Source organism: Hylobates moloch, unplaced genomic scaffold, assembly GCF_009828535.3.
Source record: "Hylobates moloch isolate HMO894 unplaced genomic scaffold, HMol_V3 SCAFFOLD_18, whole genome shotgun sequence".
In the NCBI taxonomy this organism is placed as follows: Eukaryota; Metazoa; Chordata; class Mammalia; order Primates; family Hylobatidae; genus Hylobates; species Hylobates moloch.
This window is the reverse complement of record NW_026652293.1, coordinates 21,795,708-21,939,886: the sequence shown is the minus strand read 5'-3', so window position 1 is coordinate 21,939,886 and position 144,179 is coordinate 21,795,708.

Below are 144,179 nucleotides of genomic sequence, written 5' to 3'. Positions count from 1 at the left end.
AGGATCTCATGAAAAAATTACCAAGAATAGTAGGATTAACTTCAGTTCTCAGTGTATAACAAATAAATAAATCATTTGGGTAGCAAAGAGAGAAAAGTGATAATCTTGTGAGATCCTTGGAAAATTTGAATTGTCTCCTATTAACACCTTCCGAGTCTAGTGTCATGGGCTGTTTTTTGGTAAGTTTATTTCACAGTAGCCTAAGGTAGGCCAAAATTGCCTTGAAATATGTATTTCCAGTATATTATGATTAAAAAGTTACAAATAGCATTGCATATTTCATACATAATAAGCACTGTTAAGTCCTAATTATGTAGATTCTAAAGGCCACACTAGAACTAGTGCCAGTTTTTAGGATTAGAATAATGATTCCATGACATTACAAATTAATGTAGCTATGCTGTCATGGAAGCTATGTATAAATAGTAAGAAGTACTTTTCTGTGACTTACAGAAAACTTTGTTTGTTTAAGCTGATCTCTCCAATATCATTTTTCAATTGGCAAGTCAATAATAACTACATATGCATTTCCTTTTTTAATATTCAAAAGTGTATGTTCTATTCTTTTCCATTTAGTTTACAATCTCCTAAAGATTCAAGTATCAAAAGGCAATTATGAGCGAAGGCATTTTTACCTATCATTCTAAAAGTATTCATCACTAAGTTCACGGTCAGCATCCATTCTTTTAGAGGAATGTGTTTCTTGTGCCCAAATGCTGATGAATAGTTTATCTTATATATAAAAACCTTGCATGTAGGATGCAATTATTTCCTGTAAAGTAGTCCCTGATTACTGAGGATTTAGGACTATACAACTGCACTGTGTGATTGTTTTCATATACATGTCCTATCAGATGGAATAGATATTTTGCTTAAGGTTGTTTGTTTGTTTGTTTTGGAGACACAGTAACACTCTGTCTCCCAGGCTGGAGTGCAGTGGCATGATCTCGGCTCACTGCAACCTCCACTTTCTGGGTTCAAGTGATTCTCCTGCCTCTGCCTCCTGAGTAGCTGAGACTACAGGCATGCTCCACCACGCTCAGCTAATTTTTTTGTATTTTTAGTAGACATGGGGTTTCACCATGTTGTCCAGAACGGTCTCGATCTCTTGATCTCAGGATCCACCTGCCTCAGCCTCCCAAAGGGCTGGGATTACAGGTGTGAGCCACTGTGCCCAGACCCTGCTTAAGGTTTCAAGAGAGGACATTGTGAAATGAAAGCAAATGTTTATGGAACATTTGCTATGTGCTGGACAGTATGAAAATGCACTAAATAGATTATCATAACAACCATTTTAATAATATTATTATATGGCATCCTTTTAAAAAAAGACTTTATTTTTTAGAGAAGTTTTAACTTCACAGCAAAATTCAGAAGAAGGTACAGAGATTTCCAGTATATGCCCTGCCCCGCTATATGCACAGCCTCTCCCATTATCAACATCCCCCACCAGATTGTTATCTTTGTTACTATTGATGAACCCACATCGACACATCATTATCATTGAAGTCGATGGTCTATATTAGGGTTCATTCATAGTGTTGTGTATTCCATGGGTTTGGACAAATAAGAGGAACACAGAAGATTTCCAGGGTGGTAGGGTGGTGAAAATACTCTGTATTTTACTATAATACTGGATAACTGTCATTATCTATTTGTCCAACTGCCCCACCCCACTCAATTTTCTTAGATAACGAAGATGAAGCTTAAAATGATTGCTATTTATCCAAGGACACATTATTAAGAATGGTGGAGCTGGAATCAAACTTGGAATCTTGAATCCAAAGGCTCTTTTTATAATTTTTTTAAAGAAATTAGTCTAGATGCAGTGATTATGGACCTTTCCAGTTATCATTTTATAACAATTTTATCTCATTACATAGTGAAATTCTTACTTGAACAGACTGAAATACCCAGATAATCTAAAACTTTGTTTGTTTGTTATCCTTTGTTTGATATGCAATCAAGTGAATGAGACTCTGTAAGATAGTTACTAGTTACTAGACTGTGGATAAAAGTAAGTAAAACCTAAATTCATGGCATTTGATTATTATTATGTAAGTATTGGATTGGACTTGAAACAAGTTACATCAATCGACAGAATTAAGAGTGAAACAATCAGGCACACTGTTGAGGAATAAGAATCACAGCTATATAAAGTTATTTCATAAAAAGTCAAAATATTCACTGCTTTTTTCTGTGTAGCTGACATCCTCAGAAGGTAGAGGGTGATACAGTTTTTTATGGAACACACTTCTGCTAAGCTAAGCCAAGCTTCTGTTCTCCTGCCTATGAGGCAGGGAAGCTGAGGCTTACCTCAACTGAGAACACTTTACCCCACTCATCTTTGATTGACTTTGTATGCCAATCCTTTTAGGAACAACGAAATTATCTGAAAGTGTATGCATATATGTGTTTCTTAAAAAGCACAATGAAAAACAAACTAATCTTCAACAGATCCTTTTTGGGCCATTGTTGGAGAGAGAGTACTTAGGGATCAAAACTGCACTTCCAACAATTTCTTGCCACTTTTAGGTACTCACCAAGGCCTTCTATTCATTTAAGGAGTAAAACATATTTAGACCTTATAATGCTGACTTCAGGGGACGTATCTTTTTAAAAATTATAGGATGATTGAAAGACATCTTACTATGTGTGACATACAATGTTATTTTGTAGTTTGGTTGATGCATTGGGTTCTAGGGGATGTCTGAGCTCACTTGGCCTGCTGCCAAGAGTGCAATTAAAAATGTAAGTGATGGGTAGTAGCAGATGCCATTACATTTAATAAGACATAGGTCAAGTAAAAGTACTGCTGGACCAATAATGCTATTGAACTTGAAGTTAATATCAATAATGCCTGACAACCTCAAAGTTGCACTGTCACCTATATAATAAATTACATAGAAAAAAACATTATGAAGTGTTAAAGTATTATAAAAATCAACTCTATTTGTTATTAAAAGATCCATGTTATTTGATTTAGGTGATAAGTATTTGCTTTCATAATATCTGAGTTAGATACTAAAAATATTTAGTAGATAATGGGCCTCCTGTCAAAACTCATCAGATATTCTTTGAACCTCTGAATTTCCAATTCATATCATCTCCTCCAGGGCTGATTAATTGAAAATCATTCAGCTGAAATATTGTTGCTCTTCCCCCTGTACCACTGCTTTATCTACATGATTTGATCTGCATAAGAGAAGAAATCCATCGAACATAACTATTTCAAAATTGGAGTATATAAATAAAATAACTCCACATATTGAAGACCTAATTAATCAACTAAACAATCCTGGCTATAGAAGTAAACATAGAAAAAAGGCTTTTTGTGTTTCTCTTTAAAATACTCTCAAGATTTATATTTATGCATTGTCTGATCTAATGGCTTGTAGAATACATAGAACTCTTGCAGATCAATATAGCAATTTACAGACCTGTCACAGTATATGAAACTAACTCATTTAAATTACTCAAGCACTCTTATAGGAAGTGCCTTCAAATTTAAATAATAGATTCCTAGCAAAAGGAAAGATTGTCAAATGAATCTTTTTAGACATTATAGCACAAGGTGAAAAATTCATTCTTTGAGTAAAAATAATATTCCCCTAAAATTATTACAGGTGTTAACATTGTAGATTTGATGCAGTTTTAAAATTTCTAAAGCTACTTTATATAATAGCCAATAAGAATACATACTAAGCCCCATTTTACAAGTCACTGATGTGAGTATCAGGGTTTTAATAAATTGCCCAAATGGTAGATTAAACTGATATCCCATGTCTCTCCTTCCATATTCAGTAATCTTTTTGCACATTAAGTACATCTGTCACATTGTACCTTGAACACAGTAAATAGACTGTATGTTGGTCATCTTGAAGACAGAAAATGCATTTGAATCTAAAAATTATATATGTACACCACCCCGAAAAAGAAATGTAAAATCTCATGTGTAGAATTTGCAAAATAAGTAGGAGAGCAATGCCTAATTTGTATAGTTGAGTAAAAACAGTAGCAAGGAAGAAATGATATTGTGGAAACTTCAGAAAGTGAAGAAAAGGAAGATAATACAAGAAAGAAGTCTGAGAGAATCCTGTATTTTTTATAGTCATTTACAAAAATAGTTTACTACATTGTCCAATATGTAAGAAGTCCAGCATTTTTGGCTCAGTATAGTTTTTCTAAACAAGTCCATAATTACTATCTTTGTATAACTTTATTAAAAGTAAAGATATAATAAATTATAGGGTAAAGCTTTTTAGAATAAATTGGCTTTGGTTCAAGCATTAAAACTTGGTCATTTGGATTTATTCATTTTCACTCCCAATAAATTTCCAAGGTGTCATTAATGGAGAATAAACAAAAAGAAAAAAGGAGAAGAAGGATGAGCATGAAGAGGATGATGAGAACAAAGAAAGAAAGAAGGAAGGAAAGAAGAAAAAGAAAGAAAGAAAGAAAAAGAAAGAAAGAAAAGGAAGGAAGGAAGGGAGAAAGAAGGAAGAGAAGAAAGAACAATTAAAATGGGAGAGAGATCAGTGACTAAAATTTTTAACAAGTATGATTATCACAGAAAGCTTTTGAAAGGTGGGTGATTCATGGAGAAAAGAGGATGAAGCTCTGCAGGACATATGAGAAGACTACAGTGGATAACTTGAGCTGTCTCCACCAAGCTCCTGAGGCTCAGGGCTCAAAAAGACCAGGCAGTTGGCTGTAGAAGATATGAGTCTATTAAGGGAGCTTTAGGTGAAAGTACAGAGATGGATCTATGAATCAACCTCTTTCACACCATCTACATCATCCACATAATATCAGTAAAAGTGACAAATAGAGAAGAAAGAAAATTGAAGGGAGGAATAGGAACAGGATCATCCAAGGAGCTTTTAAAGCTGAAACAGTTATTCAAGTAACCACCAAGTACACAGGCCAATAACTTTTTTAACAAATATACACACTGGCATATAAATTGTGAAATTTATAACATCAATTATGTATAGACACCCATAAAAATTTCAGAGGACAAAATTTGTTACTTACCCAAGACCATTAATGTATTGGAGTTCTCATCAGCAAAACCATACAACTGAACAGTACCTTCATATTTGTAAATAAGAATGACTTTTAACTAAGAATTATATGATGAATCAATCAAAATATCAAAAAATGTATTTACATGGGAGGTCTTGTAGGACTGGCAGAATAGTTAATAGAGATGTTCAGAAAAAACCAAGGCAAAGCACATTTCAACAGAGTAGCTGATTATAATGGCAAATTAGAGGACACATTGACTATGTAGAAAATAGAGTAAAACATACACACATAGACACATCATTCTCCATATGAAGAAATATAATTTTTAGTTGTGGATATCACTTATATAAAGGTATTGAAAACACAGTTTATTTGGTTTCACAATTCATATTCACGTTACAGACTTATGGTTCTTAACCCTGATTTTAAAGCAATTACATTAAAATGTCTGGTAACAAGGCCCAGGCATGCCTGTTTGTGAAAGTGCTCCAGAACTGTCTATCATGTAGCTAAGTTTGAGAAACAAAATACAATAGACAGTAATATAAACAAAATACAAATATCTAACCCTAGGGTGTCAGAAGAGAAGGTAAAATTAATTAAAATTTAAAATACTAAAGAGGAAAATTGAGATGACAGAGGCTGGGAGTTCAAAAATGACAAAGTGTGCCAAAGAAAACTGTAGAAGGCTGGGTGCACTCACTAGAAGGCTGCTCACTGCTGTGTCTGTCCTGACGAGTTCATTCGAAATAGTATCATTCTCTACGTATTGTTAAATAGTCTGAATTCTAACTTTTTGTATGTTAATATCCTTCCCTAACCAAAAAAAAAAAAAAAAAAAAGAAATTCTCTTTAGGGTTGACATGTTTTTAATTAATTTATTTATTTATGATAATTTAAGTTCCAGGATACATGTGCAGAATGTGCATGTTTGTTACATAGTTATACATGTGCCATGGTGGTTTGCTGCACCCATCATAGTGTTGGTATTTTAAAAATTTTTTTAATTACAGAAATTTGCAAAAATTAACAGATAAAAACACAAAATTGGTAATAACTCTATTCTAAAGGTGTAAAAAGAGTAAGAAAGGAGTAGTTTAAGTAAATTAATAGATGTCTAAAATAGCTAAATAATTCTAATAATATACATATTATTGATTTAATTTAAAAATTATCTAGGGTTTAAACTTGAGGAAGATAAAAGATTTAAATGTAAGACCTCAAACTAGAAGAATCCAAGGAGAAAACCTAGGAAACATCATTCTGGACATCATCCTTGGCAAAGAATTTATGACTAAGTCCTCAAAAGCAATTGCAACAAAAACAATTGACAAGTAGGACCTAATTTAAACTAAAGAGTTTCTGCACAGCAAAAGAAACTATAACAGAACAAAAAGTCTACAGAATGGGAGAAAATATTTGCAAACTACGCATCTGAAAAAGATCTAATATTCAGAATCCATAAAGAACTTAAACAATTCAACAAGCAAAAACAAATAATCCTACTAAAAGGTGGACAGAAGATATGAACAGACACTTCTCAAAAGAAGACATACAAGTGGCCAGCAAACATAAAAATATACCCCACATTACTAATCATCAGACAAATGCAAATCAAAACCACAATTAGATACCCCCTCACACCAGTCAGAAGGGCTATCATTAAAAAGTCAAAAGACAGATGCTGGTAAAGCTGCACAGAGAAGGGAACGCCTATACATTGTTTGTGGGAATGTAAATCAGTTCAGTCACTGTGGAAAGCAGTTTAGAGATTTCTTAAGGAACTTAGAACTACCATTCAACCCAGAAATCCCATTACTGGATATACACCCAAAGGAATATAAATCATTCTACCAAAAATACACATGCACTGGTACGTTCATTACAGCACTATTCACAGTGGCAAAGACCATGAAATTAATCTAGGTGGCCATCAACAGTGAACTGGGTAAAGAAAATGTGATACATATATGCCATGCAATACTATGCGACCATAAAAAGAATGAACAGCAACATGGATGCAGCTGGAGGCCATTGTCCTAAGCAAATTAACACAGTAACAGGAAACCAAATGCTGCATTTCATCACTAAAAGTGGGAGCTAAAAAATGGGTACTCGTGCACATAAAATTGGCAACAATAGATAGAGGACTACTTGAGTGGGGAGGTAGGAAGAGGGGGAAGGGTTGAAAAACTATTGGGTACTATGCTCAGTATCTGGGTAAAGGGATCAACGGTACCATAAACCTCAGCATCACACAACATACCCAAGTAAAACCCCAGCACATATATCCCTGAACCTAAAATAAAAGTTAAAGTTATAAAATAAAATAAAACAAATATTTGGTTTAAAACTACAACAAAAAATTATCTAGGGTTTAAACAAGACTGCCTTTTTTAAAAAGGGACTTAAGTTGCAAAGCAGGCTGTTGCTTTTTATTTTAAGTCTGCACTATTAGCTTTTTAACTGTGTGCATATATTAATTATATGGAAAATATAATATAGTTTAAGTAATAACTACATGTTCAACTCTACTTGCAGCTTAAAAATACGAACAGTCATTTGAAATTTAATTACTTATTATGTAAGGAGTCTGAATGCAAATTTTATGCAGAAATTTGCAGCAGATGTGGGCAGAACCAGATAGAAGCACTTCTGATCCACTTAGTGTGTGCAATAACTGATCATCCTCCCCAAGTGCACTGCTATTTTTTTGTGAGTGATTTCTCTGCATGGCCATTACTAACCCATAATAAAATATAGCTCCTCTGCTGGGAGAATTTGACTTGAAGAATTACAAAAGGTTTATGGTTTCTTTGTGTTATTGGTATCCTTCAGTATCCTAGTTCTTTCATCAAGGAGAAATATTTTATGAAAAGCAGAAGAGTTCTTCCATAAGGCAGGGTAATCATCTCTCGTTTTCTTCTCAGTTGTGATTTCCATTAAACCAAAGATAGGCATGATTGAATTGTTTGCTTTTCTCCTGATGGTTGCTTTGCTGCAGACATTTCTAATTTCTTGGTTACTTGTAAAAATATTATGACTTCTAATATGTGTAATTACTTTTACTTGTAACAAAACTGGAATGCAGCAAAGATATACACTAGTGAGGACAGAAACTTGGAAGACAGGCTAGACTAAAAGTCCTTTCAAAAATTAGCTAGTAGAATAATATGCCTAAGTCAGGTAAGAAGTAATCTTTTGGCCAAATAATGACAGTCTTTACAGAGGAAAAAATTTTAAAAAGGAAAAAAACAACTTATCATCTGGAAAGGGATTAAATTCCCATTTAGGCCAACACTTGAAGGAGAAGGAATGGTGAGGGGTTCTCATTCACATACTCCCCTCTCCTGCCAACCAAAACATAACCTTCAATTGAATTTTTAAAAACTTTCCGAGGCAGGCAGATCACAAGGTCAAGAGATTGAGACTATCCTGGCCAACATGGTGAAACCCTGTCTCTACAAAAAATACAAAAATTAGCTGGGCGTGGTGGCAGGTGCCTGTAGTCCCAGGTACTCGGGAGGCTAAGGCAGGAGAATCGCTTGAACCCAGGAGGTGGAGGTTGCAGTGAGCTGAGATCGTGCCACTGCACTCCAGTCTGGGTGACAGAGTGAGACTCTGTCTCAAAAAACAAAACAAAACAAAAACAAACAAACAAAAATCCTTTATGTGAAAATACATTCCCAGTCTTCTTTGCTCACCTCAATTCTCCCTTCAAATGCTGGCAAGTGGGCCAGGTATGGTGGCTCATGCCTGTAATCCTTTCACTTTAGGAGGCCAAAGTGGGAGGATCACTTGAGGCCAGCAGTTTGAGACCAGCCTAGAAACATAACAAGACACCTTCTTTACAAAAAAACTTCATATTATCTAAGTGTGGTGGCATGTGCCTGTAGTCTTAGCTACTTGGGAGACTGAAGCGAGCTATGATTGCATTACTGCACTCCAGCCTTGGCGACAGAGCAAGACCCTGTCTCAAAAAAAATAAAATAATAAAATAAACAAAATAAAATAAAATAAATAAAACAAATGTTGACAATACTGATAGCTGCACATCAGATGCTCTTTGTGTTTTGCTGTCTGTATTTCCCCAGATGATTGAATCTACTGTATAATGGTTCCCAATTTCCATTTGGATATTGCTGACTTTGAAAATCATCTCTCAGTCTTCTCTCAAAATTTCTAAGCCCCTCTATCCGTCTGTTTGCATATTTTATTAGCATGTCAAATTTACTAAGTTCAGAAATTAACTCCTTTACATTTCGCAACCAACAAAAAATTAGCTTTTTTTGATTCTACCTACAGAATTTCATAATTCTGTTTTTTCCTCTCCATCTACTACTGCCACTACCCTGCCCTAGCCATTATCATCTTTTATCTGAACTAATGTAAGAAGTTTCTACATGGTCTTTCTGAATCCATTCTTCTTTGGACTTCCTGCTTATTCCTTATGTGTAGCCAAATGCAAATATGATTTATATGCATATATGTAATATACATACACAAATATGTGTATATATAATACACACACCTTTTTTTGTAACATAGTTACGTAGAGGATTTTTCATATAGTTCAGTAAGAAAGTTTTTCTGTTGATTTCACATATACATTTAAAAGTGAGCATCTTTAACCAGCCTGAACTTTTGTTCTTTTGAAATAATAGAGCAATTCTAACTCAATGTACGTTTAGAAAATGTTTATTGCAACTGTTTAAAAGTAGTGTGATATTGAAAATGTTCTAAATGTATTACATTTAAAAAATGGTCCATGTAACTTGTTACTTTCTTTCATTGGAGTGCATGTGAACGTTTAAAATTTACTCTGTATAAACAGGTTTAAGGAAAGGGTATTATCTTACCATTTAACTTTCTAATGCTGTGATAGTGAAAAGTATCCATCCTCATGTTATTAATTCTGCAAACAGAACCAATGATGATAAAGCGAAACCTCAATTCAATAAGAATGCCTATCATCCATTTTTTCTCTAGGCAACTATTTCTCTAATTTCAATTCACAAATAGGAGTTTATTAAAACATGATACTACAGACGTAATGGATTGGAATCTCTGTGTCTTGGGGCTCTAAAGTCTTCATATTTAATAATTGTGTATGATTAATTTTATAAATACTAAAGTTTAAGAAAAGCCATTTTAGACTCTTACTATTTAAAGTGCCGTCCTTAGATCAGCAACATTGTTATCACCTGGAAACTTCTTAAAAATAAAAATGTCAGGCCCCATCCCAAACCTACTATATCAAAAATAATGATTTATTAAGTCTCTATGTCCTTATTAAGTCTCTAAGTCCTTAAACTTCAGAAGCAATAATCTAGATAATAATTTAGATCCATTTAACTCTGATGTTCATTTGGAGAGATCAATTCCTAAGATTTCTATTAAACTCCTTTAACTTTAGGGCCTACGAAAAATAACAGAGATAACTAAATAGCAAGAAATTTCAAGTAGAAATTGAAAGTGGAATAAAATAATACTAAACGTTAGAGTAGCAGCAAGCTAATCTACATTGTCTCAATTTTGTCTCCTATTATCTTGTCATATCCTATTAGTGATTATGGATGTGAATTAAAAAGATGTGAGACAGATATTTTCTTGAAATAAATAGCTTCATGTCCAAAGTCATAAAGTGGAGTAGGCGCCTAAATTACTGTTTGAATGCAAGGAACCCAATATGCCTTGTGTATTACACATAACACAGGTTTTGGTGGGGAACAACAAAAAATGAATCCTACACGCGTAGGCTTATTCATGGAGAACCACGAATAGCCTGACTATGTATAGATTTAGACTGAAAGCAATGTAGATTTAGTGGAATAATTTTTTTCTTACACTAAATAATGAAAAAATGAAAGAAAGACTGTTTTAGACACTTTGAGGTGGAAAGCAGAACAAAGACTAGTTAAGAGAACATTTTAGTCATTTGGGTGGGAGTAAACAAAGGCCAGAAATCAAGGCCAGAAGTGGGATGTAGGAGAAATTTTTGATACACAAATGACAAATTAGTGCCAGATAACAGATCGCTGTTCACAGAGAAGTAGTTGAAAATAACAACAATTTATTCCTGGAAACATTATGTCTATGGAATGTTTGGACTGAGCAGCAGTTTGGAGGCATGGATGGAGATGATGAGCTCACTCTTGGTCAGGTGTGTTTGAGCCAGCTCTGCTCAGTTCAACGTGGAGTAAAATTTGGGTATGAAACTCAGAGGAGAATTAGGTCTGAAAGCACAGGTTTGAAAGTTACTAAAATTTGGGCAATAGATAAAGTCATCATGGATAATTTCCTCTAGTAGGAGTATGTTGAGAGAAAACTAAATTTAGAACCGTGAGAAATACGAACAAATAAAGAAAAGATGTAAAAAGAGGAGAGTATTAGTCAAATAATATCAGCTTCTTCAAAGGGGGTAATTAAAATGGAAATGAACTCAGGAGAATGTTTTTTCTTTTCTTTTTTTTTATACTAGGGAAGAAAATTCAGTTTGTTTAGGAGTGAATAAGAATTCAATTTGTGGAGGCAATCCACTAACTTCAACGAAGAAAAAGAAAAAAAAAACAGATACATTGATTTAGTATTCTGCCGCATGTAGAACTTTTTTTTTTTCGGAAAGCTGATTATAATTTTTCTTGATTAGAGTCCTGCTGCTGGTTGCCTGTTGGGTATGTCCAATTCTTGATGCTTTTCCACAATCAGACCTAGACTTGTTCAGCCAAAAACAATTTATATTTTCATTTATTTTGCAGAAAATTAGCAATCAGGATTTGATACCAACGAACATCATTTTTGACAGATATAAAAATACTATTTTTAATATAAGTACCTCCAATTTAAAATCCTGATTCTTGGAACACTAGACCCCTCCTACTTGTCATGTGATCCAGTTTATTGAATGAGGGCTTTAATTGTAAGCCTTTTTAACCAAACCAGTTTCAAATAATGTTTATTTTCCATCATTTTCATCAGGCTGTAGGAAAAATACTAGTAGGTCAATTTTATACCAATTTTTCACAAGAGTCAGAAATGTCTATGAGAAAATAATTAGGCTAACAAGATGCATTTTGTATTTCCAGCTTTGTTTATCTGTCTTTGGTAATACAGTCTAAAAATCCTTTTAACAATAGAAAAAAGGAATATTTGATTAGTTCCTGCAATCTTCATCTTTCTTCATTCCAACCACTCGGTACATTGAAGAAAAGCCAATGTGTTAAACTTATTTGAGCAGATAATGTTAGGAGATATACCTAATGCTAAATGATGAGTTAATGGGTGCAGCACACCAACATGGCACATGTATACATATGTAACAAACCTGCACGTTGTGCACATGTACCCTAAAACTTAAAGTATAATAATAATAAAAAAAGAGAAAAAAATTATTTGAGCAATGGATAAGCAAAAAGGTGCAATTTTTTCCATAATCTCTTTGTTAAAAATAACTACATATCAAAGTATGAGATAACAAAACAAATTTCAATAAATAATTTAATTTATTCCCCATGATATCATATTGTTTGATGCTAGAACAATATATCAAATCATATTCCATGACATAACTCACTAAAAACAGTTATTCGCCTTTGTAATTCTCCTGTGACTTTTATAAACTACTGGATATCCTTCAGAATTTGTGAAGATATTCTTAGAATCTCCTCAGCACCAGGATCTTTCAGAGGACATAATAAAGGTGGAGGAGAAAGGAAGTACAACTAACTAAACATATCAAAGTTACCTACATCTCTCTCTCTTACTTCCTAAAAGCACTGTCAGCTCACCTCTAGGTGCTTTATGCTTTCATACCAACCTTTCTTTTCTCCCAATACACTATCAGCAATTGTTGAGTATGGAGATGCCAAAAATATAATTTTCCATTTCTAGGAAGTATCTCAAGTGCATGCCTCAAAACAAAACAAGCAGTTATAAATGTCCTTATCTGTGAATATGCTTTCACAAAACCCTGGAGGAAGTGTCCAAGGAAGAGGGAGTGGGAGAAATGATTTTCAGGACTGCTGTGAATTTAGTAACTGGGAAGCTGAAATCTGACCATCAGTGCTGGCAGAATTTAGATTATTGTAGACACTTAAAGACAAAATGAAACAAAAACACAGAAGCATAATTGGTTGTAGCCTGATGGAAAACTGGCTTGAGAGGATAATAGGAAATGCCTAAGAAAAAATACTAAGTACATAAAATGTCTTCAACTTGTCTTAACAAAGCTTGTGAAGATTTTTGTGCATATTTTGAGTTTTAGATCAAATTTACCTTAATAACCTTGAGGAAATAAATTGTCTTCCTACTGTTTCTTTTATTTTCCTCAAGAAATGAGTGCTTTTAGGAATGACATCTATATTTTTCTCAAGGAAAGAACAGATGTAGATGACAAAAAATTCCTCTTTTCTCCCTATTTGCGAAAGAAAGCCATTCTCCTTGGTAGTAATTAAGTGAAAAAAGAACAGTCAAAGCAGCATGGTGACATAACTGCTACCATCCCGGTTTCCCTTCTAAACTACCACCAAACGGATGAGCTTCACTGTCTTCATCCTGGAAGTTACTCACAAGAGATGTTGAAATGAGACAAGGTGTCACATTGCATGAATTATTCACATTAACTTGTGATTATGGCAGTAGTAGAAAGACAAGTGTATGCAAGATGAAAAATTCTTTGTGCTTTCAGGCTAAACATGACATATGTATACAAAATCACAATCTTACCTCTGTTGTTTTTCTTTAATACACTCAAGATCCCCTCCCAGCAATTTCTTACTGTTCTGGACCACACAAGAACTGTTATTATTTACTGTTCTTTCTATTGTGGTATCTGTTGCTATAATATGGGCAGATCCAAGACAACTTCTTATGAATACTGTGGAGTCTTTCTTCTAAAAAAAATATTGTTTTTGCTTTATGTGATCAAAAGAACTATATACTCTCTTGTTCACATCTTAATGCCTATTTCTGTTAAACTGAACTGTTTGTCTTTTCCCCATTTCTTTTACTTTTAGTTTTCAGTTTTGACTGAGAATATTTTCTTTTCAACTACTCTGCTTATTGCTAAGACTTCTAAAATCATATTAATCTGAATTTTACTCCTCACCTGCCAGTAACATTTTGATACCACTCTTATTTTTATCCCTTCAGTGTATTCATGTCCTGGGCAACTTCCTTTACAGAGCTGTAACAGAAGTTAAACTGGCTTTTGAATTCTATTACTTATTAGCATATTTCTGACTCTGTTTTATCACTTTATACTGAATTAATTGGTCCATCCTACTGGATTATAATCTCTTAAAGGGCAGGTATCTGGTTGTTTTTCTTTCTGTAGAGAAGAGGCATATGATTTTGATGTATTCCACTTTGCTTTTCTGGTGTATGGGTCAGAGGAAATTCAACTACTATTTAATAAATGAATGAATGCTTTATAAATTAGGCTTCTTAAGTCAGATCTTTTAAATATTTACTTCTACCTTGGGTTGCTTTATATCCATCTAGAAACTGACAACTTTGAAAAATTCGTGGGAAATTATTTTTTTTTTTTAGAAACTTAACTACAAACCAAAAGTTTAGTGTGTAAATGTGTTATACAATTTAGCTAATTTTCCAATTTTTAAAAGAGTTTGAAAAAAATTCTGAATAGTATGCTTATATAATTATTGACCACAATATTTGTTATATAAAATTATATAAACATTTAATTGGTATTCACAGACAATAACTAGATGGTTATGAAAATCATTTTTATGAGGCAGTTTATTCCCATTCTTTTAAAAGTGTGGCTTCCTAAGGCAAACAATTTTCTATAACAATGATAATTTATGTGATTAGATGTTTTCTTATACCAGGTCATGAAATTAATTTTCATCTTAATTAGTGCCCACAGCAATAATTACATTAATAATCCATTTAGCTAATTGCATTTTGCTAAGTTAGTTGTGTTGCATTTTGGGCATTGCTGATATACCAAGGTCAGTATGTCTCCTCATCAGTATCCAATAACTGATGTGAACTAGTAATTAATAACATAGCTTATATTTGCAAATCCTAGATTACCTTCCTAGTCAGATTTCCTTTTGTAGCCTATAATTTTGTCCTTAAGGATCTCAATTTCAGGTCCCTTTTTATGATTGAATTGTTTATTTGGCCCTAACAGCCTGTTATAGGCTAACCAAATTCATAAAACACTAACTTGTTAAAGAGAAGGTCAGTAGATTCATTTTCCATGGGAATTATAACTACCTAGCTAATCTTACTTTTGTTTCCCATCAATGTATTTCTTTTTCATTGGAAAAAAACTTTTTAGAAAGCCAAATTAGGGTCATGAAATTGCCTTGAAAAATAAAGTCAGAAATAATGTGATGAAAGAAACTTAAGATAATTTAATAAAATCATAATTCTTCAAGGGCATAAATAGAGTAGGTCTCATTTCTCACTCTAGACCAACTATGCAATTAGTGCATACATTATTTAAAAGGTCACAGTCTCTATTTTCGTAGAAACAGGAATCAAAGCACCACCCTTTCATTTAGTATACTCTTATCATGGCTTTGTTACTTCAGGTCCAGGTTATAAATGATCACTTTCAAATGAAAGAATTGAAGTTTTTATATCTTCCCCCACAGGCTATACCTCCCATCTATTTAATCATCTCCGCCAGTTCTCTTCAAAATCCATTATACATTTTTAACCTCATTTTTTGAATATGGTAGCAAAGAAGGGCCTAGTATTTTAATGCATTTCAGCCTCAAGTGCCTACAGAGAAGTTCTCAAACCTATCCATCCCCACATCTAAATTTGCAGAGGATTATTCACATTGCCTTTAGTGATAAAACTTGCCAAATTTTGTTCTTTATTATGGTTTCTAGGAGTAGAAAAAGATGAAAATAGGATGGTTGACTCAGAGGAGTTAAAGGAAACACAAGTTATTCTAAAATGTTGAAGGAGGGTTGGCAGGAAGGTTAGACAGGCTATATTAAAAGAAAATGGCAAATTTAATTTTTCATGAATGGAGGGAATCTTATTTTTTCTCTTAATTCCTGATTACTAAAGAACATGTATTAATTAATTTGTATGTTAATAGTACAGAAAAATATAAAACATTTAAATTATAACATGACTTTGGATTTTGGTTTTAGCTTCAACATGCAAAAAGTTTGGAAATTATCACTCCCTACCTTAAAACAAGAAAAAGTTGAACATACTGAATACCAACAATTTTTTAAGCCATCAAAAAACTAAGGTCACACGGTGAACTGTCATCCCAAAACTTTTTCCCAAACTGAGGAGAAAAGTATATTCAGAGTCACACCTAAGATCTGCTGACCTGGAGCAGAAGCTGCTAGAGTCATAAACTGGGAGATATGGTAAAAACACATAAATGCTGATTTTGATAAACTGTTGGAAGCCAAGTGGGGATTAGTGTGAATGATAAATTCCTAAAGACCATATAATCTTGGGATGGGGTCGGGAGTGGGGCACACGTTTGTGTGTTTCACCTCTGAGAACCCAATCAAGTTCAAACAGTAATATTCCAGAAAAAAAGTCCTCTCACCTTTGCCAGCAGAGGGAGAGTAAGGGTCTCTTGTGAAGTATCCCAAGACCTTTTCATTATCACCCAGGGCTACTCTCCAAGAGAAAGGATTCTTTTCCACTTCTGGATCAGATCTTTATCTTTAGATCTTTAACTCAGCTCAGGAAAGAACATTTTTCCTATTTTAGCTCCCTGTAGCCTTCCTGTGTAGATAGGTAGATAGATGATTGATAGATAGATAGATAGATAGATAGATAGATAGATAGATAGATAGATAGATAGATATTACATATATATATATAAAATATGTCATCAGTAGTCACAAAAGCTTCAAGGCAATAGACTAGGAATGCTTCAGCCAGAGAAAGGAGGAAAAGGAGTAGAAAGTGGAGTGGGGTGGAGAATGTGTTATATTACTGGAGAAACACTTGTGAATGTCCCAGCCCTGATATATTAGTTGAGTAAAAGATTAGATTTAATTGTAAGATTACAGACTGCTCCCCTTTAGTCTTCCAAACCTTGTCACCATACCAGCAGGTCTCCAGTATTATACAGTGAATTATAACTGAAGGAGCTATAAGATACAGGCTTTCTCTAAAGTCTTTGGAAAGCACAAAGTAAACATAGGACACAAAACACAAGGCTACAAGAGGAAATGTGAAGCCTCTGGAACCTATAGCTGAGCAAACATTAAACACAACCCAATTCCTAGTCAGTTAAACATATGCACTCATATTAAAGGCCTAGTTTCCTCAGTTTCCATTACTCAATAAAACATGTCCAGCTTTCTAACAAAAATAAGGCATGCTAAAACAAACAAACAAGAAAAAAAAGAAAGAAAAATCTTCTGAAGAAAGTAAGCAATCATCAGAACCAGATCCATATATGAGAAAGATGTTGGAATTATCACAATGAGAATTAAAATATCCACAAGTAATACGTTAAGAACTCTAATGGAGAAAGTAGAACATGCAAGAGAGCAGATGGAAAATGTAAACAGAGGGATACAAATTCTAGGAAAGAATTACAGGGATACTAGAAATCAGAATCAGAATACTGTAACAAAAATGAAGTATAACTGCAGTAGGCTCATCAGTAGACTTGGCATGCCCAGGAAATCAGTGAACCTGAATACAGATCAATAGGATTTTCCACAATTATTATCCTAAGAAAAACATTAAAGAAAAAACAAAAGCAAAACATAGATTAAAACTTCAAGGAATTATGAGATAAGTGAGAACAAAACAGAAGAAATGTTTGATGTATTATACTAATGGCAGGAAACTTTCCAAAATTATTGACACCATACGGCAGATCCAGGAAGCTCAGGCAACAATAAGAATAATGAATACAAGCAAAAGTTAAAACAAACAAATAAAAACATAAGCATTTTATACTAAGTTTCCAGAAAACTTAAGATAATATCTTGCAGAACAAAAATGCTTTATCTATAGAGGTACCAGAATAAAAATTACAGTCGACTTCTCATCAAAAATAATACAAACAATATGATAATGGAGGGAAAATTTGAAGTGTTGGAAAAGTAAAAATGCCAACATAGAACTCTATATGCAACAAAACTATCTTTCAAAAGTGAAAGAGAAATAAAGTCTTCTTCGATCAAACTATTGTGATAATCCCAACAAAAATTAATGGGATTCACTGTCAGCAAATCTTTTCTGAAAGAAATGTTAACAGAAGTTCTTCCACTGAAGGAAAATTAATTAGAAACTTGAATCCACAGAAAGAATGAATAAGCATCGGAGAACAAATAAAGTTAAAATATTTTATTTTATTATTTTTAATGATAATAAACTATCACTGTTGATTAAACACCAGTGTAGTATTATTTTATAATGAACACTGTCTGTAAAGTGTACTAAAGTAAAACTTTATTAATTCAATATGGTGCAATTATAGCAAGTGGATAATAATGTCTTTCTCAGAGCAGAGTTTTTTTTTTTTTGAAGTGGCAGTTTTCTTCAGAAGCTGCCAAGTGTGTCCACGTACGTTTCACACTTTCACTATATCACTTGTATAACAAGTGTCAAATATTACTTCAAAGATTTTGCTATAGCTTCCTTGAAAAACAATTATGTCATATGTGTTTTCATATATTTATAAAACTCACCTAACCCAAATATCTGGTGGACAAGTTTTTCAGGACCCTACTAATTTCCTAGATCTTATTTTCCATATTACAGAATCTAACTTTCAATTCAAAATCTAACTTCAAAATAGAAAGAATCTATTATATTTCCAGTTCAAAGTCCATATAAGTTTGGGTCAGATTCCCACAATACATTATTTTGAGTCATCATTTAGTGCCTTTGCCCTAGTTCCCAAAACCTCAGGGCAGTACTGCGTCCTGCATGCTTATAAAGAATTGATTTGGTTTGTTCTCCCATTTATATCATTTGAATAATAACCATAAAGTGGTCAGCAGTGAGATCTGTGTCATACTATTCTAGAGCCTCTATATTGACACTGCTTAATCCCTAAATGAGCCAGTATCAGGAAATAAAGTGAGTGTGACACTGATACATTTTGCAATTCAGATCAAACCCATCAGAATCACTGCCTTGAGCTCTTGTGCTTTAGTTCATTCCAAATCATATCTTATATGGATCTGAGATATTGAAACAAAAGCTTCCTGGACACTAGCAGAAGGCATGAGACACTTGGGTCAGAGACAAAGGGGTTTATTAGTCACAGAATGACAAGCAGCATAAATTTCACATGCTGACTGACTCCCCTGATGCTCCAAGCCTCATGGGAGCAACATAGAGTGGTCAGGGTGAATGCTATACACACGTCGGTCAGTGTCACGGATGAACATACCCAAGCTTAGGAAACCCCCATCTTTTATAATGGGCTGAAAGCTAACCTCTTAATGTTGCTCCAGGTGAACACATCATCTTTATTGTACTAGACAGTAAACAAACCTGTCCTTTACTTTACAGAAATCATTGAAAATATGTTAATATTCTGGGACAAAGGTTGTTAGGGCTTCTGCTTGGAAGACATACAGAAATTTAAGAAACCCGTTGAGAACTATCTCCCAACAGCATACTATATGGCAAAGGAAATGTGTTGAAATTCAGATAAACTACTTATCCGAGTATCTAGGTTTATAATAAGCTCAGTCAGGATCTCTTCTGATAAGATTGTATTGTTTAACCTTATATCCTTCAACTTTGCAATTGCTGACATATTCAAAACAAAGATTTTAACATTCACCAAATACCTCCCAGTAGGATGGCAGTTCTAGTGTCAGCCTTTCTCAGATTACCAGTAGACGTCTGAAAATAGACTGCACTATCTACAAAATGATTGAATGATATAACAGATTTTGAAAATGTCCCTCAGCAGGGTTCCTTCAACTTTTCTCTAGTGGAGGGATGTGGCACCTAGCATAAGATCATGAGCAAGGATATTTATACACTGTTAGACGTGTCCTCACACTGTATCTTTCACAACCATCATTGTTCATATTATCTATCCAGCTTCCTACTAGATTACCTATTATGTTTAAAATGGGCAGTTTCTCAGTTTTGCAATGCAGTCCCTCACTGCCATTCTACAAAATATAAAATATGTAAAAACCCCACAGGAAAATTCCCATCAGCCTATGTGGCATTTTTAGTCTAAAAAATCCCCATTAAATACTTCAATAACTCAATCAACCTTATACAAAAATTAATTCAAGATGGATTAAAGACTTACATGTTAGACCTAAAACCATAAAAACCCTAGAAGAAAACCTAGGCAATACCATTCAGGACATAGGCATGGGCAAGGACTTCATGTCTAAAACACCAAAAACAATGGCAACAAAAGCCAAAATTCACAAATGGGATCTAGTTAAACTAAAGAGCTTCTGCACAGCAAAAGAAACTACCATCAGAGGGAACAGGCAACCTACAAAATGGGAGAAAATTTTTGCAACCTACTCATCTGACAAAGGGCCAATATCCAGAACCTACAATGAACTCAAACAAATTTACAAGAAAAAAACAAACAACCCCATCAAAAAGTGGGTGAAGGACATGAACAGACACTTCTCAAAAGAAGACATTTATGCAGCCAAAAAACACATGAAAAAATGCTCATCATCACTGGCCATCAGAGAAATGCAAATCAAAACCACAATGAGATACCATCTCACACCAGTTAGAATGGCCATCATTAAAAAGTCAGGAAACAACAGGTGCTGGAGAGGATGTGGAGAAATAGGAACACTTTTACACTGTTGGTGGGACTGTCAACTAGTTCAACCATTGTGGAAGTCAGTGTGGTGATTCCTCAGGGATCTAGAACTAGAAATACCATTTGACCCAGCCATCCCATTACTGGGTATATACCCAAAGGACTATAAATCATGCTGCTATAAAGACACATGCACACGTCTGTTTATTGTGGCACTATTCACAATAGCAAAGAGTTGGAACCAACCCAAATGTCCAACAACGATAGACTGGATTAAGAAATTGTGGTACATATACACCATGGAATACTATGCAGCCATAAAAAATGATGAGTTCATGTCCTTTGTAGGGACATGGATGAAACTGGAAACCATCATTCTCAGTAAAGTATCGCAAGGACAAAAAACCAAACACCACATGTTCTCATTCATAGGTGGGAACTGAACAATGAGAACACATGGACACAGGAAGGGGAACATCACACTCTGGGGACTGTTGTGGGGTGGGGGGAGGGGGCAGGGACAGCATTAGGAGATATACCTAATGCTAAATGACGAGTTAATGGGTGCAGCACACCAACATGGCACATGGATACATATGTAACAAACCTGCACATTGTGCACATGTACCCTAAAACTTAAAGTATGATAATAAAAAAAGAAAAAAAAAGCAAAGGAAAAAAAAATTGTTCAATATTTTTATCAAAGTTTTATTGACATACCAATGACACTCTATTATGAATAATAGGTGATGGAGAGGCCAGGAGTACAGCTGATCAATAACAGTAGCTTATTCAAGTGATCCTAAGATGTGGAGTCTTTCTGTGAGGGTCCTAAGCTTGAATTTTAAGTGTATAGACCACTTGTATAAAAGGGATGAAGAAATAAACAAATGAACACACAGAACATAAGACATTGAACAGAGGAAAGAAGAAATGAGACTAAAAAAAATGTGTCTCCATAAGTCCAGCTACTATCTTTTTCTGTATATTTGCATAAGCTTCTATAAATTACATATTTTGGTTTATCTTCTGGAACTTTCTGAAAAAACATCTTTCTGAAGATTTATTTCTCTTAAAGGAAATTCTGAAGATTTTTTTCTCATGACAGAATATATTAAATTATGCTAATTGATGCTACAGTTCTATAGGCCTTCATTGTTGACCTTTCCTTGGAGGACAGGCTGGGTGCTTTAGAAGAATGTCCACAAAATTACAACACCAAATATGATTCAGGTATGATGATGTAAACTAGACGGAATACAGGTAGACCCTAATAGGTAGATTCAAGGCCTGGTTTAGATGCTGTGTGAACTCTTGTGTGGAATTAGACTACTCAGGATAGGGTCTGTTTGAATGACATATGGCATTTACAATATCTCATTGTAGATTACCCCACTGGCTAAATTTAAAGTAATATGTTAGAAATAGAAATGAATGTTAGAACCCATAAGTAGAGAAAAAATGAGACCAGCTACATACTTCAAGATTCTTAAAAAGGACAACTACAGAAATACTAGTAACCCAATGTAAAATGTAGGAGCAATTATAACTGTAATCTGTCCATTTCATAATACACGTCAAGTAAATACAACGAGACATTGGGTTGCAGCAGAGAAAGAAGTTTAATTGTAGGACTATTAAATGAGGAGCTGGAAGGAAATCTCAACTCTGTCTCTCCAAGGAGTTTGGAGCTAGGGTTTTTCAGAGTTTTAGCATGACCCAAAGTATTGAGATTTCTGATTAATCAGAGTGCTGGGTAGAGTCACGGGACAAGGAGGTGAAGAAATTGAATTCTCCTACTGATTTTGTTTCTCTGTAGAGGTCTTTAACCTAGTTGGCATTAGCTGTTCTGCTGGAATTCAGGATCTGCTTAAGTAATTCTTAAACAAAGGCCTATGATTCTAATGTCAGAGATTCTATTTATAGGAATAATGGGGATACAAATAGTATCTAGTTGATACAGTTTGGATATTTGTCCCCACCCAAATATCGTGTTGAAATGTAATCCCCAATGTGGAGGTCTACCCTGATGGGAGGTGTTTGGATCCTGGTGGCGAATCCCTCATGAATGGCTTGGGCCATCCCCTTGGTGATAAGTGAGCTCTTGCTCTGAGTTCACAATCTGGTCATTTAAGTTTGTGGTACCTTCCCCAACCCCCTTGCTTCTGCTCCTGCTATGTGAGATGCCTGCTCCCACTTCGCCTTCCGCCATGATTGCAAACTTCCTGAGGTTCTCCACAGAAGCTGAGCAGATGCTGGTGCTATGCTTTCTGTACAGCCTGCAGAATCATGAGCCGATTAAACCTCTTTTCTTATATATTACCCAATCTCAGATATCCCTTTATAGCAATGCAAGAACAGCCTGATACACTAGTAACATGATTTCCCATTATAAGCAAGTGAGTCAAAGTGTAACCTCATTAATATTTAATTATAACTATATATCTGTCCAGAATTCTTATTAATCCTGTGAGGATGGCTTCACAAGGCCCAAGAGGCAACGTTAAAAAGCATGAGGTCAGTATAAGGTTTGAAGCCTAGGAAAACCTAAGCAAAGCAGTTAAGACTGAATAAACACAACGAGACATCTCAAAAGTAAATGAGTAGGGATTTAGAAATAGTAAAGCCATGCGGTTTCCCAGAGGGACAGCCTATTCTAAGTGCAAATCATCCTGACTCCAGGAGCAGGCAGAGGCTGTAAAATTCATTAATTTTTGACTAATATATCAAGTCCGGACCACACCTGCATCTCTAGATATCATTTGGAACTTGATAATGCTATGGATATTTTCTTCTGTTCTTCCTCTCCTTCTCTTTTATGTCTAGCCAAATCTTCTATAACCATTTTGAAATTGCTAATGTACTCTTCAGGGAGTGATTCCCTATAGCACTGAACTTTTGAGAGAGTGCTTCTTAGTAATGTTTTGAATTTTCCCTCTTTCGGAGAACCATTCAGTTCTTCTCTCTGATTCTTTGTTTCCTGTTAAGTGCATTAGTCACTTTCTGTGACCCAACTCTAATAATGTTTCCTATTATTTTCCAAAATCATATTCAAAATAGTTAGATCTGACTTAAATTTATGGAGACACTTTTATCCATGTTTAGTTGAGTCTAATTCAACCTGTGAAACCTTGAGTCCCTTTGAACAATAGCCCTCTTTGATTCCTCAAAACGTGTTTTCCATCATATCTAGAGATGAAAGTGTTTCCTAAATCATAACTGATTCATTATATAAAGTACTAGCTTTTATTATTTAACTATAATTCACACTTTATACATGTTATATAATGTTCTAGTGTACACACACACACACTTGAGCACACACACACACTCAAATAAAAATTTCACTAAATGATTTTCACCAATATTAACTTGTATGAACTCTGATATTTTCTATTGCCTTCTGTTTCTTAAAAAGAATTCTAGAATGCATCCCACTAAGTTGATTTGCAACTGATAATTATATTTCACCTGGCATTTGGCATCTGGCATACCTCATCTGAAACTGATTTAAGTGTCATGCAATTTTTTTCTTCTCTGCCAGGCATATGCACAGTTTCAGTTGCAGCCCAATTCCTAAGAAACTAAGTTGTCAATGCTCCAATACTTTAATAATGTTTTGGCATTTGGATTTTTGATGCTTTTATGCATTTTTTTTGCCTCAGTAAACATTTTATCTCCAATGTGACATGGACCTTTTACTCCTATTATTTATATTTTTAGTAAAGCTATCCATGAATGTATGCATAAAATCATATTCTATATTTTCTTAAATAAATGTATAATATGCACCCAGGGTAGAAAAGGAAGGTTTCTGAAGAAATGTGATAGCAGATATACATCTTACTTTATGAAATAGTCCTATTGTGGCCCCTAATGGAAATCAACATTTAAAATCACAATAAGAAAGAAGAAGGGAGAAAAGGAGGAGAGAACGAAGGAAGAAGGAAAGAAGGAAAAAGAAATGAAGGGAAGAAAAGAAAGAATAGACTCTACACCAGGTTCAAAAACACAACAGAAGGAAGATTCTATCCACCAGAATCTTACCTTATGTCTCTCAATAGTCTTTGTGGATGGAGGGATATATTTTTATTTCTTGCCTTATTTCCTTTGTACATTAGTTTAGTCACTTACTGTAATAGGAAAAAGAACTACTTACAAAAAAGTATGTGAATGATATCCTTTTATTCTTAAATAAGTTAAATCAAGTGAGGCTTATAACTGTTTACTACTAAGTCCACTGAGTTTATAAATTAATGTATTTAATATCACGTAGCTAGAAATATTACCTAAAACAATTATCGAGAATTAGCTTTGCCTTCTTGGCTTTTAAAATTTTCTTTAAAATTTATTTTTGTCCTGTCCTTAATAATATATGAAGTTATAATACATACAAAGGACAAGAATCATTATGAAAAATCTAATATAAATTTTATTTTAAATAATGCTCTTGGTAATTCAATATTTATAAACTTTCTGGCCAACTTCCTGCCAAAAATGATTAGATTATGAATGGTTTTGATGTATTATGTTACCGATGGCATACGAATACAAAGTAACATGTTAGCTTACCCCTTTTGGTTAGTTTTGGTAATCTTATCAGTATTATCTTTAATGCAATATTTATTTAGAGGATATATAATATTTCAAGTTATTTGTGTACTTTGTAAAAACTAGATTAGGTAGTATTAGCTATTTTAAATCTATATGACTCCTAACCAGGACCACATTTACTGCAGCACGTTGCAATGCACTAAAAATGAGCACAAAAATGCTACTTTCACCACTTCAGTACTTGGGAACTTTGGTGTTTCCTTTGGAGTTCTTCTAATATTGTACTATACACTGCATGTTCTACCACACAGACCAGTGAAGATATAAGATCAGTGTATATATTACATATAAGTGAATATATTTTTCACATGATATAGTCATAATAGAGGTTGTGTTAGTTATCTAGAGCAGCATAGAAAATTCAAAGTATCATATTTTAAGACAGTAACAGTCATTTATTTTGTTTGTACATTTTCATCAGGGCTTGGTGGAAATAGTTTGTCTCTGCTCTGTGTCGACTCTGCTTTGTCTTGGTGGAAATGGTGATGTCAGCTGGGGTAGCTGAATTGGGGCTGGTGGATCAAATTCCAGGAAGGTTCACTCCCAGGCCCTGCAAGTTAGTGCTGCTGCACTGATCCTTTCTATATGAGCCACTCCACAGACATGACACCTACATTCAAGAGCAAACATCCAAGAGAAAGTCAGAAAAAAATGACAGAGGTGGAAAATAATTGGGGTCAGGTTAAAATTGCCACAGAAATTACAACTTTTTTTTAATATGGGATAGTCTTCCACACTCTATTTTAAAAATCAGATAAAAAGAAGGATATACAGTGAGAAAATAGAAAAGTAGGTATTAATTTATTGCTATAGTCCATGCAGAGGAGCAATTGTAACAATGGGGATGGGGATTAGGTGGCAATAACATGGATATTTAGAAGATAAATTCACAAAATTTGGTAATTCATTGTACAGTAGAGGGAGGATAATTAAGAGATCAAAAGTTAGGTAAAGTGGGATGAATACAGTGACATTCGTTAATCTAGATATATTGTACAAGACAAGGCATTATTTGGGGGGACAAGAAAAGTAGATAATGAGTGAATAATGATGTCGTTTAATCTGAAGTAACTGTGATAAATCTAGATGGAAAATGTCTAAAGAAAAATTGGAGAAGAATAGACTTAGATCTCAAGAACTAAGTATTTACATTTAGAAGCCATTAGTTTTTAGGTTGTAGATAGATTGGTGTGAGCAAGGTTTCTTTAATGATGATATATCACGGAGAGACAATAAGACTGAGACTAAAAAATTGAAAAGTACATCAAGAAAAAAGAATCTACTGACAGAGACTGAGAAGAGATGATGTAAAAGAGAAGAGTGGTGTCAAAATTGCCATGGCTGGAGAAATTCAGAAGAAAGGGCAACTGGCTGTTTATATTAAATTTATTAATTTGGGAAGTGGAAGATGTGTGACAGCTGACTTAAGACATTCAAACTATGTTTCTAAAGCTGTGAAATGATGGAATAAACATCAACAAGTGGAAGAAGAAAGGAAACTTATGGTTCACCTTTTCTGTCACCATTTAAACTGGATTTAAGAGAGCACTTCTTCCTTCTTAATAATCTGTCCCAATCCTGCAAATAAGATTTTTTCCTTAACGTATTCTAGTTGAGATCAGTGTACACTTTACAAATGTTTGTGGATTGGGTAGAGATAAATAGTTCTAGCCAAAACTAAGCAATCATTTAATCTGACTTTCAGTTTGTGACCCAAAATGAGGCAACTTTCCTGCTACTGCTCTGCTTCTGTGTAGCAGAGAACATTTTATCCCCAATAATAGAAACAGTCTCAAAGATACCCCTCTCCTCAGAGCCTCAGAGGTCTTATACTCCTTTCTAAGGCCCACCTTCTGAGACAGAGTTTCCTATATGAGAACCCACTTAATGAATACAGGGTAGATTGTTATCTCAGGATAACCCCAGGAATAAGCCTACTCAAAATAGCATTGTATTAACCAGTAGTCATTTTGTTGATTTATCCTCAAAAAAATCCCTTATAATAATAACAGGTTCTCTGTGAAACTCAAGATAATGTTAAATACTTTCACAAATGACTTTTAAAAATCAATATATTCCATAATTGTTATAAATATGATGTAAAACTTATGTTATAATAGAGATATATGTATTTCACCAAATAGAATTTCGGAAGAGAATGGATTAACTAGAAGACATAATGAAGTAGCCAGTTGCTCACACCTATAGATAAGATCACCATGATTGTGGTAACTACCAATTCAGACTTGTTCAGATGTGTAATGGGTATGACACATATATTGTCCCATAAGCAATCTTGCTGTTGATAACACAATTTTATGAATGGTGAACAGCTCTTGGAAGCTCTAAGTAAAACCAAAGATAATCTCCCTAAATTTGTATAATTATTATATTATTTGGGAATTTAGTGTATACTAAAATCACAGACAATTATTTGTGTTTATATGTTTAAAAAAAAGGTCTAGGGTCATAATTTGAAGATATTTTTCACATACACAAATGTCCAGAAGGGTAGTCAAGCTTAGTTTTTGACAATTCAATCATATGAAGCATTATTCTGTCCCCTACAATACCTCAGGTACCCTTCCACTAACTGCCTGTATTATTTCTAAGTCACTGCAACAACAAAAAACACCTCCTAACTTCCCAAAATGCTTTTTAGGGAGTTGAATAATAACATGAGGAATTTATGCCTTGGATCTTCAATTTTTCAAAAAACACAAGACTCTTGTTGCTAGGAATTTGCCTTTACTCCATAAGTTCTACATAACAACTGTGTCATAATACAGCAAAATGAGCTTAATATTTATCTAAGAGATAAATACAGTAAATAGTGGGAAGATTTTCTTATTGAGTACATGGATGATAGTAGCAAAAAGACATTCAACAATATGGTAAGAAAAAATGGTGTTAGTAGGCTTAGTAATTTTTTTAAAGACCAAGTAATGACAGCCAGCAAAGGTGTATACAACTCATGTATACAGCTTGGTTGCTAAGGAAGGTGAAAATGTGTAACAGGCATTGTGTAACAGAATTTTTCAGATCTATTGGGCGAAGGCAATGTTAGTAGAATTAGGAAATTTAAGATAATGAGAAAAAGATTATTGGAAAAAATGTACTTAACCTAAATGTAAAACCCATTAATTTTTTTAATAAAAGGGTAAATCACTAACTCAGTTTTTCTGCTTATACCCAACCATGACTTTAATTCTATTCTTCTGTGCTTCTTCCTGGCTAGTATTTCCATACCCCCTACCTTTTATTTGTCTCTCTAGTTCTAAAAAAATGGCACCATGAATGTATTATTTAATTAAGCATTAGGAAAGGAACTCATTGACAATTTGTCAAATTCGTTTAAAATTTAACTTCACACTTTCAGGGTCATTAACAAACTTGTCTCATTTAGTATCATCTGCAAAACTGATGAGCAAATTTCCAATTGCTTTGTTCAGGTTATTAATAAGTATACAACTCTAAGAATAGATTAATCCTCAGAGTTTATTCTTCTGGAACTGGTCTCTCTAAGGACAAATCATTGATATCTCTTCTGAGTTCACCCTCAGTTCAGTTGTTCACCAAAAAGTAACATTTTCGAGATAAATAATGTCAATGTTATGTCGACTAAATAGTAAGTTGTCTATTTACATTATTGGGTCTACTTTAATGGAGAATTGCACTTAAAGCTAATAGAAAAAGGGTCTCGTGTATTTGTTACTTATATAATGTTAGAGATAGAGGTCAGTAATTTTTTTTGGATTATCTTGTTTATACTCTACAACTCTATGTGTTGAGTGTCTCTATTTTCCCCATAAGTAAGATTTGAAACCAGAAACACAGTTTGAATTCTGAATCAAAATTACTTTATAAACAAACAAAACCCAAAATATGCCTCTTCAGACACCACTAAAAATTTTTAAGCTTTTCAACATTTTTCTTAATGTCTCAAAGATAATGTAGAAAATAAAAAAGAGTTACAGCAAAAAGGAAAGAAGATATAATTACTAAGGACCTAATATATTCTAGGTATTTTAAATAGCTATTCAGTTTTCATTTCTTCATTCTTTCTGGGAAACATGTATTCAATGACTGTTTTGTGTCCAGTCTATTCTTAGCCCCAATTATTTAGTAGTAAACAATGGCTTTTTTCATGATGTTTAGTATCTAATGAAAGGTCGACAAATAAGTCATTATGATTTACTGTTAAAAAGTTATGACAAGATCATTTCAACATCATATAGAATCACAGAATAAAGAACCTAACCCAGGCAACGGGGGCAGGAGAGATGTCCTGCAGGCAAGGATGTTTTAAACACTAACTTGATGGATGGACTGGAGTCAATCAAGTTGTGAAGAATCCTGTTGCTTGGCTAACTAAATAAGTTTTCTTTTTGACACCTAGTATGCACTTCCATATGAAGGTAAGCTGTTTTCCAGTCCTACTTACAGTTAGGGGTCCCTATGAGATTCAGAGGTATTAGATGAAGCAGGCTTTAGTGGGTTGGGACAGAGGGCAACAAGGGTGATGTTATTTTTAGAAAACCTTTTCTCTCCAGTTAAAAGATAAGACTCATAAGAAGAATCTTTTCTATACCTCTTTCAGTGAATAATACATTTATTTTTTCCTCTCTTTTTGGGAAAGCCTTTGAAAAATGTTTTAATCCACAATTTTTTTTCACTGAACATAAAAATGAGATTCTAAAGGGATATATAAAAATAAAATTTGCCCATGAAGGAAAACTGGAAATTAAGAGAATCAGAATGACTTCCCTAATCACGTTTTTCCTTTCAATTAATTGTATGTTACACAATTTGTAGGAGAATGATGGAGCTATGTTCTAGCTAGGGAGAGGCTGCAAATGCCCAGTTTCTGTGTCTCTCTCAGTAAAATAAAGAACAGTGGGAGGGTTGGTGTCTATGTGTTGTAAATTCCTTCTATGAAAACAGTAATTTTTAGGGATAGAAGATGATAAATTTAAATGAACCCTTAGTACAAAATAAAGTCACTCCCAAGTGATATGACACAATAATAAAAAGAAAAAAGCAACAACATTAAACTCATTAGATAAAATAGGAAAAGCTAGAAGTATCATATTCTTCCAAGGACATGGAATAAAGAGTAAATAAGAAGACATCTGTTATTTGCAAATTGTGTAAAATATGTTTACTGGTTTACATCCCAATATTATATTCACATTCTTGTATTTGAACATGTGAATTATTCAAAGAATTTAATGATGCTACTTTCAGTAAGATTTAGATGTTCACCTAAATATTTAATCTCTGTAAAGGCATTTTTGCAATAGTTTCTTGTATCTGATTTAAGATTACAGAGTAAGTTGCAGTATATGATAGCTTTTTACTTTATTATCTGTTTTGTGAATTCTGAAAATTGGCTTACCACACAAAAGAATCTCTGAATTGAATGCAATGTAGTGCAATTTTTAAAGCTTCCACAACTTCCTACATCCAATGTTGCAGAAAACATTGTAAAATACTTGAAATCATTAATATAGTTCTAGAATGTATCCAGGTGAATGTATTTTGAACATGAGACATGATGTTGGATCTAGACATAAGGGTGAATGACATGTAATTTTTCTGTTTATTTTTTGGTTTTTGAAACCGTTTTGTACACATACACACACACTTTAGACATAACATATTTTGACATAAATCATGTAGAAAAATTATTAATTTTTTGATCTGCTTTATCATTTAATGAGCCATCACTATCCATGGCTCAATTATTAATTTGGTCACAAGAGTTCATCAGCGAACTAAATGGAATGTATTGAGTTACACTTCCAATTAACTTGCTTTAAAAGTGATCCCATCTGGAAAGTTATTAAATAGAATTTTAGTGCTCAGACATGCTTATTTACAATAAAATCTTAACAATTTATATCAATGCTACCGAACTTCAAATACCCTTTTAAAAAATAGCTACAATGTGTCTTATATTATCACTAAATATGTAACACACGTTTTTAATATAGCTCATCAATGTAATCTTTACATTTAACATCAATGTAAATATTTTGTTAGTCTCCAACCCAAACTATGCCCATTGTCTGATAAGAATTTCTTGTCTCCCTAGCAAATTTTTCTCACCTATTATGTTTTAGAATATTTCCAAAAAGAAAAAATGCAAGAATCACAGTAATCTTCAGCAAGAATAATTTATAGAAAAAATTAAAGTTTTGTTTTAAAATACCTAAAAATGTTTTGTAATAATACATGTGCTTCTAATTATTCATTGTCATGTAAGGAAGTACTCAGTAGGAGAAGATTCAAATTTTTATATTGGTCAAAATTAAGATTGGAACAATTTAAATAAGAATATTTATACATGGCCAACAAGTATGTGACAAAATGCTCAACATCACCAATCATCGGAGAAATATAAATCAGAAACACAATGAGATATCATCTCACACCAGTCAGAAGGGCTATTATTAAAAAGTCAGAAAATATCAGAGGCTGGCAAGGTTGCAGAGAAAAGGGAATGCTTTTATGCTGCTGCTGAGACTGTAAATCAGTTCATTCATTGTGGAAAGCAGTTTCCCAAAGAGTCTAAAACAGATCTACTACTTAACCTAGCAATTTCATTACTGAGCATATAACCAAAGGAACATAAATCATTCTACCAAAAAGATGCATGTTCTTATGTTCATCACAGCACTATTCACAACAGCAAAGACGTAGAATCAACATAGATGCCCATCAAGAGTAGACTGGATAAAGAATATGTGGTAAATATACACCAAGAAATACTATGCAGCCATACAAAAGAACAAAATCATGTTTTTGCAACAACATGGATGTAAGTGAAAGCCATCATCCTAAATAAATTAACACGGAAACAGAAAACCAAATACCACATGTTCTTAATTATAAGGGGGAGCTATAAATTAAGTATGCATGAATGCAAAGAGGGGAAAAATAGACACCAGGACCAACTTGAGGGTGGAGGGTGGGAGGAGGGTGAAGATCAAAAAACTACCTATTGAGTATTATGTTCACTACCTGGGTAATGAAGTCATTTGTACACCAAACCCAAGGGATATGCAATTTACCCATGTAAAAAGTCTGTACAGGTACTCACTGAACTTAAAAAAGAAGTTGAAAAGAGTATATCAAGCAACACACTCAGACATATGAATTATGTTTTTGTCTGATTATTTACTACTATAAACCTTATCATATGGGTCAGAAAGGAAAATATAAAATGCAAGGAAATAAAGTAAGAGCTGTTTTAGCTTTTTCGTTTTTAGTGCATTTTTTCAAATAGTCAAACTTTTTGCAAGAGAAGTTAATTGTGATTCCAATAGGTGGTTAAAATTAAAGAGTTTAACTAACTGTCTAATATAGTTTGGATGTTTGTCCCATTTCGTTCTATTTCACTGATATGGTTTAGCTATATGTCCCCAACCAAATCTCATGTTGAAATGTAATTCCTAATGTTGAGGGAGGGACCAGGTGGGAGGTGATTAGATCACAGGGGTGAATTTCCCTCTTGCTGTTCCTGTGATAGTGAGTTCTCATAAGACCTGATGGTTTAAAAATGTGTGGCACTTCCCCCCTTGCTCTCTCTCTCTCTCCTGCTCTACTATGTAAAGCTTGTGCCTGCTTCTCCTTCCAACATGATTGTAAGTTTCCTGAGGTCTCTCGGCCATGTTTCCTGTATGGCCTGCAGAACTGTGAGTCTATTAAACCTCTTTTATTCATAAATTACCCAGTCTCAAGTAGTTCTTTAAAGCAGTGTGAAAATTGACTGATACAGAATATTGGTACCAGAGAAGTGTGGCATTACTATAAAGATACCTGAAAATGGAGATCAAGACCATCCTGGCTAACACAGCAAAACCCCATCTGTACTAAAAATACAAAAAAAAGAAAAAAAGAAAGAAAAAAAATTAGCCAGGCATGGTGGCAGGTGCCTGTAGTCCCAGCTACTCGGGAGGTTGAGGCAGGAGAATGGCATGAACCCAAAAGGTGGAGCTTGCAGTGAGCCGAGATCACCCCACTGCACTCCAGCCTGGGCGACAGAGCGAGACTCAGAGACTCAGACTCAAAAAAAAAAAAAATCCCTGAAAATGTGGAAGTAGCTTTGAAACTGGGTAACAGGCAGAGGTTGAAACAGTTTGGAGGGCTCAGAAGAAGGCACGAAATGTGAGAGAAGATGTTGCAGTTCTGCTGTATCACAGATCTAATTCCAAAGGTTGAGTATTTCCTTTAATTTATGGAGACAGAGGAGTACCTGGCTATGAGATGAAGATTGGAAATGAGACCCCAGATATTTGACATTTGGAATCTATGAGTTATTTCTACGTCAGGAATATGATATCTATCTATCTATCTATCTATCTATCTATCTATCTATCTATCTATCTAATCTATCATATCCAAAAAAAAAAAAAAACAAATTGGGAGGAAGAAAACCAACACAGAACATGTGATGTTTTAAGGGTACAGGTTTTTGTGACTATCAATATTTAAAGAAGTTATATGAGCTCATGAATTTATTCCAGGTAGTTATGGCTGTTACTCAGCTAATAAATAGATTGTAGCCAGTAAGGAACATAACAGTCAGTGTCAGCTTTGATTGGTTGTTAAATATTTGTAATATCACCCTTGTCCATAATTTACTAATTTCCCTGAAGGCAACATCTAAATAAAATAGAATAAAATCAACATAGTATTCTTTCTTCCCCAAAAACGTTTTCATTTATAGACCCCAAGTACAATATTTAGTGAAAGAGATATGCCTAAAACCTTTCCTGCCATTCTCATATAATAGACATAGATATGTCCAGGTTGGTAATCTAAAAAGAAAAGACTGGAATGTTTGCTAGGATAACTCTAATCTGTAAGGTTATGCTAAAAATAATTGGCTCCAACCAGGTGGTATCAAACATAATAGTAAACAAATAGGCAAGTTTGAGAGTCCAGAATTTGCAGAAAAACTCTAATAATTTTGAAAGTTAAAAAAACTCCTGTAATAATATGCTTAGAATTTTTAAATTTTGAATTTAAAAATTTCTGCCAAATATTAAAGATAAGCATGTTTGCAGGAGTTTATTGAAATAGCCCATTATGTAGTATTTATTTGTATGTATCTATAAAATATTAAAATGTATGATTGTTTTCCCAGTTGATGGCATAGTCTGTAACATGTCTAGGGAAACTAAAATATTTGTGCTGCAATTTTCTTCAGCAAAAGCCATCTGGTAAACAGAGGGCAGGCAAAGTTTTCTGTTCGTTATCTCTTCAAGCATATGTCTCTAAGTCTTTTGTAGGTACAATTTCTATGCAATCACTGAAAATTCTCTAAATAGACATGTAGAATATTAGTCCTAAAATACATCAATTTTAGAAATACTCTTTGGACTATGAACTGACCAGTTACACATTCTAACTGTCATATTTAAAATAATATAGCATTATGTACATTTTTGGAACTCAGTTTCTCTGGACTCAAATAAAACCATACTTCAACATAGTAATTTACTTGCTATTTGCTTATAGTCAGCAAATCTGCATTTTTCATTAAAACACATTCCATTTCATTGACAATGCCGACTTACAATACATACTAAATAACTATCCACACAGAACCTGAATTCTGAGGTAATAAAACTCGGAACAATTTACCTTGCCTAAGAGTAACCTCAGGTTCTAATAGTTTAATTACCAATAGTAGGTATATTATTACTGGCTGTTCCATATATGAAGATGTATCTTTCACTAATCAACACATTTTTATAAAGTATTTAATATTAGTTACACACTCCCTTTTTATTAAAAATGGGATTTTACATTTTTTAAAATATAATTCCTGTCGCTTACATCTCTGACTTCTTGAGGCCATGGTTAATTATTATAGTACAAATGGGATAAAACTAGCTTAAAGATTATATGGTGATTTTTTTACAGGAAACTTTGGCTTTACTCTGCAAATCTATTTAAGAAAAAGTAATGAGCTTGCAGAAGGAAGAACTAGCTCAGAAAGAATTAGTACCATGTAAGGAACTGATTTCTTGCAAAGAAAAATAGTTGCATGAAAGAGATTCATGATAAGATTTAAGATGACAAATGTTTATACATAACATTCTAAATGGCTGAAGTCAACTATGTTATAAACCATCTGGCAGATTTAAGTCCTTGCTGAAATTCATATGAATTATTGTCATTTAATAAACTATTAAATGGACCTATGGAAAAAACTGGCAAAACAACAAATTTTCCGTAAAAACAATCAATCTGCCTGAAGACCAAACTTAGAGAATATTTCCTCACTCAACTATGAATAATGTACAGGATCAAATGAAATATTATTTGAATTTCAGAAAATAAGCTGTATTTATAATGTGCAAATAAAAGATATACATGTCAGTGTCAAAGATAACATTTAGCAGTGTGACATAGTGTAATCCAAGTCCATAGTCATCAATCATCAAGATAAATAAAGTCCCCTAGAAAAGAGGAAGATTTTACCTGCATAAGATTTTGGAAATAGCACTAAGATCATCTGAAGCATGGATTTTAAATGTACACAAGATTAACTTGCTAAATAATATTAAATCAATAATTTCATTCAATGATATGATAACATTCAATGAACATTTTAGTCAGTTGTTAATATTGGAATATAATAGAATTCACAGTTGATAAAAAATCCAAAACTGTTGTTTTCAGGGATTTTCAATTATTACATTTTCTGCATTATTTTCAAATAATCAAGCAGATGTCAATTATGTTATTGAAGCTGTGTGATTTTTGAGTCATTGATGCAATGATGTTCTTTAATGAGGTGAAATGCTTGTCTCAATTATTTCATGGTGTTTTGTACCTTGATTTTTTTTTTTTTTTTTTTTTTTTTTGAGACGGAGTCTCGCTCTGTCACCCAGGTTGGAGTGCAGTGGCGCGATCTCGGCTCACTGCAAGCTCCGCCTCCCGGGTTCACGCTATTCTCCTGCCTCAGCCTCTCCGAAGTAGCTGGGACTACAGGCGCCCACCACCACGCCCGGCTAATTTTTCGTATTTTTAGTAGAGACGGGGTTTCACCCTGGTCTCGATCTCCTGACCTCGTGATCTGCCCGCCTTGGCCTCCCAAAGTGCTGGGATTACAAGCGTGAGCCACCGCGCCCGGCCGAACCTTGATTTTTTTTAACATGAAGCTAGGTAGAGGGACCCAGAGAAATTAATAAACAGTAATTATTTACATGCAGAAAAAATTGCATTGGCTGAGAGTATAACATGCTATTTTTGTTCTATGAATGCTTCCTGCTGAAGCTGTGAATTTAAAGCCAAAATCTACATATTACTTCATCTAAATAATTCTTCTGAATGTTCATAACTAACTAAATACTTGGAAAAACTAACTAGGATAGGAGCATGCAATGGAAAGGGAGAGTAACAAGCTAACACGCGTAGGTAGGTTTTAATGTCTGCTTGTAACTGATTAGTTGACTTATTAAGAGTTATATTTATGGGAAAAAGTATCATATTCTATTACAAAACACACAACCTAGTTAATAGAACCACCTGTCTAAACATAAACTACATATGTTTTTGCTTATTTGGAATAGGGTGAAAGAGAGTGAGGAAAAAATTGATTCATCAGGTACAGATTTATCACAGCTACTGGCGCATTTGAAGTTAATTCAGCATTTATTGCTTATACACAAATGTCAGGGCATTATTTCCATACCCTACAACTGAATTTAGCAAACTATGGTCCCTTGTCTGTTTTTGTAAGTAATGTTTTATTGAAACACAATCAAGCCACAATGGTAGAGTTTAGTAGTTGTGAGAAACTACAAGGCCCTCAGAACCCAAATATTTATAATCTGGTTCTTCGCAGAAAAAGTTTGCTAAAGTCTCTGCTCTTACATAGTATCAGCTCTTTTATATTTCACAATACATCTATTTTTACTATGGCTTGGAGTTTTTTTATTAGCTAAAGTGGAAAGCCATCCTTTAATGCAACAAGCATGTATTATTGTTGCCATTATGCCACGTGCTCCCTCTTCTGAGCACCAGAAACACAGCGAAGAGCAAGGCAAGCAAGGTTCTGATCCCATGGATTCTACCTTCTAATCTGGGGAAGCAAATAATAATAAACAAGTAGACATAATTGAAACAAGATAATTTCAGGCAGTGATTTGTAGAATGAAGACATTTTCAAAAGGACCAAAAGATGAAAACTTTGTGGGTAAGAATGGAGGGGTCATTAGATTAAATCATCAAGAAAATATTTGCGGAAGAGATAGCTGAGTCATTAACTGCATGAAGAGTGTTATCCATGCACACACAGGGGAAGTTTCCTAAGTGGCGGGAACAGCAATATGACAGACCTGAATTTAGGGACAAGCTGGTGAGAAATGCAGTCTGACTGAAGTATAATGAGTGAGAAGTTCATGGTGGTATTTGAGGAGATATAGGCAAGACATAGCAGGCATTTCCTTACTACACTGTTTGAAATATTAAATGAAATAAATGGTAACATACAATACCGGGTAGCATGGCATTAGCAAGAGAAAAATATTAACTGTCCAGACATCTAATTTTTTTAAGCTTCAGGAAATGATAATAAAATTATATTAGCTCTTTCTTTTGATTCCTTTCAACTTTTGGCTCCTTTAAGGTAAGAGGTGCTGTCTTGCAGAGAAAGATGAAGGGAGGGTAAGAAAAGGCATGGATGAGCTCTCCAAAGGAGATCGTATTTAACATTCTTTCTATCCCTGTTCCCTTCTTTAAAATTCCCCCAGAGTGTCCAAAGGCCAACATCGACATTCAGCCCACACAATGCACAAGCCTGTACTTAATAAGTAGGCCTTGATCTTTTACAGTGTTTCTGCCAGCGTGGTGAAGATCTTTAGTTTGTGCTCTGCATGTTTCCCTTTAATGTGCTCTCTGGTGATTCAGATTTATATTTACGAAGGCACACTATTTTCTCCAAATGAATTATCAGATACCCCAAACTTAATACATTCAGAAGTGATAGTTCTCTACCCAAGGACATTGTATTCCTTCTAGGTTCTCTGTTTACTTTGGGTAGCAGCTTTATTAAGATGTTTCCTTTGTTAAAAGCAGACTCAGCACTTGCAGAAAACTGGTGGCTGAGAATTAAATAGTTCATATTTACCCAACAATTTAAACCTAATAAACTGGCTTTTTTTCTCTATACATTCCATCTACATTCTGGCAGAATTTAATAGCTAACCAGCCTTTTAAATTAGAGAGACCTGAATGTTAGATTTTTAAATTAACTTTCTTTATGCACTTAAGCTAGAAAAATGATTTTCTGGTACTGATTTTGTTTGTATAAAGAACATAAATAACAGTAGTTAATTTGCACTGTACTATTTGGGATTAGAATTAATGATTATAGAAAGCTTGATGAGGTATCTATTACTTACTGGATTAAGAAGGAGAAAATAACAGCCACCACCATTTACTAAACACATGCAATTTGACAAGCACTTCACTAAACACTTATATATATATATAATATATATACATATTATATATAATATTTATACCCTCACTTCTTTCTCTGTAAGGCAGCACCTATTACCTTAAAGGTGCCAAAAGTTGAAAGGAGTCAAAAGAAAGAGATAATATAATTGTATTATCATTTCTTGAAGCTTAAAAAAAATTAGATGTCAGGACAGTTAATATTTTTCTCTTTCTAATTATGTAATATATAATATAACCTAAATATTATATAATATAAATGTATTATATTATGTAATATATATCATATAATATAAATATTATATATAATACATTTTATGTAACATATAATGTATATTATAATATATAATATATACATATAAATAATGTAGTTATATATAATGTATATGTATATATAATATATATTTATATATTATATGTCTGCTATAGATTATAATTGTATATTATATGTAATATGTTACATAATTATGCAATAATAATTATAACATATTATAATTATAATACTCATAATTATATGCATGATACATGCATAACTACATATATTATATATAATTATATGTAGTATACATTAAATATTAAAGCAATAATATATATTATCATTGGCCCAAATTACTAATGAGAAACTTAAGTTTTAGAGAAATTTAGAAGAAGTTGACAATTCTCTACTAAATTCTGTATCCATGATTTATATACAGTTTGTAGTAATACGCTCCGTTATCTCTGTTTCTATGATTTGTATTACTCCTTTGCCTCATGCCTTTGATCTTGCAAATATATCTGTCTTCCGGTCAAGGCATTGGCTCCTCCCCACTGTAATTTGACCCCTCTTGTTCATTAACACATCTACATGCCTCGTTCCCACCTGGATAGCTCCTGTCTTATATGATGAACCTGAATATTCTCTCTCTGCTAATGACAATACCATGGATCCCACACTGTCTTCAGTTATGAGACATCTGATGTATCATTCTCTTATGTATCACAGAAGCTGGGCATTGCCAATATTTTCCCAGCTGGACTGAACCTTCCTTTTCAGCCTCATCATACTTCATATAATTGCTTTTCTTGTCTAACAGATCTCACTTTTTCTCAAATACATAATTAATAGTCATGTCACCATGCTTTTTTCATCTTTCTCCTGGAAATATCTTAATTTTTCCCTCCTATAACTCATGAAGATCTACATTCCTCAAGACACAGAAAAAAAAAGGATTTTATTTCCCCCACTCCACTTCCCAGATCAAGATTATGGTCCCATATTCAGGTTTCTCTCAACATGTCATATGCAATTCTATTACAGAACTTTACTGTAAGTATTTGTCCTGTTTTATGCCTTGCAAATTACTTGAACACATGGATGTAATCTATATAACTTTTATATATTCAGTGTAAATCAGTGTGCTTGGTATTCATAAAAACTTGTGGTATAAATACATGATGTCATGTAAGTACATGCTTTGTTCGACTTTTACGTAGACGGCCCACAATGAACGATGCCTCCTTTGTAGAGTCCTTCTTACAACTCTGAGTTTGGTCATGAGACTTCATTTGACCTATGAGACATTATCAAGAATGATGTTAACAGAGGCTTGATAGACACTTACACACTGGGGCTTGTCTCCTTGGAATGCTACCTTCTTAAAAACCAGTGTATATTATGTAATAAAACTCAGTCTAGAATAATGAGAGATGAGAGACCATGTGAAGAGAGGCCATAGAAGACATGAGGCCATTGTGTAGATTCCAGCTGTAGCTGAGCTCTCAGCTGTTAAAACCGGATAACTTAACCTCAGTTACACCATATGGAGCAGAACTGCCCAACTGAGCCCCGTCAACTGACAGTCATGACAAATAATAAGTTAATGTGGCTTTAAGCCACCCTAAACAACAAGAAACACTGAGACAGTCCTCCAAAATCCTGCCTAAGGAATGCCTAATTTCTAATATCATTTTTTGGCTTCATCTTTCCTTTTAAAATTTAGTAGAGATAATACATATTTCTACAGCTTGGGGAAATTCTTATCACACTGAATAGAACAAGCATTTTGAAATGGCTCCAGCTATATTGGTCCAAAAATGTTCTAGAAAATGCCTTTCATTTTAAAGAAAAAGCTAAAATCAAACAAATAAGTGTCAGCAGCAATAATATAACCAATAAAGCAAGGTATTCTGGGATTCACTATATATTTCCACATTTTCCCTAGCAGAACATATAATTGTTTCTGACTTGTTTGTCTCTTTGTTTCCTAAATACATCTTCTCTATTTCTTGTCATTATTTCTTACTCTGCTGGATACCTTTTGCTTGCCCCTTAGTTTCTATCTGAATTTCCACATTCTGTACCCTGCTCTGTTCCCCAGGAGGATTACCAATACAGAATGCATCAATAAGCTACCCTGCTCTCTTACAGAAAGGAGAGCACAGCAGGACATTGGGTGAAGGCTGGGGATTTATATCCACACACACTTTCTTCCTCTAGGCATCACTTGAACAAAATTCTGTTATTCTCAGTAGCCTTCTCTCTTCATGTTTTGGGGACTGTTCTAGCCCATTGCTCCTTTAAGCCAAAGGGTGCTGACAGTATTTTACTGTTAGTAGCCTTGGGATATTGCACAATCCTTTGAGCTTCAGGAGAGGTTGCCCACAACTTTTTAAATACTACTAACAGCAAATGGTCAAGTTGGCCAAATTTGGACATGCTATGTATTTCCTTCCAAAACTCTAATTTATTCCTTAAGTGTATTTTCCTAAAGGTCATTCACAAAATATTTCCATTTCATTTGCAATTTAGCCATCCCTAAGTGGACACGACAGCTGAGGTTCCAAATAATACCAGCCAGGGGTATGATAATTATGCTCTTTCCTGAATCAACAACAAATTGTGCTACAAATATCCTAGTAATGTGTAGGTGTTCAGTATTTTACATGTTATACGGACTTATATATTCATGTTCACTCACAGAAAAAGCAAAAATTAGGAATGCTGCAGAGGCGATTAATAAATAATCCTTTGAAAAAGTATTTTTGTTTTCCTTTATTTTCCTCTCTATTTTTCTTATTTAGAAGAAAAGTAGAGGAGAGTTCACTCACATGTCTCAGAAATCATGTTAATGTCTTTGAGAGTGTTTTTAGAACGTGTTTTGAATCTGCTAGAATGGCTTAACTGAACAACGCTGTATGCATTTGTAGCTACCACTTATTTGACAAATTTCTATTTTTGATTATCTTTGAAAGGAATTGTCAAATGAAGTGTATATTCATCCATATTAAAATATTTTGTTATGTGGCATAAAGATTCCATATGAATATATAACCTATATATGTCTTAGCAAGAGCATGAGGTGAGCATGTCAAAGTCACAGCTTTTAAGAACCTGAAAGTTTCAAGGGAATACAGAGAAACTTCTGGAATTGTCATTATGAGAAACCTCTGAACTCTTCTTTGTTCATCACCCTAGAGTATTACTAAATAAGACACATTTAAGAATATATTACTGATCCCATAACGGTGGCGTGTCATTTACTCTCTTCTCTACAGACCTATATGTTTAGATCTTGTCTATAGATAATGGCTTTAAAAAAATATAGCAGTATCTATTACTATCTACTAGTGGAAATTTTTCTGTGCTTTTAAGAAGTGGCTATCAACTAAGTTGTTAAAAGAATAATGCAAACAACAGTAAATGTAGAATGCCCCTGAGGTTTTAATTTTCTTTTTTTTTCCATTTTTTAAAAAATGTCCAACTTTAAAAGTTCAGGGGTACATGTGCAGCACGTGCAGGCTTGTTACACAGGTAAACGTGTGCCATGGTCATTTGCTGCACAGATTATTCCATCACCCAAGTATTCAGTTTAGCATCCATTAGTTATTCTTCCCGATCATCTCCCTCCTGCCACCCTCCACCTGATGACAGGCACCAGTGTGCATTGTTCCTCACCCATGTTTCCATGTGTTCTCGTCATTTAGCTCCTACTTATAAGTGAGAAGAGGTGTTAATTTGCTTTTCTGTTCCCGTATTAATTTGTTAATTGCCTCTAGCTCTATCCACATCCCTGCAAAGGACATGATTTCATTCCTTTATATGGCTGCATAGTATTCCATGATGTATATGTACCAAATTTTCTTTATCCAGTCTATCAGTGATTTGCATTTAGGTTGATTGATGGGCATTTAGGTCTTTACCATTGTGGGTAGTGCTGCAATGAACATATTGTGCATATGTCTTTATAAAATAACAATTTATATTTCTTTGTGCATATACCCAGTAATGGGATTGCTGGGTTGAAAGGCATTTCTGCTTCTAGGTCTTTGAGGAATCACCATGCTGTCTTCCACATGTTATATGGTTTAACTAATATACACTCTCATTAACAGTGTAAAAGTGTTCTATTTTCTCCACTGCCTTGCCAGCATCTGTTAGTTTTTGACTTTTTAATAATAGCCATTCTGACTGGTGTGAGATGGTATCTCATTGTGTTTTGATTTGCATTTCTCTAATGATCAGTGATGTTGAGCTTTTTCACATGGGTTTGTTGGCTACAGGTATGCTTTCTTTTGAGAAGTGTCTGTTTATGTCATTTGACCACTTTTTAATGGGACTGTGTGTTTTCTTCTTGTAAATATAAGTTCCTTATAGATGCTGATATTAGATCTTTGTCAGATAGAGAGATTGCAAAATTTTTCTCCCACTCTTTTAGGTTGTCTGTTTACTCTGTTGATAGTTTCTTTTGCTGTGCAGAAGCTCTTTAATTTAATTATATCATATTTGTCAATTTTTGGTTTTACTGCAATTGCTTTTGGCATCTAGTCATGAAATTTTTGCCTGTGCCTATGTCCTGAATGGTACTGCCTAAGTTTTTTTTTTTTTTTTTTTTTTTTTTTTTTTCCCCCCTAGGTTTTATAGTTTTGAGTTTTACATTTAAGTCTTTAATCCATCTTGAGTTGATTTTTGTATATGGTGTAAGGAAGGGGTCCAGTTTCAACTTTCTGCATATGGCTATCCAATTCTCCCAACACCATTTATTAAATAGGGAATTATTTCCCCATTGCTAGTTTTTGCTAGCTTTGTCGAAGATCAGATGGTTGTAGGTGTGCGGTCTTATTTCTGGGTTCCCTATTCTGTTCCAGGCATCTATGTGTCTGATCTTTTAACAGTACTATGCTTTTTTGGTTACTGTAGCACTGTAGTATAGTTTGAAGTTGGGTAGCATTATGCTCCCAGCTTTGTTCTTTTTGCTTAGGAGTTTTTGGCTATGCGGGCACTTTTTTGGTTCCAAATGAATTTAAAAAAAATTTTTTTTCTAATTCTGTGAAGAATGTCCATGGTAGTTTGATGGGAACAAACTATAAATTGAATCGATAAATTGCTTTGGGCAATATAACCATTTTCATAATATTGATTCTTCCTATCTGTGAGCATAGAATGCTTTTCCATTATTTTTGTGTGTCATCTATGATTTCTTGAGCAGTGGTTTAGTGTTCTCCTTGAATAGTTCCTTCACTTCTCTTGTTAGGTGTACTCATAGGTATTTTATTCATTTTGTGGCAGTTGTAAATAAGAGGTCATTCGTGATTAGGTTCTTGGCTTGCCTGTTGGTGTGAAGGAATGCTAATGATTTTTGCACATCGATACTGTATCTTGAGACTTTGCTAAAGTTGTTTATCAGCTTAAGAAGCTTTTTGGCTGAGACAATGGGGTTTTCTAGATATAGGATTATGTTATTTGCAAACACAGATAGTTTTACTTCCTCTTTTCCTATCTGAATACGCTTTATTTTTTTCTCTTGCCTGATTGCCCTGGCCAGAACTTCCAATACTGTGTTGAATAAGAGTTATGAGGGAGTGCAACCTTGTCTTGTGAAGGTTTTCAAGGAGAATGCTTCCAACTTTTGGCCATTCAGTATGATAGTGACTGTGGGTTTGTCACAGGTGGCTCTTATTATTTTGATATATGTTCCTTCAATACCTAGTTTACTGAGAGTTTTTAACATGAAAGGATGTTGAACTTCATTGAAAGACTTTTCTGCACCCATTGAGATAATCATGTGATTTTTGTCTTTAGTTCTGTTTATGGGATAAATCACATTTATTGATTTGTGTATGTTGAACTAGCCTTGTAACCCAGGGATGAAGGCCACTTGATTGTGGTGAGTAAGTTTGTTGATGTTCTGCTGGATTTGGTTTGATAGTATTTTTCTGAGAATTTCTGCATTGACGCTCATCAAATACATTGGCCTGAAGTTCTCTTTTTTGTTGTTGTATCTCTGCAAGGTTTTGGTATCAAGGATGATGTTGGCCTCATAGAATGTGATAAGGAGAAATCTATCCTTTTCAGTTTTTTGAAATAGTTCCAGGAGGAGTGGTACCAGCTCTTCTTTGTACCTCTGATAGAATTCAGCTGTGAATCCATCTGGTCCTAGGCTTTTTATGATTGGTAGGCTATTCACTACTGCCTCAATTTCAAAACTTGTTATTGGTCTGTTCATGGATTCAATTTCTTCCTGGTTCAGTCTTGGGAGGATATATGTGTCCAGGAATTTATCCATTTCTTTTAGATTTTCTAGTTTATGTGCCTAGAGGTGTTTACAATATTCTCTGATGATTGTTTGTATTTCTGTGGGGTCAATGGTAATATTCCTCTTATCATTTCTGATTGTGTTTTTTTGAATCTTCTCTTTTTTCTTTATTAGTCTAGCTACTGGTCTATTTTATTAATTTTTTTAAATAAAACAACTCCTGGCTTAATTAATTGTTGAAGTGTTTCTCATGTCTCTATCTCCTTCAGTTCAACTCTGATCTTGGTTATTTCTTGTCTTCTGCTAGCTTTGGGGTTTGTTTGCTCTTGGTTCTCTAGTTCTTTTAGTTGTGATGTTGGGTTGTTAACTTGAGATCTTTCCAGCTTTTTGATATAGGCGTTTAGTGGTGTAAATTTCCCTTTTAACACTGCTTTAGCTGCATCCCAGAGATTCTGGTGTGTTATATCTTTGTTCTATTTAATTTCAGTGAACTTCCTGATTTTTGTCTTAATTTCATTATTTACTCAAAAGTCATTCAGCAGTAGGTTGTTCAATTTCCATGTAGTTTTATGGTTTTGAGTAAATGTCTTAATCTTGAGTTCTAATTTGATTGTGCTGTGGTCCGAGAGACTGTTTGTTATGATTTCAGTTATTTTACATTTGCTGAGGAGTGTTTTACATTTGATTACGTGGTCAATTTTACAGTAAGTGCTGTGTGGTGATGAGAATAATGCATATTCTGTTGTTTGGGGTGTGGAGTTCTGTAGATAATTGTCAGGTCCACTTGATCCAGAGCTCAGGTCCTGAATATCTTTGTTAATTTTCTGTCTTGATGATATGTCTAATATTGTCAGTTGGGTGTTAAATTCTCCCACTATTATTGTCTGAGAGTCTAAGTCTCTTTGAAGGTCTCTAAGAACTTGCTTTATGAATCTAGGTGCTCTTGTATTGAGTGCATATATATATTTAGGATAGTTAGCTCTTCTTGTTGAAATGAACTTTTACTATTATGTAATGTTCTTCTTTGTGTTTTTAAAATTTTTGTTGGTTTAAAGTTTGTTTTGTCAGAAACTAGGATTGCAACCTCTGCTTTTTCCTGTTTTCCATTTGCTTAGTAAATTTTCCTCCATCCCTTTATTTTGAGCCTATGGGTGTCATTGCATGTGAGATGGGTCTCTTCAAGTACACTAGTGCGTCTTGGTTCTTTAACCAGCTTGCCATTCTGTGTCTTTTAATTGGGACATTTATCCCATTTACATTTAAGGTTAGTATTGTTACATGTAGATTTGATCCTGTCATTATGATGCTAGCTGGTTATTTGGCAGACCTGATTATGTGGCTGCTTCATAGTGTCACTGGTCTGTGTACTGGTGATAATGAATTCCCTCAGCATTTGCTTATCTGAAAAAGATCTTATTTCTCCTTCGCTTATGAAGCTTAGTTTGGCCAGATACAAAATTCTGGGTTGGAAATTATTTTCTTTAAGAATGTTGAATATTGGCTCTCAGTCCCTTCTTGTGTAGGGTCTCTACTGAGAAGTCGACTGTTAGTATGATGTGCTTCCCTTTGTAGGTGACCTGGGCTTTCTCTCTGGCTGCCCTTATATTTTTTCTTTCATTTTGACCTTGGAGAATCTGAAGACTGTGTGTTTTGGAGATGATCTTCTCATGGAGTATCTTACTGCAGTTCTCTGGATTTCCCAGATTTGAATGTTGGCTTGTCGTGCTAGGTTGGGGAAGCTCTCTTGGATGATATCTTGAAATACGTTTTCCAAATTGGTTCCATTCTCCCTGTCTCTTTCAGGTACCCCAATCAGTTGTACATTCAGTCTCTTTACATAATCCCACATTTCTCAAAGGTTTTGTTCATTCCTTTTCATTCTTTTTTTCTCTATTCTTGTCTGCCTGTCTTATTTCAGAAAGATAGTCAGATTCTTTCCTTCACTTGGCCTATTCTGCTATTAATACTTGTGATTGCATTGTGAAGTTTTTGTACTATGTTTTTCAGCTCTATCAGGTCAGTTATGTTTCTCTCTATATTAGCTATTTTTGGCTGTAAGCTCCTGCATTGTTTTACCATGATTCTTAGCTTCTTTGCATCAGGTTACAATATGCCCCTTTAGCTCAACAAAGTTCATTTTTATCTACATTCTCAAGCCACTTCTGTCATTTCAGCCATATCAACTTCAGCAAAGTTCTGAACATTTGCTGGAAAGGTGTTGAGGTCATTTGTAAGAAAGGAGGCTGTCTGGCTTTTTGAGTTTGCAGCATTTTTTATTTGATTTTCATTTTTGTGGGCTATCTCCCTTTGATCTTTGAAGATGCTGACCTTTAGATAGGGTTTTTATTTTTTTGTTGTTGTTATTATTGTTTCTGTTTGTTTGGTTTTCTTTCAACAGTCTGGACATTTTTCATACGGCTACTGTGCTAGATCCTAGATACCTCGGATTTTCTAGTACTTGGAGGTATCACCAGTGAAGGCTGTGAAACAGTAAATATGGCAGCCAATAATTAGTACATTTCATTTAGGTTTGGCCGAGGGCCATCACCATGGCTGTAGGTGCATGGATATTAGCATAGGATTGCAACTGATTATATGAGAAGGCTTGACTTTCACATCTACATAGCATCTAGAGTTATTTTTCAAAATATAAGCCAATAGTGACAATAAACTGTTCAAACTTCTTCAAAATTTAGCATTTCTTTAGCATGAAAACCACAGTCCCTACAGAAGCCTAGGTCTTTAATCAAATACTCAAGTCCCAACCACAGCCACCATTTGGCCTCCTATCTCCTTTCAAACATGGATCAGATTACTCCAGTTGTAATGGTTTTATATTTATATTTTTTTTATTCAAAATGCTTCCAAGAGTTCTCTCAAATCAGGAATTTTGTACTTCAGTACTTGCCAGTTTTTTTGCCTGTAGCACTATTTTCCAAGATATTTGAAGTCCTGTTCCATGTCATTATAGACTTCCATACAACTTTACACAAAACAGCAACCACATTGGCCAGTATCTTATACCATCCAACATTATGACATATGGTATTTTATATATGGTATAATATATATTACCATATATGGTTATCATATACCATCCAACATTATTGCTCTCCTCACCTCACAAGGGGACGAAATTTGGTTTGTTTACTCCCGTATTTTTTGTCCCTTAGAACAATGAGTTACTCTTACTACTTCGAGATGGAGTGTTCTAAGTCTTGACTTAGAAGAGTCTTATCTTTTCTTACATACAGTACCTAGCTCATTGCAACATTTATTGTGATCTTCATATTGACCTGGGTTTTTACTGTTGCTGTTGCAATAAAAGAATAAACATGGCCCTTTCTGGCCTTAGGGGTTTACTTATTTAGGCCAATCATAATGAGAAAAGGCAGTCAACACAATACACTTGAGGTAGAAGAAAATATAACTTGGAAGAATGTGGGAGCATCTGAAATATTGTAGTTTATGGAGGCTTGCTCGAGGAAATAATCATTGAGCTTAGTCCTGGATGAACAGAGTTACTGAGGAAAAGTAATGTGTCAAAATAATCCAGGAAGACAGAACGGAATAAATAAAATATTGAAGTAGGAAATATCATGGTTTGCGAGGGTGGTTTAACTAGGAGATGTTTTAGGCCTCATAAAATGTGGTAGGGGATATCTTTTTACTTTATAACACTCTCAAATAGATTTCCCAAAATGACATCTACAGACTCAAAGATGTTCCCATTTTCACGTTACTCTAGGCAATTGTCAAAAAGGCTGTTGGCCCCATAATAAAGCCTAATTATTTTAAGTTCCCATATTCTTGCTTCTTAAATTTCTTACATTGATCCTGACATTGAAATATAAAAATCCTTTGTTGGGGCCAGGTGCGGTGGCTCACAACCTATAATCTCAGCACTTTGGGAGGCCAAGGTGGGCAGATCGCCTAAGGTCGGGAGTTTGAGACTAGCCTGGCCAACATGGTGAAACCTGGTCTCTACTAAAAATACAAAAATAAGCCGGGTGTGGTGGCAGATGCCTGTAATCCCAGCTACTCGGGAGGCTGAGGCATGAGAATTGCCTGAAGCTGCGAGGCAGAGGTTGCAGTGAGCCAAGATCGTGCCATTGCACTCCAGCCTGGGTGACAAGAGCAAAACTCTGTCTCAAAAAAAAAAAAAAAAAAAAAACTTTGTTGGACTTGTAATCTTTTTTTTTATGTTTTTATTTTTTTATTTTATTTTATTTTTATTATTATTATACTTTAGGTTTTAGGGTACATGTGCACAATGTGCAGGTTTGTTACATATGTATCCATGTGCCATGTTGTTTTGCTGCACCCATTAACTCGTCATTTAGCATTAGGTATATCTCCTAATGCTGTCCCTCCCCGCTCCCCCCACCCCACAACAGTCCCCGGAGTGTGATGTTCCCCTTCCTGTGTCCATGAGTTCTCATTGTTCAATTCCCACCTATGAGTGAGAACATGCGGTGTTTGGTTTTTTGTCCTTGCGATACTTTACTGAGAATGATGGCTTCCAGTTTCATCCATGTCCCTACAAAGGACATGAACTCATCATTTTTTATGGCTGCATAGTATTCCATGGTGTATATGTGCCACATTTTCTTAATCCAGTCTATCGTTGTTGGACATTTGGGTTGGTTCCAACTCTTTGCTATTGTGAATAGTGCCGCAATAAACATATGAGTGCATGTGTCTCTATAGCAGCACGATTTATAGTCCTTTGGGTATATACCCAGTAATGGGATGGCTGGGTCAAATGGTATTTCTAGTTCTAGATCCCTGAGGAATCGCCACACTGACTTCCACAATGGTTGAACTAGTTTACAGTCCCACCAACAGTGTAAAAGTGTTCCTATTTCTCCACATCCTCTCCAGCACCTGTTGTTTCCTGACTTTTTAATGATGGCCATTCTAACTGGTGTGAGATGGTATCTCACTATGGTTTTGATTTGCATTTCTCTGATGGCCAGTGATGATGAGCATTTTTTCATGTGTTTTTTGGCTGCATAAATGTCTTCTTTTGAGAAGTGTCTGTTCATGTCCTTTGCCCACTTTTTGATGGGGTTGTTTGTTTTTTTCTTGTAAATTTGTTTGAGTTCATTGTAGATTCTGGATATTAGCCCTTTGTCAGATGAGTAGGTTGCAAAAATTTTCTCCCATTCTGTAGGTTGCCTGTTCACTCTGATGGTAGTTTCTTTTGCTGTGCAGAAGCTCTTTAGTTTAATGAGATCCCATTTGTGAATTTTGGCTTTTGTTGCCATTGCTTTTGGTGTTTTAGACATGAAGTCCTTGCCCACGCCTATGTCCTGAATGGTATTGCCTAGGTTTTCTTGTAGGATTTTAATGGTTTTAGGTCTAACATGTAAGTCTTTAATCCATCTTGAATTAATTTTTGTATAAGGTGTAAGGAAGGGATCCAGTTTCAGCTTTCTACATATGGCTAGCAAGTTTTCCCAGCACCATTTATTAAATAGGGAATCCTTTCCCCATTTCTTGTTTTTGTCAGGTTTGTCAAATATCAGATAGTTGCGGAAATGTGGCATCATATCTGAGGGCTCTGTTCTGTTCCATTGATCTATGTCTCTGTTGTGGTACCAGTACCATGCTGTTTTGGTTACTGTAGCCTTGTAGTATAGTTTGAAGTCAGGTAGCATGATGCCTCCAGCTTTGTTCTTTTGGCTTAGGATTGACTTGGCGATGCGGGCTCTTTTTTGGTTCCTTGTAATCTTTAATTTTTTTTCAGTCTCTCACTTAACTTGGTGACGCCTCATGCCAGAAGTCTTGAATCTATTAAAGTGTATGACTATAAAAACTGGTAATCCTGTCTGTTTGGCTGAATTTCTATAGTAAATGTCATTTTCATGTGTTAAGCAGCCATCAAAAGGAATGTTCCTTTGTTGTTGAATACACGGGACCAGAAGTTTAGAAAATTCAGGTACAGAAAATAAACATATTGGAGTCTTTATTAAAGGAAATATATTGTTAGAGTAAATGAGCTCATGAGTTTTAAAGATGAAAGTATTCAATTTATATTCCAAGGAGATTTAATATGTATTATTAGGATTATGTGTACTCAATTAAAAATTAGAGGAGATGGAGTGAAGGGAGTTGAAGGTGTCAGGGAATAAAATTGATCACTAGATGAAAAAGTCTGACTTTTTCATAGGCCCTATAAAACAATACCAGAATTTTTTTCAGCTTAGTTATCCTTATTTTTTTAAATGCCTTTTTTTTTTTTTTTTTGAGACGGGGTCTCGCTCTGTCACCCAGGCTGGAGTTCAGTGGCTTGATCTCCGCTCACTGCAAGCTCTGCCTCCCTGGTTCATGCCATCATCCTGCCTCAGTCTCCTGAGTAGCTGGGACTACAGGCGCCCGCCACCACGCCCAACTAATTTTTTTGTATTTTTAGTAGAGACGGGGTTTCACCATGTTAGCCAGGATGGTCTTGATCTCCTGACCTTGTGATCTGCCCTCGCAGGCTCCCAAAGTGCTGAGATTACAGGCGTGAGCCAGCGCGCCCCGCCCTAAATGCCTTCTATTCACCCCACTCGTATTAGACAAAAAGATATACTGACTTTTTCAATATGTTATGTAGCTTCTTCAAATCATACTGGAAAATGTTCTGTTAGTGCTTTTCTAGAATCTGTGTAGGTTGACTTAGAGACTCTTTCACAGAGACTCTAATTTATATTTTAATTATTTCTATTCAAATTTATAAGATTTTTTCAAATTTAATTTTGCGACTCAATTTTCAGTGAAAATTTAGCAAATGTACAAAAATACCCATTTGCCAAAATATTTAAGGTATGTTGTGAACATAAACACATCTTTATACTATATGCTCCTGATAGTCCAAGTAATAACTTTTTTGTAATTTTTAATTGTTTTAAGTCCCTGAGAAATATGAAATACAGTTGTATTCTTGGAAGCTGGTTTACTGCAGCTCTCAAATGGCAACTAAATACTCTTTTATTATGGCCTATATACCCCAAGCTAAGAGCGAGGCTTTAGATGTAAATTGATAAATGACTTGTCTTTATTTGCTGATCCTAGTCCCCTTATCTTTTATAAAAGTTTTTTTCAAAGGCTCCATAACACTGGATGTTCCCTCACATTTATTTAATGTACAAGTGAATGGTATGCTAAAGGAAACCAGAGCTGGGCAGAAGTTAAAGTAGTGAAAACAAGTTTAATTCAGGACTATTTCATTAAGGGAAGAGAAACCACAGAGTAAGAATGGGTTCCGTTCTGACTACACCGGGGACAATGGCAACTTATAGCTAAGAAGCAGGAGTCTGTGGATGGAAAATTTCTATGAGAAGACATGGTTTTGTGGGGAGTTCTGGCTGAATCAACCTAACAGGATTCCTGCTGAAGGCAGGCCAGCGTGATCAGGTATCAAGCATAGGGTATGAAAAATCCTGGTCAGATATTGAGAGTGATCTGTTATTGAGGGAGGGGGAGATTCCCTAAACTGCCCTGGCAGTGTTATTTGCTGAAACGGGATTTTACAAGGTAGTGCACAGATGAGTCTAGGGGCAGGTTCAAAAGAAGCCTGACTACAGTTTAGTTGAGCAAAGAATTTTAACATTTAATAGGTCCTACTTACATTAAATTTGTGTATATAATTTCTAAAATATAGGTTGTTTAGATTTTTTGACTACATGCTGCACATTGCTCACAATATCAGCATAACCAATTTTCTCCTGATTCATGAGTACATCTGTTTAGAACTATAAGTCTGATTCAGACTGAACTCCCACTCAGTGATTTTATTTTCACATTAAATTGCATGTTTTAGGAAAATGTTATTATTCCTAACAGTCACGTAAGTTCTCAGACTATAGGTAGTAAGAGCTGATTATAACTCAATATTAGTAATAATTAATGACATGGAGAAATAGATCAGGATAAAATGAAGAAAATGGCAAAACAGCAGTTCTCAAAGTCTGAGAACAACCCAGGCCTATGAAAATACATGATCTTCTAATGATAAGAAATTCACAACTCATGGAGGTATTAGAATGAAGGAAAATTGTCAACTGATTAACAATGTATTATGTATTTATCAATGGATCAGAGACAAGACCTAGCTATTACTTTCTTTCTGCTGTTTATCTACCTGTCTGTCTACCTTTCAACCAAATGCAAATTTGTAACAATGTTTCAGTAGATGAGGAGTAAATGGAATGTCTCTCTGTCCTCTTGCTTAACAGAGAGGATTACTAAGAGTTCCTTGTGGTGTGATTATAAATATTTAAGTGCATGTAGCTATATGTACTTTTGTATGTACATATGTATTTTTATTTCTAAGTGGTTTCTATAGCAGTAGAGACAGACTGATCCAAGGTAACAGGGATGGTGAGGTAGAGAGAAGATTGTGGGGGAAAATGAAGTAGATTAGCAGCTTAGACTTTTTGAATTTAGAAAAGTAACTTAACTTATATATTAACTTTGGGAATAAATAGAGCCTTCTGAAAAACCATGAACATTTAGATAGAACACAAGGTTTTAGGATCATTGATTTATTTTCATCTTTATCCTATGGAAAACTGGCATTTTGGCAGAAAAGAGTTAAGAGAATTCTAAAATAAAAATACAGAGCAGAGTTAAATTTGAATTTAAGATAATGAATAATGTTTTAGTATAAATATGTCCCAAATTATTTATTGTTTATCTGAAATTCAAATTTAACTAAGTGTGCTATATTTTACATGGCAACTGTACTCCCTCATTTCATGAGATTCTTGATTTGTGCATTTTACTTTCTAAATGTCTACCACACCATTAACTTCAAATAAATAACTGCTACACATTCATCTGCTCTCCCAGCTGTGCAACTGTATTCTTGTTCTTCATTTAGGTTCTGAGAACTGGTTCTAGTCACATGGATTGACAACTCCCATCTGGAACCAGGGATACCTTAACCCAGAGTTAATAAACCTTATTTTTTTCATATTATCGCCCATTAAGGAGCCTTGTTAAACGTTTTTTCTTCCTAATCACTCCCCCAACTTCCACGAAGTTTTACTATCACAGATATACCACATATATGTTTATTTAGGGTGGTTCTTTGGAAAACCACAGCCATTGTAATAAATAAGATTTGTTTTTATTCCAAGAACTAGTTATGCTCCCCTGGGGCAATACTTCCTCCCTTGAGAATGCATGCATTAGTTCCTCAAGGCAGGTCTTCCTCTTTGCTGTTGAATGGATCTGTCTCAATACCAAAGAGCTCAGATCTCTACTGCTGAGAAAAAAAATAAAGTAATCTCAGGCATTACCCATATTGGCATCAAAAAAGAGAAACATTATACTTTACATTTCTGGGGCAAATTTTACAAATGCCAAATACTAGAGGCCTCCATGAGAGGTCATTCCTGAAGGACACAAAGGCCCATTAAAGGAAGAGAGTCTTCTGATGTCATGATTCAGAATATGCTTATTTGAATATCCTAATCATTAAATTATAAACTTCATTGGAATTTTTTGAAATTTAAGGCTCTTACATTTTTACTTATCTTTTGATCAAAAAATTAAAAAATGAAGTTGGAAAGAAAGACTTACATTTTAAAAATAAACAGTTTATGTGCATAACGTTTTCTTATGGTTCATTATTACTAATGACACACACGTTAATCAGCTTGCCATATGTTGGCACAGCTGTGATTGGTTTGTCCAAATCTCTACAGATTTTTCCTTTGATGCTCTGAGATATTTTTCAACATGGGAGCAGAGTGCCATCGTGCTCTATGTTAAGACATGGTATAGAGTCAGCATATGCTCTCCAGTACTTCTTGGCAAGACTGGTAGTTCGTATTTATTTATTTACGAGTTCTTTCAAATAGTTCTTTTTTTTTTCTTACATTGTGGCAGCTTTAAATGGTCTTTTTAAAATGGGCATGGCAAATATTCTTGTAATGTTTTTTACATCTTTATAATCAAATTTATTTATATAGAAATATGTTTAATTTTATAAAAATATGAGGTGTACATTTTTAAATATAAATAAGTAAATATATATTTAGATTAGATTTTTTGTATATTATACACTGTAGAAGAACGTATTTCTTGAAGAACAAGAATACAATGTAATATATATATATATTTGTTTGTTTGTTTAAGACATGGTCTTGCTCTGTTGCCCAGGCTGGAATGCAGTGCCCTGATCTTGGCTCACTGCAGCCTCAATCAATCTCCTGGCCTCAAGCTCTCTTTCCCACCTCAGTCTCCCAAGTAGCTTGGACCACAGGTGTGCACCATGATGCCTGGCTAATTTCTTTTCTTTCTTGTAGTCAGAAAGTCTTGCTATATTGCCCAGGCTCGTCTCAAAAACCCAGGCTCAAATGATCCTCTTACCTTGACCTCCCAAAATGCTGAGGTTACAGGTGTGAGCCACTGTTCCCAGCCAATCAAATTTAGTAACATTATATTTTCTATCTTACAGATACATATGATATTCTTCTTTACCTCTTGCTGACTTCTTGCCCACTTACAATCACTTCTTTACCACTTACTTCCCTTTTACTGAGGCTGAAATCTTTTACACGGCTTCTCACATGCTTACTTCAATGTGACACAATTCATGAGAAACTCCTTAGTTTCCAGAATCAAGTCAGATGGGCAGTATGAGGAATTATGTGTCATTTAACTGGGGATGAGAAAAAAACCTAGGTAATTCTGTAGCAATAACAAAGGTGATAGCTTGGTTTCAGTCTTGTAAAGCCTGCAGAGGAGCAAAGAAAAGCCAATGAAGACTCAGTGGGGTGGCAAGTGGCATGTCTCGGCTGCTGAACATTTTTCTCAATGAAAAATAGACTTACAGTATTACTAGAAGAAAGTCTGCATTTTCTTCTTAAGGTGTACATAGTAACATTGTGATTTTCTTGCATTATTTACTTGAACAAAATAGAAATGCTTTATGGTTGTTATTCGTATTTTGGTTTTATTTTCTTTTTAATTTTTCTTCTTTTGGGAGGGATAGTCATCAATCAAGCAGCCTAGGGTGTGTCTGAAGATAGCAACAAAACAGACTCCTAGAGAGAAGCATATAAAGACACAAGGAGATATAAAAGGCCTGTAGGCAAATAAGTAATAATACGCTGAACACAGGAAACAGTCAGAATGCTGTTCACACCAGCACCACAGAGGAACAACTTCAAGTATTAGGCAGATGATTTCAATCAGATGAGTTTTTTTTTTTAATAAATCTTAGCTAGCTTAGTATCGGAGCTAGGAATCCATTTCTTGGGAGTTAGTTGCCAGGAGGCTTGCAAAACCTAGGCTAGAAACCAGAGCATCTAGTGCTGAGCAAATGATTCATTCATTCATCAATATGTTTGGATGGCTACTACATTCAAGGAATTGGGTTTGTTGCTGAAGACATAATAATGGGCTTTACGTACATCACAGACACAGATCTTAACTGCATGGAACTTATGAAACAGAGTCTTGAGAAAAGAGAATAAGACAGAGACCTTATTTTTTAGACAGGAGTACAAGGCCTGAGAAACAAAGAATTGGTATTTAAACTGTGACACAAGGTCAGGAAGCATAACATTTGCTAAATCCCTTAAGTGTAATTTGGAATTTACAAGTCTGGTTCTACAAAGAACCTGATTCTTCCTATTATAGTGTAGAATAATATTAATTATTTTCCTTCTCCTCACCCACAAGGTCAACACTTTTAAATTTTCCCCCATTAGCCATATAAAATTAAGAAATTAGCCTAATGCTGACAGGTGTGTGCATTGGTAATGGACTCTCAACAAAAAAAAATTAGACGACAAAAAGCTCAGATTTTTAGCCTTTGCAAATTTTGATGTTGTAAATATTCCTATCACTGTCTATTTTAAGCCACCAATGTTAAACAACCTGCTGGCAAAATTCCTGAAATAATAGTAATCAGCTCTCAGAAACCCATACAAACAGGTTCCAGCAAAATAATGAATGTTGACCTCTTAATGCCTGCCTGATCTCTCGACTATTACAAGAGCTAGACAAATCTTTGAAATTAAGCCTTGAAAAATGTTTGTATTAAAATATTAGCCTCACTCCCAGTGGCTGGTTAGTTCCAAAAGAAAAAAGAATGTAGACATGTTTAGAGTTATGTTATTTTCTTTAAACCTATTAGCCTTACTTTAGGGTTTATCCTATAATTGGACTTGGGGTATTTTACTCCAGATAGTCAACTGACTTAAACAACAAAAAGAAAAATATTTGAGGAGTACAGATCCAGATATACCCAAATTTCTAATACTGTGTAAAGGGGACAAATCTACCTATATAATGCATGTATGGTGAATAGTCATGATTATTTGTATGAATACATAAGTCCATATTATTATACATAACAATGAATGAACAATGGGATCATAATTGGAACAATCTCATTTATTATTTATAATCTCCATGCCTTTACAGGGACATAGAAATTTCAGATAACACCTTGTAAATTTAGCTATTCTTTATCAAATATCAGACGTATACTAACATATGCCTGTCCAATTTCAGTTTGTTACTTAATTAAGGATGCTTAGAAGGCAAGAGAATGTGGAGGGCAAATAAAGGTTGCGTGCAAAAACAATAAAAACTAATGGTTTTTAGAAGTGTGAGAAAAATCTGTAGATTTTGTTTATCTCTACATTTCACGTCTTCTTTACAATGGATAATCAAGAGTTGACTACATTGTAATTAGAACTGAAGTTGAAGAACACACCCAACAATTCACAATTTATATTATAACTCATTAACCCACTAAAATATATATTAATAGGGCATTCAAAATCATGCATTTGGCATTTCAAAGGAAGTTTCCCACATCTGGAGTGATTTGGGACATATTATTTAGTGCCCTCTCTTTATTTCAGCTATTTTGGTGAGTTCTATTTTGCATAATATTACAATCAGACCTTGACTATAAAATGGTAATGGAGGGGAGGTGGATAATCTTCGTCTCTGGATAATTCTGGAGAAAATAATATAATCAAAAAAAGAATAGCGAAACCAAATTTTAAGGTAATTAGTCACAAGTATAAATGACTGTTGATGTTTTGAGATTATTTAAAAATTATAGGTTTTTAACTAACATTTGATTTTGAAATTTTCACTTTTTAAAAGTGGAATTTCACTGAACTTGTCTCATGAAATTGTAATTAGTTATAAAAATTTGTCTCCCATAATATTATACTATTAATAGGTAAATATAATAGTATTTCTATGTATTTGTTCTTTGGTACTGCAAAATATTCTCTGATTCATCTGAGTTTATGAGTAACATTAATTGTTATGTACTTCAGATATGTAAGACTGTTAGAAGCTGGGAGTTATGTACATTTGTTTTAATTTTATGAAGTAGTTAAGTAAGACAAGTTCGGGACACTGGTAAGTTTGATGCTAAGTCCCAGCAATGTTTGAAAACACATTAATAGACATTATTTGGAAATATTTTGTGAAATCAAGTCACAGTTCAGAACAAAATGTATTGTTATGACAAGCATTGACAACTAAAGATAAGTATTGACAATTCATTTTATTTTTTTATATTGTCACAGGGTACTTGAGGTGTTGCTTTTCTGGCTGTAAACCTCTGAGGCCAGTGGCGCCTTTGCCTGAGTTTTGCTGGGGCCTCCTGTACTCTCATCCCGCCCTTGGCCTGGCAGGCTGCACTCAGCTCACAGTACCGGCCTGGATCCCATGCCCACCAAGGACAAACCAAGAGCAGAGCTGTGAGGGGTGTATCTGTGAGCAATCACTGGATCTGGTCACCGCACATGACCAGGCATGCTGGCTTCAGTCGGGTGGGCAGTTCCAGGCACTGGCATGGGTGATGGCTCCCTGTGAGGCTGCAGCTGGACCAGGTGTACTGCAAGCTGCTTTCATGGCTGGCACTGGGACATGCAGTGGTGCCTGGAAGCTTGGAGACACCGGGAACCACAGAGCCCCAAAGAGAGTGTCACAGCCCTGACTCAGGGAGCTCCTAGGTCTGGGCTCCTTGAAGGGCCACAGCTCTTCTCTCATTCTTTCTTCTCTCCTTGTTGTTGCCCATAATGTGGCAAGCAAGGAGTGTGTTTTCAGCCCTGTTTGTGTTACAGTTCTTTCAGCCCTGCCATTTGGCAGGTCTTGAATTTTTGTCCCGTGTCCAGATTGAATGAGGAATGTGGTCAAGAGGGAGGTGTGCACGGCAAAGGTGTGCTTTATTGAGCGACAGAACAGCTCAGAGGAGACCCACAGTGGGTAGCTCCTCTCTGCAGGCAGGTTGTCCCATCATCTGCCAGAGTCTGGATGAGTCGGGATTTTTTTTTTTTTTTTTTTTTTTTTTTTTTTTTTTTTTTGAGACGGAGTCTCGCTCTGTGGCCCAGGCTGGAGTGCAGTGGCACAATCTCCGCTCACTGCAAGCTCCACCTCCCGAGTTCACGTCATTCTTCTGCCTCAGCCTCCGGAGTAGCTGGGACTACAGGCGCCTGCAACCACGCCCAGTTAATTTTTTATTTTTTTATTTTTATTTTTTTTTCATTTTTAGTAGAGACGGGGTTTCACCGTGTTAGCCAGGATGGTCTCGATCTCCTGACCTCGTGATCCGCTGGCCTCAGCCTCCCAAAGTGCTGGGATTACAGGAGTGAGCCACTGCGCCCGCCCAACCAGAGTCCGGGATTTTCATGGGCTTCAGAGAGGAAGAAGTGCATGCTGATTGGTCCATGGCTGGCAATGGGTAGGCCTGAAGAAAGCACCATATGTTCTCACTCTGGTCCATGGATATGGCAGCCCAGCCCCCAGGCTTCAAGCAGTCCCTGGCTTGAAGGTAGAGTTTCATGGGGTACCTGCTCCTTTCCACCCAGGAGCCTGTCTGCCTCCTGCCACCATTAACTTGCTATCCACGGTGTCCACAGCACTCAGGCTGTTCATGCTGAAGGGTGCCTGCAGGCTGGTGGAGAGCCACCCTTAGTCCCCCTCAGCCTCCCTCCCATGCTTATTGGTGCCCAAAGTCCAGAGGGGAACGCGGCAGCAGGGAGCTGGCATGTAGGCGCTGCCCCGAGGGCACACACACCTAGCCAGGTCGTACAGTGCATGGGCTAAGTCTCAACTTTGCTTAAAAATCAGAGTGGGCACTGGGAGCAGGGAGAGACCAGGCGGTGGATGCAGGCATTCTGAGCCTGAGGGAGCTGGGGGGCTACCTGGGCCTCCAAGAGTGCAGAGATGCCCATGTCTGCAGCCGAGACTTAGTGGCTGCAGCTGCACCCAAGAGGGGAGGGCTCCCAAACCTACAATTTGAAAGGGGTTGGGGTTCCCACCTGATCCTGGCTCCAGCTGGATCCATGGAACATGAAATCCTGTCTACACTTCCCCAGTTGCAACCAGCATCATGAAAGAGGCCACTTCAGATGGGCTGTCACTGCCATCAATATGGTGCCAGAAAAATCAAGTGAATTTGATAGATGAATAAAGACAGAAAGGAGAAAATGGAAGTAGATGTTAGAGACATTGTATTTTTATTTTAACAAGGTATGTAAAATATTTCTTATAATTATTGTTGAGAGAAATGTGAACTCACTTAAATTGTGATCATAGAAGCTAATATTAGTTGTTTATATTCCCTACCAAGGTTATTTTAGTTTTAGTTTTAGTTGTGTGTGTGTGTGTGTGTGTGTGTGTGTGTCATTTTATACATACAAATTTCCTAGGATGTAAAATGTTTTAATCTATTCTCATTTTAAAAATAGAAAACACGTTTAGAGTTATAAAGTAACCCATTAAAGGTCAATTAGCTATCAAATTAAGGATCCTAGTTTAAAATGCTATAGTGGGGTCTATCATCAGGGGCTATACTTCTAACTAGAAGATTGTACTGTGAGAGGAAAACAATAGAAACGCCATTTTCACATCCTTGAAGGGCTAGTTATGAATGGTGGAGAAAACATCACATATTTTTTACTCCAGAAATCACAACAAAAATAAATACATAAAAATAATAAAAATAAATTCATTGAAGATATCAAATATATTTTTCCCACGCTAGATCTATTCAACAATAAAATGAGCTCCCTTACAAAAAATGAACTCCTTATTCTAAGAATTACTGGGGCAGGCATGGTGGCTAATGCCTGTAATCCCAGCACTTTGGGAGGCCGAGGCTGGTGGATCATGAGGTCAGGAGATTGAGACCATCCTGGCTAACACGATGAAACCCTATCTCTACTAAAAATACAAAAAATTTGCCAGGCATGGTGGTGGGTGCGTGTAGTCCCAGCTACTCGGGAGGCTGAAGGAGAAGAATGGCGTGAACCCGGGAGGCAGAGCTTGCAGTGAGCTGAGATCACACCACTGCACTCCAGCCTGGGTGATGATAGTGCAAGACTGTCTCAAAAAAAAAAAAAAAAAAAAAGTTATTGAGAAGTACTTTTTTACTATTAAAAATATTGTGGATATTCTCATATTCTCTCTACATTGGAAGGAATGCTCATTTATTTTTCTTTGGGAAAAAAAAATTATCAATTGAGGGCCTAAACTTACAAAAACATGACCAATACTAAAGCAATAATAAATCCATTTCCATTTTTCCAAGGGCCAATAACATTCATCAAACTTAAATATGAATATATGTACACATATAAAGTAGAAAAGGCCAAGTTTACTACCAATTAGTTGATTTAAATAATTCTAAGCAAGAAATAACAGCACATATTTCTTCCCAGCTACATTTTTTTGCCTTAAAAATAGCAAGTTACTTATTCTACTGAGTATATTGATTTATTTCATTTATCATTGTATCTGTGTAGATATCGTGATTTATCTCTAGTTTCATCATGAAATATTGATAGTAGATGAATTATGTAACCCAGAAGACATAAAGTATATAAACAATGTAAATTAGTACAAAATATCACAAAATTATTTTGAATCATTTTGCTTGCACTTATGCTGACTTTTGGTTCAAAGACTAATATGTAAATCTGTTGTCACTTAAACATGTCTCTAAAATATAGTATAACTTAATAAACTGGAACTGTTCTATTTCTTAATCTCACTAGAGAATTCCACTGTTGATATGTTTTTATCTGTTGGTATATACTCATATGTTATTTTATCTAACTAGTTCCCAAAGGTACTACTTGACAATGTATGTTTCTCCTAGGTTTGAAACCTGAATACATTCATTTTACAGACTCTGACTTCCTTCTACTACTACAAGGTGATTTTAAGAAATGCTGTCATTATTTATCTTTCAAGAGGACAGCTTCTGTTTCTTCTTTTTATAAGAGACTAGCTATCAAGTGTGACCTACCAAGAGTACATATACATGCTCTGAAACTTTCTCTGTTGTTGTCGATTCTGTAAACAAACAAGAAAGCAGCAACAAATATAGAGCTTGATCATGCAAAATTGTTGAAAATGTTGGAAATGATAGACTATATAGACCCATCAAAGCGCATCTTCATTTTTAAATATATCTAATACTTAACAGAATTAAATAGGCAAGGATACACGTGAGGTCATTTACTAACATTTTTTACTTATATTTCATTCAGCAAAGCTGTGTATTTTCTCAAAAATACACCAAGCTTAGGTATGTGTTTCCTGGCAATGGTAAGTTACAGTTAAAGGGAGTATGGTTTATGAACATAAACAACTTTTTAAATATATTTTTAAATGCTCATTTATTTCTCAAATATATTTTGATAGAAATCCTTACTTTTCACATCAGTAAAGATCTGTACCATATTTCTTGTACAGAAAATTTAGAAATCTTTTATAGGTTATTAAAGCATGTCTTAGTCTAACTGTATCATAGTCATTCTGGATGTTATTTTTAAAAAATGCAGATTTTAGACTTCATCACTTATCTGTTTAATCCATGTTTCTGGGGTAGAGGCAACACAAACTATGGTTTGCAAAAGCATGCCAGGTATTTTCTTTACATTCTAAAATTCTGGATCCATAATGTTTTAAAAAACACATTCTAGTGTTGCATATGTAGTAAAACTTTCTATGAAACTAAAATTCTAGTTCATGTTTATCTCATTATATTCTACTTCTGCAAAATGAGTACCTTCCAAAGAATGTTTATTTCTCACCTTGGGGTCAGGTTAAGTGGCTCTACTTGTGATGTGTTACTCTGGCTTCCCCCTTGAAAATTACTGTGCCATCTGACTTTAAAAAATAATGTCTAAAATATCTCTTTCTGCTGAAAATGGATTAAAACCTCAAGAGGACTTCAGATTTTAATATAGAAAATGTCTATCATTTATCTATATGTTACGCAAAAACATTTTAGTATGAGTTTAGGTTAATGTAAAGAAGAAATTCACAAAGTCAACGATAAACAACAGCATTTTTTCCTGGTTTGATTTCTCAGTAATGTATCTGAAAACTTCCATTGACTTTTTATCCAGCATTAAAAGTGCACATTATAGACAGCTTTGTTAAATAATTGGCAACATCAAAAATGCATGTTCTACAACATAAGCCTGATATAATGTAGTGATTGTGCCCTAAGAATTTTTAAAAAATTCATATGTTACATTTACATGGATGATAAAGGCATACACATACACACACACACACACACACACATATATACACACAAACATATATATAATTGCTAGAGGGAGCAATGCACTGCAATGTTTGCAAATGCAAGCATATGTAGATTACAGTTTTTATTATTTTTTCTTGTGGATAATAGCATATGAATGCTCTTTTAATGACAGAAAAATAATTTACAGATATATAATATAAGTGAAAACATGAGTTATTTCATAGCCTAAAACATGAATCCATTTTTCCAATGATCAAAAGCAAAATTTTATAAATTCTTGTTACATTATTGGGGAAGGCATTTCATCTCACCTGCCAACTTTCTTATTCCAACCAATGAGGAGGGATGCCTAGACTGTGTTGCGATTGAAAATGATTCATCTTTGTTAGGCAGGGTGGCATGAAATGTGTACACAGTAATTATGACAATACATTTTAAACTATGAATCTTCCTAGAGCATGTAGAAACTATTTGTTTTTCCTATTCAGCTCCATGTTTCCTCAAGCCTTTTTCAATCTTTCTTATCTTATTATTTTAGGTTAAATTCCTATTACATAAAATATTTTTATTCATAGAATAAAAGATACAAATAAATGAATAAATGTATTCAAAGAATAAATGGTCAAAGGGAACAAACTTTCAGTTGTAAGATGAATAAGTGCTGGAGACCTAATGTACAGCATGGTAACTATACTTAGCAATAATGGATTGTATAGTTGAAATTTGTTAACAGAATAGATCTTAAGTGTTCTCACCACACACACACACACACACACACACACACACACACAGAAAGAAAGAGAGAGAGAGAGAGAGAGAGAGAGAGAGAGAAAATTTGGCCTTTGTCCCTGATGCCTGAGAGGAAAACTAAATTCTTGTACCTACACCCTGACAATAGGAATGTCTTTGTTATTTTTTTTTGAATGTAGAAGAATGTTTATTGTGGCACTGTTAATACCTAGCAGAAGATCAGAAGCAAGTGAAATGTTCATCGATAGAGGATTAATTACATAAATTATAATTTGTTATTTATTAGTCTGTTGGCTCACACCTGAGTGTATGCTAAACAGATACCTCATAATGGGGGCTGGTCATCAGAAAGACCAACCCTGTGATTAGAGAATTAGGGCTTTGAGCCAGCCCCACCTCCAGGGAAAGTAGACAGGTAGGACACTGAGTTCAGCCTTGTAGCCAATGATTAAATCAAACATACCTACATAGCAAAAGCCCATTAAAAATTCTGGATATGGAAGCTCAGTGGAACTTCCTGGCTGGTAAACAAAGTCAAAATGACAGTGATGCCTCCTAATTCCACAAGTGATACAGGAGATAGAAAGAAATTATGTAGGCAGATAGTTAGGATGAAAGAGTCCCTGGCAAAAACTTTCCTTCTAACAAGAAGCAGCTCAGAAATTACTTTCTTTCTAACCACACGCAGTTCAAAGAAATCACTTCTAACAAAGAACAGCCTGGAAGATCGGGCTGTAAAACATAGGCAACTCCAGCACAAAGGGAGAGTTTACTAGGTAATCACAAAACTTCACATATATATGATGGGTCCCAATAAAAACACTGGGTCTTAATGAGCACATTATTTTCCCTTTTTTGGGCACACTAAAATAGGGACGCTGAAAGCTTGCAGGGTGATGAAGGCATGCCTGCAGCTGCACGGAGGTACCTGGGACCAGGCATAGAAACTCCCCCTCCCCTTTTTAGCACATGCACGGTGGAAGCATAAGCAGCATGGAGTAGCCCAAGCTAAGAGCCCACCTGCACGATAAAAGAGTGAGGTCGAGGGTGCCAGAAACAGAGACTCTGCTCTATGCTGATGGCACACCTGGTCCTAACCAGGTTTTTGCACCCTATGTAGATAAGATACCCCCTCCCCACTAGCTCATTTATATAAACCCTTACATTTTACTGCAGCATGGCAACCCATTCGGGACCTCTCTCTGTGACAGAAAGCTAGCTATTCTTTTCCATTCACCTATTGAACTTCTGCTGTAACCTCGCCCTTTGCGTTCACATCTTTGATTTCCATGACCATGAGAAAAAGAACCTCAGGTGATATCCCAGACAACGAGGCTGCTACACAGAAGAAGGCATGGGAGCTCTGCATATAAAGCCCTCCCAGACTTAACCTTCACCTTGTGTGTCTCTTCATTTGGCTGGTCCTGTTTTGTATCCTTTATAATAAAACTGTAATCATACTTTTCTGTGTTCTGTGAGTCTTCCTAGCAAATTATGAAATTGCAAGAAAATGTGGGAAACACAGAATTCATGGCCCATTGGTAATAAGTGCAGGTGGCCTGGGGAACCTCAAAATGCACCTAACATTTCAAGTGAGGGCAGTTATGTTGGGGACTGTGCTCTTTAGCTTGTGAGGTCTATGCTAACTGCAGGTAGTTAGTGTCAGAACTGTACTGCAGCAGACTAGTTGGTTCACAATAATGGGCCTTTTGTGATGCTCCATCTCACAAAAAAAAACCAAAACAAAAACAAACAAAAAAAAAACAGTAACATCATAGGCAGACATACCACCAGCTCCTAGATCTCTCTTCTAGCTCTGCACTAATGCAAATATTTGTCAATGTGTGCTTACTGAGAAGAGGCCACAAGACATAAGAGTCAAACTTAATACTAATGACCTGGTAAAAAAAATTGGAGGTTGGAGTAGAGAAAATGCTTTCATCTTGTGAAAAGCAAAAAGGATATTGTTGCCTAATATAGGATGATGAGAAACAAATGCAAAAGGAATACAAGTCAAACTTACTATGACTCCTCCCTCATCCATGACATCACACCACAATATATGAGCATGAAGTGAGGTTATAAAGTTCTTTGGATATGTGGTTTGTACAAGAATTAGTCAGGTATAGGCCGGGCGTGGTGGCTCACGCTTGTAATCCCAGCACTTTGGGAGGCCGAGGCGGGCGGATCACGAGGTCAGGAGATCGAGACCACAGTGAAACCCCGTCAAAAATTACCGACTGGTGGCGGGCCCTGTATCCCACTACGGAGAGGCTGAGACAGGAGAAGGCTGAACCGGAGGCGGACTTGCAAAAAAAAAAAAAAAAGAATTAGGTATATATCCCCCCAGTCATTTTGGTGGAGAAAATTACTTCCCATAAGCAGATGAGAGAAAAAAAGATTCAAGGAATTGTCATTTGAATCAGTTTGCACATATTCTATTAAAAGGAAATAAAACTTCAAAATCCTACAACCTTTGTACAAATTGAGCTTATTGAATAAAAAAATACTGTGGTCTGGGCCCCTTTACCTCAGTACTCCCAGTTGATACCTATTAACAACTATAAAATGGCCATCTCAAAAATATTTTAATGCTTTTAATGCTTGGATAATATTACTAAGTTCAGTTTTTTTTTATACTGCTATACTTACTAACACCCATCATACTTACTAATATAGACACAACCCCTAAAATTATACTGGCACTTTTTTCAGAGTTAAAATTAATACTGTTAATTTATTGTGAAGAAACCAAATTAATCCTTCTTCAATATATGATATATGGATCCCATAAATTGGTATATAGGATATTGGTAATTTGTATATTAGGATAGCACACACATATATACACACAAAAATACACAAATATAATAGAAGTTCTCACTTAACCTTGTTGATAGGTTCTTGGAAACTACAACTTTAAGAAAAATAATGTATGCTAAAACCATTTTTTGTCATAAACATTATAGCAAAACAACATTGAACTAAACAATGTTATTTGAGGGCCTTCTCTGTCGTTTTGCTTATAGTTGCAGTTTCCAAGAACCTATTGATGATGTTAAGTGAGGATTTTTTGAACATATATACACAAATACATATATGTATGTGGGCATATATATCTTCTGTTTTTAAGAACACATCTATTAAATATCAGTGTTGCATTTTCTCATGTAAAACATCACAAAACTGGCTTACACCTGTAATCTCAGCATTTTGGGTGGCCAAGGCAGAAGGATCACCTGAGCCCAGGAATTCAAGAACCTGCCTAGGCCCTCTTCTAACAAGAACAACAAAAAATTATCCAGGTGTGGTGGTGCACCTGTGATTCCAGCTACTTGGGAGACTGACATGAGAGGATTGCTTGAGAGGAGATGAAGGCTGCAGTGAGCCATGATCGCACCACTGAACTCCAGCCTGGGCGACAGAGCAAGACTTTATCTCAAAGAAAGAAAGAAAAAAAATCAAACTGTTAAATGCAGCTTGAACTCTAAAGAGTGGGCAAAAGTGTTGCTGTTTGCTGTTCTTGGCTGCCTTCAAAGTGCTTTATGCTTCTTTACCCATTTCACCAACCCTCAGTGTATTTTCTTTTTTCTTCTCAAAGGAAGTCACCCACAAGTATATTTTCTGTGTAGAATACTCATGTATCTACCACCATAGAATCCTAACGCTTTATGACTGAAGGAATAATAATTTATGTGTGCTATTAACTACTTGAAGACAGTGAGCTCTTCTCTCTTGATAAAGTAAAAGCCTTTATAAAAAGTTGTCCTGTTATCAATATTAGAAGATCTTTTTTTTGAAAGGTAACAAATCTTGTTTAACACAGTGAGCTACAATGGTTTCTACAAAAAAAACCTGAGTATTGAAATTGGTTGTTTAAAAAATGCCAGTCATCAGAGCCAAATACAATATGAACTCAAGACTAAATGTAAAAACATAAATAAGACTAAATGTAAAATGTATTATTGAATACAATTACCAGAAAATTATGCTTTTCAGATTGTTTTTTTGAAAGTTATTATTGCTACCTGGTAATTGTTTTTTATCATTCTATGTGTGTCCTCTCTTTGTTAGTAGGCTCTAAGCTCCTTTAGAATAAAAATTATATTATATAATTTTATAATCACCATTTTTACATTGTATTTTGACACTCAAAACAATTGAGAATTTCCTATCTATATTTAATTTTTTAAAAGCACTCTCATGATTCTACATCCTCCTCCACCTACATTTCCTCTTCCTAGCTGCTAAGTAACTTCCAAGGTATGGTTCAAAGGTCTGTATTATCCTGTATATAATTTGTTAACCAGCCTTTTGGATTTAAATCCTATCTATATTCAAGTGAGTCCTTTTTGCAACTTGGATCTCTTCAGTCAAGTTCAATCTTATGAAGCCAGTTGTTTACTTGACACCTTTTCTGGAATAGAGATCTCCATCCAATAGAGATCTCCATCTAAAACCTGTTCTCTTCTGCGGAGAGTGAAAAGGAAAAAATATCTCACTTATTTTTTTCAAATAAGCTTTCACATGTAATCACATATATTTGTTTCAATCAATATTCAATGTAAGTTCAGGCAGTAAAACAGATCCCACTCTACCTAGAGCCAAACCACAGTGAATGCACGCTAGGTTTAAATTTGTTTTACTCTGAAAGCACATCAAAATGTGTCAGCTAGAATAACATGCTTAATCTCTGTGACATATTCTTCATAGTCCTGTGATGAGAATTTTCTCCAAAATAATTCAAGCAGAAGGGTTTCCAGTATTTACTGATTTAATTTTTAAAATTCATTATCAAACACATGATAAAATGCTATTTAATTATTTTTAAATTATGAAATAAAACACATCTATGTTAAATACTAGAGTTTGTAAAATTAATATATTTAACCTTTGCTGGCACATGATCTTATATTTGTTGACATCTCCATATAGTAATTATACTACAAATCTAGTGTATATTATATTCAGTATTGCAATTGATATTTAACACTAAACTCTCTGAGAACAAATCCTGGCTTTGCTACTTACTGGTTATGAAACACCAGATAAATGACAACCTTTCTCACTTTTCTGCTTTTTTAAAATGATGATAATCCTTTTATTCATTTCCTATGGATGCTATAAAAATGAAAAAAAGATGAAAACATACAAAGCTTATAAGAGTGTCTAAACCATAGAAAGTGTTCAATAAAGCATAGCTAGAATTTTGGCCAGGCACGGTGGCTCACGCTTGTAATCCCAGCACTTTGGGAGGCCGAGGCGGGCGGATCATGAGGTCAGGAGATCGAGACCATCCTGGCTAAGATGGTGAAACCCCATCTCTACTAAAAATACAAAAAATTGGCCGGGCGTGGTGGCGGGCGCCTGTAGTCCCAGCTACTCCGGTGGCTGAGGCAGGAGAATGGCGTGAACCCGGGAGGCGGAGCTTGCAGTGAGCCGAGATCGCACCACTGCACTCCAGCCTGGGTGACAGAGCGAGACTCTGTCTCAAAAAAAAAAAAAAAAAAAAGCATAGCTAGAATTTTGTGACCTACTATAGAGGTGGTGAAGTAATACCAGAGAATGGGACACTATTGATCATAAGTTCAGGGAACTTACCTTCTGCTGAGAAGATAATTTTTAAAATACAAATAAATGAACAAACTAATTGTGCCTCCATGTATCATAATAAGAGTATATTATCAATGGATTAAGCAAGAGTTGAGGGCTTAGCATGAACGATCCATGAGATTGGAGTTTAGTGAGTGAAGATAAGTGACACCATTAGAAATATCCACAGAGCAGAAATAACATTAAACCTTGTTAAATGTTGATTAGGCATTTGATTTAAAATGTTTTATCCAAAACATTTTGGTTATAAATCAGTAAACTAATAAATATTACTTGATGCATAATATTATTTAAAACATTTGGACATATGTCAGAATTTTCCTAATTAATAAATCATGCTTGTTATTTAAATTACTATAATTATTTACATAGGAAGTTTGACTTCCGAATGGTAAATTTAAATGTTATATTCTGTTTTAGAAAGGCTATGTATTAAAATTTAGAATTGTACTTAACAGTACATTATAACTTTCAAAACAGAGTTTTAAAAGTTAGGACATTGCTTTTGTACTTAAACTGGTTTATTTTCATATTTTAAAGTTCTATTTTTAAGACATGTTAAGAAGCTTCCTTTATATATTTTTTATGCGTTAGACCCTAATGTGGGATAGGAATTTACCAATTTCTAATAAAAAAGAAAGATTAAACCTAATAATTACCATACTTTTTGATGACCTTTACGGAGCTAGAAATCACATTGTCCTTTTTAAATGTTTTGTTTAGATTAATTCAATTTAGAAAACTTATACATACAAAAATACTTAAATAAACAGCTTAAAGAATTATGATAAGCTACCCTTAGATACTCACAATTTTCTTTTTTTTTTTTTTTTGAGACGGAGTCTCGCTCTGTCACCCAGGCTGGAGTGCAGTGGCGCGATCTCGGCTCACTGCAAGCTCCGCCTCCCGGGTTCACGCCATTCTCTTGCCTCAGCCTCTCCGAGTAGCTGGGACTACAGGCGCCCGCCACCACGCCCGGCTAATTTTTTGTATTTTTAGTAGAGACGGGGTTTCACCGTGGTCTCGATCTCCTGACCTCGTGATCCGCCCGCCTCGGCCTCCCAAAGTGCTGAGATTACAAGCGTGAGCCACCGCGCCTGGCCGATACTCACAATTTTCATTGGGAATTGCCTGTCTTTCCCTCCTTATTTTTGGTCACCTAGAGTTTATTAGATGTTCCTTGGAGAACCTTGCCTTCAGTCTTCTTTTCTTGAGTCAATACTGAGACTCTTCAGGGTTTCACCTTAACTGACTGAGGTCCTTTAACAAAAGGCCTTGAAAGCCATATCCTAGCTTATTTTTTGTCCCAAGCCTGAAAATAAACAACCTTTGTTGCTCAAACACCTTTTCAGTGTAATCACTTAGTAGTTACAAATGAGAATCAATGAGACAGGAAATATCATTCTCCCACAAACACAGGTCCCATAGGGAGGGTCAGGAAGTCTGTGGACAGCAGCCACTTCTTACAGCAAAATGGTGGTGGGGGAGAATATTATACATATTACTAATAAAAGTTACAAATTAATTGGAAAAATTTAGCATTACATATTAATAGAGAAAAAATTTAATTTTTACATTTTCCCTATTTTTACCTAAAACAAATTTATACTAATAGCCCACTAAAATGAAGTAAACATAATAAAAATTAATTTGAGCAGCTTTAATAACACATGATAAAGAAACAAAAACAATAATTGTATTAGAGAATTCTTAGTCAAAGAGTCAATCTGAATCAACATTACTACCAAACTCCACAAATAAAATAAAATTTAGTTACATTGTTCCCTGAAGATGTAAGTTAATTTGTGTAGGATGTAAAGTACATCTTTGCACAATTTATATACAAAAAAGTTTGCCAAACAGATTAAATGTTTATAAGGTGTAGGAGATAAGTTTTTATCTTCTCTAAAAATAACTTGACTATATATTACATTTGTGAAGAAATCCTATTAATGGCACACTGTTTTTGTTAAAGTATTAAAGTAGGATCTCTAGGGAATTCTATCAGCAACACGTTTATGAACTTAGCCCAAATCAGTGCATGGAGCTAAGGTATAATAAAAATATGTGTGTTTAGAATTATCAAATATTAGTGCTGTGAGAGAGTAGATATCACTGTTAGGTGTGGTGGCTCATGCTTGCAATCCCAGCACTTTGAGAGACTGAGGTGGGCTAATTGCTTGAGCCCAAGAGTTCCAGACTGTTAGTGGTGGAAGAGATCCAAGTCACCATCCCCCAATCCATACACATCTGCAGCAATTTCAATTCTTGCCTCCTCAGAAGAAAGAATTTGACTGAGGGGCATAAAGCAGAAAAAGAGACCCAGGTGAGTTCCAGAGCAGGAGTGAAAGTTAATTTTAATTAACTTCCTTTTTAAAGCTTTTTAAAGCTTCAGAACAATCAAAAAATAAAAGAATCCTTGGAACAGATACAAGTGGGTGCCTGAAGGTCAAAGAGAGAAAACAGGAGTGACCTTATAGGCTAGAACTTTATAGGCTTCATCCTGGAACTTTATAGGAACTTTATCCTGGAACTTTATAGGCTCATTTTTTTCCCATCATTCTTCCCTTAGGGTGGGCTTCTGCATGCAGTGTCTTTCTTACCCTTGGGAATTGAGCACATGCAATGTATTTAAGAGGTCATAGGCATGCCCTTCTGAGGCCTTCTTCCCTTTTCTGGTAGAATGTATGTAAGCAAAATGGATGTGCTGTGATCAAGAATAGGCCGAGGCAGGCATCTGGTGCAGCATGACTCAGAGAGTTTGGAGCGCAGGCGCACAACTCTACCCATTATGTAACCTGTTTGTGTAAGCTCATCACTTGGCTCTGAGCCACTATTGTCTGTGAGATGCATAGATGCATCACCAATACTGTGAGAGCACAGGCATAATGGAGCCAAGCTGGAACCAGCCACCTTGCAGGCAGACAGCAGGGAGCCAAGAATTGGTGAGTGTGCCAGGGAGTGCAGCTGCAGGCATTGGGGTGGCAGGAGCCACAAAGCTGGCTGCTGAGAGGGGGTGCGGCGAGAGCAAGTAGCAGAGATAAAGGCTGATGAAAAAGAGAGAGAGAGCCAGCCACCCTGCAGGTGGACAAGAGGAGAGAGAGACTGCACAAGGCTTGTGTCCAGAGAGAGAATAAAGCCATGTCAAAACTCTCTGTGATCCTTTGAGTGTTCTTTTGGCTGCCCCCACTCATCCACTCACTCCCCTCGGTCCTCAGCTTGGGCCAGAACCTGAAACTTGGCATGGCACTTGGTGTAGAGCGCAGATACTGAGGTGAGTGAGCCTTCAGTCCCCACTGATTCTGGGTCAGCCATGTGGCTGCAACATGGGTTATAGTACCCATCGGCAGCTATGCTGCTCAGATGGGCTTTGGTGGAAACCTGGGCAGTGATAGATTAATCCCCCGTGAGCATGGAGAAGGTGCTGAAGCAGCTGGAAGCTGCAAGCCTTTGCTGGCAGAGTTGGATGGGTGTTTTGACTGTGCTATGAGAAGTATACACTTAGTCCCTGAGGGATGCAGCCCAGGTAAGAGACCACCAGGTTCAGGCAGGGCACTGGGAGACCCAGCTATGCAGCTCAGCAAAAGAATTAGAGGCTGCCGTAACATGGGACCTCCAGGCACAGACAGGGAACCTGGAGGCCTGGCTACAGAGCTTGGAAAAGGAATTAAACGCTGCGGTGAATGCAAACCTGGGTCTGCCATCTCAGCCTCAGAACCCTACTTGGTCTGATACTAAGGGGGAAGGACCCCTGTTGAAGGCTCACCCAGTGGTCCATCAGAAAGTACATCATGAACAACCACTGGGACTCCAATGGCAGGCTCAGGGATCCCCCCAGCGTAACGCGACACACTTCATATACTGACTATACACCAACTGAGTTGCAGGAATTAGGCAAGCAGTGCCGCCGGCATCCAAGGGAACCTCTGCCTGCCTGGTTGCTTCATCTGTGAGACGAGGGCGCAGATAGAATATCCTGTTCTGCCTCTGAGATGGAAAAGCTGGCCTCTATCATGACTCACCCCTCCCTCCATCAGTTGCTATAAGTGAGTAGGCAGCTGGCACAAAGGGAAGGTGAACACACCCTGATTGAGTGGCTATGGGCAGCCATATAGACTGTGTGGAATGACACTGGTGAAATACCGGAAACTGAGTAAATGGCAGTTGTATGCCAATTTGGTGCAAGTCGTCTGAGAAATGGATATGTGGCAGGCTATGCTTGACCTAAATACCCGAGAGCCAGATGATGAACTTTTCACCTCCCACATGAGGAATCTCGTATTGCGTTCTGCACCCCCAAGTGCCTTTGGCTCCCTTGCTGCTGTCTTCATCCGGTATGTAGGTTGCTGCATACATAAAGCAGTAGGTTGTTGGTGGGACCAAGAGATCCATGCCATAAAGAAGGGGAAGGTGCCCCACCCACAGGAGGCTCCCCCATAGCAGCAAAGAGGGCCCCAATGAGTGACATGTTCACATATGTGGATAGATTTGATATTGGCTGGGGTTGACAGAGAAAATTGACAAGCAGCCCAAGGAAGTACACTTAACTTTGTGGAAGCAATTGTCTCCAGAGCAGCAATTCTAGAAAATGCCGAAGGGGGAGAATGACATTGCCGCATGACCTGGTCCCAGCCAAGTGCTTCAGCTCAAAGACTATTTGCTGCAGCCAGGTGGAAATTTCTGTTTGATTAGGAAACTGGCCGAAGTGTCTTGCTTAGGGGGACACCAGACAACCAGAGGCTGCATGTGGAATTAGCAATCAACTAATCTGTCACAAATGTACAGTGAGTGCTGGTGCTGGTAGATACTGGCGAAGATTGTAGCCTTGTATATGGGAACCTGGATAAGTTCCTAGGCAAAGCTGCATACATTGACAGTTGTGGAGTCCAATCAGTGAAAGCGAAACCTGTATCTCTGTACCTTGGCATCAGTCACTTGAATCCCCGTTTATATACTGTGTATGTCTTTCCCATACTGGAATACATTCTGAGGGTGGACATTTTATATGGTCTGGTGTTACAAACCACAGCCAGGGAATTCAGACTCCGAGTGTGTGTGACGAAGCTGGTGCTACAGGGACATACACATCACCAGCCTCAGGTCCTGCCACAACCTTGATGGTTTACTTCCACCTGTCAGTACCATTTTCTGGGTGGGCATATGAAGATAACTGAGACAATTAAAAAGCTGGAGGTACAGATAGTGCATGGCACCCACATCCCATACAATTCTCCAGTGTGGCCAGTTAGAAAGCCTGATGGAACTTGGTGGATGATGGTGGACTATCAGGAACTGAATAAAGTAACACCCTCTTTGCATGCAGCTGTACCGTCAGTCATGGATTTGATGGACCATATGACAAAAGAACTGGGACAGTGCCACTATGTAGTGGACTTGGCCAATGCATTTTTCTCCATAGACATTCTCCACAGAGCCAGGAACAGTTCGCCTTCACACGGGAAGGGCGACAATGGACTTTTACAGTGTTGCCACAGGGCTATGTGCATAGCAACCATAAGTCATAGTTTTGTTGCCATGGATTTAGCCACCTGGTAATGTCCAGAAAGATTCCATCTATTCCATTATATTGATGATATTATGTTAACCTTTGATGCTCTTGAAGATTTAGAGGTAGCAGTGCCCCTCTTGCAGCAACATTTGGCAGCATGCATTTGGGCCATCAATGAATCTAAGGTCCAAGGGCCTGGATTATCTGCCAGATTATTGAGAGTTATATGGTTGGGTAAGACAAAGGCCATTCCAGAGGCTATCACTGATAAAATTCAAGCATATCCCTGGCCCACCATGGTGAAGCAGTTACAGACTTTTATAGGCCTTTTGGGATATTGGCGAGGATTTTTGCCTCATTTAGCTCAAATGATAAAACCATTGTATTGGTTGACAAAGAAGAGAGTTACCTGGGACTGGGTTGATGTTGCTGAAACTGCCTTCCTGGCAGCCAAGCAGACTATTCAGCAGGCACAAGCCCTACGAGTAGTTGACCAGGGGCACCTGTTTGAGCTGGATGTGCATATGAACACAGATAGTTTCTGCTGGAGCCTGTGGCAGCACACTGAGCACTTGAGAATGCCAGTAGGCTTTTGGTCCCAACTATGGAAAGAAGCCAAGCTCTAGTATTTCTTGATAGAGAAACAGCTAGCAGCCGTATATGCCACCCTTCAGGCTTGTGAGAGTGTGACAGGACAGGCTGCAGTAGTCATGAGGATGACTTATCTGATAGCAGGATGGGAGCGTTCATGGGTAATGACTACCCAGACTGGGACAGTACAGGTATCCACTTTAGCAAAGTGGGACATCTACTTAGAGCAGCAGAGTACTCTGAGTATGAGTCCCTTAGCAGGAGAGCTTCAAGAGGTCTTGGGACCTGTATTCCTAATGCAAGAGAAGGCCATGGGGCCTGAGGCACCCCTAGACTCCGAGCCATTACTGTTTAAGGAATGGGGTCTCCCCATTCCTGATGGGGCATGGTACACAGATGGGTCTAGCCAAGGTGCTACTGCTGCCTGGACCGCTGTTGTGGTCCAACCTAGTACTGACACTATGTGGTTTGATACTGGGTATAGATAAAGTAGCCAAAGGGCTGAACCCAGAGCCATGTGAGTGGTAATCACCAAGGAGGTGACATTTATGGTAATCTGCACCAAGAGCTGGGCAGTTTATCAAGGCTTAAACTTATGGTTAACTACCTGGAAGTTACAAATTGGCTAGTTGGTCACAGGTCCATGTAGGGTCAAGCCATGTGGCAAGACATATAGGAGGAAGGATTACCTCCTCCAACCAGGTATAGGGACGAATGGTAACCTGTTGTTGCCTGCCCTAATGATCCTAAAGGCAGGGAAATAAAAACCTGTCTTAATATATAAAGCAACATTGGGGTAACATCACCATGGGGTGGTTGACTGCCACAACCTGAAGTTGTTGCTCCCTCTATTACTGCTGTGACTTGTGTGTCTAAGAATTATGTCTCCCTCGGCCTAGAGGGTGGGGTGTAAGGAAAATAGATGTGCTGCGGTCAAGAATACACCGAGGCAGACATCCAGTCCAGCATTACTCAGCAAGTTTGGAGTGCAGGTGCATAACTCCACTCATTATGTAACCTGTTTGTGTAAGCTCATCACTTGGTCACCTGGCTCTGAGCCACTATTGTCTGTGAGGTGCATAAATGTATCACTGATACTGTGAGAGCACATGCATAATGGAGCTGAGCTGAAGCCAGACACCTTGCAGGCAGACAGGGGAAGCCTAGAAGTGGTGAGCGCATCAGGAAGTGGAGCTGCAAGCGTGGGGGCGGCAGTAGTCCCAGAGCGAGCTGTTGAGAGGGGCTGCAGCTGGAGCAGGAAGCCAAGATAAAGGCTCATAGAGAGAGAGAGAGAGAGACAACCACCTTGGAGGCAGATGAGGGGAAAGAGAGATTGCATACCACGTGTGCCCAGAGAGAGAGAATAAAGCCATGTTGAAACTCCTTATGATTACTAGAGTGTTCTTTCAGCTGCCTGCCACATGTCCACCCACACCACTCATTCCTCAGCTTAGGCTAGAACCTGACACTTGGAGTGACAGTGTACCTAGAAGATCATACTTTGCCATTTTTGTCTCTTAATGTGCATGCCCAGGAAGTTGCTTCTTCCTGGGGCCTGAAATCAATTAACATTTTAATGTTAATGGGTGTGGACCATCAGGAAATGGCCTCCCCTGGCCCAGCTGCCAATTTAGCACTTTTAGAGAGGCAATGTGATTGCTTAACCATCACCTGACATTTCTAGTGGGTGGGGAGAAGAGCCCTCTCCTTTCTCACTCATGCCTAACTACCTGTAACAAGACCAGCCTGGGTGACATGGCAAAACTCTGTCTCTACTGAAAATACAAAAACTAGCTGGGCATGGTGGTGCACAGCTGTAGTCCCAGCTACTCAGGTGGCTGAGGTGGGAGAATTGCTTGAGATCAAGGCTGCAGTGAGCAGTGATCTCACCATTGTACTCCATCTAGCCTGGGCAACAGCGCAAGACCCTATCTCAAAAAAAATAAATACATAAAATAAAGAGAGAGAGAGAGAGATCACCTGATTTAATATATTTCAAATTACATTCATGCTTTACTTAAAGATGAATATACTTTCTGAGAAATGTGACATAAGGCAATTTTGTTCATTGTGTGAACATCATAGAATGTACTTACACAAACCTCCTATATGGTATAGTCTACTACACACCTAGGCTACAAATCTGTGCAGCATGTTACTTTAGTGAATACTGTAGACAATTGTAACACAATGGTAAGTACTTGCATATCTAAATATATATCTAAATATAGAAAAGGTAAGGTCTTGCTTGTGCTACTATGTTACCAGGGCTACTACAATGTCACTAGGTAATAGGAATTTTTTTAGCTCCATTATAATCTTACGGAAATGCTATGCTCCTATGTCGACCAAAATACCCTTATGTGGTACATAACTGTGTAATTATCAATTAGTTAATAGCTCATGCATTTTAGATTCTGACTAGCACTAAAAGAAAAATTAAACAGAATAAGTAGGTTAGAAAGAATCATATGTTATAATGTTATTTTGGGTAAAAATTATATATAAAAAATATATAATTTATATATTATATATAGTTGTATCTTCTACCTTGCAATTTATATATGTATATATATATTTGTATTATATATATATAATATATATATAATATAATAATATATATAAAAATTTCAAGGTAGCATGCAAAATGTTTTTGGTGACAATGAAAAATCTTTGAAAGTCTCTGAGTTAAATTATGACTTTGTTTTTTTTTCTAGTAAAGAAAGAAAGTTTTTACAAATTTAAAAGATTTTCCCTAAAGTCTCATAGTGAATCAGGACTGAGCCATGACTATTATAATCTACTGTCATGATTTTCAGTCTACTGTTATTTTCAATACTCAATAAACACATTATTACCAAGAAGAAAATAACTTTCTAAAAACTAGAAACCTTACTTTAAATAGTCCTCAGGATTGAAAGAACACTTTAGAAGGAAGAATTTTTAGTTATTTTCCAGTATGCAAAAAAAAATGAAAGATAGCTTTGGTTATTGTGCTTTTATTTTCTGACATCCCCCTTTCTTATTTTTTAACTAATAGAGACTAATTTTTCACCTTATTAAATCAAAACTAAAATGATTATATGTTGTTTATTGTTACTGATATGAATAATATCTTCTGACAAGATTCAAAATATTTCTTTTTTTTTGCTTTAATTAAGTGAATATGAGCTATTCTAGGCAGAACCTATATAAAATACAACAATGTCAAATAATTGTAATTACTCAATAACTTTTGAATTAAAATGTGCAAGCTGTTATTATTAGGTCTTCAGAAACAAACACACTAAACGAGTATTCTTTTGCTCCTTTGAAAGCAATCAGAACTTTTCTAAAAGTCTTTGTATGCATTTATCCACATACTTTGTATGCAGATAGGCCAGAGGCATGTTTTACTGTACAAAAGATGTTTTAAGATAAATATCCAGTAATAATACTAGTTATCTTCTATAATTAATGTTTAAATATGGTAATATTTTCACCTTACAGAAATAAAAATTTTTCTATTATTTACAAACTGTAAATAAGTGACTTCTATTTTGAATATTTGCTAGTTCATACATTTTGTATTTCTTCCTTGTATTTATATAAAATTTATAGTGTCAGATATAATGAAAAATACAATTGCAAATTGTTAAAGTATAGCATTTTAAAGATTAAAAATTATATATAAAATCATGTAGAAGTTTTATAACTCTTTGCTTATGTAAAATTTACTGGAATCATTCTAATATTCTAGAATAAATTTAAAATAAAAGTAAAATTTATGCTAAATAATTAACTATTTAATGATTAATGTAAAGATGGATGAATGGTTAGGTTAGGTTACATATATCAGACTCTTCCCCAGAGTACAGTAGTTTAGTTTGACTTCAATTTACTCCATTTTGTGTGAAGCTCTTCCAGAATATTTTGATAAAGAAGAGCAAGTAAAAATTAAATAAAGCAAACAAACAGGAATGGAACACATATGTATATAACACGTTTGTATGTATCATTATATTTATGTTTCTATGCATATATGCAAATGTGTGTATGTATTTATGTGTGTGTGTGTGTGTGTGTGTGTATAAGTATTTACTTCTCCAAATTCAGTGAAAAACACTAATCTATCAATACTGAAAAAATAGTGAATCTCAAGCATGATGAATAAAAAGAAAACTACATTGAGGCATATCATAGTAAATCTGCTACAAACTAAAAATGAATAAAGTATCTTGAAGGAAGCTGAAGAATAAGGATATATCATACAGGTTACAAAAATAAAAATGACAGATAATTTTTTTACCATAAACAATTAAGACTTAAAAAAAATAGAATGCCATCTCTTAAGTGCTCAAAGAAAAACTACCAACCAAAACTTAAATATCCAGCAAAAATATTTTTCAAATGTAAGAGTGAAATAGAAACATTTTCAGATAAACAAAAGTATAATGAATTTGATGCCAGAAGACCTACATACAAAAAGATATTTTTAAATCTCAAGTTTAAGTAAAACGATACAATGTGGGAACTTGATTCTATAAGAAGAAATGAAGGACCCCAGAAATGATAAAAAATACAGATAAATATCAAAGAATATTATATTTTTTTCTAATTTCTTTAAAAGAAATTTTTCAAATAAAAGCTAATATTGATGCTTTTTCAGTTTACCAAAATAATATTTTTTCAGAATAGATGCATGGTAGATAGAATTGTATTATTCTAAAAACTAGTATATTTTAACTGAAATAATTCAATATAAATTATAAGTAGACTAATTAGTTAAGGAGCCATATTATAACCCCGGAGCTGAATCTAATAAAGTAATGCAAAAATACATAGTAAAAATTTGAATCAATTGAAATAAAAATTAAAAAAATAAGTATTGACTTAAAAGAAGGAAGAGAAAGAAAAGGACAGAAACAAAATAAAAAAATGGATTGGACAAATAAAAATAAATAAATATCAAAATCAACTTAAATGCCATAATATTAGTAATTTATTAAATAGAAATAGACTAAATACAACAAATAGAGATTGTGAGACTGGATTAAACAAAGAGAACAAAACAAAAAATAGACAAATTATGTCTAAGACTCAAAATACGAAACATGATATATTCTGAAAACATTATTCAAATAGAATCAGATGTGGCTCTATCAATGTCAAAGTAGATTTCAAAGATAACTTGTATTACCAAAGAAAAAGAAATACATTTTACAATGACAGAAGTTCCTACTCATCAGAAGACATGAAGATTACAACGCCATATTCCTCTAATAATAGATTTTCTAAATTCAGATTACAAATTCCTGAACAGAACTAAAGGTAGAAATAGAAACACGTTAAGACTTTTAAAAACACCTCTTTCAACATGTGGGAGAAGAAGTAGAAATGTAGACAGAAGTTATCATGGTTTGAACAACAATATAAAACAAATTGATATTTATAAAATGCCCAATTGTAAGATAAGCATAATTTTAAAGTCTTTATAAAACATTCACCAAGAAAAGGCATATGCTTGACCATAAAATAAATTTCAGTACTGTGAGTCAATAAAATCTCTTTTCTTTATAAGTTACCCAGTCTCAGGTATGCCTTTATTAGCAGCTTGAAAACAGACTAATACAGTTCTCTAACCATTTCTCATGAAAGGTAGGCACAAATATATATCACAAGCACCTGCAGGTGGGAATTGTAAATAATCCTAGAGTGGGTTGGGGAGTGCCAGGCCTTGGTTCTATGGTATTATATAGATATTTCAGAGATCTACAGCCAAGAAAATGACATTTGAGCAAAGAATTAAAAGAAGAAATTAACTTTATGACATGGGTTTTTAGTAGTAAAATAGCTTCCAGCAGAAATAATAATAGTAATAATAAGACTACAAAAGTTCTAATTGGGGAATACAACTGATGTTTCCAAAGAAGAGCAAAGAGTCCTGTGTGTGTGGACCAGGGTTACCAATAGTACAATAGTAAACAGTGAGGTCAGAGTGATGATGGGTTCCTATTTGCTGCATTTTTTTTTTTTTTTTTTGAGACAGAGTCTTGCTCTGTCACCCAGGCTGGAGTGCAGTGGAGCAATCTCTGCGCACTGCAAGCTCCGCCTCCCGGTTTCAAGCTATTCTCCTCTCTCAGCCTCCTCACTAGCTGAGATTACAGGCACCTGCCACCACGCCCGGCTAAGTTTTTTTTTTATTTTTTATTTTTATTAGAGACGGAGTTTCACAGTGTTAGCCAGGATGGTCTCGATCTCCTGACTTCGTGATCCCCCCGCCTCGGCCTCCCAAAAGTGCTGGGATTAAAAGCGTGAGCCACCACGCCTGGACTGTGCTGCATTTTTAGGCCTCTGTAAAGATCTACCCAGCCAGTTGGAATGGTGGCTTAGATGAAGGAAGGTGCAGTGGTGGTATTGAGAAATGTTAATATTGGGAATATTATGATATATTCATAGGTTATTATGACATACTTACATTCAATCAATTGAATGAGAAATGTGAGAGAAAGAAAAGTGAAATATTACATCAAGATCTTTGGCCTGACCAATGGGAAGACTGTATTTGCAATTAAATGAGATGTTGTTTGGGAGCCACATTTGGGAGGTATGAATTTGAAAATACTACTCAAAACATGGAAGTTGGGTACAAGGGAGACAATTGAGCTACAGTTAAAAATTGGGGGTCATCAATGTAGAGGATGGTATTTAAAGCCATGAAACTGGATAACAAAGAATAATATATACTATTATACTACTGAATCTATATAAAATAGATTAAAAAACTGAGCTTCAGCGGCCTAACAGTAAGACATTAGCACATAAGAGACACAACATAAAGAGATTATGATGGAATAGCCAGTGAAATAGGAGGAAATTCAGAGTGTATCATAGAACCCAAGAAAGTGTTTCTAAGAAGATGGTGTGGTCAAGTCGTTCAAGCAGGATGAGGACTGAGAATTGACCTCTGATCAATATTTACTGTTTAACAAATACTAATGCCTTTCTATTCAATACAGTGATATGTGACCAATCTTAGCAATTCTTGAGGGTTTTGTTTCTTTGCACTTCACAGTTTTCTCCTTTCTTAGCCCCATAGTCCTTTAGAGAAGGGGAATAAGCAATAATCATTGTTTTGACTTTGCATTAGTAATTTATATAATTCAAGGAGTCCACCTATGTAGGCTGAAGTGCATTGCAAAGTATATGTAAATTAGATTTAATTTCATGAGAATATACTATTTTTCACTAAGTACATTAATAGTTGACCATTTCATGAATTACATACTGAAAATCCTTGCTAAGAAAAAAATATGGAATATTATTCTGAACGCTTTGTGATATCCCAATGCTTCTAGTGTTTTATAATTATATTTGGCTTTAGGCCTGAAGTTACTTGGCCCAATGATGCAATTTGTCACTTTTATGTGTTACTTCCAAATGATTTTAATGTGTTTTATGCATGTAAAAACGGCAGGACAAGTCCCTGAAGACTATGAGAACAGATTTTTGAATTACATGGTGAATTTTTATTTCTAAAATATTGACTTTTCTACTCAGGAAATAATATTGAATGCCCTGTGGATAAGCTATGTAAAATGAATACAAAAGTGGACTGAGGATTGCTGAATTGGAGCTAACTGCTTTATTCACTCAGAGGCAATCACAGGAGTAATCTAGGCCCTTTGTTTTCTTACAGCGTGTCTGATGCTCCTGTATAATAAAGTAAGCAGCTTAAATTGTTGCTTTAATCAACAAGCCCTTGATCAGTGACTCACTGAAGATCTATTTATGAAGTATATACTATTTATATTGAGATATATGCCATAGAGAATAATAAGAAAACTTTACTTCCTGTTCTCCAGGAACCTGGTTATGGAGACATGGCTATGGCATGCTAAATAAAGAGAGAAAAAACAAAGTATATTTTAATTCTCAATTCTTTAGTATATCTTTAAAAGCTAGAGGATTCAAGCAAAGGGTAAAATCAGTGTAATGTAGAGTATTAAAGAAAGATATTAAGGGAGGAGTATACTTTGGATGTTCTTCTACATGGACATGGAAAATCCAATTTAGAAGAGGGAGGGTGAATCCTGTACTTCATCTTTGCTCCTCCAAACTTGGCCTAACATTGTTTGGTAGATACTTGCTGGAAAATATTTATGTGACTTTGAATGACATGGCTATCCAAAGAGAAGAGAAGTGATCTAGTGATCTGGTGATCTAAGCAGGCAGAAGAGCATCACTAATGAACAAAGTGTCAATGAGTTCAACCTGTTTAGGGCAAATATGGTAATAATCTTCCTTAGAATGAAAGTTCAGTGGTAAAAAAAATCAGAAAATAGGATTTCACCTGCAAATAATCTTTTGATAATATATTAATGAGTAATATGTTATCAAACAATTGTTTGACTTTTCAAACAATTAATAAATCTCAAATGTTCATTTAGTTTTTTATAATTACCATATAAACAAATAGCTATCAAGTTTTAATATAAATTACTTGGAAAAAATATGATGTAATTGTTAAAAGTACTGCTAATCAAGACATATGCATTACCTAATTAAAATTTTACCAGACATGTAAACTGTTTCAGCTGATCTGATTAGGAAAAAAAGTTGTTCCTAATATTTACTATTATTCTTTTAAATTCCTAATTCCTGTGGCCACTTCTTTACCCATTTTCAAGCCTCTTTTCCTGAATATAGTCTGTATTTTCCTGAATATAATATCTCATAGTAAGAGTAGGCTTGATGTGATGGTTAATTTTAGTTGTCGACTGGACTGGGTTAAGGGATACTCAGATCGATGGTAAAGCTTTATTTCTGGGCATGTCTGTGAGGGTGTTTCTGGAAGAGATTGGCATTTGAGTCAGTAGACTGAGGAAGAAAGATCTGCCTTCACCCAGTGTGTTCAGGCACCATCTAATTGGTTGAGGGCTGGATATTACAAAAAGGCAGAGGAAAAACACATTTGCCCTCTGTTCTGGAGCTGAGACACCCATTTTCTCCTGCCCTTAAACATCAGAGCTCAGGGTTCTCTCTGGGCTTCGGTCAGGGGACACCAGTGGCCCCAGTTTCTCTGGCCTTCAGTCTCATACTGAGAGTTACGCCATTGGCAACCTTGGTTCTCAGGCTTTCAGATTTGGATTGAGTTACACTATTGGCTTTTCTGTGTCTCCGGCTTGCAAATGCCATATTGTGGGACTTCTCAGCTTCAGTAATCAAGTGAATCAACTCCCATAATAAATCCTTGTCATGCCTTGTGCCCTTGCACTCTCTCGCTCTCTCTCTGTATATATACATGAACACACACACACACACACACACACACACACACACACACACACCTCCTATTGGCTCTATTTCTCTGGGAAACCCTAACTAATACACACTTTGGTAGAAACTATGTTTGGTCTAGGTTACCACAAAGGGTCTAGAAGAGGAAAAAACATTAGAAACTTGGAAAGGCCAAGATTCACTAACTACAAGTTATAGTCTGGGCAAGTTATTCAGCTGCAAAGGCTGGGCTTGATGAACAGTGGTCCAAGATGAACAGAAAATGGAAAGCTAAGACACGGTATAAAAAATAAGATCAAAGGCAACAGTTTCATCTGCATTGTAGTCCTGATAGAGGCCCGGTTTTTGACAGAAGCCCACCCAGTGACTGGGTACATGGTCAGTAGAACTGAGAAAAGGAACTACCAAGAGTTGGTTAAGGTATCAGAACTGCAGCCTAAAAGGCTGAGATTTGGGAGTCTGAGATAAAAACCAAGATAAGAAAAACATAAGAAGGAATCAGAGAGTATTACAAGTTAAGCAATAAATGTTTGCTAAATTTTCCTTTGGTGAACAAATTCAAGGCTTGATTGAAAGTAAAGAGTGTTACAGTTGGTGTCTTGGGATGTCTGTATCTATGCAACATGGAGGCACCAAAATAATATTGTTCCATGAAAATGGGAGAACAATACCTATATTCATATAGTTTGTGTTTCCAGAAATAAATAGAAATTCCTGCAATATAAACCATCATAACAATTTTTTTGAACATCTAAATGAAGAAATGAAAAAGTGAATAAATAATGGTCTTGTCCTTTGAGGCAAGGACAGTTGACATTAATCCAAATTCCACCAGATGCTGGAGCTGATCCTACATTAGGTCTTGAGTCAAGCATGAAGATTTTTTACAGACTCAGCAAAACACAAGGCACAGTTAGTAAATACTTGCTATTTCTTGCTCTAGTTGGCTTTGGGAACCGAGACTGTGTCAACGTGTCTTAAAGTTTTGCCTGAGAAAGATAAGGCTGTAAACCAACAAATCACTCTTTGCTTCAGAAAATTCCTAGAGATCAATTTACAAAGATAAAAATATTCTCATGTGAGCAAATATCACTTGTTAAGTAACAGTATACTTAAACACCATCCCTGTACTGTATCCACCAGTCCTAAACTATATTATATCATGAACTTTGCTCAAACCCAATCATTTTCCCTCCTTGAAAGATTTACTTTACGAGACTTCAGGTCAGACCCTAAAGGCCTCTTCTGAACCCTGCTTCCTTCTGGATCACTTCTAAGCGTTGCTCACTCTGTTCTGCAGTAAGCTCTAATTAGTTTATTTTTGCATTTTTAATAAGTTGTCTGTTAATAGTTTGGTAAATTCAATACTTTTTATAAACTTGTTGCCTTTTGTTATGAATAACCATAACAAACTTGATTTCAAGGTACCAAAATTAGCACTATAGCCGAGAAGAAAAAAAAAGTCTCTCATAAGGGGATATATTTACTAGTCAATAGGCTAGCTATTGGTGTTATCATAGATTATTCTAAACACAGAAACGTAAGGCACTAAGTACTAAGCAAACTTCTGTGATTATGTATAAAATCATCCAGTAGGCCTCTCAAACAAGAAAGATTATACAGTGTTATAAAAGGCTGAAAGGTAAATGTGGATTTCATTGTGCAAAGGATCAAAATTCTAAATGATGTACTACATGCATAATAAATAGAAAGAAACCAAGCAACTAAAGTATTATTAGTTATCATGAATAATTCACCAACTAAAGCATCATCAATACTAGCAAGAAGCAAATTCGTGATTTTAATTAATGTTTAACAAACCAGAACTATTCTGCCTTATAGAACATGATAAATGACAAGGATAAAAAGCACAATATTTTTATCATTTAACACCATTATTAAAAATCAGCTTTTTAAAATGCTTTTTAGAGCTTCTTACCCAACTCATTATTTGCAAAATTCAGATAAGCAAACTAAATTTCAGCACTTTTTAAAACTGAATTGCTCAAGTACTATTTATGGAACATCATGTATGTCATAAAATCCATCTTTAATTCAATAAAATGGGAAAAATAATGTAGTAGTTTTTATAAACAAATTACAATATTAGATGAAAGTTTGTTGTATAATTTTTTAAAAAGAGAGGAATGCTAAATTAGCTTATTTCGTCTTCTCAACATATAATTTTCAAGGGCCAAGAACTAGTGGAATTCTAAGCTTTACCTGTGAGAATTGAAATCATCTATAGCCATGGCTTTACTCTCTAAATTAATATGACTTAATTAGCCCAGGAAATTCTTGCCCAGGAAATGAGGTTGTAGATAACTTTATTGTTTCTTTCAGAAACTTTTAATCTACTTGTCTCAAAGTAGACTATTCAGCATGCTTTCATCTGGGTTCCTTCTCAGAGCAATAGGTCACTCAATTAGATTCATCAAATATGTGTGTACTTTTCTATCACCTGCTTTACAAACCTTGCCTATGTCCACCAATACTAACTACTGTATCACCAACTTTGTCCAAGTCTAATCAGCATTCCCCCAACTACCCTACTAAAATTAGATGAGAAAACCCCCTCTACCTTATATTAGATGACAAAAACCATATAAATACTCCCTTCCTAGGCACTATGAAGTACACTGGCCTTCCTTACTGTGGTTGGGCATAATTTCAACTTTTCTTGTTCATCAGGTCATATTGGTAATTCTTTGGTAAGTCAACGGTTGATACCTAACAAATGTAAAATTCAGAATCAATGAACACGGGAAAGGGGCAGGAAATTAGCTTTAATATTATACATGTTAATAATATACTATGTTACTATAGTATGTATTGTATTATTATAGTATATAATATTATTCTAGTATATTACATATGTACATACACAGTATATATTATATGTTTATAGTACACATACATATAATCTCAATGAACTTAAATGAAATGAATTCTTTTGTATGAATATTATAATGTCCCTCCAAAAAGTAATATTTTTGAAATAAACCCAAAAAGACACCTTTCAGGGTATTTATATAAAGGAGAGTATTAAAAAGTGTTCATTTTCGTGTTTCCAATCTTTTTCACTCTTACAAAAAGACCCAATTGGGAATTCAGAAGATTTAGTTGGAAATGAGATAGTTGCTGCCAATTGGAATTAAGTTACACATTCATGACAATTGGAGATTAAAATGAATTTATGGGGGGAGTAATTTTAAAACTGCCTTCTGTAAAGCGCTATTTATGGGAGATGTTAAAACATGCACGTAATTTTTTTTTCTGTAGTCAAATATAGTTTGAAAAGCCTGCATACTCTAACCCCTTCTGGGGGTCACAATGCTCATTAGCATCTTCAAGGTCTAAGATGTTAACTCCCAGGGTTTTCTAAAGTAATTTGACTATATAACCCTTTATTAGAGTAACAGCTGTTAGCCTCCTTCAAATGCAATCCAAGGTGGTAATCATTAGATATTGCAATTTCAGAAACTCTGACCCAGTGCTTAAGTGTCTTTTAAAAATATGAATCATGTAATTTTAACATTGGATATTGTGTAATTCTCTAACCAACTGCTGTGTGCTCACATTCAAGACACATGATTATTATGCATCCTCTGCTTAAAAACTCCACTGACTGAACAATTTATCATCCCTATTACTTCTTCTTTGCCTTCTGGTAACACAGTATGCCATAAATACCTTTACCCACGGTTAGAATACTCCTCTATCAAAATTCTTTTTATGGATATTCCAGAGTCACACAAATATAAATCCATATGATAGTTTCTACAGTCAGAATGTTTGCATCCTCCCCCAAAATTTGCACATTAAACTCCTAACTTCCAATGTAATACTATTAGGAAGTGGGACCTTTTGAGAGGTGATAGGTCTTGAGGACAGAGCCCTAATGAATGAGTTCAGTGTCCTTAGAAAGGAGGCCCAAGGGAGCTTATTTGTTCCCTCTACTACGTGAGGCCACAGCTAGCAGACCCCAACTACGAACCAGAAAGTGAGCCCACACAAGACACTGAATCTGCTGTCACCTTGATCTTGGACTTCCCAGTCTCCAGAACTGTAAGAAATACATTTCTGTTGTTTATAAGCTGCCTGGTGTGTAGTATTTTGTTATAGAAGTCTGAATGTACTAAGATGACAGTTTTTCAGTTTGATGGCAGCAGTCCCATGAACATTTCACTTCTCCACTAAAACAGACTCATTCCAGTTATCCATTTTGTAGATGTGATTTGGGGTTCCATTTGTTCAATAAATAAGGTCTATCTTTCAAATTCCCATTTTGAATATGTTGTCAAAAATTGAGTACAGTTTGTCAGGCATAGACTTATAAATGCAGAGTAGATTGGCACCATAATTTCCTATATTAGATACTGCATTTCTATTAGAATTGTAAAAACAATTTATCAATAGTCTTTTATAAATAGAATATTTTTCTCATTTACTGTTGTTTAGTAATGTAAAAAAAAATCTAAAGTACTTTAGAAATGAAACCCCAAATCATGTCTACAAAATGCATAAAGACGCAATTCATGAATTTGGAAACACCAAACCAAAAGAGGTTAGTGTGCCCATGACAAAACATCTGAGGCAATTATTTATAGGATGAATGCCTATAAATATACTGGAGGCAAAATAAAGAAATTATTTAATTGGTTGCAGTTACAAAATTGCCTTTTTTGGTTTGTCTTGTTGGAACGTCTCTAGTCACCTAATCATATGATAGCTGGCTGCTGGCTGAGCTTAAGTTCTGTTTGTTTAGCATACACACCAGAAATGACCTAAGTTTCACTTGGCAGTTTAAGCAAGGTTAAGGCTACAAGGCTATATTAAGGCCTCATTAGTTTTGTTCACTTAGGATTTTTAAATGTTTAGTGTTCATTTTAATTTTGCTTTGACAATAATGAATTCTCAATTAATTTCACCTACTGTTGGTTTGTGAGAGACTCCTAGTTGCTTCTCAACATTAATTTCCTCTATTCTCTTGAATCATTGAGCCCAATTTCTAGCTGAGCACATTGCCAACTAGAAGATTGTATATTTCAGTCTGCCCTGTAATCAGGTGTAACTATGACTAAGTAAATGCAAATAAGATATTAAGAGAAGTCCCATGAGGAAATTTTGAGATGTTTCCCTTTAAGGTAGGAGTATGTCTTTCTCCATCCCTTCTTCCTGTGGCAGGAATGCAGTGTAGCCATTTTGTACCATTAACCAGTCAAGGTTAAGGAATCTTTTTAGAAAATGGAGCTTCGTCATAGCTGGTTTTGTGAAATACATGATAGAAAAATAATCTATTTTATGTTTATTTCTTATTAAACTGAGACTCTTTAAGAAACTATATTTAAGTAGCATAGCTCAGAATTACAGAATTATAATATGTTTAGAAGTCAATAAGTAAATATCTAAATTAAATTGACCAAAATGTGTGACAAAACTGAAAAGTTAGCTGGGCACAGTGATAATCCCAGCATTTAAGGAGGTCGAGGAAGGAGGATCCTTTCATGCCAGGAAGTCAAGACCAGCCTGCACAACACAGCAAGACCCTGCATCTACAAGAAATTAAAAAAAAAAAAAAATAGCTGGGCATGGTGGTGGATACCTCTAGTCTCAGCTACTCAAGAGGCTGAGGAAGGAGAATTGCTTGAGCTCAGGAATTTAAGACTACAGTGAGCTATAATCGCACCACTGCATTCCAGCCTGGGCAACAAAGTGAGACCACGTTTCTATAACACAAAAGAAAACAAAACTGAAAACTTAAGCAACACTTCAGTAAAAATTTACCATAGCTATTAATAATCATTCTGTAATGAATTGCTATTATGTGAGCTGATGAACACTGACTTGTTTCTTGATTTGTCTATTTAAAACCTAATATCCTAATTTAGGGTGAATTTTGAGAACGCTCATTATTTCTATTTGGCACATACTTATAAGGTATAGACATACAGATCTCTTGTACAATATTCAAAAACTTTGAGACAATAACTTTTGTGGACTATATAATTTTTAAGTTTTAAAAAAGCAAAGTGCTGCAGATACCAAACACTATGTAACTCCTCCAGTGGGGTCTCTTTATCAACTTATAATAGAACACATTAATATTTCGGCATTGGAGAATCCTTGAATATTCATGCTAAGTGGGATGAATCAAGACTATAAATAGCCTCATGTCAGTTTTTTAGGTTTTACTGTCAAATGATTTCATTAAGAAAATAATGGCTTTGAGCACTTTTTTATGAATAGTAGATAATCAATTATAAACTAATAGCACAGGCTGACTTTATTTCATCTGTCTTTTTACCCTAAATTCTGTAGGCTGCAAGAGGGTAAGCTCCTTTTCAAAGAGGATTAATTACTAGTTACATCCATATGAATAGATGAGATTTTATAAATTCTGGAGAGGCTGGGTCTTTCTCTTGCGAGCAGAAAAGATACAGCTCTTCTGAGTGGACCGGACATGGATTCACCACAGCAGCTCAAACTGGTGGCCATGCCAGGGAGTTCACTACTGATCTCATTATCTCTTTCTCATTAAAGGTAGTCATGGAAGTTTGCTCCAGGAAGCCTAGTAACATGGAGAGTAACATAGTCTTCAAGTTGGCTGTCAAGCATCTCAAAGGTAAAAGACATTCAGGGACTGAGACTCTAGTCAAAATTAATGTACTAATTGTGTGAAATTGGCTATGAAGCAATAGCAGATTTATATTCAAACTTAGCATTAGTACCTGTAATCAAACTGCTATATTATTACAAAATGACCTATTCAAGCTTCATATTTAAAGCATAAAGGCTTTCAGTAACTTAGGGTTAACCAAGAGTGTCTTATTACAAACTTGTTTTGCTTTGAAACTCCAAGACATCAATAAGTGTATGGCCGCCAAAGCTTTAAAAGATCGTTCTTTCCTGCTTATGATACAAAAATAATAACTGATGACATTATAGCAATGATGAGAGTTTTTGTTATAGGTTTCTGATGTGAGTAATTTTTATTGTAGAAATTTAAGGAGTCAGTATTTGGTTTTTCATGTTCTCTTTTTTTCTAAGCCTTCATGATCATAAAATCATATGTTAAGATGTCTATATAATCAATCTGCATTTCAGAGTGACCTCGAAGAGCAGAGCACTTTATTGACTCTTGACTGCAATGTAACATGAGTAAAAAACTTCACTCATATACTCATTGAGATTTTCAAGGAGCTTCTTACTGCAGCATAACCCAGCCTATGCTGACAGCATAGACACTTGAATTAGAAATAATGTGTACCATAACAAAAATGCTCAAATATGTGCCACTGACTTTTTGTTTAAGTGATAGAAAGCATGAAAACTGTTTTTGGAAGCTGAGCAAAGTCAATCCATATAATATATGGTGAAACGTGATGAAACTATTACAAATCATAAATTAGATTGTTGTTACCTAATGAGTTTCTTGCTTGGGAAAATAAGTGGAGAAACTGAATGTTAGTAGCATGAGTCAGTTATTATTGGTAGCATTTCAAAAGCTACTATAAAAAAGTTATAAGCCCAGAAAAGTATTAACTGGTTTGCAAGCAGGAATTAAAGAGAATAAAGATATTTCAGAAATTTGGGGACTTCCAGAATTGAAAGCTTCAATTGTTTCTCAACATCAACATAAAACATAAAACAAAAAAAGACTAAGAAGATAAATGGCAAGATTAAAATTCAAGTTCTTGTCAAGGATTATTGTAATATCCACTGTTTAAAACCAGTGAATGAATGGACATTGCACTCAGTAAATTGCATCTGTTGACCAAAATGGCTTAGGAAGAAAGGCTAAAAGGTGAGTCTTTTCCAAGGGTGGTTGAGAATCTTTGTAGAGAGACTGGAGAGGAAAATATGTCTTGAAACAAATTCTTGATAATAATTTTAGTTTGTCTATTAACAAAAGGATAAGTGTGAAAATAAAGAAATATGAAGTCAATTAAGATTTGAGAGTTATCCAAAAAAGACTCACCAACGTAGGGAAAAAGCTTTGAATGTTTGATACTTAAAATATTCCTTTTGTATCCAATCTTCTAAGGACAGGAAGTGAACTGGGAGACTAACTCATTCCTTGTTTGCAACAGATACTTTGTAGTATCCCCTATCAAGAAGTGGAGTTCATTTTTCTTTCACTAGAATATTGTCTGGCCTTATTTAAAGTTACATAATTTAACCAATTATGTAATTATTTAAATTATTAATTATTGCACTTGGATGGTTAACAATTATTAGTAGTAATATAACATTAAATATCAAATATTATTAACCAACAATATTTGTTACATTATTAATTACCAATATTATAACATTAATTAATTATCAATAATGTAACAAACATTAATTGTTACAAACAATCTTACTTTAAAATAAAGGCATAATTAAATTTGTGAATTATGGAAAAGGAATCTGATTAAATTAACTATTATTATTGAGACAATATTCTTTCTATTTTTTTCTCTCAAGTTTTCTAAAACTATATAGTTCTTCTAAATTTATATCAGGATGTTAGTGAAAACTATAATTCACTGAAAATAATTCAAGAGGAAGATGCAATTCATTAAAGAGCTCTTGTTTCTAATACTGCAAGGGCAAAAAGGGAAAAATGGCATAAAATTTTTAAAAAGTGTTGACAAAGTAAAATTACTAAATAAATTACATTAAACAATGAGTATGAAAGCAAATAATATTTTGTTTGAATTCAATATTTCTATATATATCTATTTTACTAATTCTGTCCATTATAAGCTTCTCTGAGGAATTTTAATGGCTGACAAAACAACATGTTTTTTAAGAGTATATGTTAAATGTGTATGCATTTTTTTCAGACATTGATTTAGCACTACATTGATGAGCATTAAATCAGTGAGCATTAAATAGATGCTAACTTTAAATCCCTTGAGCTAAGGAGTTATAGACCACCCTGGGCATCATAGTGAGACTCTGTCTCTACTGAAAATCCAAAAAATTTGCTGGCCATGGTGAAAAATACTTGTACTCCCAGCTACCTGAGAGCCTTAGGTGGGAGGGCCACTTAAGCTTGGAAGATGGAGGTTGCAGTAATCTCTGTTTTCTCAACTGTGAAGTCAGTTTTCCCTTCATACTATAACAAACATATAATATTAACTATCTCTTTCATTAACACAACTAGAATATATATAATTTTTAGTATTATAGTTAATATACACATACATACACAGTATACAAACATACACACATACAAATAATGTATATATAGACACTACATATTTATATAATAATGCATATTTAATACCTAATACCTAATAGTTAATATTTAATACCGAATACCTAATATTTAATATTTAATACCTAATATTTAATATAATTATTATATTGGATAATGTTATATTATTATATTTATTTATATTATGTTATATAATTATAATTTTTATAATTATATTTAATATAATTAATGCATAATTTCTTGAGTAATACCCCACAAGCTCAGGCAACCAAAGGAAATATGGGTAAATGGGATCACATCAAGTTAACAAGCTCCTGCACAGCAAAAGAAACAATCAGAAAATTAAAGAGAACAGTCACAAAATGGGAGAACATATTGCAAACTACCTTTCTGACAGTCAATAACTAGAACATATAAGAAACTCAAACAATTCTATGGGAAAAAATCTAATAATCCAATCAAAAAATGGGCAAAAGATTTTAATTAACATTTCTCAAAAAAAGACAAATTGGAAAACAGGCATATGAAAAGATGCTCATCCTCACTGATTATCAGAGAGATGCAAATCAAAACTACAATGAGATATCATATCACCCCAGTTTAAAGGGCTTTTATTCAAAAGCCAGACAATAGCAAATGCTGGTGAGGATGTTGAGAAAAGGGAATCTTTATACGATGTTGGTGGGAATGTAAATTAATACAACCACTGTGAAGAACAGTATGGAGGTTCCTCAAAAAACTAAAGATAGAGCTCCCATACAGTCCAGCAATCCCATTGTTGGGCGTATATCCAAAAGAAAGGAAATCAGTATATCAACGAGATAGATCTGTATTCCCGTTTGTTGCAGCACTGCTCATGGTAGCCAAAATTTGAAAGCAGCTTAAGTGTCCATCAATAGATGAAAGGATAAAGAGTATGTGGTATACTCAATAGAGTACTATTCAGGCATAAAAAGAATGAGATTCTGTCATTTACAAAAACATGGATGGAACTAGAAGTTATTGTGTTAACTGAAATAAGCTAGGCACAGAAAGCAAAGATTGCAGGTTCTCATTTGTGGGATCTAAAAATCAAAACAATTGAACTCACTGAGATAGAAAATAGAAGGATAGTTACTAGAGACTGAGAAGGGCAGTAGCGGGGTGCTGGAGGGAGGTGAGAATGGTTAATGGGTACAAAAAAATTAGACAGTATGAATAAGATCTAGTATCTGATAGCACAACAGGGGGACTATAGTAAACAATAATTTAATTTCATAATTCATAATAACTAAAATGTATAATTGAACTCTTTGTAACACAAAGGACAAAGACTCAAGGGGATAGATACTCAGTTTTCCATGACGTGATTATTATGCATTGCATGCCTCTACCAAAGTATCTCATGAACCCCACAAATATATACACCTACTATCTACACACAAAAATGAAATAAAAACTGAAATAATCATTAAATACATAAATACAGATAGATAAAAGACAGAGTTAGGAAAAGTTATGTCAGGAGAATAAACCAAGCAATAAAAAAATGTGCAGGTCTACATTAATGTCTGATAAAGTAGACTTCAAGACAAGAATTATCACCGTAAATAAGAGAGACATTCTATTAAAATAATAAAGTCCGTTGGGCGCGGTGGCTCATGCTTGTAATCCCAGCACTTTGGGAGGCTGAGGTGGGCGGTTCACAAGGTCAGGAGTCTGAGATCAGACTGGCCAACATGGTGTACTAAAAATACAAAAATTAGCCGGGTGTGGTGGCAGGTGCCTGTAATGCCAGCTACTCAGAAGGCTGAGGCAGGAGGCTCCATCACTAAATAAATAAGTAAATAAATAAATAAGTAGTCATAAAGAATTTTATTTTATTTTTATTACTTATTTTTATTTATTTTTTTATTTATTTACTTTTGAGACAGGATCTCACACCGTCTCCCAGGCTGCATGGCTGACTGCAGCCTCGACCTCCTGGGCTCATGTAAACCTCTCACCTCAGCCTCCTGAGTAGCTGGAACGACAGGCACATGCCACCATACCCAGCTAAACATTATTTTTATTTCTATGTTTTATGGAAACAGGGTTCCACTTTGTCGCACAGGCTGCTCTCCAAGTCTTAGGCTCAAGCTATCCCCCAACTTGTCCTCCCAACGTATTGAGATTACAGTCATGAGTCACTGCAGTCAGCCAATAATTCGGTTTGTATATATGCAATAAGATAGCTTTAAATACACATGAAACAAATGCAGATAAACATGACGGGAGAAACGAACAAATCCACAATCATGGTCAAATTTTGTACACTGCTCTTTCAGTATTTATCTTTTTACCCAAAAATGATTATTAAGAATATAGAATATTTGAAAAATATTATAAAACAATTTGAGTTTATCGACATAGATCTAACAATTATACAACACACATCTTTTTCAAGTACACACACTTAAGATATATCATACAGTAGGCAACAAAATACATTTTAATACAGTTAAAATTACAGAAATATTATTGACTATATTATCTGAAGACAATAGAACTAAATAAGAAGTTAGTAATAATCTAGAAAATCTCCAGATAAATGAAAATTTCATAGCAAACTGAAATAATCTATGTGTCAAGAAATCACTAAGGAAACGTGAAAATATGTCAAAGTAAATATTAATAAAAACATAGCATATATCAAAGTTTTCAGAATGTGGATAATTCAGTACATAGAAAGATACATCACTACATTTTATATTTAAAAAATTTTAAAATTACTTAAATTTCAACTGCTTGAAAGCTAAAACACAAAGCAAATTAAAACAAGTAAGTGGAAGGAAGAAAAAAATCCATTAGCTAGAGTAAGTAGTTGAAATAAAATTAACAAAGAAGAAAGTTTTAAATGAAAAGGTGAACAAAATTGATTAACTCCTCTCAAGACTGTTTATATTAGGAAAGATTAGAAAAATACATTTTATACACACCATCTAAAATAGTATCAAAAACTATATAATTTTGAGTGATATACTTTTAGAAAGATATGGAGAAAACCCTTTACATTGAAATGCATAAACCAGACTGAGATAAATTAAAGCACACCTCAGTAAATTAATACGGAATTTTTATGGATTTTATAATCAGTGTTGTAAAGATACCACTTTTTCTAAATTAACCTATAAATTAAAAGCCATACCAATAAACATGCTTAGTGTCTCTTTTTGCAAAAATTGATGTTTTTCCCCTAAAATATATCTATGCAAACCCAAAAAACCTAGAAAAAAATTTGGAAAGCACAAACCATATTACTTCTATCCTTCCTATAAAACTGTAATGAAGTATTTACTTGAGGATAAATAAACAAATAAATCAATGGAGCTGAAAGGAAGCCTAGAAAAACAGACATGCACACATAACAGATGCACACACACACATACACATAATTGTTTTGACAAAGGTGTCAAAAAAATGAAAGTCTTCAAAAAGTAATGCTGGATTCTGTGCAATAGATTGCTAAAGCTTATTCCTCCTGTCTAGCTGCAATTGTGTACCCTCTGATGCACATCTTCTTTATCCATCCTCACCACCCAGCCTCAGCCTCAGCCTCTGACAGCCATCATTCTTACTACTCTCAGGAGTTCAATTTATTTACATTCTACATATAGTAAGATAACAAAGTATTTGTTTTTCTATGCCTGGGTTGTTTCACTTAGCATAATGTTCTCAAGTTTATAGTGCATCGTATATTTTTAAATTGCTGAAAGACTAGATTTTGAATGTTCTCAGCACAAAAATTTTAAGTATGTGAAGTAATGAATATTTTAATTACCTTGATTTAATTATTCCAAAAGGTAAACATGTATCAAAACATCACACAGTGTCCTATAAATACATATAATTATTGTCAATTAAAAATAAAATAAAATATTTTTAGTGATGCTGAAACAATTGTATAAATTTAAATAAATAATAAAAAACACATATGCAAAAATTAATTCAATGTGAATAGATCCAAATGTAAAAAAAATACTGCTACAAATCTTTTTATAAAAAAGGAAAACATCAGATTATGTATTTTAACTGAATTGTACAAAGATTTTACTGGAAGAACAACAACAACAAAAACCCATTAAGAGAATATTTAATAAATTAGACTATTTCAAAATTTTAAAATTTCTGCTTTTCAAAAGATACTATTATGACTATTAAAAGGCCAGGCACAGACTAGAAGAATATATTCATACTATAAATCTGTTAAAATGGATCTTACCCAGTGCATATCAAAAACTCTGCCAGTTAACAATAAAAAGACAAACTACCTAGTCAAAAAAAAAAAAATGGGCAAAATGTTGAAACAGCCATTTTAGGAAACAAGAAAAGAAAAAATAGAAAGACGTGTATATAGTTAACATCATTACTCTCAAGAAATTGCAAATTAAAGCAACAATGAGATTTCTTCCGCATCACACTCACTAGACTGATTACAATTTAAAAGACTGCAGCAAATGTGAACAAGTTGTAGAGCAATTGGAACTACATTGCTGGTGAGTATCTACAGTGATAAAAACCACTTTGGAAAAATGTTTAACAGTTTCTTCATAAAGGTTCATGTATATCTCTCCTCTGACTCCAAATTTCTACTCCTAGACGTTTGCTCAAGACCAATAATATATGTCCACAGCAACACTTCTACAAGAATATTCCTGGCAATTTAAAACAGAATAGCCACAACTTGAAGGAACCTAAAAGTCAATTAATAGGACAATGTATAAACAAATTGTGAAATATAAAATAAGCAAAGAAAGAAAGAATATTTATGCAGTCAACAAAAAGACGTTAAGGAGAAAAAGAAGCCATATATAAAATAACACAAAATGTATGATCCCTTTTTATGAAGTTCAAGAACATGCCAAACAATATATGATAATATAAATCAGAATAATCATTTTTCATATAGTATGAGAATGGACTGGAAAGAGGCATAAGGGACCATTCTAAGGTGATGGAAATATTCTGTGTTGGTTAAGACGTGTTATATTTGTTACATGACGGAACAAACTCATGAAATTATATAATTATAATCCATAAATTCCATTATCTATTAATTTTGTTTCTGTTTTAAAAATGGGTATTTTCTGATTTCTTTTGTACATTAATTCCAGTATCTCCTTTTAGTTCCCTCTCCAATATCCCTTTCCTTTGCTCTTCTAAAATCCTTAATTTTTTTTTTTATTTTTTGGTAGCACATTCTGGTTTACAACAGTGTCACTTGAAAGACTAGAAGACAGTGTGTTAAGCCAATTACAATTTACCGTATTTCTTTTCCAGTGACTTAAAAATATTGTTCATTATTAATTAATGTTTACTTATATATCATAATTATCCACATTTATAGGGTACAGTTTGAGATTTCAATGCATGCATGCATTGCATAATGGTTAAATCAAGGAAATTACCATAGCCATTTTAAATATTTATCATTTCTTTGTCATGATAACATTCAAAAGGTTCTTTTCCAGCTATTTTGAAATATATACTGCATTGTTATTTGCTATAGTCACCCAGCTGTGTCATAAACACCCAAACTTCATATTCTTGTCTAACTGTAACTGTGTACCCATTGACCAGCATTGTCTGGTACCCCTCTTCAGCCTCTGGTAACAACTATTCTACTCTCTACTTTTATGAAATTATCTTTTGTAGATTCCACATATGCGTAAGATTATGTGATATCTTCTTTCTGTGCCTAGCTTATTTCACATAACATGATGTCCTCCATGTTTATACGTGTTACCACAATGCCTATGCTCATCTACAGTTGAATGGATAATATATATATATATATATATATGGTGTGTGTATACACACACACACAATAGAATACTATTCAGCCATAAAACAGAATGAAACACTGTCATACATGACAACCAATGACTGTTTTTTATATTGGTGGATATAATATAATTTTGTTAAGATGCTAAGTCAGTTGACCGTCTATCGGGAAAAAGTTCTCTTACTCTCAAGGGATATATAGTTTCATTTTTTTTTTTTTAAATGTCCTATTTGTATGAACTTGTATGTGTTTTGTGGCCATTAGTGATGCAAGACTTAAGAAAACCTAATAGCAAGGACAAAGTGGAAAGGTGGAAAAAAGTGGTCTTCTCTGATGCCATTTATTCAGTATATGAACCTATTCAGGGACCAATCTGTGGATAACTTTTTGGGTGAGAAATAAAAGTTACATATCATTAAAGCTACTTTAACTTGTTTTCTTCTTAACTTGCAGCCAAAAGTTTTCTTAGTAAAATACCTATCCAGAAATTTACCTTACCAGGTTAAAAACCAATAGAACTAGAATTAAAAAAAAATCTAAAATGTAAATAGGTTGCCCCAAAACACAATGAAGAGGAAAATTGTATCACCAATGACTTGTCAAAAAATAAAATATATATAAGTTAATGTAGTAGTCACTGTTATAATTCAGTTGTCAGAGACTTTGAAAACTTGCTAAATCACCTAGGGCAAAACATGATTTACTTGTTCCTGCATCCCCTGTATGACAAATAATTATAACATGTTGTAGTACATTCATCAATAATGTAAGAAACAAAAAAGCAATTTTCCAAGTTCCACAATTCTCATGAAGATACACAGTGTAACATCTTTTTTGATTTCCATGTGATATTAACTTATTACATTTATTCTGAGTAAGCTAATACGTTTCCCAAGTAATTTGTTATACACTAACGCTAAGTTCATTATCACATTTTATTACCAACATTATTAACAAATAAATAATTACTGACACCACCCCGTAATAACTTGACATGATAGAACTTTCACATCACAAAATATGTAGCTGAAGTCTAAAAATGTATGAAAATAAATTTTATCAGAATGATTCTTAATGACATACTAATTTAATCTATTTGTAAGGAGTCAGCTTTATAGAAAGAGCTCTCAATTATTCAGAGACCAAAACAATTTTTTCTTTCGAAAAGAACTGATTGGAAACTTACAAAATATTCACAGTAGAGTTTAGACAATGAATACAGAGTAGGCAGTTTCACTTTAATTTCTTCTGGTCAGTTTTGATTTTTAGCTCTCAGGCAAAGGTACCTAAGGTACCAACAGAATATTTAAACACCACAGAGAACCATTTTCACTTGTTTAAGGTCCTAATATGATTTACATTAGTTTTGTATTTTATAAAATCTTAAGATACATATTTAACGATTACATTTTGTACAGTGTATTTTTTTTAAAAATTCAAAAATTACCTTAATAGATTATAAAAATGTGCTGTAGAAAGATCATAAGAAAGCAGAATATTTGAAGCGAATATATTTTATTTGGGCTTGACACATTTTTTCAGTAAGTAAAAGACACTGAATGCTAAATCACTAATATATTATTACTAGGGCTGAGCAAATTAACTTAGCCAATTGACCCTCCTGGAAATAAAATCCTTATTGAGGTCTATAAATGTTCTATTAATTTTCCTTTCATTACCTTTCCTTTCATTCACATACACCCTTGAACTTATGTGTTCAGAACAACTATAAAAAAAAACTGTAGGAGAAAACCACAAGAAGTGTTTTGTCTGTAGCTTATAAAAGTTCAGTTTTTAAGCTTTTTTTAACCTTCTGATACAAATTCAGTTGAACAAGTCTGTTTAGTGTTTGCGTCCCGAAAAATGTAGCTTCCTATATTTATGTAGCTTCCTATATTTATGTATTTCCATGATTTCCCAGAGCATAATTTTTTAACAATAAAGCATCGTTAAAATACTGATAGATTTTTCCTTTTTTCTGTCTGTGGGCGAGAGAGAGAGAGGGCGAATGGGAGAGAGAAAGGAAAAATAAAGAACAGAATACAAAAAATCATATATAAATTCATTTCTCATATACTACAGATCAGCAGCGAACTAACGTAACATGTATTCTGTGAACCTATCTCATATTTAACATGAGAGCTTTACAATGCATCAAATAGGTCAATGTTTGGGGAGTTTTGGGGGAGGTTTAGAATCTTGTGGTACCTAACTGCATGATGTTATAAGGGATAACATCCCTATTGTGAATCTAAGATTCGCGCTGGAGATATTTTTAAGACCTTGTACTTGATGAATCAGCTGGGCCACCCAATGGATAAACTGACTCATTTGGTCTCATGGTCCCCACCTAGGAACTGACTCAGCTCAGTGAGACAGCATAGACTCCCTATGATTTCATCTCCAACCTGACCAATCAGCGCTCTTTACTCCATGGGCCTGTACCCACCAAATTATTCTAAAAAAAAACCCCAGTCTCCAAATTTTCAGGGAGACTGATTTGATTAATAAACGTTGGTCTCCAGTTCAGCCAGCTCTGCATGAATTCAACCCTTTCTTTATTGCAATTCTTCTGTCTTGATAAATAGGGTCAATCTGGAGAACAGGCAAAATGAACACGTTGGGTGGGTACATATTCAAGAGGAATGTTTGCATTTCAGCAAAATGATGGAATTACTTCCTCTAGATACGCAACAAATAAATTTACAACTTTCTCAGATTGCAATGTCTCTAAATTTAAGGATGATGAGTATGATCTTTCCTCTAGAGGAAACATCAGCTTTACAATGAAACACTTCATGGTTGCCGAGGATATCTTTTTATAGTTCCATATGACTTGCATTTAGGTCAATGTCTGGTATTTTAGGAATGCTTCTAACACAGGGTTTGATAAAAGAATAAATTCTATGTACTACCCGTCAGCAGCTCTTTCATATTTGAATTATGTTGGGCATATGACAGGAAGATTGCAGTATTTTAAAAGTAAATAGTATGTAAGAATTCCCACTAGCAGTTATTTTTAAAGCCACTTATACTTTCAAAGCACACGAATATAGATAATTATATCATAAAACCATAAAATCACACACTGAAATCAATTATAGAAATGGCTTCAGATATAGTAAAGTCTTTGATTTAAAAAAATACCTGGAGAATAAATCTGTAAACTTCTGTTCTTGTTTTCTGAAATGATTTACCAGTGTCTTAGACCTTGAGAATTTATTTAATTTTTCTCTATTTTGTCAAGACTGTTGCAAGATTCAGACAAAGTAATGTTTGTGTAGACAATTTTAAAATGGTAAAATATATACAAGTAAAAAGTATTACTATTACTACCATAAAGAATGAGTTTATTACTCACCTAACTGTTACATTTAACTTTCTGCTTCATGAACATGACACTATTATTCCTATTCAATAATAGAGAAATGCAAGTTGATTAAAGCAAATGAAAAATTGACTTGAAATTAAAAAAAACAAAATTTATATTATAAAAAGACAACAGTTATATTATCAAATACAATTTTGTAAATATACCAAAATTATTTCAAGATACTTCGAATTGAAAATTTTTATATCATTTAAATAAAAAATTATTAAACTATACATTTTTCAGGTATTTCTGTAAAAAATTATATACATATGTATATATAATCTAGGCACATTACTTTCTTTTGTTTCACATTTTTGTTGGTTTTTTTTCTGATTACAAAAATATTTGTTATTAAAAGAAATCAAATCAGAAGTAGGTAAAATAGAAAGTGGTTCTGCAATTCCAGCCCCAAGAACAACAAGGACAAAGAATTACATTACATATTTTCCCATGTTTTTCTTTGTGTATGTATAAATTAACAATAGAGTATGACAACAATAACAAATTTTGCTTCTCCGTGACATATTTTTTTCAACTGATATAATATTGGCAGTGATTTTTTAAGCTTACTATATGGTATACTCTTCCATTTCTGTATATAAAAGATTAAGGAATTTTTTTTAAAGAATTGCACAATACCCCATTAGGTGAATATACATTTTCCTGTTAATGGGCCTTTGTGTTTTTTCCAATATGTGCCATAAAATACAGCACTATACTCATTATTCTTGTAAATATAATTCTGAGCATTTATTAGAATGTTTTGTAAGTTAATTTCCAAGGATTATTATGAAATATCATTCAGAATTATATTTAGATAAATCTTTATGATATCCCTATCACTTTCAAATAATTAGTAACCTTTTGGGGAGATCACAATAACAAAAATTTGTAGTTCACTTCTGTTTAAAGCACTTGCATTTTGTTAACAGTTATTTTTAGATATCACTATATAAGTTACATAGTGACTTTAAAAAAATTTTAGGAATCCCAGTTATTATAATTCACAATGGGCCTCTCAGATAGTCATAGGAAAATAGTGCTTAAGCCCGAGAGTAAAATTTTTGCAATTTTTTGTCATAATACTCGTGTAAGTCTTAACCAGACACCTAATACTGTTCAACATAATTTATGGGTAGGTGATTTAAGTCTTAGTAAAAAATACGGATTTTCTATTTTTCCAGAAAAAAATTATAATTTCCCCAGAAAGATGGTGAGATGGTTTTTACTTAGAAATGAACCAAATTGATAAGGCCTGAGTCATTCAGATAATACCAAGCAGCTCGAAACTTGATGTCTGTTGTTAATTAGGAAATAACTAACCACACTATTAAGGCATCTATCAAAAACATTTTTACAAAAATATAAATAATAAATGTTTCCAAAGCTTTGCATATTTGAAATTGATGCAATCAAAAGTCACATCTTTTATGAAGTAAGAATATTAAAGACTATTATTAAGGTTATAGTTGTAAATGTTTGCAATATTTGGCCTTTTCTATTTACTTCTGTGCAGAAAAGAGTTTTTAGTCTGTGAACAGTATTATTATATAAACAGTGGTATTCATTAAGACTCTCTTCCAATATTTCTGGTTCTTTTTTTGAATACACTGTAAAAATACATTCTCTGTTCCCCATGCAATTAAGTTAGGTAACGTCATGAAACTTATCAGCAAAAGTCAAGCAAAAGTAATATACACCATTTCGTGGAGAAAAAAAATTAAAAGCTGGTAATTTTCCTTTCATCTCCCTCTCCCATCTCTTGTAAAATTAGTGCTTTTTAAAAATAGTGGAGTGTTCATTAGCTTGGATCCTGCTGTGAGGACAACATAGGACAGAAAAAAGTTCCTTCTGTATGAACACTCAAGGGATGTGCAACTTGAGCAAGGATGTGTAAAAAGTGCAATTCTGATGTCACTTATTACTGCAGCATATGTCTAATCTAATAGATATATCTCTTTAAAGTAAAAATAATTTTTCATTTGATATTTGGAGAGTTGCTGGTTTATCACAAATAGAGTTAGCCAGAATTTATTCCTTGTGATAAAAATCATATCTTCTAATCCACAGTTTTTATTGGCTTTACAGTGCCGGCCATAAAGAAAAGAAGAATTCAGCTAGAAAATAATAGTGTATATTTTTCAAAAGTATGTAGAGGTTCTATAATTGAAATAAATCCCATGAAGTTAGGAAGCACGCTGGTCTTATTCAAACCGTGTATCTCCTGAGCCTGGTATGCTTCCTGTAACACAGTAAAGGCTTAATAAATATTTGCCGAATATTAAACATCACATGGTCATGAGTAAAAAAAAGGTAATCAACTTTTTAATGGTAGATCAATAATCCCAATATTTTCCCACAATCAACCTTACTGTTTGTTGAGGCTGACTGAAGTTTTATAATTTCAATGAAAACACGGTTTATGTTTCTAGGAAATTTGATTTGAATGCACAATATGACATTTATCGAGAAGTTTTCTTTCATTATGACCCGATAACAGTATTAAAAAAAAGACTGGTAAAAAATGGTTTAAAGCTATATAAATTACTGCCACAGATGTCTTACCACCAGAACATACCAACCACAAGGAAAGAATGAAGAAAGCTAGCACTAATTCTGTACCTATTGTGAAAGTTGATCATATGAATTGGGTTATTCTTGCCATACCCAACTAAAACAGAGTTGAGAAACCAGGAGGTAAAAGCACTAAGGCACAAAACATTACTCCAAAATGTAACTCTCTGCAAGCTTGGCAGCTGAAACTGTGGTAACCTGGAACGAGTTTTACCTAATGACCACTGACACAACCTGATGCAGTTCTCAGACTAGTTTTGCCAACCTGTGTCACCAAGCTCTGATTGGTGACACAGGTTGGCAAAACTAGTCTTTAGCTCAAAACCCTACTAGCACCAGTGAAATTTCTCAAATAGGAATGCATTACATTTCTGCTTTTTATAGAACCCTTAGCCTTATCTTTGTTCTTCAGAAAGAACACTTTTGATTCATGCAGGAGACTCTCTCCAGTTTGCAAACTGATATTGCCAATAAAACTCTCTTTTATACTATCTAGTCATCCTTCTTGGTCCTTTGGACAACATTTACACTATCAATTGTTAGCTACTTTTGTGAATAGTTAAGAAGTCATTTAACAAGCACATATTCTTTGTTTACTATGTGCCAGGCTTCCTTCCCTGCAAATTTCCATATATTATCTGAGCCAAAACAGCCACCTAACGAGATAAACATTACCAGCATCCTTTTACATAAAATAGATACTGGGGAAAAATAAATTTTTCAACTCACAGAAATATTAAGTTTAAAAAATGAGAATTTAAATCAAGTGTACCCAACTTATTAGAAATTACTTGTTCTCAAATTCCTTGCTTTTCCACTATTCTGTCCTGTCATTGAAGAAATTCATCAACTAATCTCTAAAGGCATTTTCTAAGGAGGACATCTCCTATAAGGGTGAGCAATTGTGACTGCATGTGACCTCACTTCATTCAATTTTATTTCAAAAGTAATCGATGATAGCAATAAAAAGGAATAAAATATGGACTGTTCCCTAAGTGGCTGAGACTTTAGACATTGCATCCATGTAATTGGGTACTAGAATTATACGTTAAGAAATAAAATGAGACTCTGTTGTGTCTTACTAAAAATAAAAAGGTACAAGTATCATATTTATTGTGTCATAATAGAAGTTCTATAATAATAAAACCTATCCTATAAAATAAAACCTTTGTTGTGGTTGGGAATTCACTATTTTCAGGAAAGATGTAAAGTGTCTTCATGATATCACCCCTAGTCCACAGAGAAATGTGCATGTCATATCTGATAATCTCCAATTTTGCAAAAGAGAGAACTGAATATCAGAGATGTTAACTTGCCCTAAGACACAAAGTCATGCAGCTGATGTTACAACTATATAAATTTAATATGAATACGTTTGTTTCTATTATGTCACACATGATAAAGGAGCACCTATAGGACTGAGAAAGTTTATTTTCTGCCACAATAATTGAGGTCTTTAGGTTAGTGTAGTCCATAGGTCTATCAGTGGAATCTGAAAGTGGAATTGCTATTTAAAGGTACTCTGATGGAAATGACTTGAAAAAAATTGGATCACTTTTTAAAAGCCATACAGCATTGGTTATTTGCTATATAGAGGATGCCACAGAATACTAAGAAAGGAGAAAGAGAGTTTAAAATTCTGTGTTCCAGACGTACAGAATTGTAGAGACAATGGGTTTTTCTCCACCCAGTATTTAACTGGGGCAGTGTCACAAGCACAACTTTTCTGATTAAGAAAAAAAATGTTGTATAAATTAGGTGTTATTATAATTAAAATGTTAAAGAAGGGAGTTAATAAGGATTATCATTCGTAATCTTGTGCATTTTAGCTCATTTAAAGTTCATTTAACCCTATCTTAAAAGGTTGAAGAAAGACTGGATTAGAGTAATATATTTTGTTTTGTTTCTCAACTAATATCCTATACATTTATACAATAATCTAAAGTAATGCCAACTAAATTTATTTATTTTCTAGGTATTTGTAAAAATTGATTTAAAATGTTGCTGAAGTTTATATTTCATTTAAATTATAGCATACATAAAATCACCTTTTATAGAAGGATCTAAATTGATTTTGGAATAAATTGTCATTTTTATTGGTTACTTTTTTGATTTAAATATATCTTTAAAAAGTAGATTGTAATTTAAATATCCTTTCAAAATTCAGGAATATTTTTCTTTTCACTCAGGTATCAAGACAAGGCATTTACTGTGCATAAACTTGTGAATTTCCTTATAGAAAACGCATTAAAGAGAAGCTTGACCCTCTAATCAGGCAAGATGTTCTTGAATCAATCACATGTGTCCTGCTCAGCTTCATCAATTATTTCAACTTAATGCTTAAATGGTATTACAGAGGAATGTCAGATTTTTAATGCATGTATTGCTTTCTGCATGTGACTATTAGCCCCCATTTTTTAATCTCTGAAGTATAAATTTGGAATTTACCAATTAATTGAGTAAGACAGCAGAATTACAAGTGGTATTATTTTCTTTTTAGAAATATTGTATTTTTATAGATAAATTTATTTTTAAAAAGAACAATAAAGATACTCAGGGTGGTCTCTACATATTCATTTTCTGAGTACAATTTTATGAGAGCCCCTGCATGGAGAGGGAGCAAGACGCAAACAAGGGATCCACTTCAAAGGCTGTGGGCTTTTCTCAGATGATGTGCCAGGGGAGATGTGACGGTAGCTTTCACTAGTGTGACAGCACTGGGGGTTCTAAGAAGTGGTTAGTTTTAGGTATATTTTATGTATAAATGGTGCCAACAGGACTGGCTAGTGAACTGAATATAGGGTGTGAGAAAATAAAAAGAATGAAGAATGTATTATGTTTCTGTATGCATTAACTTACCATATCTGTTAGAATAATTAAAATTGATAGGTTTTCTTTTCCCAAGAATGTAGATCAAAGGAATCAGTACTAGGGGAGATGGCACTAAACACATACAAAAATATTGTTGCAATCTATAGATTGATTTAATTGCTTTACATACATTATCATGTTTAATCTTCAGGCCATCCTATAAGGTAGAAAATTTTATTATTCTTGTTTAAGATTAGGAAAACGAGGCACAGGACAGTTAGTAGCTTGCACGAGGTTTCTGTACAAGTGGCAGAAATTAAAACCAGACACTGTCTCCAAATCCAGGCTCTTAACCACTAGTTGGTAATGTTTCCCAAATATGTCTTACTTATACCGGTATTTGTCAATCAGAGAGAGGAGAGATTATTATAAATTTAATCCTAAGGTAGCATTTCTAAAGTCAGATCAAGATAATAAATTAAACAAATTGAATTAAAATAGTATAAAATTAAGGGACATTTATGAGTCACTTAAAACTCAATATTCTCTCTAATATTCATAGACTATGACTTTTGGAGAGGAAAACATACAAATTTGACAGAGGCTTTTTAATTTTTACTTCTAGCCTATGTTTAACTTTGTTCAGTGACATGCATTGCTATTTGAAGGTTTATTTTTCTATGTGCCAAAACTTCTATGTATGTTTTATTTATTTACATTTATTTAATAAATTTCCATCTTATTGTTAAAATCTACTCTATTTTCATCTATCTCAAAAACTTACCCTCTTTTTTCCCCTCATTTTGTTACTGTATAAGAAAAAAAGCTATATTTGTGATTCAGAAGAAAAGTATGAGAGATGATCTATAGGTGATGCCAAGAAGACTGTAAAAGCATTGATAATGGGCCTCCCTTTTAGGGGCTGTGACTGCATAATACAATGGGTCAAACAGCCAGTACAATTTTAATTATTAATACAAGGATGAGTTGAGTGTGCCCATAAACTGGTGTGCCTTAGGAAAACTTGACTCACACGTTTACTTCTAAACAAGGTCATAGCTTTCAATTTTAGGGTTATAAAATCTAACCTTTCTCACAAGTTCACAACTTGACAATTTGAGTACCCTAAATTGGATTCAATCTACCTAAATTTAAATCAAATCACCTTCAGCTAATCATCATTTGTGTCACGTTTAGCAGGATAACCTTCTTAAGCTACAATTATCTATTAAATTCTGAAAAAAATAAAAAACAGTACCTACCTCATATGGTTATAAGGTTTTGATGAGATAGTAGTTATTCTACAAGATTATTCATTTACACGATAATGGTTGTCATTATTCTTTTACTACAGATCTGTTAATATTGCTGCTTGTTTGTAATTGCTAGTATAATCTAATTACATATAATTCCCAGATCAATTTTAATAATGAGGAATAGTAATGAAAGTGTACCTCTGTATTTTTCCTTGACTTTAATAATTTTTAAATTATTTCATCATGGAGTAATTATTATATCATATTATGTTATATATGGAACTTTCCAACTATATCTAATAAAGTTTCAACCTACAATGAAAGTTGATTTAGCCAAAGACTACGTTAATATCTAAAGATTCTATTATATTTTTGTCCTTGACCTATTAATATGGTGAACTATATTAATACATTTCTGAAGTTTAAAGCATTCATAGACGTAATTCACTTGTGTGTGTTGGGCCTTTCTTTTCAGCGCTGCTAGATTTGATTTGGTGATACCGAGTTGGAGTAGGGAGTGGAGAAATGAATGAGTTACAGTTGAAGATTGAGAGACAGGCTGAGACTACATCAAATAGTAACTGGATTTTAGGAATTTAATATCCATTTAGAAGGAATTTTGCATGGAATTTATATTTTAAGTGTGTACATTTTTAGAACATCTATTTTCTTTAATACATTATCCTCTCTCTTCTTTTTGGCCTAGTGAACTTGCTTAGTTGACTGAGATAAGCAATTAGAAAATTTCATAATGATCCCATTCTAAATCTAAGACCTCTCTACCCTGTACTCTGCCTTCTTCATGTAAAAATTAATAAAAATTCTCTGCTGTTGTCTAAGGAAACTAGTGCTCTCAAGAGAAACATATTTTATTACCTATTTCTTCAGGGAATTTGTTATTGCAACCAAATTCTTCATCCCTCACACCTCACAGCATCTTTTTTTTTTTTTTTTTTTGACTTTCTACTGGAAGATTTCCAAATGGCCACTACTCCAAATAAACCACTCTTTAAACCACAATTCTCCCAATATTGTGAGATCCAATGGCTATCAGTTTTGATTCCTTGAAATCTCAGCAGCATTCAAAACAATTGATATCCTTTTATTTCTTGAACAAATTCATTTACTTGGCTTCCAGAAAACCATGTTTTTCTACCTACCAAACTTGTTCCTTTTCTAACTTTATATTCTCTCTTTACTCTCTGTTTGGCCCCTAAATGTAGCATTCTAGAGCTCAGTCCTTGGAAGTGTTCTCTTCTCCCTTGGTCTCAGGACTTTAAACAGTACCCACGAGCTAATGCTGAGATTTTCCACTGAAGCTTCAGATTCATGATGCTAACTGCCACTTTAGCATGTCTGCATGGATGTCTAATTTAATGTATCATAAAATATGTATCGTAAACACAGCATGCCCAAAATCCAACTCTTGATTTCTACTTCTGTGCCCCAAGCAAACTAGCTCCTTATCCAGTCTAACCATCCCAGGGAAGGGCAAAACTATTCAGGCCTAAAACCCAAGGGGCATTCTTGGCTCCTTTTCACATCTCACATTCAGTTCATTATTCAGTGTTGTTGATACCATTTACACTTAAAATCTAAAACTAATCTTCACATCCCACTATCCCTCGCACCACCCTGGCATCACTGAGCCACTGAACCACTGTACTTCCTGTCAAGTGAAAAAAATAAATCAACTTGTATTAAACCAATATCCCTGTGCTACCCTAGTCAAAGATACCACTGTCTGTCTTCTGGAACACTGCCATGCCTCTAAATGGACCCTTTGTTTTTACTCTTGATCCATCTCTATGCAGAGAGCTCTCTCTTTGGTACTCACATTGTGTAATACTATAAATTCATTTATTTTACATCTCTGTTCCCCTCAATGTTTTATTTTTTATTTTTATTTTTGAGACAGGGCTTTGCTTTGTTGCCCAGGCTGTAGTGCAATGGCATAACCTCAGTTCACTGCAACCTCCACCTCCCAGCCTCCAGTGATCCTCTTGCCTCAGCCTCCTGAGTAGCTGGGACTACAGGTGTGTGCCACCACACTCGGCTAATTTTTTCATTTTTTGTAGACAAGGGGTTTCCCCATGTCGCCCAGGCTGGTTTTAAACTCCTGAGCTCAAATGATCCTTCCATCTCGGCCTCCCAAAGTGCTGGAATTACAGGCATGAGCCATTGCACCAGGCCCCTTCAATGTTTCCTAAACACATTTAGAATAAAATTCAAAGTCCTTATCAAATGTATGTATTCCGATTCCTGGATATCCTTTGGAACTTTCCTTTTCTGACAATATTCATCTTTGATCAAGCTGCCATAGCCATGCTAACTTCCACAATGGGCCTTAAATACCCACATTTGCTCCCACCTCAGGGTCTTTATACTTACTTTCTTCTGCATAAACACTCTTCTTTCAGATTGTTGCATGACACTCTCTTACTCTCTCAATTTACTTAAATATCTATTAAAATATCAGTGACAGGGAGATCTTTCTTAATGCTGTAAAAAGCAGATCGTCCCTAATTTGTTTTATTGAATTCTCCATCCTCAATTCCTGGAACAACTTCTGACGTTTCAAAAGTACATGTTTCTGAAAGGATTAATAAATATTTGAAACAAGACAAAATGTACAAGGGCCAGTTTTGCATGTTATTTAAGTGTCTAGAGAGGCGTAGGGAGTAAAGAAGTTGGAGAGAGGTTAGAAGAGTACCTTAGAAGTAATTCCTTCTCTTAGAAATAAGGAGTGGATAAAATGTAAAATGTAATCCTCTTTTATGCCAGAGAAAATACAAATTGTAATATGTACAAATTATTTTGTTTTGTTTACAAAAGAGAAGATTAAAAAAACATATCCACTGCACTTGGTAACATTGCATTAGTAAGCTATGTATGATGCTCTTTTCAATTTGCTTGACACTTACTTATTAAGAATAGGTGAGTCACATTTTCAAAAGATTTTTAACTTTGCCAGATTTCATTTCAGAATTCATTTAAATAAAGAGCAACACCTGCAAATTTAAAGTCTGATGTTTTTAACCAATTAGTATATACAAATTTCAGGAATATGGAAGCATCATATACATGAATAAAAGTATGACTTTTTAAATGACTATAGAGTTTTTAACATGATGTATTATGAAGTACAATAAGCAAATGACTAAAAGTCAAGAATAACTTTATTTCAACCCTGTATGTACTGTGAGAGTCAAGTCATTTGAAATCTCTAAATCTTAATTTTGTCATGCGTACAAAGTAGAAATATAATAACATTTGGTCTGTTTAGTATTTTTTGAGATCAAATAAACCAAGGTAATGTATGTGCTTTAGTTAAAAAATGCTAAGTATTTCATATAAATGAAAAGTCATTTTTACATAAAATTCAGTGGATCCATTTATGAAAATGAGATTTTGTCACGTAGCAAAATGTATAAGCAAATACATAATTGGAAATGAGTTTTTCGCCAAAATAGTCTACTTAACTACGCTTTGAGAAAATGTGCAATTTTTGTAAGAGGAAAATTCTGCATTCTCATAGTCACCTGAAAAATGGGAAACTTGACTCAGAGCATGTAAAGCTTTATTTGTTTGCACAATGTTCAGCAAACAAAGAAACGTCGGTCATTCCCTTTTAAAGATCTCATTTTTTACCTGTCAAATGGGACAGAGTTCAATACACAATTGTTTTTCCACTAGGGCAGTTTCTTGGTTGAGGTGAGTAAGCATGCCAGGCAGAGTTGGACAGTTAAAGAATTAAAATGTCCTAAGTAGCATAGCAGAAAAGATTTGATATGTGGCTCCTTGAGAATTTAAACAGTGTAAAAACAAACAGGTATTATTATTTTTAAAAATATTTACTTGGCTCAGAGTGAGGGTGATCGTGGAGATATAAACGGAACTACCAGAGGAAAGAAAGAATTGGTGAATTTTCCCTTGAATTAAGCAAAGTATAGCTTAAGAAATGAAAAGCTCTGGAAGCGGCCTTGTGTTAGCAGCTTAAGCAGTCAGTTAGTTGGAGAAGAGGAAGGGGGTTAGCAGTCAGTAAATACTCAAATATTTCTGAAATAGGCTCTATCAGAAAAATCTCAGAAACCAGCTGTGCCAGCAAGAAGCATTGGAAACCTGAGAGAATTCCACTTTAATTGTTTTAGTTTCTTTTGTGAAATGCCAATCAACAAAACATTATTAAAAGGCCTAAGAAATGGAAAGACAAATAAGGGTTCTTTTTTCTACAACCTACAAATCCTGATGGAACAAGATTTTTTTTTTTAACCACCTAAGCAGATAGAGACAATTCAAGTACTAGGCTGAATTTTAGTTTCAGCTGTGTTTGGAAAAGTATTACATGGAATCTAACACTGTACCAACTGACAAATGATTTCTCCCTTATTCAATAATATTCCTAAAAACTTAGCTTGATTGATTAATGGTAAGGTTAAGATGACCTCTTAATTATCTATTTCATGTTTAAGAATGAGAAAGTGAAATAAGGAATCAATATAAAGCATTGATTTATATTTCTTTGCATGATGATAATGTTAAATTTTTTGTTTCTTATTATAACAACTTGAGCTAAAGCTTTATTTACGGGTTATCATTAAACTTCCAAAAATGGGAATTTCTAAAGAATATTCTTGATATGGAAATAATAAATGGAAGTATCTCTCCTTGTACAAATATTGGGATCACCCTTTTTCCTTCTTTGACAATTTCTTAACAATTTTAATAACCACTTGGAATATCTTCCCAATCCCCTGACCAAATAGTTCCATTTCTTCATATCTTCACAAATCTTCTCCTGTATGTAAATTCAGCCATCTACTATTATGGTTATGCCTTAGATCTTGTCATCACCAATAGCTGCACACCCACTGTAATCTCTACCTCAGGTATTTCTCTCTCTAAATAACAGCTCCAATCCTTTTCTTCTCTTCTTCAAATTCACCCGCATTCACACTATTTGATTTTCTGAATCTGACAATAATTCACCCTACCATGACCTGTTACCTATTGACACTACCATTTTTTTACTCTCAATTATCCCCCTTCACTTATTATTTTGCCTACCCTAGATAACACTGTTCAACTTCATTAGTATACTGATTTTCCTAATAAGGAAATTAAAGTAAGATATTTAATCCCTCTGAGCTTCAATTTCTCTATTATGAAAATCAGTATACCAACACAAAATTTGGATAAACCAAAAATCTTGACTCTCCTTTTTAACCATTCCAACACAGTTCAAGGATGGCAAGTAGTAGCTACATCCAGCATAGGTGCACATTAGAACTACCTGGGAGCTTTTAAGTGTACCTTGCTCTAATGTCTTGGCTCCATTTCTCCTGATGAGCATCTTTGTCCTAAATCAAATTTACTGTTGATTTAAGGACTTTTGGAAAACCTGATGAATTCTACAAACCTCTTCTACAGACCTTGCTCATGGACACAAACTGTTGCTTACAACTTCAAAAAACATTTCAGCCATCTGAATCTTATACAGTGAATAAAGGTTAAGAACTTATGGATCATTACCAGAGATTAACTGAAGTCTTGTGGGTTCCCGAATATTATACAATATTAGGAACCAATCTTAAATAATTCAAAATTACAAACACAAAATAACAGGACCTTAGAAGAGCCTAGTGTAAGTGAGAGGCCCTGAAGCCTAAACTTCCTTAGCTTCACAGTTATTCCATTTCTGACTATAGATATGCTGTCTTCCAAATACTACCTTTCACACAGATACATGCAAAAAAAAAAAAAAAAAAAAAAAACCAAACAAACAAACAAACAAAAAAAAAACTCTGTGATTTGGATAAACTAAGAATCTTCATTGTTTAGCCTAAAGAGAACTGTGGCTTAGAGTTTTTTGTAGGCTAAATTTGGGGAAGATTTCTAAGTGCCCATTTTTATTGTATTTTGATCACCCAATCTCATATTTCTTTATGTATTAAAAAGTTCTAATTTGCTTTTTAAGTGGTTCCAAAAAAGGTAAATATTTAATTGATAAATCTAAACAGTATTCAAACTAAAATGACGAAATATATTTTTAAACAAACAATCCCTTTAGAGTTTTCTTTCATGAAAAAATGACTCAGCAATTACTACACACAAAATGCTTCCATCTCTGGCCCAGTAGGTTATCAGGAATCTACTATCAATTTTTTTAAGTCCTATCTATGATGTAGCTGCTGAATATCTCACAACTATCCCTTATAATTTATTTCACATACCACTATTGCAGCTCAGACCCTTGCCTAGAAACAAGCAATAACCTTATGGCTTATTACTCTAGTTCCAGTTTTTTTTTTTCTCTCAGTATTCCATATTTCATCATCTAAATGATTTATTTAAAAGTTGGCCTATTCATTCAGAAGCACAGCTTTGATATTACCATCATCTGTTCAGCCTTTTCTTTATTTGCTATACAAGTTGAGACTCTTATCTGAAATGCTTGGTACCAGAAGTGTTATTTCAGGTTCTTTTTATTCTGGAATATTTCCATATGCACAATGAGATGTTGGGATGGGACCCAGGTCTAAATAAACTCATCTATGTTTCATATACACCTTACACACCTAGCCTGAAGGTAATTTTATGTGATTTTTTATAATTGTGGACGTGAAACAGTTTGTGTATACTAAACAATAAAAAATCAAAGGTATCAGATGTGGAATTTTTCAATGGTGGTATCATGTTAGCACCCAAAAGTTTTTGGATTTTGGAGCATTTTCAATTTTGGTTTTCAAATTAGAGATGCTCAACCTGAATTAAAATATTTAACCCTAGTATGTATTAAATGTGTACCATATGCTTGACATTCGTCATGTATATTTTAGTTTATCGATTTTGTCAGAATTATAAAATAAATGCTTTTACCACTCTTCTTTTACAATGAGGAAACTGTATCTTAGAAGCCACTTGACTTCAACTTTGTGGCAGCAGTATGTGCAAGTGCTGGGCATTAAACAAGTTTATCTTACTTTCAAGATCTTGTGCTTAATTGTTATGTTATGTATTGAAAACAACCTTCCCAAACTTATTTCTTACAGAAAAATACTGTAGTGCTTCCCGTGATGCCAAATTGAACTACTCCATGCTCACCATCCTTATCCTAGCCTTCTCCATGTTCAGAATTTGGCCCATCTTTATACCGGAATCTCTATTATTCCTTCCCCTCATAGTTAAATCCTATGTATTCCTGAGTTCTCACACAAATTCCACGTGCTTCATAAGCTGTATTCTTTCTCCGCTTAAAGCAATGCCTCCTTCCTCTAAACTACCTTAGCATTTTAATTTATTCTATGTACATGACCTGTATCACTTTTTCATCTTACGTTACAACTTTGATTCTGTATTAAACTTTGCTTGTCTGTATCTCATTGGAGCCCCTAAAAGACAAAATTTTTATCTGACTTATCTGTGCCTCCAATGACATAGTGTCTTTTCCCTAGTAGATGCTTAATAAATGTTATTGAATGAATGGACCAAGCATAGACAAATGCTTCTTCTACTCTGTAAATCTTAATACATTAACTTCTACTGGCTTAGATGTAACTTGTATTCAATATTTTTATGGGTTCTCACATCCAAGTGCTATAATCATTCCTTATTAATAGTCCCATGGAACAATAGTCATAATTTCCAGTCTCTTAGAAGTATTCCACGATGCATGGTACTACCTACTATCACTAGCAGTCACCGCTAACTGAAGCACAATACAAAAAAAGCCAGGCCTCAGTGCAATGTAAGTAAATTTACCACAGTTTAGAGATTGCTTTCAGGTAATCGTCTGTCATTATAGAGACACTGGGAATTTCAAGAATTGATTCTAGATTCTAATTAGGTTAGAGGAAAAAATACAAACTATAAAAAATGAAATAAAATGATAATATAGAAACAATAATCATAGAAGTGCCTTTTTATATTCTTTGTCTAACATGGATTAATTAGAGGTGTATGGTACTGACTCTCCTCTTCCTTCTGGCATTTGAACTTAAAATTATGACTTATTCATTTATGTATTTAGTGGGAAATGGTAAGTAACACTATTCATGTAAATATAGGACCTCCTAGCCTCCAGTGGGCTCTGAATTCTCTAAATGTTCTGAGAGTCAGCAATATGTTGTATTAGCTCTGGATCGAATGTGCTTTCCAAGGCTTCTGTTAGCCTTAACTTCATACCTCACAGCAGATTTTAGAGCTTGCCAGGCTGAAACCAAAGCTCTAACTCAGCTCTTGCAAAGTTCTTGATCGGTTTTAAGCTTGGAATTATTTTAATCTTTACACTTGCTCCCACAAGATAGAGAAATTTTTTTGCCTCTCCTAAACTTAAATTTTAGCCAGATTTTGCAACATATCTGAACAGTGAGCTCCATTTGGTATTTTAAACATAATTCAAAACAAATCTACCTTCTGAATTTGGCTACTGAAACAGAATTGTTTTTGTTTATCATTTTTATGTTATCTTATAGTGTCATCGGTAATTTTCAAAATTATGTGTAGTCACAAAGCAGTACTATAGGCCATATGCAGTCAAATATAATACTGTATGTTACAGCAACAAATGTAATAAAAATTGGTTTATATTAACGATTTTAGTTTTTGATAAAAATAGAATCATATTTAGCATATTATCAATACAAAATGTCATATTGTATCATATAACTGATTACTTATTCCTGAAAATAGTAAATCATGAGCTGAAATTAATATATTGTAGGACTATAGCTAAGTCCTTAAATTAAAAAATTAAAATGCCCAACTTATACTGTTAAATGTTATTGTTTTTTACATTAAGATTTGTTCTGATGTTTGACATCCTTCAATTGAAGTAAATAGTAAGTAAATATTTACAACTTGCAAGCATAAGTTGAGGGCATATCTCATCTTAGATTCAGTGACTAGTTGTAACAACCAAATAAGAATTTCATTAAAAATTGGACGCAATGCCAGCAATACTAACATAACCCCTAAAGTCATCGGTGAAAGAATGATTTTGTGAGAATAAAAGAATCTCATCACTACACTGCCAGCATCCAACAAGTTTATCCTCTCTAATTTATAAAGTACTTACATACAAAGGTTATATACCAAAGGGGATGGTAATTGCTAGCAATGAAGTAATAATAATTCTATGTTATATGCAGTATTTTAATGTTTATCCTATGTTAATTACTTAATCCCCCATAACTCTATATAGGTATTATCATTAGTTCCCATTTCACAGGTGAGGAAATGAAGATTCAGTAGTCAGATTAAGCAACATGTTCCGAATTACACAGGCTATTAGTTTGGAGCTGGGATTTAAACCCATGTAATTTATTTTGAGAGGCCTTGTTTGCTTCCTCTATATCCCAGAGGGAAGAGCAATGTCCAAATACTAGGGGACAACTGGCTTCAGTATTAGTCATATTAGTCAGTGTTCTACAGAAAACTAGAATGAATAGGATATACAGAGATCTATAAAAGTAGATTTGATATAGGAATTAGCTCACGTGATTTTGGAGGCCAAGAAGTCCCACCATCGGCTGTCTACTAACTAGATAATCAAGAAAATTGGTGGCATAATTCAGTCTGAGGTTGAAGACCCAAGGCAGGAGAGTTGCTAGTATAATAAGTCCTAGAGTCCAAAAGGCCCAAGAATCAGAAACTTTGATGTCCGCGGGCAGGAGAAGATACATATCAAGAAGAAATAAATTTGTCTTTCCTCCCTCATTCTATTTAGGCCCTCAGAGATTGTATGACACCCACCCTCACTCGGGAGGGTGGATCTTCTTCTTCTTTTTTTTCTTTTTTTTTTTTTTTTTTTTTTTTTGAGACAGTCTCATTCTGTCACCAGGCTGGAGTGCAGTGGTGTGATCTTGACTCACCGCAACCTCTACCTACCAGGTTCAAGTGATTCTCCTGCCTCAGCCTCCCAAGTAGCTGGAACTGGCCAACATGGTGAAACCCCATCTCTACTAAAAATACAAAAATTAGCAGGGCATGCTGGCACATGCCTGTAGTCCCAGCTACCTGGGAGGCTGAGGCAGGAGAATCACTGCAACCCGAGAAGCAAAGACTGCAGTGAGCCGAGATTGCACCACTGCACTCCAGCCTGGGCAGCACAGTGAGACTCCATATCAAAAAAAAGAAAGAAAAAGAAATTACAATTTAGGGGTCATGCAGCCTCTGGCTCCAAGAGTCTGAACCTCCCCAATTTGCTCCTGGGGGTAACATGACTATTGTAAAACCTAAGATCAGTGCTTGAGATATGTTGCAGACCCTGTACTCTATGGATCAGCTAACACCACCCAGACCTGTAATCTGGCCCAACCAGTTCTGACATCGCACCCAGGAACAGAAGATATTAAGAAAAACTAACTTCAACTCCCTACTATTTCATCTCCAGCCTGACCAATCAGCACTCCCCACTTCTCAAGCCCCTAGCCGCCAAATTGTCTTTGAAAACTCTGATCCTCAAATGCTCAGGGAGACTGATTTGAATAATAAAAAAACTCCTGTCTCCCACACAGCCGTCTCTGCCTGAATTACTCTTTCTCTATTGCAATCCCCTGTCTTGATATATCTACTCTGTCTAGGCAGTGAGCAGGGTGAACCCTTTAGGCCGTTAGAGTACCATAGTGCCCCATGACCTCAAGGACAAAGTGCAGTGCCTGGCACAGAGTAAATGCTCGAAAACAGGTATTGGAGAAGAACAGTATCCAAGCATATTAGATTAAGAATAAGGTTGTTGGCTCTTTCTGTACTTTAAAGTTCTGTCCACAACTCACAGCTCTTTTGTTGGTTTCTTACTTGTTCTGTACAGGTCAATTCACCAAACAGATTATTAATTTCCTTATAAAATTCCCAGTATATTAAGCTCTGAAGGACCAGAAACAAAAATTATATGTTTACTATGTCTTAATTCTAAATTAAGTGTGCCTGATTTTAATGCTTTAATAACATTGCTTTGTTTTGTTTTTCCTAACCTATCTCCAAATTCTAGCTATAGGAATTCATATATGACTCCCCTATTAGGCTGTTAGCCTCCTTTTTGTAGTAAATGAGATATTAAATTATTTTTATTTTGATTGTTAATCTAAGTGACATGAACTAAATAATATAACATATTATCTATATTCTTATACATGATATCCTGAATAACATATTTTGATGTTTATGGTTCATTTAAAGAATATGCATTATAGGAAAGAATAAATCACATATTAATAATTTTATAATTTTCATTGCATTGCTACATATTCTCATAAATCTAAATTGTCAAAAATTTTAAAGAAGAGATAAAGACACATGCATCTCTTGTACCAAAACCCACAAATGTATAGAAAGGTGCAGATTGTATGTATCTCTGAGATGCAGATTGAAAGTATTTCTAGCAGAAGGGCAGAAGAGCAATCATTATGTTGCTTCCTTTCTTTTCTCTGTAAAATAGGATTGCTCCCTCTGGTATAGTTTCTAGTGCTTCTTTGTTTCTGGTCCAGTTTTACATGACTTAAGCAGTAAGGCTAGTGTAACTTCCCTAGACAGATAATTTCCTACAGTTTAATAGATTTCTTTATTAGAATGCTTTTCCTTGTTGATCAGCCACTATATATATATATATATATATATATATATTCATTACTTAATTTCCTTCCATTACATATGGTCATTATGTAAGAAGAAAATGTGCAAAGTTCTAATTCATAATGTTTATGATAAAAAGTAATAAATCATCATTAGTGGTAGCAATATTATTATTATTCAGAAATACCCTAAGTAAATGCTATGGGCTTGGCTTTACATGAATACTCTGTACTAATGCTACTTTTCTTCTTCTTAAATATAGTGGTGGGAGAACATTAATGATTTTGATTCAAAAAGTAATTGAATTGCTTCATAGAGTTATGGGGATTAAGTTGAATACTTCAAAAATAATGAAATGTTAACAAATACTAACATCTAAATAACAAATGCTAAGGAATAATCAACTTAATTAGAAATAGTACTTTACAATTTTATTTTGCCCATCTAGTCTGTATTCTTTTGAAATTTATTTGTTAACTGACTCCTTTGAGCAGAACAAAATTAGAATTATGGATTTATGACATAATGGCGAATCACAATCACAAGCATGACCACAACTAACAAGTTTTCCATTCACTGCACTGTATTTAATATCAATCCAATAGAACTTTGCCTGAAACACAAATAAGCATCTCCTTGTTCAGCAGAATATAAAGCTGATTGTATACAATGATGTTGATCAGTGAGAGAGGGTAGCAAAGGGCTGAGAAACAGAGATGTTAGATAGCAGGAATGCCATTGATTTATGATCAATTTAAGTACTTTTGTTTTGTTTTGTTTTTTTGAGATGGGGTATCTCTCTGTTGCCCAGGGTGGAGTGCAGCGTCGCAATCTTCGCTCACTTCAACCTCCATCTCCTGGGTTCGAGCGATTCTCCTTCCTCAGCCTCATGAGCAGTGGGGATTACAGGCACCCACCATCTTGCCTGGCTAATTTTTGTATATTTAGTAGAGACAGGGGTCAGGAGCGTCTCACCATGCTGGATAGGCTGGTCTCGAACTCTTGATCTCAAGTGATCCACCTGCCTCAGCCTCCCAAAGTGCTGGAATTACAGGTGTGAACCAGTGTGCCCAGTGTAAGTACTTTTAATAATGGACTAGCTCACCTTTACAATTGGTTTAGCCACACTGAAATGGGATTAAGAACACAAAATTGGATTAAGAACACAAAATTGGAATAGACTCTCAGATACAACATGATTTTTTACAGTTGTACAACTTAGATAAACAATGTCATACATATATAATTTAACCACCTTTTGTAAATACCTAGATATGCAAAATTGTTATATTCTCTTAATATAAATTGTATTTTACTTCTGTTATATTTCAGTGTTTTAGGAGACAATTTTAAAAAGTACATTAGTTACTTTTATTAGGGTACATAATATCAATAATTATAATTGCAAAGGCTTTAGTCATGGCTAGAGAACAGGTTCTGACAATTTCTTAATCATCTTTGTAAACCTCTGCCACATACTTAGTGAGAAATTATCCTTTGAACTGTTTTATCATAGGGCTGTGCTCCAAATTATAATTACTTTTATCAAAACTGTTCTTTAATTTGCAGCTGGATAGTAATTACCATCAGGAGGTCCTATAGATGATATAATGGAGATTTGAATCTAAGACTGCAGAAAATTCTAAGAAAAGCAACCTAAAAGGATAAGTTGTCTTTACTTGAAGTAGCTAGTTGAGGTTAACAATTTTGGCCTCTCATCAACAATTGCTGAACAATTTTGAAATAGTATAAAGTAAAATTGTCAAGATGCTAAAATTTGAGCTAATGCCAGCCTTCTAAACATATTTTACAAAAGTCTTTGGGAAATAAACATTTCATGGTAAAACACCAAGACAAACTCTTTCAGTTTGGAATTTACTAACTCAGTGGAGAATGCACAGAGAAAACATAAAGGTATTCTTCAATTCCTTCAGTTATAAGCTCTTCATGGATAGATTAATACTAGATTTTGCATCTCCCTAGACATTAAAATATGATCTGAAAAACAACTAAGTAAACAAAAACATTAAGTTGTGGAGAATCCTTGTCTTCACACATTCTACTTTTTATGGGACTTCAGGTTATCATAAACAATTTATTACGTATAATATGTTATCTAGACCAGTCATAAAATTAAATCATATATGTTTTATCAAATTCTGTCACAGCATTGTATTGTTTGATATTTATTGTGTTCTAGAGTAAATATTTTTACAATTTAAACAGTTTGTCAGCCAACATGTATTTATTGAACATATCTTTGCCTGGTTATGTGCTAGGTCCTGGACATTCATTGACAAACAAAACAGATTTAGTCTCTGACTTCATGGAGTTTATGCTATAGTTGGTAAATAATGTAATAAAGAAATAATCACAGTTAATTTGAAGTGTGTAAAATGATACAAGAAAAGAAAAGAAGGGCATAATGTTACAATAATTGAAGAAAATAAAGCTTAGCATGATTGCTTTATTTCCCCAAAGAAATATATCCAGAAAGTGTTGATCCAGAGCTCAAACTTCAAAATACAATTTTAGTATCTTATATTCCACATAACACCTAGAATCTCTGCACCATCTCCCAGTAGTATGCTGTCATTTCAGCACAGAACATAAACAATTAAGGGGGATTATGGAAAAATCATTTAGCCACTTCCACCAGTCTCTCCATATAGTTGCCACTACAATTGTAATCCATGGGTTTTTCTAAACTATATGTTGCTCATACATCATTACTCTCTTTGGAAAAGAGTATCAATGCTAGTCTTTGGATATACCCTGGCATATTAGAAAATTTGTGTACAAGGAAAACAATTTTCCTTGTACCTGTTATGTAACCATAAACAGTTAAGTTTTATAAAAATAGGAGCTATGCATTTATTGTCCACTGCTGTTAATTCCAGTTCTTCAAGAAGTATGTTGTGAATTGTATACATGACAATTCTGACATTTGAATGAAAGAATCGAGTATTAAAAAAAGGAAAAAAAAAGCAGAGGATAAAGAATTGCATGCTAAATGAAGGAGAAAGTTGAAAAAGGTTTGAGCAGAATGGTTATGCAATACTCTGGTAACCCATTAATGTAATGCTCATATATGTTAATATTGTTAAGGAGAAGGATTTTTGGTGTTTTCTTCATTCCATATCAGAATAATAATCTAATATTACCAGCACACTCTTACAATTACTGCAAATTTAACATACAATAAATATTACAGGTAAACAGCAAAGTCCAACATTAAGTTTGAACAGTCCCTGAGAAGCAGCATTTTCTGATAAGCAGGGAGCTTTTTCCCCTACTTATGTCATGGAGGGAAAGACAAGGAGAAAGAGAGGAAAAAAAGGAAGCATAGAATCTAGAATACTTGAATAATGGGAGACAGTCTTTCAAGTTATGCTTTGTTAGGATTTTTAAATTATTATTATTTATACTTACAACCTATTAAGTTCCACCATTTATTACAATAGCTATAGGTTGCCCCAAACCATTTTCAAGAACTGAAAACAGCTTTATACTGATAATTTATGAAAATAACAGGTTATATTTTTCTTTGAAGAGAGTGATAAGATTGGCAGAAATAAAGTACTATGCAGATTTTTTGAAATATAATCATATCTTGTTTAAAAGAACACGTTTGTCAATGAAAATTAAGTTTGATGATCTTTTGAATAAATATTAAGACTGGCAAACTAGTCATTTCCTTTCAAGCCTGGGCTTCATAAAGCTTACGTAATGACTTCTTTTCATGGAAATATCTGCTTAAAACTAAAATTCTTTCTGAAAAATGCAGAATTCTAACAATGCTCATAACCCTTGAGCATTGCTCAGAATCCTTGCTGTCCTCTTTGAGTGCAGGTGAAAAATCTGTGAATATTGAGAAATATTTCTTCTATCATTATGTTACGCTCTATGTCAGAAAAAGAGATTATCTGGGTTGTCACAACCTCTTCACAGGAGTACATAAGAAGACAAAATTTTTCTTCAGTTAGTGGCAGAAAGAGATGTTAGAGAAATTTTAAGCACCAGAATTTCAGAGGCCCTTGTTGTCTTGAATTTGGAGGGAGACTGTTCCCCAGTGAGCAGGTATAGGCAGACCTACTCCCAAATGCCAAGGGGGCTGAGATGCCAAAGAAAGAGGCTGACAAATCCAATTCCTCAGCAGAAAATATTGATAGGAAATTACAGGCAGAAGCCATGTTCAGGTGGCTGTAAGATGGTGGATCCCAGCACCCACCCTCCAGAAAATGTCCTTTAGCAAGTTTTTGGGGTAAAATCTGTGGAGCTGATAAAACACGTGAAGCTAGTCTCAGACTTTCTTGCAAAATCCTGACCACTGTAGAGGTTAGATAAGAATCTTTATGAGGGGTTATCTACGCTATGCTACTAGCAGTATTTCTTTATGAGGGGTTATCTATTATATAGAAACACCTTGGCATATGGAGTCAAACGTGGATTAGTATAGCAGTTTTGCTTCAAGTTAGCATCAATCTTGCCATAAAACAGGCTGTTTACCTACAAGACTTCATGCGAGGATCAGACATCAGCCTCTGGGAGTTAATTCCCAGCTGACAGCCATAGAAAAAAATGGAGTGTACGCACATACATACTCACACATATATACATACTCATACGATCATGGAATTTTCCCAAAATAATTAAGCTCTAAATTTGAATTATATCCAATAGACGGCTTCTCCAGAAATCTACCTTTATTTAGTATTATTTCTATAAGTAAATATGCTATAATACATTGTCTAAAAAAAAAAAAAAAAACACCTTTAGATCTAGGCATTATTTCTTAAATTTAATCTTTCCTGCTTTTTTTTAAAGGTAATTTCTTTCTAGACTACAATCAATAGAAGTACAATAATGCCTTTTACTAGTCTTATCAGGTTAGCATAATCACAGAATAACTTCCTATTTTATTCCTACTAATCCGACACTTGACTGACCTCTCACTACTTTTAATCAAGCGGTTGGTAATACCAGAAAACTAGCACTCAGAAAAACAGCAGAAATACCTATTTATATTTGTATCACATCTTACAAATTCTAAAGAACTTCATACGCAATCTACTTTGCAATTAAAAGAAATAAAATTAAACTAGCAAAGCACTTTTACATATTATACTTTATTTATTATTGAAATAATCTTGTGTAATATGTTCTTAGTACCTTCATTTTGCAGAAGAAAATTGAAACTAAAACCTGAAGAGCATTGAAAGCTTATATAAATGATTTTTATGAGTCAAGCATTAGCATATTGAAGAGGAGAAATGGGATTATAGCATAAAATTAAAACTTACTCTGGAGTATCTTACAGTTGGAAAACTTCTAGGTTTCAGACAAGGTGGGTTAGCCATATTTCTTCACCTACTATATTCTCCAACCCTTGAAATATTAAGCATTGCCTTCCTTTATATATTTCTTTAAAAAAATTAAACAAATCTGTGGTTGTGTCTTTAATATTTTTGACTACTTATCATGAAAAATTTACTGGGTCTCCTACTTCACAATCAGTTGCAGTGACAATGTAGATAATAGATTTAATTACATTTCTCAGTGATAAATGTTAATGTTTTATGTGATATATGTAATTATGATGTTATTATATTTTGATATAACTGTCAGTATTATATATGATAATGTGTATAATATATGCTCAATTTTTTTAGTCATTTCATTATAAAAATAATTCCTAAATTTACACAAGTATTATTTAAAGGTAAGAAATGATTACTCTCTTTAATGCTCCTGTGATACTACCCACTAAGGTTAATATTAGAGTGAGAGATACCGTATTGTAATAGACAAAATTTAAGACTGTAAAATACTATTCAGGGTTTTGAAGTTCAATAAAGCTGTGATCATATCAGCAAAGTGGAAATAATACTACCTCCCCCAAATTGGTAGTTATAAGGATTGTAAAAGATGGTCCAAGTAGAATGTTGGCACATTGTGAGAGTATAATTAATATTGGTTTTTGCTTTGATGATTATTGTGGTGGTGGTGGTGGTTTTTTATCAATTACACCTATTTATATCAATTACATCTATGTTTATACACATACATGAATGTGTATCAATTATTTTTAGTATATAGTTTAACTCTTACACAAAAAAATTTAAAAACTTCAGAGAAAAGATGTGACAAAATGCAAGGTACTTTTATCAGAATTAAATTGTGTAAACCAAACCAAAGTGTGTATGTTAACAGGCACACACAGAAATTCTTCATAGGGGTTTGCCTTCCAGCACTTGCGGGAACTGGATAAGCAATCTCCATAATGCTGTTGTCCTGAGTCTTATGCTGGAGCTTGGCACCCAGTGGGCAGGCAGTTGTTAAGAGGAGATGAATGTAAAATATAAAATAGCACAAGGACAATCTGAAACCTACGAGTATGAGTTAGAACCTACGAGGTTTGATTGAAACCTGTGTCAGTACTCACTATCTCCGATATTGAAACATGTGAGTTTGAAAACAAAACAGAAAGCCTGGCACCTTTCATTAGGCAGCAAAAGGCACACCTTGTGCAGGAGTCAGGAAGGCTGAAGGGAAATTCAGTAGAATATACAATATGGAGCAGTTATAGCCTTGACCAATGCCCCATACCAAAATGAGGTGACCCAGCAGATAAGCCACAAGTTGTGAGCCACAAAATGGTTGCTGTCTTGCTTCTCCCTTTAAAATCTCACACAAAAATCTTCTGTAGTTCACTGTACTTAGAAACATACATGGAAGGGAATTCAGTGAAATGTAGTTCAACCCAGTCAAACTGACATATTACACGGCCACCATACTAGTAAATATTAAAGTAAAAAAGATAAGACATTCTTTAGATTGTTAGAAAAAACTAAATTTCCTTTTCCAAAAGTCAAAAGTGACATTTTGTCTTATAAAAAGTAGATGGAGCAATCAGAGATCAATTAATTCCGTGAGTCACCAAACCTAGCTCATGTTTGTTTGTTTGCTTTTTTTCCAAAAGAAGTGAGATAAAAGGGAGAAAGCAAAAGACAGTCTTAATATTCCAGAGTATGATTTTGAATTCTTTATGATTTCAGATTTTTAAGTTAGTATTAAAATAATTCTATTACCATCAAATTCGTGAATAAGCAGCAGTTTGACAAAGTTCTTCATGAATACCAACTAAATATCGTATTGAATGTATATAATCAAAATTAGAATATTAAAATTTGACTTACAATCAGATAAATTGAGCCAATAATTATGCTTTATTTTTAACCCAGATTTGTTTTTGTATTCTCAATATTATTCTTTTATTATCACAAAATCTAAAGATGTATCACATATGGAATGCTATTTTTTTATACTGGAAATAAACTATTCTTGAGACTAAGCAATTTAAAAAATCTCTTCTCCGTTTTCTTCTAATGTCAAGTAGACTCCAATTTAATCTTCCTCAACAGATTGGCAGAAAGCATTAAGCAGACACATTCTTAAGAATATTCAGCCCAAGTCATGTTTTTTTTTAATGTGATAATTACAACCGGGTATATCAAGAACAGTTAGCTTGAGGCCTGAGCAAATAAACTGACTCATATTCTACTCTCTTAGTAATAACGCTGTTATTTGATTCGCTTTTTTGCAGTGGCTTCACTAATAACAAGCTATATTATTTGTCTCATAATGTGTTTTATCTTCAAGACTAAATTTGCTATTAGAAAACATTTGCCAATTAAAAAAATATTATTTCCATAAAACAGCCAAAGCTTACAGTGAAACAAAGAGATTCTGTATCATACTCCCCAGAAATAGTGAAACTTAATTATACTGAACATGAAATCACCTTGCATTTAAGAGTGTACTGAAGTTGGCTACTAGTAGTGTGAACGAAAGCTATGGATACACCTCAGTAAGGAAGAGAGATAGAACAGGGCAAAATGATGAAGCAAAAGTCTCAAAGTAGAGATTAAATCACTAATCTGCTACTTAAAAACTCGAGGGTTAATTTATTCAGGATAATTAATGGGACAATGGTTTGGGCACTAGAGAACAAAATCTTTACTAGAATAAATAACTCCATATAAATTAACAAAATAGTCAAACTTTGTTGCTTCTTTTTTTTTTGTCTTCAAGCTCCAGTAATAATTAAAGCTGACCATTACAAAAGGGACAACTCTAGCAGTCAATGGTCTTGATGAATTTTAAAATACATGGGCAGAGCTTCTTAGTGGTATGAATTTTATTTCTATTACTTAACCAGATTTCTTGGTAAAATTCTGAAATTAAGAAATGTACTTTATTGCACAATTGTAGCCCAAGATGATATTGCTTTAAATGTATGATTTAGTCCAGTGCCAACTAGTTTTCTCCAATAAAACCCATTTATTTAACTATGAAATAATCTACTAAATTTTATCTATCATAATTGATACAAAAACTTGCTTTGTGTGCAATAAAGATTTTCATAGCTTGCTTTATGAGGAGTAAGGATGACTTACATTTTTACTATTAAGATGCTTTAAAAATTTTCTGATATCCTTGTTATACCTCAGTTTACATAAATGTTATAATTGTGCTTATAAAAAGCAGCAACTTTTGATAAAATCAGAATGATATTTACATTGTTAAATCCAAAGAATTAAAAATATGAGACATTTAGGACTTGTTTCTTGTTTATTGCCTAGTTAATAACAAGGGAAGGAGAAGATGCCATCTTGGTTTTAGGGAAAACAGGAAACTGGATAATTCTCAGAAGCAGAATTTTGAGTACAAAGCACAGTTCTAAAGAGAATAAATATAGTATGATATCTTTTTTGAAGCTTAGATTTATGCAAGAGACCTTATATTGTTTAATTATGACAACAATGTAGTGAACTAGAATTATAAACATAAAATCAAAGTAGAATTGAAATGAGGTTGGAAAAAGTAGTTAGAAGATTCAATATTATTTAATAGTAAATCAGTTTTTACTATATTATACTTTTTTTAGATTTAAGAAATTTTTAATAGTTTTTTGTTGTTTTTTTCCTCTATTTTCTAAATAGACATCTGCAATATGTATTTCTAATTATTTAATTAGAAATACACAACGCGACTCTCACTTCTGTCATCAACCACAAATTCAAGAGATTCACACAACCTCTTAGGCTTGATAATTCACCAGCCAAACTCACAAAACTCACTGAAAGCTGTTACATTAAAATTGGCCAAGGCAAAAAGCATATAGGGCAGAACCCAAGAAAAATACCAATGCCATGCTTTCATTATTCTTTCTCTGAAAAGTCATGACTGTGTTACTTTCAAGCAGCAATGCATGACAATACCTATGGAATTATAACAACCAGGAAAGCTCACATGAGTCTGGGTATCCAGGGTACTTATTAAGACTCCATCTCATAGGCCCAACTGACTGCCCATCTGGCTGCTCTCAATTTCCAGCACCTCAGGAGAGCTAACTGGTGCCACAAGATCCAAAAATCTCACCATAAATCTCACTGTTACCTCACTGGCTGTCCCAAGGTTCCCAGACAAAGACCCTCCCATAGGGCATGAAATTACAAGGGCTTAGACACTACTTCCCAGAAGCCTACGGCAAAGGTTAGAACTTTCTTTAGGCAAGGTTAAATTCTTTACTATACATCTCAAGAAAACAACACAAAATTTATAAATTATCTGGAATGTGGATTATGGGTGAGTTTAACTTTCTGTAATGTTTTGATGTTTATAATTAACATTTTTTTTCTGTGGTAGAGAAAAAAGACCCTTCTCACAAAAAAGAGAAGCTTACATAATTCTGAGATTGGCCATCTGTTGTCATCCTGGGAAAAACACTAGTCTAAAGGTTTTGGCCTTGGCTTTCATACCAGTGTAAATACTCAAACACTTTACTATTCAATATATTTTCTACATGAAATACCTCCAGAATTAACTCTTGTAACTGACACTTCGTGATTTCGGTACTGGCTTTATATAAATAGATGTATCTACTTGAGCAGGGGACAATTTAACTTTGATTTGAGAAGCTATGCATAACCATTAATTTTTAATTTTTTCATCAACCATATTTCTCCAAAAATGTTAATCAGATACTTCTATAGGGAAGGTGCTATTTTTCACCTGCTTTTTCCTCTATTTTTTGTTTATTTATTTTTCTAACTATTCCTTCTACCCCCAACCCCACCACCTGGTGTGTATGTGAGCAGGTGGTTGTGTGTGTAATTCAAATACATTAGTTTTTATAGTATGAAAAGTAATGTCTCAAAGGCTGATCTGTTGCTCCACTCTTAGTAAATTCTGATCTTAGAGAATCCATTCATTGTCCTTCTGTGCCAAGAATACAATAGGAAAAAAAAATCAGAAAAATAAAAATAATGTGTAATGACTGATAGACCAAAATCATTTAGTTTGGAATTTGAGAAATTATATAAACAGTATTTTCTTGGAATCAAGTAAATTCATAAAAGCTACATATTTGTAGACCAAAGAAAAATCAAAGATATACTTTGAAGATACATCCTACGTTCATTTTGTTGTTGTTGCTGTTTTGTTTTGACTGAATCACATCAAATATTAATAGATTTGTCACATCATAATGAAAAAAAGTTTATTGTCATCCTCAGTTTTACATTGCTATTTGATTCTTATTGTGTATCTTCGTACGTGAATAAAGGGAGAGCAATCTCCTCTTCCCTTTCCCAGACACTAGAAAAATAAAATAAGAAATTTCAATTGCAGCCTGAAAAATTTACCCTCAACAAATTTGTTAAATATTGAACTGAAATGTTAGGAGATCTTTCTCTTCAGTACTTAAAAACCCATGATAAATTTAAATGACTTGAAATATTTGTAAGTCTCTGTGGATAAAAGAAGTTCTAAAGACTTCTCAAGGTATCTTCCATAATCTTTTTTCTTTGGAGAATCTATGACATATTAGGAAAAGTGAAGTAAAAAGGACAATTGATAGACAACAAGAACACCAGATTTAAACTACTAGATTTCAACAGACAATTTAACACTGTGCTGATAAATTCTTGTCAGCATTTGTCACTCATCAGGGATTTTATAAGAAAAAAAGCCCTTGTGTGTTCTTTGAGGGTTCTTGGTTCAACACAAATAAATCGCTTTTAGATTGTGGAGCCCAAGGTGAGAAGGATACAAGTGCATTGACGTTGATCCTGGATCTTTGTGCAGAAGAAAGAAAAATACCGGAGCAGATGTCACTATCTTTTAAGAGTTACCCAGTAAATATCTGTCAAATAGAATAAAATTGAATTGAACTATTACTTGTGAAGTCATTTTAATTGCCGTATATTGAGGAATAAGTAAAATTGTCTTCTTGACTTTTGAATATTTCTAATGATTTCTACAAATTGTAGGATATACTATGTATCATAGTTGATGCTAGGCATATTTGCTTTTTTAGAAATAACATTAATCGCATCAGTTAAAGTATAGGCAGAAAAAACACAAAACAATATAAAATTAATAAGTGTACCTTAAGATATTTTATTAAAGCTGAAAACAATGCCAAAATTAAAAACTGCCAGGCTATAAATTTTGTTCTTAGATATTTAATGTAGATCCAACTGATTATAGATAGATACTACGTTACTCTTGAATTGAACTACTCAGCTTAGTAAAGTTCATCTCATGTTAGGAACAGGTTAACTGGAATGAAAGGATAATAAGTTTTATGAGTGCATCTATTATATTTTCCATTGTTATAATTTAATTTTAAAGAACAAAATGTAAAAGAGAAATGCATTAGGCAATTTGTTAAATGTTTCAGAACAATTTTATTTTCAAAACTTTTTTGAGTATTATGCCCATTTTATTTATTTTATTTTATCGTATTATATTTTTTTCAACTTTTATTTTAGAATTAGGGGTACATGTGCAGGTTTGTTACAAAGATATATTCCATAATGCTGAGGTTTAGAATAAGATTAGTACTCAGTAGGTAGGTTTTCAGTCCTTGTCCCCTTCCTCCCTCCCTGCTCTAATAGTCCCCAGTGTTTATTGCTCCCATCTTTATGTCCATATTTACCCAATGTTTAACTCCCACTTATAAGTGAGAACATGCAATATTTGGTCTTCTATTTCTGTGTTAATTCATTTAGGATAATGGCCTCTAGCTACATCCATGTTGATAATCATTATTTTATAATAAAAGTAAACTTCCTTCAAACTCAACAATTATATATTTCACCTATGCCTGCCAATTTGCTCTGGCACTTTTAAGGCTCCTGGGCCTTCTGGGCTTAGTGAGTTTTATCTTTTATTCACACAATAATATAAGAATCTGTCCTTGGGATTACCAAGGGAAATGAGAGACAATTTGTCCCTTATCATGAAGCTTACATTTGAGAGCCGCAAACTCTGAGCACAAAAAACTCTGTCCAACTCCCTCATCCCTACTCCCCCACCACACACACACACACACACTAACCGACCAATCTCTAGCATAGATATGTGGGCTGTGTCCCTAAAATAACCTCAGCTCTTCTCTTAAAATGCCTGTCGGAGAAAGCTCAATGTTGCCAAAATAATTTGTTTACTCCAGCCAAAACTTGACTGCAGGCCACTGACCTCTCTTTTCTTAGAGCATTTACTTTAAAGAACTTGCAATTATAAATCTTTTCATTTCCCCTTAGAGATGTAAATCTTCTACAGTCCAGAAATGTCTTTCTCAAGGACCTGGAAGTCACCCCTTTAAAATGTAATCATCAGGAAGGATAGGCCCCTCCTGTCTTCTAGTCTCTGTGAGACTCTAGAGGCCGATCTTCAGTAAGGGACAATTAGCAAACACAGATGGCCTAATCAGACTGATCAATCTCCTTCCTCCCTAATGTCTTTCAATACCTTAACTTCCACACACCTTAATGTTTACAAAGCTTTCTGGCCTTTGTTTTTGTGGAGTTGAGCTTTATATGGGAGTTTATATGGAAGTCTCTCTCCTCTACTGAAGCAGTCAGAATAAAATGTCTTGCCATATTTAATAAATGTCTGGCTTTGTTACTCTTTGTCGTATGGCAGCAGAATAAATAGGCATTAATCAAATAAACAGATATATAACACCATAACTACAAGTGGTAATTGATGCTAATCATGAAAATAGCAGGGTACTATGGTGAAGAGTAGAAGCAGTTCTCTTCAGTGTTGGATTGATCAGAAAGGTAATGCATGAGTTGAGGCATTAAGAAGGAGAAAAATCATATAAGTAGGCACATACATATTTTTCCAGGCATAGAAACATAAAATGAAAAATACAAAAAATAAGAAAGAGGCTTGGGTATGCTAGGAACGACACATGATCTTGAGCTTTGAACACAGACAGAAATAAGGCATAGTATAGCTGGATAGTTAAGCGGGGTGCATACAATGAAGTACCATCTTGGTCATTGAAAAAGTCTGTGTTTTATTATGAATGCTTTGGAAACCACTGAGGGAAAGAAGTGAAGAGATAATTTTTTTTTTCAAATTTTCATAGTATGCCCTATATGTAAAATGGATGGGAAAAGAGCAAATGTGTAAGTAAGAAGAGGTGCTAGGTTAATTGGGCGGTCTAGGTGATTAGAATGATGGTAGTTAATAACAGATAGCTTTGATACACGTTTTTTAGCCAAGAACCATCAATTGGATATTTGGGATAAAGGAAAGGCAACACTTAAGATATTTCCAAGGCTTCTGGCTTTCATAACTAGAAAAAATAATTATACCAGTTCTTGAGAGAGGGAGAAAGATTGGCTCTTAAGGGAAAAAAAAAATAAAGCATTCAGTTTTGGATGGGCTAAGTTTAGAAATCTGTGAGCTATCCAAGTGGAAATATCAACAGCTCAGTGAAAATATCGTGACTGGAGCACTACACGTGAAAGTGTATGGACAGTATTTAAGTTTAATAAGATCATTCTTAAGTTATAACAGAGGAAAAAATGTTCCGAGTACTGAGTCATTCAGAGAAGAAAGATGCTAGAAAAGACGAAGAAGGGTGATCAGTGAAACAGTGATACCTGGAAAGGAAACCTCTGCAAATGGCAGGAACAAATGTCTAAGAGTGAGGGTACTACCAATCCTGTCAAATGCCACTACTGAGTCAAATACAAGAATCTTAAAACATGCATTAGGCTTGAGTAAAGGAGAATTCATCACTGACCTTGATTAAAGCAGTTTCACTGGAGTTGTGAAACCTCCAGATTGCAATGATTTGGAGAATAATTGGAGAGGGTGTTGTAGCAATATATCATTCCAGGATGTTATAACATGAAAACCTCATACTACCAATATCTAGGAGTACTAGATAATTGCTACTTTTAAATAATTTATTGATGTTGCAGCAGAAAGTAAAATGCCAGGAAAAAAATATAGAACAGAAAACCAGAGAGAAGAGTCCATGAACTGGTGACATGGTGGGGTCTAAAGTTAAGAAAGGAAAGATAACACATTAGTAACTTGGGTATTGCCTTTTAATGTCATATTGAAACACACCTGCCATTTATCTGCATGATTATAGAGCACATTCTTATCTTTTCTAGTACATTGCTTTTTTTACTTCCAGAAAGAGTTTGTGTGGGCTGGGTGTGATGGCTTACACCTGTAATCCCAGCACTTTGGGAGTCTGAGGTGGGAGGATTGCTGAAAGTTAGGAGTTTGACACCAGCGTGAGCAACAAAGTGAGACTCTGTAGCTACAAATAAAAAATATTTTCAAACATAGCCAGGCATGGTGGCATGCACCTGTATTTCCAGCTACTCAGGAAGCTCAGGTGGGAGATCACTGGAGCCCAGAAGTTCAAGGCTGTAGTAAGCTATGATTGCAATTTGTGTGAATTATGAATAGCTTCCAGGACTCTGTGTTATTTTCCTAGTTAACAAAGTCACTAATTATTGCCTGGACAACAGTGATAATCTCCTAACTACATATATCTCACTCTCATTACAAAATGCTCATCATTATACACTTTCTTTTTCTTAATTTTTTGTGGGTACATAATAGGTGTATATATTTATGAGTTACATGAACTATTTTGATACAGGTATGCAATACATAATCACATCAGGGTAAGGGGGGTGTTCGTCACCTCAAGCATTTATCCTTTGTGTCACAAACTAATTATACACTTTCAGTTATTTTAAAATATACAATTGAATTATTTCTGATTACAGTTACCCTACTGTGCTGGCAAATACTAGGTCTTACTCATTCTTTCTAATTTTTTTGTACCCATTAACCTTCCCCACTTCCCCTCACATCCCACTACCCTTCCTAGCCTCTGGTAACCTTTCTACTCTCTGTCTCCATGACTTTAGTTGTTTTAATTTTTAGCTCCCACAAATAAGTGAGAATATGTGAAGTATGTCTTTCTCTGCCTGGTTTATTAAACTTGACATAATGACCTCTGGTTCCATCCATGTTGTTGCAAATGACAAAATCTCATTGTTTTTTATGGCTGAAGAGTGCTCCATTATGTATATGTGCCACATTTTCTTTATACATTCATCTGTTAATTGACACTTAGGTTGTTTCCAAATATTGGCTATTGTGAATAGTGATGCAATAAACATGGGAGTGCAGAAATATCTTCCATATACTGATTTCCTTTACTTTGGGTATACACCTAGGAGTGCAATTGCTGAATTGTAAGGTAGCTTTAATTTTTGTTTTCTGAGGAATCTCCAAACTGTTTTCTAAAGTGGTTGTGCTAATTTACATTCCCATCAACAGTGTATGAAGATTCCTTTTTCTCCATATACTCACCAGCGTTTGTATTTTGCCTGTATTTTGGATACAAGCCATTTTAACTGGGGTGAGATGATATCTCATAGTAGTTTTGATTTGTATTTCTTTGATAATCCATGATGTTGAGCATCCTTTTATATACCTGTTTACCATTTGTATGCCTTTTTTTTGAGAAAAGTCTACTCAGATCTTTTGCTCATTTTTAAAATTGGAATATAGATTTTTTATAGAGTTGTATGAGATTCTTATATATTCTGGTTATTAATCCCTTATAAGATGAATAGTTTTCAAATATTTTCTCCCATTCTGCGGGTTGTCTCTTCACTTTTATTGTTTCTTTTGCTGTGCAGAAGCTTTTTAACTTGTGATCCAATTTGTCCATTTTTGCTTTGGTTGCCTGTGCTTGTGAGATATTACTCAAGAAATCTGTGGCCAGTTCAACGTTCTGGAGAGTTTTCCCAATGTTTTGTTATAGTAGTTTCATAGGTCCTAGATTTAAGACTTTAATCCATTTTGATTTTATTTTTGTATATGGTGAGAGATAAGCATCTAGTTTCATTTTTTCATATAGATATCCAGTTTTTCCCACATCATCTATTAAAAAGTTATTTTCCCAATGCATGTTCTTTGTACCTTTGTCAAAAGTGAGTTCACTGCAGATGCATGGATTTATCCTTGCATGCTCTATTCTGCTCCACTGATCTATGCATTTGTTTTTATGTCAGTATCAAGCCAGTTTGGTTACTATAACTCTGTAGTATAATTTAAAGTCAGGTAATGTGATTCCTCCAGTTTTGTTCTTTCAGCTTAGGATAGCTTTGGGTATTCTTGGTCTTTTGTGGTTCCATATAAATTTTAGATTTTTAGAAACATTTCTATGAAGAATGTCATTTGAATTTTGATAGAGAATGAATTAAATCTGTAGATTGCTTTGGGTAGTATAAACACTTTAACAATATTACTATGAAGAATGTCATTTGAATTTTGATAGGGAATGCATTAAATCTGTAGATTGCTTTGGGTAGTATAAACATTTTAACAATATTAGTTCTTCCAATTCATGAAAATGAAATATCATTCCATTTATTGTGTATGTCTTTAATTTCTTGCATCAATGTTTTATAGTTTGAATTGTGGACATCTTTCACCATTCTGGTTAATTCCTAGGAATTTTATTTTATTTGTAGCTATTATAGCTGGAATTTCTTCTTTGATTTTTTTTTAGATTGTACAATGTTGGCATATAAAAATGCTACTGATTTTTGTATGTTGATTTTGTATCCTGCAACTTTATTGAATTTGTTGATCATTTCTAATAGTTTTTTGGGGAAGTCTTTAGCCTTTTCCAAACATAAGATTATATCTACAAACAAGGAAAATTTGGCTGCTTCTTCTCTTCCTATTTGGGTGCCCTTTACTTCTTTCTCTTGTCTGATTGCTCTAGCTAAGACTTCGAGCAATATGTTGTATAACAGCAGTGACGGTGGGTATCCTTCAGGAGTTCCAGATCTTAGAGGAAAAGCTTTCAGTTTTTCCCCATTCAGTATGATACTGGCTATGAGTCTGTAATATATGGCTTTTATTTTGTTGACATATGTTCCTTTGATCCCCAGTTTTTTGAGTTATTATTATTAATGGGTGTTGAACTTTATCAAACGCTTTTTCAGCATGAATTAAAATGATCATATGGTCTTTATCCTTCATTTTGTAAATATGATGTATCATATTAATTGATTTGCTTATGTTGAACCATCCTTGCATCCCTGGAATAAATTCTGCTTGGTCTTGATGAATGATCTTTTAAATGTGTTATTGAATTCAGCTTGCTAGAATGTGGCTGAGGATGTTTGCAACAATATTTATCACTAATATTTGGCTATAGTTTTCTTTTTTCGATGTGTCTTTGATTTTCATATCAGGCTAACACTGACCTCGTAGAATGAGTTTGTAAACATTCTTTCCTCCTCTACTTTTCAAAATAGTTTGAGTAGGAGTGGTATTAGTTCTTTAAATGTTTGATAGAAATCAGCATCAAAGCCATTGTGTCCTAAGTTTCCTTTACTAGGATACTTTTGGTTACATCTAGCTCTGCTCTTTTTTGATTTCTGTTGACATAAAATATCTTTTTTCATCCTTTTGTTTTTAGACTATGTATATCTTTCTAGTTGAGGTGTTTTTCTTGTAGGCAACAGATCATTTATTGGTTTTTATCTTTTTATCCTTTCAGCCACTCTATGTCTTTCGATTGGTGATTTTAGTTCATTGGTGATTCTAGTTCACTAGACATACTATTCTAGGATAAAAGTGTTTTGTTTTTTTCTTTCAGTACTTTAAATATGTCTTGACACTCTCTCCTGGTCTGTAAGGTTTCCACTGAAAAATCTGCTGTCAGACATATTAGGCTTCTTTGGGTTAAATCTGCTTGGTGTTCTGTAACCTTCTTGTATTTGGATATTGATAACTTTATCTCGGTTTGGGAAGTTCTCTGTTATAATCCCTTTGAATAAATTTCCTACCCTTGTATCTTTCTTTTTCTCATCTTTAAGGCCCATAACTCTTAGATTTGCCCTTTTGAAGCTATTTTCTGTATCTTGTATATGTGCTTTATTCTTTTTTATTTTTTTTTCCTTTGTCTCCTTTGACCGTGTGTTTTCAAATAGCCTGTCTTCAAGCTCGCGAATCCATCCTTCTGCTGGATCAATTCTATTAAAAACTCTGATACATTCTTCAGAATGTCAATTCCATTTTTTCAACTCCATAATTCATGCTTTTTAATAATTATTTTAATCTCTTCGTTACATTTATCAGATAGAATTCTGAATTCCTTCTCTCTATTATATTTAATTTATTTGAGTTTTTCTCAAAACAGCTATTCTGAATTATCTGTCTGAAAGGTCACATATCTCTGTGTCTCCAGAATTGATCCCTGGTGGCTTATTTAGTTCATTTGGTGAGGTCATATTTTCTTGGGGTAATCTTGATGCTTATGGATGTTCTTCTATGTCTGAGCATTAAAGAGTTAGGCATTTACTGTAGTCTTCACACTGTGTGCTTGTGTTTTCCCATCCTTCTTGGAAAGGCTTTCTAGGTATTTGAAAAGACTTGTGTGAGGTGATCAAAATTTTTGATCACTGCAGCTCTGTCTGGACTGGGGGGAACCCCAAGCCCAGTAACACTCTGGTTCTTACAGACTTGTAGAGATAATGCCTTGGTGGTTTTGGATAAGATCTGAACGAATTCTCTAGATTACCAGGTAGAGGCTCTTGTTCTCTCCCCTTACCTTCTCCTAAATAAATAATGCTTCTCTGTGCTGAGCAACCTGGAGCTGGAGGTGGGGTGACACAAACACCCCTGCGGCCACCACCACTGGGAATACACTGGGTCACACCTGAAACCAGAACTGCACTGGGTCTTACCTAAGGCCTGCTATAAACACTACCTGGCTACTGCCTATGTTCGCTCAAGGTTCTGGGGCTCTACAATCAGCAAATGATAAAGGCAACCAGGCTTGTGTCCTTCCCTTCAGTGATGTGAGTGCACCCAGTCCCTAAGCAGGTCGAGAGGTACCATCCTGGAGTCATGGACTGCAGTCAGACATCTTGAAAGTCTATTTGGTATTCTATTGCTCTACAGCTGAGTTGGCACTCAAACCATGAGATGCAGTCCTTCCCACTCTTCTGTCCCGTTTCCACGGGCAGAGGTGCCTTATCTCATGGCCATCACCCCCACAGGCCTACAGGGAGTACCGCTAAGCTACCACCTGTTTCCTTAAGGCCCAGGGGCTCTTCAGTCAGCTTGTAGTGAATGCTGCCTAGCCTGGGACTCACCTTCCGGGCAGTGGGCTCCCCTCTGGCCCAGGGCAGATTCACAAATACCATCCAAGAGCAAATGTCTGGAATCAGGGACTCTAAGAGTCTACTTAGAGCCCTATCCGCTGTGGCTGAGCTGGTACCTAGGTGCAAGACAAAGACCTCTTTTCTTTTCTCAAGCAGAAGGAGTCTCTCCCAATAGCCACCACAACTGAGAATGTTCTGATACTAACATGAAGCCAGCAAGTCTCAGAATCTCACCTAAGGTTTACAGTATACTACCTGAATATTGCTCCTGGTTATTCGGGGTCCAAGTCCTCTTTAGTCAGAAGGTAATGAGTCCTTCCAGGACTCGGTCCTTTCCTTCAAAGCAATGGGGTTCCTTCTGGCCCACAGCATGTCTAGAAATGTTGTCTGGGAGCTAGGTCCTGGAAAGGGGGCCTCACAACTGACTGGTGCCCTATCCTACTGTGGCTGAGCTGGTATCCAAGATGCAAGACAATGTCTTCTTTATTCTTTTATCTCCTCTTCTCAAGCAGAAGGAAGGAGTCTCAGTTGGAGCCTCCATCTGTGCAGCCTGAGGTTGGGAGACGGGAGGCATAAGTACTCCCTTAGCCACCATGGCTGGTATTTCAGTAGGTCACATGCCCTCCCCCAGTCCACTGGCTCTTGAGTGTAGTTCAGCTCTAGGGCTCACCTAGGAATTGCAGTCTTAGTGGCCTACACTGCCTTTCAAGTTTATTTGGAGCCCCAGAGCACTTTTTCTTGCAGTGACAGTGAATTCAAGTTTCTGCTGCTGAAATGGGTGATTCCCCTCTGGCTAGGGCTGGTTTAAATACTCCCTCAATGGGCAATTGTCAGCTGAGTTCAGCATAGTTTTGCTTTCTGCCATGGCAAGGCAGCACTGAGGGCAATGCAATGACTCACAAGTCTATACTCACCCTCCCCCAAGTGCTCAGATTCTGTCTCTGTGCCACAAGGCCACTGCTGGGCTATGGGGCAGGGGTGGCATTGGTAATTCAAGACTATTTCCTATCCTCTTCAATGCCCTTTTTAGTTATACAAAGTTAAAACTAGGTACATTCATTGCACTTAAATGTCAAATTGGTCTCAGTTGAAATCATTTCTTACAGTTATTCTTGAGTCTATATTTGTTTTAATCAACCCTTAAAAGTATTTCTGCTTTCTTATAGCATTTCAATGCACTTGCAAATTACATCACTTTGGAAACGTTTGGTTGAAATCAGAGAAATCCCACATTAAGTAGCTTTAAACAATAAGGAGAATCAACCGAAAAAAAAAAAAAAAAAAACAGCAAAGCATTTAGAATTCTGAAAAGTAATGTGCATTAGTGTTATTGGATCTAATTATTCAAGATAAAATATATTACCCAATATTTTTGTAAGATTTCATTGATATGAATTGAGTCACATTTCAGTCCTTGTTTCCAGGAGCCATATAAAGCAATAATTGGCTTAGGCCTGGTTTATCAACAAAGGGCTTAAAAGGGAGATTGGCTTACAATCATGAGTGACAAACTTTGCACCTGAATTCTGATCCCTGATGGTTCTAAGGTAATTCCTTTATTTTAAACAATGGGAGAACTTGAGGATGTTATTAAAGAGGTAAAACAATGTTTACAGCATCTGTGACTCTTTACTTATATCTAAATACTTAAAAGTATACATTAGGGCATGTGTATTTGGGTTTTTAAACACATACTTAAAACTTATCAAAGATTAATGTGTACCTGGGTTGTTAAAAACAATGCTGTTTTTGAACACAACTGATGCTTGTTATTTCTTTCTGAGGTTACCATTAAAGAAAAATGATATTTACTAAACATAGAAAAAGAATTTAACTGTATGTGGTTTTATCACAGATGATTAATATTCAAAATTCATTTTCGTAACATACAAACATCTTCTTTTTTCACACAAAATATCTAATTTGAACAAATACATTCTCCAGTTTGGTGTAAATAGTTAACACATTACCAATGTAAATTTGGCAATGAACTAACATTGAGAAGAAAGTGGCAACAAAGCAAGACATGTGCTTGCTTTGGATGACTGATTATTGCAAAAGTTTGATTATTTATTGCATATAAATTAATACAAGTGAATTAAGGTTTACTATTTTTCTTTTATTTCTACATTTTTCTCTCTCAAACAGTAATGACAGGATTCTTTTTATACTTTATTTGAAAATAAAAGAGTGTTAAAAATTCAAAAGCCAAACAGTATAAAGATTAGATCAATAACATACATTAAATTGTGTTTTTATCTGAGACATTTTGGTAATTTCTCTGCCAAGTAAGTTTGTTTGTTGCATTAGTAGCAAAGGTAAGTTATTATTAAACAGTTATTTTGCAGAAAATAAACTTTCCGAATAAACTCTGA